We start from the raw sequence: 143,111 nt of genomic DNA, 5'->3' as shown, positions 1-143,111 counted from the left end.
TCCCAAATCTTACCTGCTGAAGACCTTCAGTAATAGAAGTGACTGGTGACATTCCACTTGTCAATATAGATAGCATGTAACCATCTGATCCAACTGAGCTGTTAAAGTTCCCTTGCTGGATGGAAAGAAAACAGCAATTAGGAAAAAAATAATTTACCCAGTTGTACCAAATTGTGATTTGCCATATTTCAACTGCTATTCTTGATGAACCCAGCTGACTGATGTTACTAATAACAAATATTTTTATGTAAAAAAACTATTAACACAATTAATGTTAAAAAATATTTTGCTCTATACAGCAACATTTCAAAAGGTGTTCACTTGAAAATGGCCAAGGAAGCTAACATCTCTTTAGAGAGAGATGTACTACATTACTGCAGATTTCTTTACAAGATAGAAAGGCACTAAATGTCTTCTTGAAGCATGCTTACTGATTGAGAAAACGCACAAGACTCCCTGGTGATAAATGCATTTCAGAGGCAGAATTACATCCTGTGTCAGGTCACCAGATCACCAATCACTACAGTAACTGTAGAATAAATCAATGCCTGCCTTTTGTTAAAATTAGTTCACTGTCATGAAATTTGGGAGGGGAGTGCATTTCAAATGCTAGGTAACAGGTACTCCACCTATGTCAAGGATTTTTACCTTGCCCTCTTCAAAACCATGAGATACACAGCCTGCTAAGCAATTCAGCTGGCAGAAGATGGGAGACAGACATCAAGTTGTTTGGTTGGGTTTTGACTACCTGTAAGGAAAACTGCAGCTCTGCCAGGCTTATCGCCTTTTTTTTCCAAGCAGACTTTATGCTGGAAAACAGACTTTCTGAAACACTGCAGGACTAAATCTATGGAATGTGGACGTGAAAGTAGGTGGTAGTGGTCCTGAATCAGGGTTAGGAGTGAATCTATGCTAGAGATTTAGTTATTTCCCAACACACAACCGAAATGACCATAAGCTTCTACAGTACAGACTTCTCTGCTGATAGCTTGAGTGCATAAAGACCATGCCTGAACTAATTTTTCACCCAAAGTGCTGGAAAGCATGGTGTGGAAATACCAGATGCTTAAGATTAGAGAGGAGATTAGTTTTCCTTAAGCACCAAAGTGGAATGCTATAAGAGGTAGTGCTTGCTTTTAAAACTCATCCCCCAAAAACAGACAAAATTTTGTTCTTGTGGTGTATTTGTGAAAACTTTGTAAAACCTTCACAACTGAACACCTGCTGTAAATGTAAATCATGCTGAAGATCAAGAGTATTTTGAACTGCAAAGTAATTACAGATTTTAGGCTTAAATCTTGGTGCTTTAGGAACATGAAATTTCCTGTTTGTTTCCATTCCATGGTGTTTATTAAGCATACAGGCATTCCAGAGAACAAAACATTAAAAAAAAAGTCCTCAGAAAGACAACACACTTTCAACCACTAAGAGCTGCATTTTATTTATTTTAATCACCTATAAATCATATACTGAAAGGCATTAAAAGCCAAAAAGGCTAGACTGCCTTCATTTTTGTAAAACTATTTTTATATGAACTCATCTTCAAGAAAAGTAAGATAATTTAACAAACTTTTGAGGTTAGACAAATGGTATTTCACACATAAAAACTAAGACACTTTAGTGCTTTAAAGTAAGTCATAATCTGCCTTTGAGACATGGCATCATACTGATGCATCATTTTGTTCTGTCTGATGTACAACTTCAGATACTTTTAGTTCCAAGAGATGTATAAAGTCATTTGTGGGCACTATAGCAAAAGAATAAAAAATGTATACTTCCTATTTAAAATAATTGAAGAGTATAGTTTCGTGTAAAGTGATTCTGCATTTAGCTTAGCAATTGTCTCACAGCCCTGAACAAGTATTACATGCAACCCTTGTCTCTCCAACAAGAGACTTTAAAAAGGTAATTTTATTTTAAAAAGATAATTTACTTACTATGGCATCTTTGACTATAACTCTGGCGACTTGTTCTGCTTGACAAACAGATGAGGTTTCAGAAATCAGCTTCGTCTCTAAGGGCTTTAGTAGAAAAACACCAGTGTAAGTTTGACTAACAACATACAGGATAGAAAAATACGAAGGTCAAATTTTGGTTTTGGGTCTTTTGTCACTGAGGATATCACTGTTAGCAAGTGGTACCATACTGTCACCTAAAACATTCACTTAATGATTATCTTCATAGGTATTAGTCTATTTTTATGGAGGGAAATGCAAACTTTTTCTTGAGTAGTAGTACTTTTTTTTTTAATAGTTCATTACTAATAAAATACACAAAAGTGCTTCCCCCCCCCAATTTTATTTTCAGTAGAAGAAATTAAAATGCTTAAACTATGTCTCCTCAGCACTTGGTATTAGTTAATTTATGGTTCTTGCCAGAAATGAAGATAGGCCTGAAATATTTTGAGATCCTAGAAAACAATTTTTTTTTTTTTTTTTTAAATTTTTCAAATGCCACACACTGGTAACCATCAAAATCCATCACATTTTTTTCTTCATGTTTTAAAGCATTTATGCTACTTTGCCTCACTAGAAAAAAGCAATTAGGGCAACTAATTTTAGCAAGCACATTTTTTTTGCCACAAAAACAAAGAAAAAACCCATAAACCCGCCCCCAAAACAAAAAAACAACAACAAACCACAACCAAACAAGAAAGTCTGGTCTGTTACAAAAACAAACAGCAAAAACATGTTTTCAAGCATTTAGAAGCATGTTTGTCATTCACATCCTTTTAACAAACCAAACAACGGTGGAGCTAACTGCACAGCAGTTATGCTCAGTATGTTGAGATAGATGGTTCTGTTGATGAATTAAAAACTAGCACCAAGTTAGGGAGAAGGAGTACTTGGTCAACACAAGTTGACTTGTAATGGCTAATTCTGTTACATCTAGTAACAAAATTTAATTAAAGCATTCAAGCCTAGTCAAATGCTGTGACTAGTTTAATCCTGAGATCAATACTTTAATAAATAAAGCACTTCTAGGGAAGAGCTGAGCAACTACTGGTTCCTCTCTCATTACCAATAAAAATTAGTACAGAAATTAAATTTCACAAAAACAGGCCTACTTCCAAATACCTGTACAATTATAAATTCTGATTTCACACACCAGGCTCACTCAAAACTTTTTTTTTCCAGTGTGTGTATTTTAACAGGGGGCAGAGAAGAGAATCAGTGTTTTTGCCAGAAGAAATCACACTTTTCACACACTTTCCTACAGTGATATGGCTTACACCATCACATCTTCATTTCATAACCCTTATGTACTTACTGGCCAGCATCAAACACAGGAAAACTGTTCCCCAGTTCCTAACATCCTCCCAGTTCCTTTTACTGTATTCAGTGAGTACAGAGAAAAATAGTCCTAAAGAGATGCTAACTGCAGAAAGTAGTGTTAACTAAATGCAACAATAATAAACAAGCATCTGAACTGTCAGAGCAATGTAGTACTGCATAGATATAAGATGCACTGTCACAACAGGAGCAAGTCACCTGAAGACTTCATGTATGCTAAAACACTGGAAAGTCTTTGATTGAAAGACAACATCTTTTTGACTAATGAGATAAATCTCACTGAAAAATCTTGGATGAACAGTGCATTTTGCTGGTGATGATATTTTCCTGAAATAGACTATTACAAAGAAAAACAAAAACCCAGAGAATATGCAAGCTATACAAGTATTTGCAGATGTCTAATTCTGGCCGCTTTCGTTCCATAATACAGAATACCTGTACCAAGAATGACGAAGTAAGAAGAGTGTTGTACCATCCCTACTGACTCCTACACAAAGGGCAAAAGACAAAATGGGATTCAATTCCAATTTCCTATTATACATGAAGAGGCATCTTGAAAAGACTGATCTCCTTAAATATCAGGTTTCTGGTTCACACTATGCAAATAAGAAACAAGGCACATTTTTCTCTGGTTACCTGATACTTCAGTCTGAACAGGAGGCCCTAATGTAGTTTTTGGAACTGTGGGTCATGTGCAGGGACATGTCACATGACGAGAAGCAACTAAATTTGCGAAAGTCAAAACTAAGAAAAGGCCTTACTGCTGACACACTCTTCTGGAAAGTGATAATGTCATTTGCACTACAAACACAAAAAGTTTACTTCCTACTTTAATGCTAGTCAACAGTCACTACTGAATTGTGTCATTACATATATTCATAAAGCATGGACAGTTTGTAGACTTTATTGGAGGAACTGAGGTTTATTTTGATCCGTCACATCCACCAGAACAACTGCATAATCAAAGACACAACATAGGGATATTATTTTTGGCTTATTAGCTATGATATCAAAACAAATAGTGGTTTCACAGTTTGCCATTCCACACAATAATTTCATTGTGCACAGAAAGATTCTGCAGTGTTTCAGCTATTAAAAGTAGGTAGTTCTTCCCTTTAAAGCCAGAACAATACGCAGTTATTATCCCACAAGCTATTTAACTCTGAGTAGTTAAGCTGATAAAATTTAAGTCTTTAAAAGTACTTCTCAAAATGTCAATATGCACTGATTTCAAAAGTACTATAGAAGTAAATGAAATCTGAAATGCATTACTTACTACAAAGTGAAGCTTTAAAAACATCATAGTATTACTGAAGAACAATTTACCTTTGTTTTACTTTCTTCTGCAAAGCCAGGTGTGTCAGTATCTGGAGGATAGGCCACCGTTACATAGATATTATAAGGTTTTACCTGCATGTTACAAAGTAAATGTTATTTTAGTACTTACGGCCTTTACATGTCCCTCAACTTCATTAATTTCTCTTGTACAGAAATACAGCAAGCATGAATTTAAATTGCTTCTAGGGTTATGTATTCAGCACTTGAAGACTCAGCTTTGACAAATGAAAACGCAAACCAGCAAAGATTTTAAAAGATGGTTGTGTTGTTTTGTTTAATAAAAATGCTTCACTGCTCTACAGTTGATGTAAATCATTTGGCGAATCCGAGTGGTTTTTAAGACATTTAGGAGGAATATGAAAGTAGTTTAGTTCTGTGATTCTACCAATTTCAATTTTAAAGGGAGACTAAACCTTTGCCAAAACCAATACCCAACATTCATAACCACGAGGCCAAAAAGGCTTTCGCTGAGGCTTATTAGCAAGCTTGTTTGCTGTTGTTGATGTCAACTTATTTTCACTGCTGGCTGGATGAGGGCAAACTAACAAAAATGTAAAAGGAAAATTTGGTATCTTTAGGATGTATGCTCAAGTCACAAGCCTTTACAACCAATGGTATAAACTTGCAAGGGCTCAAAGTCTAAGGATACAGAAGGAAAAAAATGCAGAAAACGAGAGGAAAAAATGTAAGGTCTCATGTCAAGGATTGCATTTAGTTATGTATTTGTATGTATGTGTCATATAATTACATCACTTACTGCGTTACTATTCAGAAACTGCAACAATGCAAGTCTGTATTCCAGTACAAATAAAGAAGCTTTTATATTCAGAGGGCTAAGATAAAGCAAAACATTGTACAGAGCTAAGCATTTTTATTTATATTATGAAACATTCTATATTGGAAACACTTACTGAAATACCACATCACAGGTCCATAAACACTCTAATTTTAGTTTTGTGTAAGTCAGTATTCACAAAAATATCTATCATCAGTCAGAAGGACCCTGCAGTCACATTGTTCTATTTGGCAGTCCAGCAGTGATCAGAGGCAGTTTCACCCCACATTCAGGATCAAGGAATACAGCCATATTGAACAGAACAGGATAACAACAGGGACTATGAAAGGGCCTAGAACCAAACACCAGCACTTAATAGCTGAACAATTAACAACCAGCAAAATATATCTTCCTAACAGAAGAATAAGGGAAGTAATTTTCATATTAATTTTACCTGTCTTACTACAATGTACTTACCAACCTTCTTCCACTGAATAATTAGAAAAATGCATTTGGTTGGTTTTTAGTCTTCATTTAAGCATAAGCTTAGATTATTGCATTATAAAAAGCTCACACATACCAAAACTGACGAGGGTGAACCACTGTCAATACTGTTGTATTGTGATTTTTTTTGGTGGATAACCCACAAATTCTAGCTTGCAAGTTCTGCTGCTTCATAGGGTTCACATACCACTTACCATGGCCTCACAAACAAGCTGGGAATCACTGGCCTGTCCCTCATGCATCCATAAGATCTTCAGTATCATTCTGCACTGAGAGCCTTGAAAAACACTTTTACTCAAAGGATTTAAAAACCAAGTCCTTTTAGTTAAAATAAAGATTAAAAAAAAAAAAATGCCTGCACATGTGGTCACCTTCAGTTCTAGGAATGGATTCAATCTATTCCCTCTTACATAACTGAAATCAGCTTAGCTTCTGCAACCCCATGCAGAGCAATAGGACTGTACTACTGCCAAAAAAAGGGGCCAACGTAGCAGGCAGACAGAGCTGCACAAGACAGAGACCTATTTAAATTAAAACATACTGTGCTGCTAGTTGAAAGAAAAATAAATTATTTACAATCTAAAATACTGAAATTATTTCACACATACCTCCATTTGCAGGGCTTCAGCCAACCCTCGAAGAGCAAACTTCGTTGGAGAATAAGCTGTATAACCAAAAAGGCCTAATTGCCCAGCCTGAGATGATACAAACACAATCCTCCCCATTCTTCGTTCCTTCATGGTAGCAATTATTGATCGACTCGGGTAAACGCTACCCAGATAATTGACTGCCATTAATCTCTGTACAAACGACATTAATATAGTATTTGAGCCACAGATTCAGAATTCTTCAGCTGTTTGGTGTTATTTATCAAAACGCCTTATTTCAGTTCGCTTTAATAATGAGGTTCACTAGATTTGTTGTTCTATCAGCTACCAAAAGAAACTGGTTTACAGCTAAAAATCTTACTTCAAGCCAAAAGAAACCCATTCTATCAACAAGTCTTAATAGTATCCAGGATACTGATAATACTCTGAACCATATGGCCTTCAAGGAAAAAATATTTGAGGGAAAATCTAACCTAAACAATGTCCAGGAAGCAATCCACTTACACATGATATATGAAAACATACTGAAATAAAAGTTTAAAGAGCTTTCTAAAACAAGAAAAATTCTACGTATTTATGCATTTCAGATATTTTAATCTTTGGCAGGATAAGTGGAAGTATTTAATTTTCACTCTTAGAAGACCTAAACCATAATTGATAGCCTATACAAACAACAAAACGGATTATTCTAATTTATTGTAAAATTATGCCTATTTAGTATTTTCAGATTATTTAGCATTATTTGTAGATGACCCAGGTCCTGAGGGCTGCAAGTATAAAGTAACCAACATGCAGGTGAGAGTTGTTTTGGTCTTTTAATCAGAGCATCAGCTTTTTAATCTGCAAAGAAATTGTGCACCTCAGAATTGAATACTGGTAACAGCTGAATTTTTCTTAAACATGTTAAAAATATGTAATAAAAAAAAAAATCTTCATCAGAAAAAAAAGTGAGACCGTATGAAATTCAGTGCCATTCACAGCACATTAAACTATAAAATGCATGCCAGGCCTTGTGCCATCTTGTAAGTTTGACACTACCCTGGAGAGAGAATTCACTGTTCTGCGCTATCAATGGACCACTAGTTAGGTGAGAAATTAGAGGTGATCCTCACAAATTAGAGGCAATCCTCACATATCTAATTCTAGCAGCTACCACAGATCAAGCGCATAACCATTCTTAAAAAGCCTGCAAAAACAGAGGAATGCAAGCTAATTGTTAGAATGGTTGAAAAAGAAATCATATGATAAAATAAAAAAAAAAGCATGCTCACTCACTTCAAAACAATTCACTTCAATATCCTCAAATTTTCCTGTAACTGATGTTCCTGCACAGTTTACAAGCATGTCAACTGGTCCAAGCTTCTCCTGAGCCTGAAAGAGGGGAAAGAGCTTCAGATTTCAGGAGGAAAATCTTTCCTTTAGTACAGTATCATTATAAGAAACTATTTCCATTAAAAATACATTACACAGAGATAAGCTTCTTAAGATACATAAGTGAATCAGTACTTCCTCACCTGTTTTAGAACATTCTCCACCTGTTCATAGTCTTTAGATACATCAACAGAAATACAGAGTACTACCTGGAAAAAGAAAGTGAAATAATGTTTTAACAACACAGTCAGTCCAGTAACTGTTGACTCCAAGCCTTGCAAAATGAAACAAAACCCAATGACATACCTTTTCCAGATAAAAACAAAACAAAAAACCCAAGAAGTCTTTTTGACAGGACAGTTTATACTTCTCCCACACTGGAGAACACAATCCCTGCCCCCCCCGAACCCCTCCCCCTCACACACACACATTCTAATAGAATAAATATAATACTAAGAATATAAAAGCACTTCAGGATCTTCAAAACAGCTATACATGCACAAGGTATTGTTTCTACTTTACTGTATTAAAACACACTATGACTGGAGTTATTTACATAAAGCTTAGTAAAAATGATTCAAACCAAGGCAGACAAAATTTTATAGTGCTATATTTAACTTTCATCAGCATTAAACACAAGTCAAACCATTTGTGTGCCCTAGCCTATCTTTAAGAACAAACATTTTTTTCCACATTCTAGAAAGGCATGGCTGCAGAGTGTTACTATGAAAACTACAGCATCAACACTGGAAAAAAATCAAAACAACAACAACAACAAAAAACCCCAACAAACTTTTCCAAAGTTTATAAAGCAAGTGTTAAAAGCCTGATAACTACAGTACTGGCAATGCATGCTACCCCTGTTTTTCACCATGTCTTTATTTTTGTAGTAGTAAACTTAGCTGCACACTGTTTAATTGGGAGATGTCAAGGACAAAACTAAAATAAAATTCTATGAGAAACTGACTAGTTGCGGTGTTATATTATCTAAAAAGTGAAATAACATGTATATATTTACTCCTTGTCTGGAAACCAGAGACTATGGGGTTTAGTTTGGAAGCTATAAAAGCCTGAAAATAAGCATTGGCCTGAGAAGCAGGGTGGGCCAGGCAGGACAGGACAACAAAACCAAATGACTAAATTTTACTGCAGCTAAAGTTTGTTGGGCCCTGTTTTTCTTAAAGTCGCTGATTACTTTCAGCAAGATGATCTCAGAATCCATGTATGGAAACACCTTCACATCAACTTCATAGAATCATATAATGGTTAGAGTTGGAAGGGACCTTAAAGATCATGTAGTTCCACCAGCCCTGCCATGAGGGGCACCTTCCACTAGACCAGGCTGCTCAAGATCCTATCCAACTTGGCTTTGAATACTTCCAGCAATGGGGCAGCCACAACTTCTCTGGGCAACTTCTTCTTCACACAAATTCTTCTGGCCAAAGGAAGCATTGCCTTTGGGTTACCACTTAACAAACTGCAAGATACAAATTCCAGTTTGGCCAGGTATTGACAAATAAGCTACACTTTCTGCTGAGCAATCAGCAGAACTTCTGGGGAATTAATCATCTCCAAAGGAAAAAAGCAATCCCAATAAAAGGAGGTACTCCTGTATTTTTAATCCAATTTCTATCCTTTCTGTCACTTTAGTCAATTCATTTAAACTTCATGTAAGTTTGAGGTGAAATGAAACAAAATCATCACCAGTTTGTAAGATGTATCACCATGACCACTTGCACAGAGCACGTGGACACACACACACCAAAAAAGCAGCTTACCACAGTATAACTAACTGCTTTGGCAGCTAGTCATTTGTCAGTCCTGCCTCTGGTCAGACTGCAACACTTCTTAGGTACATAAACGGAATCTGCTTGCCTTTCTTGCATAGCAGGTTGGCTATTCCTGCCTCCCAGCACTGTGTGTAGTTGGACATCAAAGTAAGTTTGTGGTGCGAGTTATTGCATGGTATGCATGCATCTCACCTTAGGGCATTTATTCCATTTTGGAAACATTATCTTTTACAGAAGTTTAAGAACACAATACCATTTGAACAGAAGTTACGTTGATTTATTATCTGGATAGCTTCACAAGATCAGTGAGGAGGGTTAAAAATCACAGTTCTGTATCAAAATGGGAGCAGTTGTTTAATATATCAGATCGCACAGATTAGTTATTCACACTGTGAACACCACACTTGGGAACTATCACAGCTTTTATTTACTAGTACCACATTTTACAATTTACCTCTCTGCTTGTATTCTTTTACATTCTTTCTTTTTTTACAGTACACTGATTACCTTCACTGCAAAGCATGTGCTATAGATCCATGCCTAAGACACGGAATATGTTGCCAGAAATAGTCTAATATAGCCAGCCATGTTCCCCAACTTTTGTTCCAAATATTGCATGGTGGTGGATCATTAATGAAGAGCTTTCACAACAGAAGATCAATTCAGCTCCCAGTGAAGTAACTATTCTGTATTAGGAAAGGGATTTAAAAAAACATTGCAAAAATACCTAAGGGCAAGGATTTTGTTCCATTCTACACCTATACCCATAATGGCTGCACTGTCAGTACTCTAAATAAATTGCATGAAAACGTCAAACACTAAAATGTACGTACATGTTCAGACCCTGGCTGTCAATGCAACCTGGTTTCAGGCATACATCTAAGCTGAACGGTGACAGCATATGCTCATGGAGAAGCAGTGTTTCCTTAGGATCTCTGCCTCTTAGTTTGACATTTAGTAAACAACAGTCTCTGTGTGCATGATATGTATCGGGTATCTTTCTCTATGCTCTTTCAGCAATCCTTTTGTACAGCTTCTCTCACTTCAGCTATCCTTCCTTCTCAGCTTCTGATCTGCTGTACCAGTGTGAGCTCTGCCTCAGACTCCTTGCTTTTTCCAGTTCTGTTCTTCACATTTAGACCAGGCAGGCTGCCCTGTGACCTTTTTCTACAATCCAACAGTAATTACTGAAGAGCCAGCCCACCCATCAGCCTATGCTTACTTAACCTGGATACAAGTCTAAAGCTGTCCCTGCAAAAGCAGTCCTGCTCAGTCCACACTGCGGCTTGCTCAACCTTGAAGGTACTTTTTGGAGAATTTAACTGAATCTCTTAGGAACACAGACCAAGTAATATTCTTCTAAAAAGTCTGCATCTATCAAGCTTGGACAGATTTCAACAAGAACATCCTGACTCAGTGCTTGACAAGGGATTAACTTTAATGCTACATTTGGGAAAAAGCTAGAGCAGCTACAAGAAAACAGTTACTAGGATTTATTCATTTATTTTCATAATTGGGCAAAACATAGCTTCTCCTCACCTCAAACGGCTCAGGTTTTCAAATACCTGATCTGAATAAGGCAGCATGCACAGAAAAAAAAAAAAAATGAAAAAAATCAGCTTGGGCCATTTGACAAAAGAAAAAAACAAAGACAGAATCTTATATTCTAAATGGAGGTACTACAGAAATTTTGTATAAGCTAGTACTACCGTTACTGGCTTTTTCCATTGCTGCTTTTCAACAAAACATGCAGCTTATCAAGTCAAATCCATTTCTGCAGACACATAAATTGTTCATATTTGTAACCATGAAAGTAACAAAAAGGTTCTGGAACATGAGAAAGGAGAAGTCAAATACATTAACAGTCTCAATACTGGTTCACCTCTATCCTTGGTTATTAGTACTGCAAAAAAATAATTTTATCCTATCATCTTGAAGTCGCACATTTTGAGTGTAGCAAGCTTACTTATTCTAAGCTAGTACCTCTGCAAGCTCTGTAACAGTGCCTTTATGCATGAACGCACTACCTATTCACTAAGGCAGCTTCAGTGTTTCAGAAGTTTCAGAACTTCACAGATTTAACTTGTGTACCTGTTACAAGTCTTTGCCAGGAAAAACAACGTATGCTGAAGTGAACTAAACGTCAAATCAAGTACCTTAACTTCTTTCCCAAGACAACAGCTTTATTTTTGAATTGCAAAAAGCAAGAGATCTTGAGAGAAAAAAAAAAAAGAGAGAAAAAAAAATATTGGTTCTCCCACTTCATCTTGAAGCATACAAGCACTTATTGAGTGATGGTAAATTGCAACTATCCAAGGAAGCATACTACACCTACCGCTAAAGACATCAATCTTTCTCTACTAAGATCAGGCTAATGCACTATCAAGGCAACATCAAATGCAGCAGAGTTCAGAGTATCTCATGTAAGCATATTTTTCAATACAAATACTGAGTCCTCGCTCCTGTTTGTCAAACAGCTTTGTTCTAAAGACAGGACTACTGAACTACGTTGTAGTAACTGAATTAAACAAAACACACAACACTTGCTGTTAGCAGTGATCTTACCTGCTTGTCATTAACAGAATACTTTTCTATTTCCTTCTTTGTCTGCAGCAGCTTGTTCTGAAATGGACACAAGAACATTGCAGGTCTGAGAGCAGTATTAGTCTCTGATATCTGAATAAGGCTTAGAAATAAACCTTAAGCCCCAAAGAGTTATCTGTAACTAGTTGTAAGACCTTATTATTGTAATTTTACAGATTTATAAATATATTATGAATACACAAAATCCATAAAACTACCAGAACTCACTTTTCTGGTTTTCACTTCTTCTAATGCCAGTAACGATGCCTATAACAGATATAATGCTTTTGTTTCATGCAATTAGAGCACCTAAGACTGTAGATACTAATTCTTTGTCTGTATTTCAGTTCTATTTTATATTTATGTAATATTATATAAACTATTCTGAAGTATAATCACTGTCACAGAATTATAAAAATAGAAATAAACTAAAATTTGGTAAATTCAAGCTGTCGTACTCCTTTTAAAAAAAACTGTGTTCATTCTGGATGCATTCAAGAGTAAGCAAAGTAAGTTCTCAAATTAAATTATCAAAGACAGCTGGGACTGAGCCCCCCCAAGTTAAGTGCTCTTATTTCCTGAATAATTATGGTTTTCTCTACAAATAAAATAAAAATCCATTATGAAAATGGTCATTCCAACTAAATTTAGAATACTTATTAGTAAAAAAAACCAAACCAAACAAATACAAAACACCCCTTTTTCTTCCAACACTGTCTTGATGAACTAGTTTTTCACTAGTTAAAACTATGATATAATGCTAATTAGACACCAAAATATGCAGTGAATTCTAAGAATTGTATTTAAACCCCAGTTCTCACTTACTGTAGGGTAATTCTATGGTTTTAAAGACTATGGGGTTTTTCCTGCTTTTGCCTTCTGCCACAGATCTAGACAGTAAAATAATGAATACCATTAACAGAAGTGGTAACACTGCCAGAGTTTTAAGACAAGCTAATTCCATGTTGAGCTACACTCCTCAAAAAGGCAGCCACCTCTGCTATTCAAATGCATTAATTTGAAATGCTTAAGATCCCCTTAAAATATACACTGAAGAAAGTATGAACAATTATACATGCTAAAATTATTCTCCACCTGCATGGATTTTGTGAAGAGAGTTTATAGCCAGTAAAAATAAACATATACTTACCTCATCCCTTGCAATCAGTGTTATGAAAGCACCTTGCTTATAACATTCAATAGCAATACATTTTCCAATTCCACTGGAGCCTCCAGTTACCTAAAAGTTATTTGAAAATGGCAGTGTTAGTCCACTACCCTCACACCTTCCCCCATATGATGAGTCAAATCAAATCAAAATTCTAAAAAGATACTGAGATTAAAATATCACTGAATGAGGTGTGAGTACAGAAGATACACTAAAGTTAGTTTACTGATTGAGTATGAATGAAAAATAAGATCTGAGCAGATCAATGAGCATTTGCTTCTACCCCCAAACCAGTTTTACTTCAGTGGCATTTTTTGCTCTTTCTTACCTCAAGCACGTTTAGACCTGCACCCACATGGGCTCTCTCACATGCTTTTGACTAAGTTCTAAATGTTATTTTTAAAAGCAGAAGTAGTTACAAGCTTGAAATCACTATTCATGTTAGTCATAATGATATAATTACATACTGCCCCTCCATACCTGGTCACTGTAGAAATTATTTGTAAAATTAACAATTACAGATTGTCTGCTTAAGATATCATGCCTGCTTAAGGTATCATAATGTAAACCTAAATAGAAAATAGCTTCTTTCCTATTAAAATGAAATCCATTAATTCAACATTTGGTCCTCTGTAGAGTATTTCTGAGTGCCCCAGTCTGGACTTTGAATTGTTCATGCCATCCCACAATTCCAGTTTTGTGGGGATGCCAGCACCTAAACTTCCATTACCTTTTCTTCTTCCTCTAAACTGTAACACTGAGTAAACCTCTATACAAACAGGAAATCAATAGTTTGTTTATAGAAAAATGTAGGGTGATGCATCACATGTTGCAGGAGGATACTGTGCCAAATGTTACTAATATACAGGTTAAAGTCACCTTAACACCTCTGTCACAACTCTCAATAAACCTACTTATAAACTCCATGGTGAACAAGGTGTAGATGAATATCCTGACGCCTCTTTTAAGTAAAATAAAAATGTCTGTCTGACACTGCCTTTATATGATTTGTTCATTTAAGACCAGTCTCAGTCTGCATGTACGTTTGACCTGTAAGTAAACACAGATATCTTCCTTACATACCCAAATCATTTGAATTTTCTTTTAGCAGCATACTAAGAGAATATAATCAGCAAGAGACTGGAAGAAAATGCCTAGAAGCACTTATTGTGAAAAAAATATGTTGATGAAGTGAGTTCTGAAATACAGATTTCCTAATACACAGAAAAATATTTTGCTTGCTCTGGATATTACAATTTTTCTGTTCTTTATCACATTTCAGAGTACTTCAGAGAAGGTAAAGTATCACCTCCATTTTAAGTATGAGAAAATAAAGGCATTGAGTTAATTAGTGTCAAAGCAAAGATCCTCAATCTCTTAGCTACATGCCCTATCAAAAGCCTTGTGTTTGCTCTTCATCTGCCATTGGCCTCTGGTTTCAGAGATGCATTATCTTTAAAATTCTTTCCACTCCTTGAGGCAGTAAAGTCAGAAGAGTCAGAAGTACATTCCAGTGAGTCACTGAACTCTTTCATATGAGTATTTTATCACTAACCTTCAAAAATAGTTTAGTGTAAATTGAATAATCCCAGCAAAGGTTTCTAACATGGACCATGGCTTCTAACTGGCTTGTCTGCAGTCACAAATGGGCCAAGAATGGGTGATGCACTCACAAAGATTAATTTCAACTCTTAAGGCTTTCTGTATTATTAGAGATAGCTGCTTCAGATTAGCTTCACACTGAACAAGCCTTTGAGGATGATTCCAAGACGCGTGTCTAGAAATGTGAAACCTGGTCTGTGGTGTTCTGAACCAAGGATGACTGCTTTCAAAGTAAATGTTAGGTTAATGATCTGGGACTTCGGCAGAACCCCATTTAATGTTTTATGATGGAAAGAAGTTAAACATTCTAAGGTATTTGCAAAATAGGTTGCAAGATTTCAGTAAGTCTCTGAAAAGATTAAAAGACTCAGTTTGATACATCCAGCCAGATGACAGTTCCACAGCACTCGTGAGCTGCTTGCTTCTACTGAGTTTCAACAGTAGCAGGTACACCAGCACATAAACTAATCAATGTGCATGGAACACTGCTCCAATTTCAATTTTTGGCGTATAGGCCTGAGAGACAGCTGCTTACTAGCTGCACTTACTGCTGAGTATCATGAACAGGTCAACTACACCGTACAGCAACTAGAGGAATTATTTGAAGGTGAAGGTACTGGCACCAAGCCTCTGGCTTCTCAAACAATGCTAATTTTATTTCAGAAAGACAAGGTCTGAAGTCAAGCAAGAAATGGAAAAAGAAAGTTTTTATTCATAGTCACACCCAAGAACACTAGATAGGGTTCATGTCAGACAGGTAAATGACAAAAGGCAGTATCAATTAGCTGAGAACTTTAGCATTTAGGTGGGAAGCAGTTACTAATATGTGGGAGGTTAGCTTTCATGGTGACTGCTCCTGAAACAGCAAAAAAAAATATCCATAACACTAGTGAAAACTGCTTTGTGCTACAATGAAGTTAGCCTAAGCAAAGCTATGAAGTCTGTTAGGTATGTAACTTACTAATGTAGATGCTCAGAATTAAAAGACCACCACCCATCCACTACATTAAACAAGACATTATTACAGTTACCTCACCTTTGTGGCCAATAGTTCTACAGTGCTACTGCATTTCATTAGGTCCAGACATTGGAAAAACGGGATCAGTAGCAATTCAATTTCACTGTAACCCAGCCTCAGGAGTCAACAAAAATCATATCTGGTCTTAGGGAACTCAATACACAGACTAATTTCTGAACAGGAAGGGAGAATTAAATCCAATATTAATTCAGATGGTCATAATGCAATACTACCAGCCCTAGAGCAGCATTATTGAGCTGTTTCTGCGTTTCAGAAGAACAGGTACCAAATTAGCTCTTCTTTAAAAAAGGCTGGCTCCAACTTCTCTAGCTGTTATCCTTAGTAACAGAGTTCAGCTTCTAAGGATCATAGGGATCATAAGATTTATATCCCCCCTGATAAATGCAAATGTTGGGGTGAGCTACAGAGAATTGCTGTGTGCTTGAATTGAAACCCTGGTGAAAACTGGTGAAACCCCTCCTGAAGTTCTGCATCCAGCTCTGGGGCCCTCAATACAAGAGGGATGTAGACCTGCTCAAGTGAGTCCAGAGGAGGCCACGAAGATGAACAGAGGGCTACAGCACCTCTCCTGTGAAGGTAGACTCAAAGAGTTGAAGTTGTTCAGCCTGGAGAAAAGAAGGCTCTGTGAGACCTTATAACAGCCTTCCAGTACCTAAAGCGGGCCTACAAGAAATCTGGAGACAGATATTTTACAAGGGCATGTAGGGGTAAGACAAGGGGGAATGGCTTTAAACTGAAAGAGCGTACTTTCAGTTCCATCTTTAACTGAAAGAGGACAGATTTAGATCAAATATAGGGAAAAAGCTCCTCACTGTGAGGGCGGTGAGGCACTGGAACAGGCTGCTCAAAGAAGTTGTGGCTGCCCCATCTCTGTCAGTGCTCAAGGCCAGGCTGGATGGGGCTTGGAGCAACCTGTCTAGTGGAAGGTATCCCTACCCATTGCAAGGGGTGGTGGAATTAGATGATCTTTAAGTTCCCTTTCAACCCGAACCATTCTGATGATTAACAGAGAAAAGAATGCTGACCTGAGCTGAAAATTCAATAACTGGTGCATAATAGCCTCTGAAGCTGTCCAGTGACCTTCCTCCAGAAATGTAACAGATACATTTTCAAGATACTTTCAACAAACCCCAGAAGTAAGAGCTTCTAGATAAGACTGACTTTTTCTGTTTAAAAATCCCAATTTATTCTAGTATATCTTGAAAAATTGTATTTATTGTGCAATGGTAATCACTGCACTCTTGAGAAAGCTTAACCAGTTAAATACACAATTTGCAGATCTTTATTCTTTATTGCAAGACTGGATTTAAGTGAGGCCTAACAAAGATATTATGTTAATCTGAATCAAGTAATGACCTAAAAAGGATTTACATATGGAGAACATAGATTTTGATATTTTTCTGTAAGAAGACTTCAAAGAAGTCCTTAGATAGTGTTACGGACCTTACATCTGCTTCACCTTTGCTTTTACACAGTATTGAAGGGCTCCTCCTTAACAAGCATTACATCTGTGGGAAGAGCCATAACCAGAGAACTTCAATGCAAGCTCGGACACACCTCATACACTATATGATGCTGTAAAGCCAGTTGCAGCATCCAAGTAACACCTACTGCATAAAGCAATTTGGGAATACTGTTGCAACTTGGACAGGTCTAAATTATTCTGGGGATAGCTCTATCCTCCAAAGGGGAGCTCCAAAAATAACAACTGAATAACCGCAACCAAACCAACAAACAAACAAAAAACAATCTCATCAACCACATACCAATAAAACAAGGCACCACACAGGGATCAAAAGAAAAATACCCCAAACAACTTGGAGTATCTGTAAATTCACCTGCACCTAAAACGCCTACCTTTTGGATCATCACAAACTCCTACTGTAATAAAGGACACCCGCAAGTGCTATTCCCCCTTAAAAGCATATTTAAACGAACAGCAGACTACAGCTTCTCTGCACAGAACATATCTTAAGGATTTAACGAAAGTTTAATAAGCTGATTCTAGGACTCTGATTCCTTCAACAGCTCTCATGTGTCCAAATCCACTACTTTGTGATCCACCTGAAAGCACATGCTGGGTATAGTTTCCTTTCCCTATTGCTCCCCAAGCTACGAACACATACAATTTCTAGTGGTTCCCTACTCATGAACTCTTTCAATAATACGTCTTTCTGAAGACTTCCTCCTAAAGCCTTACATCTACCATCCTGACTAGTCAAAATACTGCTCACAGACATCAGTATCTACGTGCTTAAAGATGAAGAGGTGCATGAATGTCATCTAACCACTTCCTTTGTATTAGCGTTTCCACTTCCTCACATCTGACTTGCCTTTTTAGACCAAGGAAACAACAGATTTTGCCTTTGTTTATAAGCACACACCCCACTGAAATACCGTGGGAAATGCTTTAAAAAAACCAACAAAAACTCAAGATATCTGGTAACTTCGAGAGTACAAAAGGGATGTCTCAAAAAGTAAACATGAAGACTAAAGACGGTTAGCACTTCTAAGTGACTCAGAAGATAACCTTAAGCCAACCGAGACAGACAGCGGTTGTCAGGCTCATCAGTACAGGTCATTTCCTTATCACCCGTGACTTGCGGCTCCCATGTTTTGGTAGCTCGCTGTGCATCAAACAACGGGCACCCCCAGCACCGACACCCTCCCATCCCAAGCACGTGCCTTCACCACCACCAGCCTGCAGGGACTAAGCGCCCGCTAGCTCCCCGAGAGCCCCCACCATTCCTATGACTGGCCGCCTTCCTCCGCTCACCCCCCAGCGCCAGTATTCCCTAACGCCGCCATACCCCTCGCGACAGCGAGACACCCCTTCCCACAGAGCTGCGCGCCCACCTCCGAGGAAGCGTCCTCCCTCCTCCCGGCCAGCCCAACGGACAAAACGGCACGGAAGCCACCACCCTCTCCTCCCCCCCACGCCGCGGCGGGGAAGAGCTGAGGCGGAGAGGGACGGCGAGAGGGACCCGTTCCTCACGCAGCGCGCCTCACTCACCACGACGTGAGCGCCGGGCAGCTTGAGAGGCTTGGGGCTGATGAGCGGCGACACCATGTAGAGGAGGAGGACGAAGGCCACGATGAAAGCGGCCGCCAGGAGCAGCATGGCTCGGGCAGAGCTCGCGAAAGGGCCGGGACCAGCGAGGAGCCCGAGCCCCTCAGGCGGCGGTGGCGGCAGGTGCTGCGGCGAGGTGGACTCCAACCGCGGGGCGCCGCAGCAACCGCCAGCCTGCACCGCGGCAGGAGCGGAGGGGCGGGGGGAGAATGGTGGAGGAAAACGAGAGAAGGCACTGCTACGGGGCGAGCGAAGCGGAGGAGGGTCCTGCCGCCGTTCCGCGACCTGATTGGCTGCTGAGGCGAGCGCCGGCCTGCGCACTCGGATTGGTCGGATTGAGGCGAGGCACGGGAAGGTGCCCGTGGATTGGCCGAGGGGAAGGACCGGGCTCGGAGATTGGAGCCCGCGGGTGTTTGTGGGGGTCAGCATCGGAGGCAAAGGGCGCCTGGGAGGGGATCCTCCTCGAGGAGGCAGGCTCTGTCGGGCGCCCCCTGCCGGCCGAGCGGCAGCGCCGCGCTTGCCGCCCCGCGGGGGTCTTTGTCGGGGACGGGCGGGTTTGTGCGGGGAGGCGGGGACCTTGTCCCGTCACGTGGGGAAGGCGGCCGCTTCCCGCCGAAAGGGAAGGGCGGGGTCAAGCCAAGCCAAGCCAAGCCAAGCCGGGCCTGAGGCGCCGTAAGGTGAGGTGAGGTGAGCTGAGGGGTACTGGGCTGGCTTCCCGGCCTCGGGGAGATGGCTGCCTAGACCTAGGGAGGGCTTTTCAGGAGGTGACCGATGCAAAACTGGGCCCTTGTGCAGGTACCGGCTTTTACCGAGAGGCCTAGCTCAGGGCATCCCCTTGCTGCTGTAGATACGTGCTCACTGTGAGCCCCGAGTGCCCCTTTCACCAGGCACACTAAACGCCAGTTTGGAGGGGGAAGGGGAAAACAAGTAGTGATGGTTAAGTATGGCAGCATTAAGCACTTATCTTGGCTTCCTCATGTGCTTACAAAAATGTCCTGAATAATAAGCACCTCTTTGTGCACAGACTTTGTAATACGTTGCCCGAGGTTACCAATTGACGCAACTCAAAACGGTGGAGATGTGTCGGGCTGTTCCTGCGACAGACATGCACTGGGAAGAGGGACGCGAGCAGAGGGTCTTCTCCTCTGTGGGAAAACAAGAACCTTTTATGGAAGATAATTAACTGACCTTATCGCAGGCGGGTTTTAAAGCCTGATTTACATCATCGCCTCCAGTAAAACGACGTGGATTCTGCCAGACTCGCTCTCCTGGAGCAGTTGGGCTCCAGTTTTCTGCTGGCTGCGGTTGGACTTAACGCTGCTACCTTCTAAAATCTGAATATCCGATATTTTTTTCAGCATGCTGTTCCCTGCTTGGAAAACTACATTTTTTTCGTGTTAGTTGCATGAGAAAAGGACAAAAGCATGTTTTTAAGCTGTTAGGTGCAATCATAGAACAAAGATTAAAACAAACCAAAACAAACCCCTTCCAGAGCAGTCCAAATAAAATAATTCCATATATTTTACTTAGATATTTACGTATTTATTTAGTATGAATGTTTGAGTTTGATTTTTTTTTAAATTCAGGCTATAATTATGTGTAACTTGAAAGCTTTCTCAGAATACTTTTTCTCAGTAGTTACTGTGCAGTCGTTGACTTCCACAAAATAGTTCACAGAAAAAACCCACAACCAAACCAAAACCCCCTAGGCAAGAGGGTGTGCAGAAGGGTGTGAAAATAATAATTGAGAGATTAGAAGTAGTGAGTAGGTGGAAATGGGAACAGCTGTGTAGGCAGGGATGATGCAGTTTTCAGGGTGAGAACAAAGAACTTGAACTTGATGCAGTAAAAGGATGATAAACCAAGAATTAATCCCAAAATGGGATTCACTTGGAATATGTCTTTGGTGGCATTTTGAGTTCAGCGCTGCAAAGGTGGAGGTATGAGGAAGTGAGAAGAAAAAACCATGCATAATAGGATGCTAGGTGCTGCGGTGCCAACAATGGAAATTGATTAGCAGTCCCGCTAAGAAAATACAGGGTGTTAATTATATTGTTAGCAGAAATCAAATAAGATGTGGACGGGGGAAAAAACAGCAATAAAATATGTTCATTTTCTCTTTTACACATAGGGCAGCCTATATGTGTTATCTTTCCAACAATATTACATTAACATAAAAGAGGAGATTAATCAGGTAATAACTATAGGCTATTTATAGACTTCTACCATGGAAGACAGGGAGGCTTTCAAAGCTCAAATGTTAGCAGTATGAAGATAAAGCAAAGCAGGCAGAGATAAATCCGTCTTTCACAATATAGTATCACTCGCAACATCAAGGTGAGGTGAGGGCACAGGTGCAAGAAATCATCTGCAGTAAACTCCTAGTAAAATGATGGTTAAAATGAATTGGTAGGGGGCCTTTAAAAGCCTTGAATGCATGACATAGTCCTGATAGGTCACAGTTAAGATCAGTGACATCTTACAAACCACATTTTAAAAGCCCTTCTAGACTAATGTGGAGTTCCCTAATAGTAGATTTTATGGTGAAATCCATATTGTTTTGGGGTTTTTTTTGGCTAAGAGGCCACCTTACAACCTTGGGGGTGACTGTGCAGCTCTGATAATGTCTGCTCTTGTTTTGTTCTCTGGATTGTAAAGTGTTACATATTTCTGTGTGAAAAATATAATCAAAGGTGAAGGAAGACCTCATGGACTGCATATAATTCACTGGTGAATTCCCCAGGAGATTTTTTTTAATTTTTTTAAAGTACACCAACGGAAACTAAAGTTTGCCCTAAGTTGCCTGTTTTGTGTTCCTCTCATATGACCTCATTAACGGAGGAAATGCATTCCTGGCACAAGGGAATTGTTTACTATAGAACTGTTTTCTCAATGACAGTGGAAGTTGAATGCTAACGTAAACATCATTGCTCTCCATTCCAAACTGAGGTTGTACATAAAGCAGTGCTTAATTAATCTGACCTTCATAAATAACATGCACAAAGTGTATAATTTTAAAGAGCAAGTTGACCAATGTCTGTGCATACCCTGAGGATGGGGAGGGAAAAAGAATGGAGAAAACATGCTTATTGCTTTGATAATTAGAGGAAGCTTCAGTACAACAGTGATGTGTTTAGAGATGGAGAGCGAATACAATACAAGTAGATAAAAGCAGCCAGACTATAAGAACTGTTGCAGCTGTGGTTTTCTGCTTCCTCAGTTTTGTTAATTTAATCTTTCAACAGACTTTTGCAACAACAATATTGCGGGTTGAGATATTCAGTATGAATCAAAGCATGGCAACTAAAGAATCCAAGTTGTCATTTGAACGCGGAAACAAATTTGTGAGTTGGTAATGCCGCAGTACAAATGGCAGATACTAGAAATGTCCTTTTGATCTTCTTATTAAATGCTCCCAAAACATACCAGGTACACGTAAAAGAAATGTATCTTGTTTGAAGACTCCTTTGGGAGAAACGAGAAGAAGAAGGGAGACGTTTTAGAAGAGCAGGTAGCAAGGTTGCAACCTCCAGCCACTGGAGTCACTTGTATTGTCCCCAGCTATTCATCTGCTGAATATTCTGGTTGTCTTTTCTGTGTATTTTGAAAGGGGAGAAGAGATCAGGAGCTATAGGCTATACTGTGATAAACCTAGGGACTTCTTGATGTGATTTCCATCCAGACTGTCATACTGCATTTAGAAAAAGAAAGTGTCATGAAAGAGTAAGTTTCATGGCCAAGGGAAACAAGTTTTTCCTTTTATCCTTCCAAATTAGTTGGCTTTCTTCTCTAGCTTTCTGCCTTTTTTTTTTTTGTAGCAAGCATTGTATGGCATCCAACAGCACCGTCTAAGAAGTGAGCATTAATGGTTACAAGAGCTTAGAGCCACATCAGTAATTCTGTGAGTCCTGTGAAGCTCCAGGTTTTGGAATAATGGCAGCCTAGATGAGTGGCTCCTGTCAACCAACTTTCTTCATTAGTAACTCTAATTGTGAATCATTATCTGTTATAAGTTTTTTTATTTTTATAAGAAGTAACTGTATTGCTATTTTGCATATTGAATAATAGATCTATTGAAATAAAATTGACAACCAGTAGGAAAAGGAAATCTTTACTGTCTATAATTTAAAAACACATAAATCAAACTTGGGACCAAGATGATCTTGAATTTCACTTATTACCCATATTTCTTCTCCTTTGGTACACCTGCTTATGTCAGACTTCAAACTGGAACAATTTGCTGTTCACACTTGAGCATAAGAGACTCAGTTAGCTTGCTGAATATTCCTAGGGATGTTGCAGGTTGGAGGAGAACGCCGAGTGGACTGCTTCTCCTTGGGTGGCATGGAAAATGTGCTGGAGCAAGAACTACTGAAAGCAGGTGGGAACAGGCTATGGTAGGCCTTTGTATTGGAAGGCTCAGTGCTATAACTTTTAAATATCTGTAAGCAGTGAACACAGGTGTTTCACATAGGGGCACCCATTTTGGCTCTTGACATAAGAGCACCCATTCTCAATTGTTCTAATGGCCTTAAAACTATATTTAAGCAGATAAATACAATTAAAGTTAATATTCTAAGATCACACATGTAGCATTATGGATGTTGTCTGAGCAGAAGTCGGAGATACACAGTGTGTTTGTTTGACCCAGAAACCATGACAGACTGCACAATATCCCCATTACCATGCTGCCTGTCACACCATTTTTGCACCCAGGCCCCAGGAACTCACTATTGGGCCACCATAACTGAACATGTACAGGAAAATGTGCTATTCAAGTAGAAGCAACCTGCTGGCAAGTTAGAAAATTTAGTTCTACCACAATTGCCTTCTGCCAGGTGTAGTAAGAAAGATTTTCCCCACTGCTTATGGCACCTTCAGTGCTAGGTAAGAGGGTTTGTTTTGTTGTGGTTTTTTTTTTTTTTTCCTAATAAAAAGTGACTGCTTCACTAGTAGCAAACATGCTGTTGCCTTTGCTGCAGAAGGCATAGCCCTTGTAATCTGTAGGTCTCCATCCTACATTTGGTCTGTAGAGCCATTCTTACAGTAACAGTAATTCAAGATACGACACATCCAAGTTTTCTGGAGATGCTCTGGCTTTCCATTCTTTTCCCCTGCAACATTCCACTTACCAGCGCTGCCATAGAGCCCTTCCTCTACCAGTAAAATCAGATGCCGCAGCTCCTGTCCTGGCTCACAGTTCTCCACTCTGGTGGTAGCTGCCCCCTTTCCCTGATGTCATAGGAAATGGATGAACTGCCAAGTGCATAAAGCAAGGATCTGCCATGCCAAAGGGAGCAAAGAAGTTATGCTTTGATGGGGAATCTATGCTTCAGGGCGAGAAAAGAGAAGATACGACTCCTGTGCTTACAATGGGGTGGTGCCTACCTCCCAAGGGAAAACTGGATAATGAGATCCACGGAAGAGCCTCAGGGGAAAGCCCCCTGGTCCCTTGCGTAACAAACTCCAAGAACAGCCATGTGAGGATTACCACGCCTGCCCTTGCTCCCTTCCTACCTGTCTAGGAAATCCACAGCTGCTGCAGCCTGCAGTTACCATCTCTAAGCTCATTTTGTCGTACTGTGTCAGAGTGAGCTTTAATACAGAATTTCATCTGTGGAGAAGTTACCTTGTAAGTCACTATATGTTTTTAGGTTTCCAGATAGTAATTCTAAGTGGACAGCTGCAAGAAAAAGTCTTTCCTGGCTGTTTTCAATTAAGTCCTTCAGGAATTACCCTTGAAGCCATCACATCACTTAAGCAGTATTTATATCATAGTTTGCATTTCCTTAGAGGCAGTCTTTCACCTATTACTGTCATTACAACCTTCCTGGATGTGTATTTTCATGAATCTTTTCATTTTTTAGCCAGATAGGGAACATTCTTGTAATTATACTTCCAGTAACTTCTGGCCTGTTTCTTTCACTGTACCTGATTTCTGCTCAGCGGCTTGGTGGTGAAGTTGTTCCCAGCTAAGCCTCTCTTATAGGCATCATTTTGTGCTCTGTATCGTGCCTTTGGAAACACATACCTCTAGGTAATCTTTAACATGACAGGTCCTAAACTTCCACGACTTCACTGCTTCAGGATTAAGCTACTAGTTATACCACCCCAAGTCATTCAGTCAAGCCATGTCTATTATGCGCATGTTCATATTACTCAATCTTATTACAAAAGGTTAATTATTTGCAGTGTTGGTAGGCCTCTGGTTTATAAAAAACTTACCTTTTGGAGGTGATCTTAGGTAGTTTCTGTGCTTGTAAAGCTACCGTATTGCTCTCCAGATGCTCTCTGTGCCTCTTGATGTTTCATGTTTCTAGAGCCACTTGCCCTACCCCATGTCGTTGCATGGGAGAGTGCTGTGCATACTCTTCCATGGCCCTTTGCTCTGTAGTTGCACTCTTAAAAATACTGGAAGAACTGAAACTTCTAGGTTCATGCCACTTTCTCTTTCAAAACAATTCAGAGAAATTTCTTTGCTCAGTCTTTTAACAGGAATTAAATCTGTTTCCAGTTCCAGGTAACACCAGATATCCATAGCACTGGCAAGAGGCTGGTGTTTATTTCTTGGATGCAATTACGCAACATCTGCCCTCGTATCAGTGCCTGATAAATTAGCTTTGGCACACACTGCAGAGAAGCTACTGTTACACAATGGAAATCTAGAAGATGTCTTGTATGTAGCTCAGGTCTCTTCTCAGGGGAGAAATTACTACAAAGTAGCCATCTGAAAGCAAGCATTCAACCATTTCTCCCCCTTGCACTGCTATGAAATATACCCTGCTGCTTGAGCTTCTCTGAGTCTGTCTCCATCTTCAAGCAGCCCAGCCCATTGCCATCCTGCTGTCAGCTAGGGAAAGGACAGCATGTACAGATGGTCCCTTCGCTTTGAAGGGGAAAAAGGGAAATAGACATTCTGTCAGCTTGTTTGCTGCATATAAGCTTGCTTTGGTATAAACACTGAAGAAATACAGGGACATAAAGAGCTTTGAATTAGGCCTTGAAAAGGAATCAGTGCCTCATCTTAAGAAAAAAAAAAAATGGTGTGAAGGACAGAAGGTTAAGTCAGACAAAAAAACACATGAAACCCTAGTATTAGAGAGTACAGCAAGAAAACAGAGAATACACCTCAAAAGCAACAGGGAAATGGCAGGCATAGATTGCCAATTAACATTTCACATCAAAAGAAAATTCTGATCAAAATCTTTTTCTTCTAAGCAGCATCAGGCATTTCCAGTATCTGCTGTGGTGAAGTGAGCATGCTTTACACAAAAAGCAGCCTAAGAGAGTAAGTCTGATGGCTACAAAGCTCGTGGAAACCATTTTACACAGCTGACAACTAGGACAAAGGACAAAACCCTACAGGAGCTCAGAGCATCAGCATCGCTGCCCTTGGTCACCTGTTGATTTCCACCTTGTGCCAGCCCCAGGAGACCCAAAGACGAGTGTCTCTCACCCCGCCTGTGTCTCTGTAAGATGCATTTACCCCATCTACAGTCTCCAACTGCCCAGGAAGAACACCATCATATGCATCCAACACATTAATTCACTGCTGGACTGAGCCCACCTAAACTCAGAACAAGCAGGCACCATGCAGTGCTGTAAGTGAAGTTAAAGGTGACTTTGCAGTGACTACCTGTTGTACCTTTGGTGACTCCTTCCTGAGGGGTTTGTAATCAGTATTTGCATATACGGATATGCACATCTATCACAGCCCTCCATGTGCCTTTAGGCAATCAATGATGGTTTCTATTTATACTGGCGTCCCTTCTCTGTCCTGAAGCTGGTGGAGGAACATTGAAGCTAAAGGGCAGTGGGAAGATTTTAGCCTCTGTCAGAAGGCCCTGAGGCTCCTATGGAAACTGTCACTGTGCTGCAACTAGCAATGTTTGCTGTAGGCAAACTACCTGCTTGTTTCCATACTGACAGTGAACATGTGCATGAGGTTTTTGGGGCATGTAACAACAAACTATAAAATAAAACCTTAAATTACAGAGAACAAGGCTAGACATGAATGCACAAGTGCACAACATAACTAGAGCAAGTGTAAAGGTTAAAAAAAATAAATCAGTAATTGCTTTGCTGTTTGGTTGCGTACAGAGCAATTCATGGCTGTGATTAATTAATTAAAACATTAAAACTCCAAGTGAGCTCAGACTCAGCAAGGCAAGAGCATGAGCATTTAAGCTGGCATTTTAAATGGCACATTTGAAAACAGTAGTCAGCTAATTTTCCTGATTTTCTAAAATCTTACCTAAAAATAAGGTCTTGACAGGTCAGAGCCTCCCCACCACAGCCCAAGCTCCAGCCATTAAGGAGAGGAGGGAGGAAAAGTGATCATTTGAATCCATACAGTTTTAATTTAAGTTTTTCCTAGCTTTCTATTGGGCATACAATTAACGTAACTCTTCCAGAGCCCAGGTCACAGCTGTAAGCAACAGTCCGCATTTGCCATTGTATTTCCCACATGAGATGGCGATATTTATAGCAACTTTCTCAGTCCCTCGTCTAGCTGACTTGTTATTGTTGAGACACTGACAGAGAAGCAGCAGAAGGGCCACTGCTCCAGCTGAGATTTTTGTAATAAATTACCCGTGGACAGTCACGGGCACACAACACAATGAGTCAGAGGAAATTACTGTTTATAGTTTACAGAACACATGTGACACTGAGCATGTTTGAAAGCAAAGTCCCTGCCTTCAATAGCTTCATTTAAATTAGCTGAGGCAGCAGAAGAGGGAAGGCAAGCAAAAGTAAGTCTTGCCAATTCATGGCACAGTGCCTGCTAATAGGTCACCAAGCAGGAAAGAAAACCCTGGCTTTATTATCAGCAATCAGCCCTGCACTCAGGTGTTGGTGACTTATTTCCTGAAGCTGTCTCAAAACATGACCAAAGCCTTTTTAAGGAGAGAATTTAACTCCTGCTATGACACAGATAGGACGTCATATTTTGGTTTCATGACCAAGTCCAAATATATGAGCCTTAAAGTATCAAGTATTTCTGCAAAGGACCAGCAGACCAACATGTGGTAGGTAGTCTGGCACAGGTGGTATAGACAGATGGACTCTGGCGTCCCCAAACACTGAATCTATGTGATGAAGGGAAGAAGTATGCCTGAGCACTTATTCATCAAGTTGGAGCCTCCTATGTAGGATAGGGGATGCAAATGTGAATAAACAGAGAATGGCACAAAAAAAGTGGCCTAGTCAAAAAGCTACCAGCAGAAGGGTGTGTGCATGTCTATGTACAGGTGGGGGAGGGAGAGGAAGAATTGTAATTGGGTCACAGCAACCAAAAGACAAATAACAGGACATGCTTATCTAATACCTGGGCTGCCATTACACAAATGCCAGGACAGAGGATGAATGAACAATTAATAGTTTTTTACATACCTAATTATGATGACAGAGGATTTGTGGAATAAAATCTATAGATTAAAATGCTGTTAATAAAAAGCTAAAGAAAAAATAAAGGGGAAGGCACTGGCACTATGACACAAGAGCTACAACAAAACCTACCTGTTCAAGAATAAAGGCAACAGCATTCTGATAAGACTTAAGTATCTGTTGGAAAAGCAGCATAGTAGGAAACAAAGTCCACCATGTTCTTGCAACAGTTTACGTAAGCTACAGGAATGGCTTTAAGTCAACCATGATTAATAGGATGGATCTGGTTAAGACCAAAAACATGTATGGAAGCCAGTCGTGAAACAAGCTTGTAATTCTGGAGGAAGGAAAGAGTAAACAGCACAATAAAGATGTTTCTGAATATTTCAACAAATTCAGAACTATTAGAAAGCTTCCTGTCATGATAATCCTCAGAAGTAACATGAAAAAGGCTTAGAATATTCTTATTAGGAAGAAGACTAAATAAAAAGTAGATCAAAATGCCTGACCAGGGAACATCCAGCAGTTTCTTTGCTTCGGTCGACATAAAGAGCAAACTGATCAGACGCCCCTGACAGACACGAGCCTGAACAACAGCTGATTCAAGAGTATCTTCCTCAGATACATGTTCTGCTCTGCTAACTAAAACAAAAGTGTATTTGAAGACCAGCAGATAATTCAAAACCAAAACAAACAAAAACCTTGAAAGAAATTTGTACGGCTTTGTTGTGCTAGAGAATGACAAAACAAAACTGACAGGTAAATTAGTGAAGAAACAAGACTCTGGAATTTAAGGTCAATCAGGCAACATGAAAAAACCACACCAAGTCAATTTACTGAGCTTTTGTAACCCTGTGAGTGTATGCATTGAGATGCGTGCCACAGGTGCCAGGAAATCCAAGAAGTTTAATGTCAATGTGAAGAAACCATCTCTAAAGAACAGCAGCACACGCACAACTGATTTAATTGACCAACCAGTTTACCCACAGGAAGGAAAATGGAAGTTTTTCATATTACAGTCAGAGTAAGCAGTAACATCAGAAGTTAGGAAAAAAATGTGAGCTAACTAGCAAAGGTGAGTCATACCTCAGACTATATAAAAAATGCACAACTAATTTATCCAGTATTTAAAGAGGGTTTGATTATGTACAGCAAATACAAACTTTCATAAATTATTTAGAGTGTTGTTCAATTAACCCTGAAAACTAAGAAGTAATTTTGCAGCCCTCACCCCCCATTAGGCTACCATCTATTCTGGGATAACTTAGCTAGGTAGCTCTGGGATATATATCAATTATTTCTACCTTAAAAAGACAGCAAACCGTAAATTTGTCATTGTAGCTGCAATTCTAAGCAGCAGTGTTTATTTGGAATATATTTCTAAAAGCAACTTTTAACAACGAACATTAGTGCTTCTGTTACAGATGCCATCCCACAACTGAGCAAGCAGCAAGATGTAAATTTAAAACATACAGTATACTTGCCTTCTACATTAAAGATAAGATTACACAGTTCAGCCTGTGGAAACTCAGGACAAATCAGCCTACCACAAACAAAAAAAAAAAGTTCCTGAGAATTTTAGGATTGCAATAAGGACTCATTTTAAAAAAGGTGAAGAGACAAGTACTTCCGATAGTAGCAGTTGAACCTCTGAGTGAAAGCCCTCACAGTATATGGCTCACAAACTTGTGAATATTTCTAAAGTATTCACAAGAGGCAACTATGAACAAGCAATCCTACTGAAAAGCTGTAGGATTTTACTCACCATAGTTGCCTGCACCTACACTGGAATCCCTGCCCCTTTGCCCCCAGAGAGGTTCGTACAAAGATTTGTAGTCCACTGATTCACATTTACACATTCCAACACAAGACAAAGGTACAGCTGTGTATAACTGAATGATTTTGGAAAGAATGTTTCATCATGTTAGTAAATAAAAGCTCAGCACCTTGCAGATCAAAGAATTTTTAACTAAATATTTTGTTTAGCTGTTAAACATAGAAACCAAAGCCTAAAAAAATACTACCAAACCAAACCCAAGCAGAAAATACTTGAAGAAACACTCAAATAACAGCTGGTGTTGTACTCTTAACATTTTACTTAAATGAAGTACAGCAAATTTCACCCATCCTATGATTTATGAAGTACATAAAATATGTACATAAAGGAAACGAAACCCCACTGAAAGATGGATCATGTATGTGTATATGTACCTGTAACATACACACACAAAATGTGCAAATTTCTTTTAATGCAAGTTAAACAAAGCCTATACAAGATAGTTGTACAATGATCCTGGAACAGAGTATCCTAAGGATGTTTTGTATCTACAGCCAGTGCAAACTTACAAGGCACAAACTCAATGCTGACACAGAAGTGTTGTAAGTCACATTCAGGCACATCTCAATTTGTGTTTCTTCAGAAAAAGACCAATAGAAGTGCTACTACTGTACTAAACTGCAAGCTTTCTCTCCAAGTTTAAGCACTAAATTGATGTAACATATGAAACAGTTATCAGTAGAGTTCTGGGTTAATTTATCACCAGAAAGTCTGTGGCTAAAACATCTGTTATACTCTCCTCGCACGTGAAAGCATGCTACTTCCCAGAATATCTCCCATACATTCTCCAAAGACTACCTACACCTTGCCAGCTTTGACATGTGGAATCTTACAGGATATTACTAATGTTTTTTTGTAACTTCAGTCAAACTCCTGCAGAAAGTAAATTGAGATTTAGAGACAACAATAAAAAAAAACCCCAAAACTCCAAAACAAGAACAGCCAGTAAACACCTTCCCACATATTTGCATTTAACAAACTTCTGCTAAATTGCATAGTGACAGTGCGTATCAGCTAGTAAAGAGATAAAAACAAAACCTTCCTCTTTAAGGCAAAATTCTGACACAGTATAGCAGAAAAAGCCAAATACCAGTTCCATCAGTATTTAAATAAAGTACTGGCCCATGTAGTCTTACCCTCACAGTGTTTTCTCCTTACTTTAATAGCAAACCCACACTTGCCATATGCTTGAGTAGCAAATTTTGATACATTTTTCTATATGAAAGGAGAGCAATTAATATGGAAACTGATTGACTGGTACTGAAAACACCCAAATATGTTCTCTTCCACCTGCAAAAAGGGGTTTTTGAGCCTACTGGGAGTTTAAAACTCACTTGTACCCAGGTTTAATGTAATACCTAAAATGGAACTAATGATTTAAAGTTTTCTAGCATTTAATAGACATTACCACATCACTTTGCTGCCTCACCCTAAAATTGTATTTTCATATTATTTTTCAGTAAAAGACATTTAATAGACATCTGAGGAAAACAATACAATACAAAAGCTTAAGGGTCTTTGCAAAGGTACCTTGTATTCCTTCTGCAAAGTCAGAAAGGAGTGATTTTATTGGCATTTATTTGAAGTGCCATCAGTAAAGACACAAGAATACTTAAGAAAGGGAAAAAAGAGTTCTAATGCTCCACATATATCTTTGGTTTAGCCTTCCTGACCAAAATCTTCTGTAAACTTCTTTAACTTCTCCAGGTCCTGTTCATTAACTGTTGGTTTTGTGCTAGCTAGCGACCTGAGCATATCAGCCTGTCAAAAAACAAAAAAGAAAACACGTGTTTTCAGAAACAAGTACAGTACCACTGCTAACAATCTGGTTGCTAAGACAAATATGCATTAAAAAGCCCATTAGAAAAATGTGGCCATAGGAGCTCCTATTTACACAAGGCTTTAAGTAAGCCTAAACACTCCTGCACAGAGGCAACATTTTAGCCCTGCAAAGACAGACACCATCACCGAGTTTTCTAATAATGAAATCTCAGGTTTAGGTTTATGCCACTCATCCATTCAGGAGTTTAAAAGTGGAAAATAATCAGATGTTCCCATGTGCTCTTTACAGTGCAAGCATATAGAATATCCGTTTGTGATTCATTTCTAGCAAAGTTTTACTGCTCATAACCACTAATTTGTCTCTTCAATTAAGTCAATTTCCTAGATAAATAGATACTAGAAAATGGAGTTCAGAAAAATCACAGATCTATAAAGTTGAAAGCAGCAGTTAGAACACCCTATGACTAAAAACAGACAAGAAAACTAATCAAGTGAAAAAAGTAATGCCTGACACCTCATATTACTATAAAATTATGAGCAAAAGCAAAAGTTAGTATCATGACTAGAGATACCCTGCTTAAAAAGAATTAAAAACCTGATCTTTTTAAAGACACTTAAATATCTGTGCAATTATAGTGCATCAGTCAGAGCCCTGGTACCATTAGGAGCACACAATGTATTATGTTGAACTCCAGGAAAGACTGATTAAAGAAATCCAGATAGACCATGCAGGCAGAAGTTCCAGGGCAGGCCTGCACCTGCATGTTTCCTTTTGTACTTCCTCAGTATGCAAATATGCACAGAAAATGATTTTCTGAAATATAGTGATGGTTATATTTACAAAGTAGTGCCTACTGCTTTAGAGGTTTGTGATCTCCATTAAATAAACTCATTTCTTTCATTCGTCACAGAACTTTGCACACAAGAAATGGCAGCAGCACAGATGTGTTTATGAAGTCCTTCCCTCAAATGAAATACTTAAATTCAGAAGCTTCTTTTTTCCCCTCTTAGGGAAAAAATACAGAATAAGTGTCCAGCAATTATTTTTTTTTTAAACAGTGAACTACAATTTCAATTTGTCTAAAAATGACACATTTTATTCCCTAGAGCAAAGCAAGGATTTTAAGGTGCACAAAGAAAACACCTAAAAAAGCTGTATCACCTTTGATGAAATTTAACCAGAACAACTATTATATCCACAATCTCTTTGTATTTTATTGTTTATGCTTCCATTTATCTCATGGGCAATATTTACCAACAGCACATCACCTCCCAGTTTACACTGAATATAATTTTGCATTTCCCAGTGTCGATATTAATGCTAGAGCAATGGGAAGGAAACATGTCTTGGGGCTAAGTTCCCAAATGTTTTAAATTAAAAAAAAATATTAAAAAAATAAAAAAAAAAATGGGGGTTGGAACTAGATGATCTTAAGGTCCTTTCCAACCATAACCATTCTATGATTTTATGAATAAAAGACAAGTGAAAGAACAGTGGAAGAGCCAGATGCTGTCTATGGATAAAAAGCAGCTGCATGCCAGCAGACAAGAACTATAAGAAAGAAATGCTTATCAGGGATAGAAAGCTGGCTTTTCCACAGGCTTGCCATACTATAGCACTGCATGTTGGGAATTCAGATGTTATCTGGTATGTCCAGCATCTGTGAAAACAAACAACTCCAACTGCCTTGCATAACCATTTGAAAAAGGTTTTAAAGTCTTTTCAGAGTTCTGCAAAGCAAGAAGAAAATGGTACAAAAGAATGCCTACCATGGAAACTTGAGGCTCCAGTAATTTATCACCAGGAACCTCCATCCATGTCATTTCTATGGCTCCAGGATCACCTGGGGAGCAAGGGGTGAACAAATCTACCACTGTATTTGGATTAGACACTGATGGTCCTTTTACCTAAAAATAAGAAAATAATCAGTTTATAGTAGTTAAAATCTTAAAGACAAAACCCAGAAGCTGAACAGCATCTTTAGAGCAAAAATATTCCTTCCTTGATTTTATACAGATATATTTTATACATTGATTTTATATATTGATTTTATACAGACCCACTGGGAAGACCTACCCTTTGAAAAATAAATGGTATGAATATCCTGACACCATTCCCTTTGATAATATGCAGCTGCAGCCAGATACTTAAATTCACATCAGGACAAATCCCAGAAGAAGCTTCCCCCTACGGTTGAGGATTTCTGTGGAAAACTAACATGCCAGGAAACCTAGTTGGAAAAGACCACCCTTCCCAGTCACTTTGGGAGTTCGTTCATTGCTGGTTAACAGCTTTCTGCTCAATAATTACCCTCGAGTGTCCCTCAAGTGAGGAAGCCAGAGACAGCTAGTCAATCTTTGACATAATGCACCACAAAGCTCTGAGCACTTCTGACACCACCTCAGCAGCACTCGAGAGAGAACAGCACCATCTAGTGGGAGAACAGAAACCACACCGGCTTCCCCCCGATCCATCTGGAGGAAAGCGTCTGATGTGCAGCTTCAGAAAAGCAGCACCAGGAATGTGTTACCTTTCTGCAACACGTTATCTGGGACCCACTGTTTTATTTTCCTTCATCATTACCTGAAGCATCATACATCCACAGGAATGCAAAACACGCAGAGACTGAAGGATACCACACTTGCTGGCTATTTTTAATAGCTGAGAACTGGATTTACTACCCCAAACTGCATTTAGAGCATGATGCTGGAGCGCACATATTGTAATATTCAAAATGCACTCTGACAAGCCTCTGTCATCATGTGGAGCAAGGAATGGTTTACAATGAATTAGTAATAATTGAAGAAAGCACTGTTTAACTGGGCCGAGTTGTCCATTATGATGCTAATAATTAATAAATCTAAGATTCAGCTTCTAAAATAGGAAACTGAATGAAACTGAAGTACTAACCACACACTCAGCTTATGCAAGAACATTCAAAGTACTCTAGTTTTTGCTTTCCCCCTTCCTTTTTAGGGGCAAAAGGAGGCCAGAATTCCTTCTGGCTTCCTCCACAAACTGTGATAACCAAGGTTATTTCATTGCTCCATGCTAATCCGAGATGTGCCTCAGATTCTTTGAAATTTGAAGAAAATGCTTAAAGGTAATAGCCCTTTAGCCTGAAATGTCATTATCATTTAGAGTCAGCAGTGGATAAATGCTTCAGGTATTGCTGCTTACAAGAAGGAAGCATCTAGAAAATCCTTGAGAGATCAAAACAGCTGCTTATTTTTAACCAAATACAGTTTAAGTCTGTGTTACTGCTGAGTTGCACCCAGAATAAACTTATCAAATCAAGTGTTTCAGAATACTTATTCTGTTTTTAAACTGGGAAAAGCTCCTCAAAAGCCCTGTAAAATCCGTTTGCTTAGTTCTCATTTATCTTTAATACTGTAACAAGCAACAATGAATCAATGTTTTTACCAGAACTTTACAAAAACCTTAATTTGTCAGTTTGAAAAATATGCCAAGCAAGCAGAATGTGCATAATTATAATCCATCTGTTCCCATGTGGATGAGGAATACATTTATTTTAAACATGCTAGAAAATCATAAAGAACCATGTAACTTGATCCAGAAATAAAGTACCTCTAACATTCCCATTTAAGTCAAACTTCAAACTGAATACTTTTAACACTACCTAGAGACATGAAGAGTCGTGAATACCCAGAAACTAGCTCCACCAGATATATGGCAGGACTGAGGGAGGTAGAGAGAAAGGAAAATAATAGACGAGAAATACTCCAAGTTCTCCCACAGTTGATAAAAAGGACACTCATAAGCATGCAATATTACCCAAAACCAAATTCAGTTTACTTGCAAGGAACTTTCAAATTAAGGTAGTTCTGAGATGAAATAACTAAAAAAAAAAATAATAAAAATTTCTACTTACTTTTTTAAAGTGAGTAGCTGATTGCACTTTTCTAACAGGCTGCATCAGTGCATCGCGTACAATGATGCTTATATCTGCACCAGAATAGCCCTCAGTTTTTTCTCCAAGCTTTCGAAAATCTGCTTCTGTTAGGAGATGTGGAGTGGACCCAAGGTGAAGTTTGAACATTGCAGCCCTGGCATGGTCTTCAGGTAAAGGAATATAAATACGCTTCTCAAACCTGGTTTAAAAAGAAAACCCAAAATGTTCTACAGATGCTAGCTCATGCAGGTGCATAGTGGAAAGAAGCTTATGCAAATAAATACAGTTTGGTCCTAAGAGTATTAGAAAGAAGCAGTTTCAATATTATAAACCTCTAAAAAACCCACACACTTAAGGCCAATATTCAACAATGTGTTCTCATAAATAAATCTGTAGCTAGCATAAGATAACATCCAGAGTCGAGCAACTACTTCCTTTCCATGACAAAGGTCTCTTCAGACTTAAGTTTGTCCAGATTCTCTCCAGTAGTTTGTGTTTTAAAAGAAAAAATTGAGGGGAAAATGTCTTCAAGTGCTGAAGTACATTTGAGCATTTTCATACTCAAAAGAACTGTCTGATAGCAAGCTGACACAACCACTTTCTACAGTCTCCAATTAAAGGAAAGCTCATAGTTGGAAGCAAATTTGAAGTCATTCTGAATACAGTTGTCAGTACAAAATGTTGATAACTGCAGTTCTTCCTTTGAAACAGCTTTTGTTCTCACTATGGGGATTACCTCCCACCAATGAAGTAAGAGTGACTCCGAAGTCTAGAATACAGTTAACTTGATATACATGACAAAACAGGTGAAATTAATGAAAAATTGATTATTGCCATTGCTGCATAAGTTCCTTTAAGTCTTATGGACATGAGTTAGAGAGCTACTCTTTCAGACTGCAGAGAATCCTAGAATGATTTGGGCTAGAAGGGACCTTAAAGAACATCTGCTTCCAACTCCCCTGCCATGGGCAGGGACACCTTCCCCTAGATCAGGCTGCCGCAAGCCCCAGCTTGGCCTTTAACACTGCAGGGATGGGGCAGCCGCGGATTCTCTGGGCAACCTGTACCAGTGCCTCACCACCCTCCTCATTAAGATTTCTTCCTCCAATGTAGATCTATGCTTTTTCATTTTAAAACTGTTGCCGCTTCTCCTGTCACTACAGACCTTGGTAAAAAAAAAAAAAAAAAAAGAAAAAATAAATCAAACAACCCCCTCCCCCCGCCCCAAACCATCTCTTAATCTTTCTTAAAAGCCCCTTTTATATATAGAAAGGCTGCTCTACTGTCTCCCTGGAGTCTTGTCTTCTCCAGGCTGAACAAAGCCCAACTCTCTCAGCCTTTCTTCACAGGAGAGGTGTTCAGCCCTCACTGATTATCTCCATGGTGTCCTATCTCTCTGTCTTCCACTGTGGACCCCAGTGCTGGAATTTCAAGAATGACTTGAAATTTTAAGCAACATATTCACCTCTACATCTGTCTCACACAAAACTAGTCATACAGGTTGGAAGCAACCTCTGGTGGTCCCCTGGTTCAACCTCTAATCAAAGTGTGATCAGCTTCAATTAAGTATATGAATAAAGTTTGTGACAGTCACAAAAAAAAGGTAGTATTTCTTTAGCCCACAAAAAATACCATTATCCAAGGTGTGTCCTCATCACAACATATTTATATTTGTCACATAGCTGTAATTTTTCCTCTGCTGCTCTGCAGCTCAAAGAAAGATCCAGCTAGTCAAATACAGGCATGGAAGCTCTTTATCTACAGTACAGGATTTAAAACATGCACCAGAAGATCGCATATTATGTCTGACCAGCAGAAAACCAGGGTGTTTCCATGTAACATAAAGGTACATTTCCATGAAAGAACTCAGGCTACACAACAGTTTAACAGCTGGAAAGGAAAGCTTTACTCACTCTTGCCCTTCTGAAATGCATTTTTTATAACTTGTCCCCCAAGTCCACCAGAAAACCAGCCAACAAGGAAACAGAATAGTTTTCTGCTTACTCAAGCACAATCATCTAAACTAAGAAAATCATAGAAAACTATAGGGCCAATATAAGAGTGACCAACCTACCTCTTTAAAGGGTGAGGGGCTATTAGTTTTGCTCAGTCCACCTCATGGAATTGAGTTGTAGAACATTAGCCATGTCTGCAAACATGAGCTGGATTACTACCTGAAGCAGTCTCAGGTTGAACCCTCACAAAAGTTGCAAATTTCGTACCATAAAAAAATGCCATCATACCTTCTCCTGATAGCAGAATCCAAAACCCAGGGTATGTTTGTTGCTCCCAAGACCAAGATTCCGTCATTGTCAACACCAACCCCTGTATCAGGGCAGACACCATTTTACATGTTAGATAATAAACAGAGACTGGTTTAAAATGTCATGAAAACTTAACAGGGTGCAACTGCAGATCTTTTACATGTTTTCATGCAAGCTACCCTTACCATACGTATCTTAATTCCTCTGACCAATTCTGAAAACCAAGTAAACTTACCTTGCATCTGGACTAGAAATTCTGTTTTTATCCGTCTGGCAGCCTCACTTTCATTTTCACTTCTTGACCCGCAGAGGGAATCTATCTCATCAATGAAGATAATAGAAGGTTTGTTTTCTCTGGCAAGCTGGAACAAGTTTTTCACTAATCTTAAAAAAGGAAACAGCTTCAGTTATCTTAATGATTACACCAATGAAAGCATATAACTTGAGATTATGATACAGTCACTTCCTTTAGAAAAAGCTGAAAAAAAAAAAGTAGTAATATAAAGCTACTCAAACTATGTAATATTCTTCCAGCTCCAAGTCTCAGCATTTTACTGAGTGAAGAGCCGAGCATAAAGGTTTTGCAAGAAAAGGCCCTTTTTCAGTTTACATTTGTACAAGACAACTTGGACTATACAAAACCACCACTCTAGGCAGATTGGAAAGAACACTGTGTTCTCTTATTTAACATCAGGGGCTGGAACTAGATGATCCTAAGGTCCTTTCCAACCCTAACTATTCTATGATCGTCACCTAATGTTATTAACATATCTTCCCAAGTTAAAAAGGAAAATAAATAAGAACATGCTCGGAAATCCTTAACTTCTCCAACACTAAATGTCAGGCAACAGCCTCAAATGAAGTTAAACAGAAAAAATGCCAAGCTGGATTCAAGTTCTGTATTCCTTTCGCAGAGGAGAAAAGCAGCTTAAGCTTTCCAGCTTTGTAGGAAAAAAACCCAGTTCAAATACTTAATTTAACAACCTTTCTTCCTCATCCTATCAACTTTAATGTTGCTCTGATGTCCACACTTAGAACTATCAAAGCACGGTTTTGACAAGTATTCTTATCATCACATGAAGTCCTTTTTTCACAGCAATCCCAGACTTCTTTCCTAATTGTAAGTCTTCACTGGAAGCCTAGACTTCTAGACCAGAGCCAATATGTCACTTTAGGTTTCCTGGTGGTCTTAACATAATACATAGTAACAAGCAAAGAGTTAGTATTGGAAACCATAAAATTTTCTTTCATGGCTGCTCCTCTTTTCCAACCTATTTTTGCAAGTCTCTTAGATTCCTGATACTGTTTGAAATCAGAATAAAGAAAAACTCCTCCATATGGACAAAAACATGTCACTTGTTAACAGCACAGCTGCTCAGAGAGATGAGTGAGAAGATGCCAAGAGGTAGAGTCCCCCAGCACTCCAGACTGATGTAGTGTGCATTAGAGCCAAGCACAGGAGAATGAGCTCCACAGTGCTCCTGAAACCTTTCTAAGCTAGTTTTAAAAAAACATCTACAGCACTGAAGAGAGGTCCAGCTGCAGCAGTACAAAACACAGCACATAATGATATCTTTCCCTGGAGCTTCAGCATGAAACATAGAAACACCTGAAGTTTGTTTTTAAAGACATCACCCTCCACTCAAACTCAATTTCTTCATAGCAACTTATCTAGCTTTATGTTAATTTCTTCTTGCCAGTGATTTCCCGGACCTCTGGCAACTCCAACTTACTTTTCACTTTCACCTAACCACTTTGATACAAGGTCAGAGGAAGATACTGAGAAGAAGGTAGAGTTGTTTGCTTCTGTTGCCACAGCTTTTGCTAAATAAGACTTTCCTGTCCCTGGTGGTCCAAACAGCAGAATCCCTCTCCAGGGTGTTCGTTTTCCTAGAAGAGAGAAAACATCAGCCTTCAAAATACTGTAGAAAGACTGAAACTATTTTTCTGATGAAGTCCTTTTAAGTTACTAAAGAGGTTTTCCATATCTACCCATGAAACTTCTGTCAGATTGATCACAATCCCTTTGTTAAAAACTCAGCTCGAGTCTCTGATACATTGGTACAACACTCTTCTCAGACCCCAGTGCTGCTCCTGACTGGCCAATAGCAAACAAATGCTGTAATTCTGACCTGTAAATAGGTGTGGAAATTTAATGGGCAAGATCACTGCTTCTTTAAGTGCTTCTTTGGCACCTTCGAGGCCAGCAACATCACTCCATTTAACATTTGGTCGCTCCATAACAATTGCTCCTATAAGAAAAGATTGTATAAGTTAGGGATGCGCATACCATTTACAACTTCAATAAAATCCATTTTGGGGAAAGATTAAAAAATTAAGAAATCTATGCCCATGTCCATACTGAATCCAAACAAGGCACTTCAAAGTCGATATAAACACTAAGTCAAATAGATGTTATTTATACAGAAATCTACAATGTTGTTTTACCACATTAAGCCATGGATAATCAGAATACTCAAGAATTAGTAGAGGTGCTGCAATGGCTAAAGCTAGTCTGTAACTGACCAGCAAATGTGCATTTAGTAGTCACAGAGGAGTACCTTCTCCAGTAGGTACACAGGCACCATATCCTCACTAAACCACCATTGTACTTCCCAAAAAATTTGAAATTTCATTTTAAACAAGGGAAGCAATGTAGCTGCACTAGTCCAGTATTTATAAGACTCTTCAGCAGATGAAGTAACTTGTTGGGTATCTCCAGATATGCAGCAAACAACTGGATCATCTAACGGTAAAAAGCTTCAAGAGCTAGGTCTGAAGGAATCAGAAAGGTTACATGCAGCTTGCTTAGCTGCAGAGTGTCGTAGTGTAACCACATTCTCTCAAAGTTTATCACTAAGTCCCATCTTGCTTAATCAACAAGGTCAGTTTGACTTTAGCCAATTGCACTATAATTTAGCCTTCTCTTCAGACTTCACATTGGTTAGCCTGACATACTAAAAATTATTTTGTCTTGATTACTTTTAGATGGGAAGATGGGACAAGGCAGCAATATTAAATACAGGAAAGTTTGGCAGCTGTTGTGGGAAGCAAAATAAAACTGAGTAATCTGAAGGCTGCCCAGAGCTTGTATTACCCAAGTAACAGACTCCTGTGTTAAGATTCAAGGTACCAAGGATCTCGCATCTCAGGCTTTCAAGCAATCAAATGTATAAGCAAGAAAACTGTCATTTTATAGGAGGTATCAAAAAAGTGGTGGATGCAAGAAACTGTTTCCTGAAGTAAGAACTGAGGTCAGATTCATGTGCGAAGAAACAAACCCTTTATAGTGAGAAGCAGCTCATCATTTTACTGTCATTTTAAAGCATAGGAAACTGTTCCACATAAATATGCACAGGATTAAGTAAACGTGCAGAGAAGCGTAAAAAGGTGCAGTTTCCAAAAATTATACAATAGCTCCTGAAGGCTATTACAAATATTGTATGAAATATGATACAATAGTCCCTGAAAATACATGGGCAGAGAGATCTGGTAAATGCATTTGATCTTCATTACACTGAAAAACAGAGTGGAGAACAATGAAGTTTCTTCAGATCCATAAGCGCTTTCTGGCAGGGAAGCTCTGGACAATTCTTCACCATTAAAGGGTAATAAATACCAAATAAAGCCTCTTTTTTTACTGTGTACAAAACAACTGGTAGCTGCTATACACTGAACTCAAATGCTGCATACAGCCAGTGATACAGAAACACCAAACTATTATTTACTCAACTGGGAGAACATCAACACTGCATATGAGAAAATACTGCCCATTACTATAAATAGGCAAGAATCCATGTTCTCAACTCCTAAACTTGAGCATAAGTTTCTGTGAAAATGTTCCTGCTTATACTGTTTGTATGTCTGTTACCTTAGCCTCTAGGCAATACTCTAATGCACTTAAGAGTAAAAAATATTGATTCAGTTTAGCCAACAGCTACATGGAATTTTGCAACTTCTCCCATTGAGAAACGCTATCCTGATAAATGGTACAATTTCCACATGAAGTACAGGGTACAGGAGATACATTTCAATATTGTCATTTTATGACTTCATAGCATGCAAGCCCATACTTCCAGAAATATTATGCTTTTGTATGTGAAAAGTGCATACTAGTTCGGCCACTTACAGACAGTTAGTTAATCCATAACATTTAGGTAACAAAAATATCAGAACTTGTTTGACTGAAATCCCCACTCTTTGAAGAAAAGCATACTTCAAAATTACCTTGAAGTTGATTCTGTAGCTTCTTTTTTTCAGGATCCTCTGACTCCCCTTCACCATCACTGTCATTCCTGATTTGAAACAAGAAAAAATGTTGGGATACAATAAAAGAGACTGCTGTCTTTGGATAAACATTAGCATGCAAAGTAGCAGGAAAACCACCAGGCTAAGGAATGAAAGAAACCTTGAGAAGCCTTCAGATCTCTACAAGTTTACATCATTGTACTACCGGTTTTCTACACCACATTCTTCCTAATTCACCCTCCTCACCATTTCAACTTCCTCTTACCAGTCTGAGCCCTCTTAACATACCTCTACATGCTTTGAGACAGCTGTTAGAAAACAAAAGCCCTTGTAGAAAGCAATATGAGTGTGCTAAAATCATTTAATTTTAGACATTGGCTCTTGTCCCCTACCTGGAATTGCAACAGAACTTGGTCAATTCCATCTAGTATTATTACACCCTCATCTTTTCAGAGCAAAGGAAACTGAAAGTTAAAGAAGAATAAAAGAAGACTAGATAGTGAACAATTGGAGAGGTCATGAAATACATGTAGCCTCTGTGATGTTATCAGCTCCTTCGATTATAAACCAGCAGAACACAGTACAGCTCAAAAAATAAAACTGATGAGACAAGTAGACAATGAAGGAGACTGAAAATCAGGTGAAGTTTCAAAGAGACAACTTAGTAACTATAGCTGTTCAGCACTGCTAAAAAGGACAATCCGCTAGAAGGCATCATTCTGAACCCTTTCTCTCTCCTATCCCCTCAATGGCAGTAGCAAATGCAAAAGAGGCTCTGCTTGTCCATCTCTGATATGCAAAATGAAAAACAAATCTAATACAAGGAAAGCAGCAGAAAGCCTGGGCAGCATCAAGGCATTAGGGTGATTCAGCCCATCTCACAGAACTTCACCCTACATAGAGCTTTGCACCTGTTATCAACTGTGAAACACATCAAACTCAGGCCACAGTAATCCTGAGTCTGAATTTATTTCCTAGCAAGTATTTAAATGTAGAAAAAAATTAACAGACATCAGACTCTTTGCCTTTAAATCTAGTAATTATGTGTTAGTCTGAAACAGCTCTTATTCTTCACTGAATTCCCTATGCAAATGATCGCACAGTTTAGTAAACAAGCACAGAAATTCCCGTGGTGCTAATTCATGTTAGCCTGCTGTATTTCAGCATTAGTAGTCATCTGGAGCATTTTAAAAATACTAATTAAAATTATCTTTGAAGAGTTGAATTTTAGCATAAGCTGAGTTCAGGAAGTATTTTGCTTTACCTTCTGCAAAAACATACCCTTTTCCATCAGCAGGACCAGACTCTTTAACTGGTTTTGGTGCAGCTTTTTCTTTCTTTTTCAGATATTCTTTCAGCTGTTCTGCTCTGTCCAAGTATTCTCTACATTTCATTCTAATGCTTTGTTTTGCTTTATCACCCTGTGCTTCATCTGAGAGTTTAAAGAGAAACAATGCCTTGTTAACAGCAAAACATATGTGTATCAGTCAGAAAACAAGACAATCTCTGCTGTCTTTATGTCTTATCAGTATACTTCTCTCAGGGCTCACCACATAACTGAACACCTCAACTACTTATTTTGCTACTATATCACAGAAAGAAATGACAGGAAGTCATCACCTACCAGAAAACAAATATACATGTGAACATTAAAATTTGACTGTAAAGGATTAAAGATAATGGCACTGGAAGCTTTACTGTCCACCTTTAAAGCTATACATTGCCTTAACTCATTTCTTAAAATACCTCATTAAGAAGCTGCTTGTACTAAGCAACTTCTCTTTAGAATTATACTTTATTTTTCCATAGCCTACAAATTTTAAAAGATGTTCACGTCAAAGAAAAAAAATACATAAAACATCTGAAGGAGTTAAGTTCAACAGCCACACTTTTCTCTTAGCCATTATTACAGTATTTCAAATCAGTAATCAAAATTTAACATGTTAGGTTTGTGTTAAGTTTTTAAAAATATATCAGTATTGTCAAAAGCACAGCAAGTGACATTCTGATAAAAGTCTGTAAGGTATAAATGTATAGGAACTGATAAGCACAAATTACCTAAGTGATCATAAAGAAAATAGTGGTGGGTTTTTGTTTTCCAGATCATGGAGATCTGCAAGTGCACTTACGTCAGGAGAGTCACCCCAGCCCACTTAGATTAGGACTGTACCTACATTAAGAAAGCTTACTCCTTGCATACAAATACTGGACATGACACAAAAGATGAAAAAGCATAAAATAATGAGAATATGGAAACTGAAGAAAAAATGCAACATACAAATCCATCTCATACATTTTGCTGGCCAAGATGAACAGCAGGCTATAACATTAAGAAAAATGCCAGCAGAAGAGGTTGTAGAAAAGCAACCAGCATCAATTAGGGAACAAAAAACCACTCTGTAGATACAAAGACTGCTTGTGTAACACATGGTTTTTCAGCACAACAGACATTCAGGGATCCCTGTACTTACTACATTTCCCTGTGCAGTGGCCAGCCTGACAACTGCTACAAAAGTCCAAGAGACACAGCAACCCCCTGACTCCCTGTCTAAACCAAAACACAAGTAAAAATAATCCAATTTCTTACAAGAATGAAGCAAACACACAACATGGTAAAAGCAAAAGCTGCAAAATATACAACCTCAGTCAAACTACAATTACCAACTGACAGTGATAGTAAAAATTTAAGTAATTATGTCAACATATGAGATTACCCTGTATAATGAAAGTGCTAAACTCTACTTAATCATCTAATACATTACACTTACATTTAATAATATGGAGAAAATACTGCACAGCATGTTGGTACAAGAGGAGGGCTTCCTCATAGTTTCCTGCTTTATCTTCTTGTGCTGCCTTGCTAGCAAGGTCTATTGCTTTCTGTAATACAAGCAAATAATTAGGTGCTACATGAGAGCACAATGCATGACCAAAGAGACACTTTAAGCTGTTGCTATGTTTTTTGACAGCCAGCTTTTCCGCTTTTCAACATTTACCCCAAAACACTTGAAGGCAAATGACTGCAAGTCTTACATGTGCTTTGTATGTGACATGATGTTGCTATCCATTTATAACACTGATTAACAAACTGCTGAAATTTACTAGCACACGAAAAAGTGTAAATGAGAAGAACTGTGTAGTAAGCTGAAACTACTACTGGTTTGTCTATGCAATTTACCTTACCAATTTCTTTCATTTATAATGGAAGGATTTGGAAATCCATTGTAAGGGTTTTTTTTTAATCACAGACCCAGACACTTTGAACTATGACTGACGACATCAGCAAACTGTCAACAGAGTCAATACAGGAAGTACATGATTACAATGCACTATCACACTTCCAGTCCTATACTGGGAGACATCTTCAAATATATTTGTTTGGCTTCTCTAGAAGGACTTAGGTTCTTGATATCCAAGTGAGAGATACTAATTTACACTACAGTGGGAGGGGAGAAAAAAAAACCCCACCAGACAGAGGACGTGCCCAAATCACAAGCATGAAGAAAAGTTCTAGAAGTTACAAATGGATTTTTAATTTATTTGTTGGGCTAGTTTCAGATAAAACTGTGATCTAACCCATTCAGTGTATTGCATACACTGACCTGTGAATTTGTTGGTATCACCGTTACTCTTTTGCTCTTAAGTGCTTATTACCTTTTAGTACACTTTCTTCCTTGGAATGCCTATACCACTTTAGGACAATTAAAACTGTCGGTGTGAATGACTAGTTCACGTAAGTTTAAAACAGAGAGTCGTTTAGCCAAAGTTACCCAGCACTAACTAAATTTTCTATAGCCCCACAAGTATTTTTCCACATCAGGTCAATTTATTTTCCTAAGCATTGTTACTATGCTTAGTATGATTATGGCAATGTCCAGAAGCGAGGTGGAGTTTCAACTACAGCAAGGAGTATCCATTAGACATTCCAGTACAGATACTCTTGCAACTATCCGGACACTCGGATGTGCTTCAGGCAAAACAAAACTAGTAGACAGTGGCCATGAAAAAAGAAATAGCAAAATCTCTCATTCTATTGTTCCGTGTTGTGTCTTGGAAGCAAAGATCATCTCAATAGATCTACCTGAAATCACAGAGCAAGTTATTTAAAAACAATGATCCAGTAAAGCGGACTATACAGCTCTGTTGTGGCAAGTGCTGGAACACTTTAAGCATCTGTTTCTTTGGAATAGAATTTCAGTCTTCCCTTTTTGGGGAAACCATAAGCTGATAAGCAGCTTACCACATACAACTGGGCAATCCCCTCCTTGCTGCTCACGCTGTGCTGGCTCCGTTTGGCCCCTCTACACACCACTCAAATCAGCAAAAGAGCAAAATTTATTCCAAAACCAGAAGATACTTTCTTAAAGTTAAGTACCTTTGACTACCACAGAACAGTCCAACAGTTCCTGGCTACAGTACAACAAAGTGATGCACATGACACTAAATCCGAAGGATAAATGGGAAAAACCACCTGCTAAAATGGATGTGTGAGAAAACAGAGGACGTTGCAGCCCTCTGAAAAAGAAGTCTATATGATGCAAGGGCTGGTTTTGGTATACTCTGCTTTTGTAAATACCAAAGACTATTACTTGGGTATTAGATTCTCACTCCTAGTACTTTATAACATCAGCTGGCATCTTAGTCTGCTACTGCGAAGCTCAACACTGCTATCAAACAGGAAATAGTTTATTAGAAAGTTGTATGAACCACAGCATAGATGTCCAGCTCTAACTATCCATGAGACACAAACTCTATTTATCAGTCTGTGGTTTGACAGCTTGATGAACATCATCATCAGATGATCTTAAACAGGTTTCATCCTCCTTCTGTTTATTCTAGACTCTGCAGTACCTCCCTTAGCTTTGCCAGTGTAAGCACTACATGGCCGTAATGAGCTTAAGAAAATGATCACGGTTCAGAACAGCTGAAGAGACAATGACTGTTTCTAACACAGGTCATTGCTGTCTTGCCAAACAGCCACAGAAAAAATTATACAGCCCCAACCGAGGGCTGGCACAAACAGTAAACAGAGCAGGCAAAAACTTCCTACAGTCCGCAGCCTTAGAAAAACCCTAAGCCAAACTACGCACCTAGCCCACAAAAGGCAACCGCGTTTCCCAGGTAGACACCAGGCCCCGCCGCTCCAGCGGGGCCCATCACCCGCTGCCAGAGGAGGCCGGTACTGACCACACGACTGATCCGCAGCCTCTTGCGGATTGCCGAGTCTCCGCGACACCTCCCGCGGCTGCCGGCCCCGCCAGCTGAGCCGTCTGCGCTCCCTATTCCCCCACCCCGCCCGCAGGCCCGGCGTAGAGCCACCCCCAGCCGCCCCAGGACCGCCGTTCGTTCTGGGTCCGCCCCAGGAAGGCACGTCGCTCTACCTGCATGTTGGGGCTCGCCATAGCGCAGCGTCGGGGGTTCACTGGAGAAGAGAGAGCAGGCCCGCGGGTGCCGGTGGGGAAGCTCCCCTCCGCCCACAGCGCCGAAACCGCGGCCTCCTCCACCAGACGCTTCCGCACCCCAGCACCCACCGACTGACCCACTTCCGCTTCCAGGCACTCCCCTAGCGTCATGACATGCGCCGTACCGCGCGTCCGGGTAGCTCTGCCCTGCCGCGGAGAGGGTTGTGCGCATGCGTACCCGTTGCCTAGCGCTGTAGGGTTGAGTTGGTGTGCGCGTTAGTTCAGTAAAGCGTTAAAAGGCTGTTGGTTGTTTGGGGGTAGAATTAATTCCGCTTCATTTAGGGAAGTTTCTGGCCCCTCTGCCGTGCCTCTCCCGCGGTTTGATGCCCTCAGTGGTGCTGTTTTTTGCCCAGCCCAAGTTCCGAATGCTTTTAGTGGCAGAACCAGCCCTTAATGGGCACGGTGATGAGCAATCGGGTGTTACTCGCCCGTGTGTTAGTAACACTCGGGTAAGGTGCGATGCCCACAGAATATGAAGGAGGAAGTGATGCAGAACATGTAGCAAATGATAAACCAGTTTTGCGAAGTTCCCTTGCTGTGTGGATGTGTGAACCTCTCCTAAGTGAGTGCTATATGCTTCCCTGTGATGCTGACATTCCTTTAGGGCAAAAAAAGAGAATACCTGGGAAACTTCACCAGATTAATAAACCTCGTTCTTTCAACTACTCCAAGTGACTACAATGTGAGTTTGACTTGGCATCACAGAATCATGGAATCAGCTAGGTTGGAAAAGACCTTTAAGATAATAAAGTCCAGCCATTACTCCAGGACTGCCAAGACCACTGCTAAACCATGTCACTAAGGGCCTCAGCTACATGTTTTTTGAACTCTTCCAGGAATAGTGATCCCAACACTTCCCTGGGCAGCCTGTTCCAATGCCTTACCACCCTTTCAGTGGACAATTTTTTCCTAATATCCAATCTAAACCTCCCCTGGTGAAGCTTGAGTCCGTTACCTCATGTCCTGTTACTTGGGAAAAGAGATCAGCCACCTCCTCACTGCATCCTCCTTTCAGGTACATGTGGTGAGATAGAAGTAGTTGTAAATTAGAGATTTGCCTGTAGAGGTAGTTATAGGTTAGTAAGTACACTTACGAATTCCAGTGTCACTTCTTGATTTTCTAATATGGTCGTTCAATGAACCTGTTAGATATTGTTGGTAAGCTGCCTGTTCTGGGCAGAGTATAAAAGGCAACCCCACAGTGACCCACATATCTGGGAAGGTTGTGGCAATCTTTTCCTCAAGTCATCTGGTTGGCAGATTATTTTGGTAAGTGACTTCATATACCCGCATACTGGAGGATGCTTTGGTTAATTTTTAGGCATGGTCAGAAGCAGTTGTTTTTCTTGGCTCAATTGCAAATGTGAGAAGATGTGATTTACCAAAGATAAAGTCATGTAATCAGGCTTTGGGAAGTGAGATGGTAAAGAGACATGGTTTATTGCATTTGTCACAAAAGACAACTGAAATTGGCCAAGCGATGAGAGAGCTGATGATGTCTAAAGGAAACATAGTTGCGTTGGCAGCAGGATTCAAGCAGAGCATCCATGGTCTGAAGTGCTCAAGAAGCTCTGTGCCTTAAATCACATGTAACTGCTTCTTTCTTATTACACCTTCAAAGCAGGAGGCAAACCCATCCTTTTTACACTTTTACTGTTGATTATGCCATCTTGGAGCCTTTGGTCTACTTTTTAACCTCCTTTTTAAAAAAAACACACACTACTTCCTTGGGGATTCAGTTTCACTTCTGTCTTTACCTTCTCATTCTGATTTGTGTAACAGCATATTGTCAGATACAGTCCTGTTACTAATATTCCTGGCTGTGTCATCTGTACCTATGATTTTCAAATCTGTAATGTTGTATTTAGCTTTTAGATCTAAAAGTCTAAAACAGTAAGTATGTCACAAGCGTGTAAGTAGTAAATGCCACCCCAATAGCACTGAACTAGCTTCTGAAACTCCACAAAACCCAGCTGGTTTCTGCAAATGTGAATGAAATTTAAAAGAAAGCAAATAAAAAAGAAGGCACCTATGTATGCAGATAACAGGCTAAGTCTTGCACTCCTTGCTTAAGTCTTACTCATACAGTATTCCTGCTATAATTGTACCTTGCAGCTAGTTTTGCCTGAGGAAAGACTGGATGAATGCTGAGTAATGACATCAAAATTAATTCCTGAGAAGCTAATGAACTGTCACATAAAGGATATTACTTCAATTTTAGGAACAAGTACAGTCACATTATCTAACACTTCCCAGTACAGAAGTTCCTGTGTTACCATATTCTAAGAATCCGTATCACAATGATTGTGTACAACAAGTGTAATGAAAATAAAGTGTTTTAAAGAAGTTAATATAGGTACCTATTGGCCTCAGCGAAGTCCATCTCTTAATTCCCTGGGGCACTGTTACTCACATTGCTGTGACTTCAGGTGAGTGGCACAGGCATGTATACTTCCAGGCTGAGTAAGCTACTGTGGAGAACACTGCCTGCTGCCATCTCTTGGTATGGAAGGAAGGTGTTCACACTGCATGCTGCGTGAACACCTTGGGCTAAAGACAGATGGGTATAAAACAAGTCATGTCTACAGCACAGCCAGGCCTCATAGCTGTGATTTTCCTCCATTACATCAGCTGAGAGGTAGCTAGAGATGACTAATATTAGTATCAGAGTGAGACTTCACTATTAACTAGATGACATGAGAGCTGTGCAGTTAACAGAAATCACTGTCTCAGAGGACTTAACTGATAATAGGCAAAGCAGAGAGGAAAGGTAAGAAAATATAACCTCTGTTTTTCTGTATTTTTCTACCTGGTGAAACTATGCAGAAAGATCACTGTGACCTAGGTAACAAAGGCTGTCAGTAACAAAGCTAGCAAGGAAAATTCAGGTTGTCCAAATCCCATTATGTTACCTTGATCTAGTTTGGTGTAAACACAGAGAGCTCATGCACCTGAAATTGGACCTCCAATGGATGTGTGGTGAAGCTGTGCTGAGCACAGGCTGTCAGTCTGGCTGTGTGGCCTGCACAGTCTGAAGCCTCCCCCTCTGCACCGGGAAACATGAGGGCCTCAAAAGCAGGAGCAGTGCTGTTTTAAGAGATCCAAGCCACCAGTTGTCATTGGGAATGTGTCTGCCTCTAACATAGTGCCTTTAGGGAATACTGCTGCTATGATATTCCTGGGTGGATGGCTGCCATCCATAGCCACTGAAACCACACCATCATGGTGGAAGAGAGCTGTATCCTAAGAGCCATTACTTTTAATGCACTCAGGACTTGAGGCTCAGAGAGGGTGTTGTATAGCTATGGTGCCCAGGAGGAAAAGAGTTAAAGTTGTACTCAGGTCCAGAAATACTGAAGCCAAAATAAAGCTGTGTTACATCTATGGTACTCAAAGCAAGGGTGAGCTTTGGTGCAAATCATGAAGGACTGTTTTTTTTGAGGAGTAAGTGGTCTTCAGAATCTGTATCTCATCACATGGCTTGATTATTTTTCTTAGCTTTGCCTGTGTTATCTTCAAGGGTAATATTTTCCCTATACAGCATAAGTCCGGTGATTTCTGGTGGGGCTTTCCTCATCATGTGCTCACCACACGGGAACTGTGTGGCGTTCTGTATACAGGTCAAGGATAAACATTTCAGCTAGGTCTTCTCTGGGTAGCATTTTGTATGTTAGGTCTTGCTAACTCATTGAGATTAAATGAATTTAATGGAGTAAAATCTCTTCAGTGATGACTTCATGCACTATTGAGCAGATGTGGCTTCAGGGCTGTATTGTTTGACTCATGTACATTTAAGATACCCAGTTTTGCCAGCTGGTGCTGCCAACTCCTAGCCACCCATATATGATTATGTGCTATGCATTGTTGAGTTTGGTGTAGCTGCATTTTTCTTTGAAATGTTTCCACAGTCATAGCATTTAGCAGGCTCACAGCCCAACTCACTTCAGAGATTTTATTATTAAAAACATTGAAAGATGTCTTGCAGCCAGTGCTTCTTTGAGTTTAGAAAGCTTCAAGCTTGGATTGTGCACTTTGGATTACTTCACGTTGCCTTCATTTAATACTTTGATAACCTGTAGAATCTCTGGAACAGCTCCTAAGGATAGTGTAGATGCGCTCATCCTCTGGGGTCTCTTTTTAATCACTGCCATGTTTTTTAAAAATATGTGCTCTAATCCGAAGAGAAATCATGGGTCTCAGTAAGTTGGTAGATCAGGTTCTACAGCCCATGTTATGCAAAGGTTCAAGCCAGCTGCTTGTCACAGCTTGTGTCTCACTGTCTTAAAAAGACACAAATCTGTGAGTTGACCCAATTTTTCTTTCTGGGGATTTTCTCTCCTGTGCAGTAGAAAGCCTGTAGTGTTTACTGTTGCCAGGCTTCCAGGAATCTAAAGTGTTAGGCAGTGAGAAGCAGAAAAGCAGTTCTGCTCAAGTATGTGCTTTTAAAAGTATTACCAGGCTCCTCTACACAGATGATGGGGGAATAACTTTTGCAGTTCCAATATGCAGCAGAGTAACTGAACTTAGCTGTTGCAAAGCAGAGTCACACTGCATGAATACATTTTAAAACTGATGTGCTACTTCTGATGTTTCCAGCAGACTTCATTCTCATGCTAAATTCAAAGTGTTTTTTTCCTGTGTGACTGTAGAGAGCAGTGTTTGCAACATTACTGAATGACTTGTAGTCTGAATGAACAAGGAAATAAAGGGTAAGTGACCTGTTCTGGGAGTAGACCATGCTGCAGCTCCTTCAAATAGTTTTTCTCCTGAATTGTGGTTTGTCTTGTAATTTTCTTCAAAATAGTGTTTTAAGAGGTGAGAGTCTAAACATCCCCTCTGCTTCAGATCTGAAGTCTCACAGTTCTTTAATTCACAGGAGGGTAGGAAAAACTTGGGCCATCCAAGGTGTCTTTCAACCAATATGTTCCCCCTTTCCACAGTATGGGAGATGCAATGGTGGTGTACCGAGGGATGAGCATCACAGTGATAAGACACTTACTGTTGCATCTCTCACTTATGCAGGCTCAGGGGAGCACAAGAAGTCCCACAACCACCAAAGGCCAGCAGCTGTACTAGGAGTAGCAGGCTGTGTAGCTGCTGCAGTCTAGCCTGCAATACATTTCTGGGCTAGCATTTCCTTCCTGGATCCCTCTAAATTTTAATTCCTAAGCCTTTTAATTAGGTCTTATATGGAAAGTAGCAGAAACAGGATAGAGAAGTCATTTAACTTTCTCTTCATCCAAGCCACTCAGAATAATTTTCATCTTAAGCAGGAAGTTCTTTGAACCAGGCTATTACTCTGTCATGAGCTGTCTGTAATCCTTCCCCATGCACAACACCTTTTCCACACCTTTCAATACGATTCTCGCTAACAAGTCTGTTTCCCTATTTTACTCAAAATCCACTGAAGTCAATAGCCACCTTCACAGTGGGTTTTGAATCCTGACCTTAGGTAGAGAGATAGACAGGTGTTTGCATTACCACAAATTTCTGTAGACCTAATTACATCTTTATGTCCTACTCCTATTATATAAATGTTATTGTGCTAATAAATTTGTTAGTTTGCTGGGATATACACGCAGTATCCTCTGAAATTTCCCCATAGAGCTTAATGGGAGCATTAGATCTCAAAATGACTGAAGAAAGCTACTTCTCCGTAGGTTGCCTGTCGTCTGGGTAAATGTAACTAGGAAAGTGAAAAGGAAGCATTCTATTATCAAGTCTTAATACTTCATTTTGTAAAATATAGAATATATTTTATGATTTATAACTTTTTTTTTATATTTTTCCTATTATAGGCTAATACAGTATTCTTTTCTATGTGTTTTGTGATGCCAGCCTAGTAGTCCTGAGTTACTGGTAGTAGTCCTGCTACTGCTCAGCATGAGAATAGCTCCCTTGCTATCATGGGCACTAATTAGTTTACATTAGCTGGGGTTTTAGGCTATTATTTCTAAATTTTACATCTGGAAGTCAAGATGGTTTGCAGCTATAACTTCTATAGTTTCCTGATCATACAGAAAACTTGCAGGGTGTGTTCCTTCATAGATCTGCCAAATACCAACAGGAAAAGCAAGAAGTAACATGTTCACACCTCATCTTAGCTGCATTCAGGGATAAACAAAGTCCTTCACTCCATCCTCCACTGAAAACAGACAACAGGAGAAAGTTCAGCCTTTGAAGGCCGAATTTCTGTTTCCATTTCCAGTGAAATCTTTAGCAAATATTGTTTCTAAGCCTTTATTTTCCTGTAATACACATATATTCCGGCTATGAAACTGCACTGAGCAACTCTGGGAAAGTGTGTGCCTTGGCTTGCATTAATCACACATTCACACAACTACTGGGATTACAGAAGAGAGTGACTCATCTACTGATGACAGTAGGTAAAAGGGCAGTGGGGGCGTGGGGGATATCCCTAGTTCTCATACACACTTAAGGGAGTAATACAAACACAAAGCTGGAAGGGAAGCTGTCTGTCAAGAGTCCAGGTCTACTACAGAGGGCAGTGAAGGTCATGTAACCCCTTCCAGAAACTGCTGAAGCCTTGAGTTAGAACTAGTCTGGTGTCTGAGGGAGAGGGCTGCTTGGTCCCTTTACTCCTCTTGGGAAAGGTACATCTGCTAATTTAGCTTATGTCAGTATGATCTCCTCTCTCATTAAGAGTTCCTACTGTGATCTAGTTACAGGGGCAGTCCTATCCCAATACAGATTTTATTTTGTTAGGTGAAGGATGACAATTCTAAAATCTCCAGTGCTCAGTTAGGAATTTACTGATGGATTATTATGCTGACAGTAATTCAGTAGTTGAGGTCCTCCACAGATCTATACTTGAGCACAACAGACTGGATATGTAGAGAAAACATCCTCAGTAGCAGTACTCCCATGGTATGTTTTTTTCAATCAGGTGAATCCATTCACCTAAACAATCCATCTCTCCTATGAAGACGGACTGAGAGAGTTGTGGCTGTTCAGCCTGGAGAAGAAGAAGGCTCATGGGAGATCTTATAGCAGCCTTCCAGTATCTGAAGGGGGCCTACAAGAAATCTGGGGAGAGACTGTTTACAAGAGCACGTAGAGATAGGACAAGGGGTAGGACAAGCTTCCAAATGAAAGATGGCAGATTTAGGTTAGCTATTAGAAAGAAATTCTTTACTGTGAGGGTGATGAGGCACTGGCACAGGTTGCCTGGAGAAGCTGTGGCTGCCCCATCCCTGGCAGTGTTCAAGGCCAGGTTGGACTGGGCTTGAAGCAACCTGGTCTAGTGGAAGATGTCCCTGCCCATGGCAGGGGCTGGAACTGGATGAACTTTACGGTCCTTCCAACCCAAACCATTGTATGATTCTATGAATACTAGGGAGTGGCACTTCAAAGATTTGAAAATATCACAAAATGGGAAGAAAAAGAGAAGACTGAGGTAACATGACAAATGTGAGAATGTTTGCATTTTTTCTGGAACAGACATTAAGGCAGGTGATGTTGACTCAACTATGAGCCTGGCAAAGGAAGATGGTGCAGTAACTGCCAGCATTGGTGACAAGGGAAAAAGAATATTATCTGTGTCCCATGAGATGGCACTCTGAACCAGCAGTGCACACAGGGATGGGTTCGAAATTTTATTGTCCTGGACAGAGCGGATCACAGAAGTTTTAGTGAGAAGTGATTAATCCAAAGCATTGTCTCTCTGCTTTTGTTTCACAGGAGTTGATCTTAGTCTTTGTAGTGGGAAAAAGATGAAGTTTCAGAATAATGTGCCATGGTTTTTCTTGTCTCTTTTATATATATGCATTTCCCCTTATACTTTGATTTCCTGGTCATATTAGGAGCCTCTTTCACAGGCTTTTCCAAGTAGTCAGTCAAATCTATCTCTGTTAAGCTGATTTATTTGTATTGCACTAAGCATTATGCCTGGTGCTAACTGTTGGGAACAATACCTTTAGGGAAAGTAGTCAAATTGTCAACAACCTGATTCCAGAACATGGGATCATTCATTTCTCATCACCAGATTAAAGGCTTTGTTCTCACTGAAAGCTGTCATGTATTTGGTTGCCTATTTCAGTTTTTTTCCCAATGAAATGTACACCCCAGTCCAGAACAACCTCACTAAAAAAACCCAAAAGTAAGTAAGTAGGTATGAGAAATTAATTTCCAGTCTGTTGTTAGAAGTAATCACCGGTGAGTAATACTTCTACGTCAGCAGACATGTCTGAAGAAAACTGCCATACATGTTGAATCAGTGTGTTGCTATGTGACACCATCATTTATGTGTAACAGGGCATACACCTTGGGAAGAAAGAGAAAATAGAGACAGCTTGTTGCTGTTCAGTTATCTTTCTCAATGGAACCAGAGAATAACACTTTATTATAATTTCAAGTGTTATTCTAATTTCAAATTACCTTGTGGTTTGTAACTGTCAGTCTGATCTTTGATAGCATTTCTTATGAAAATTAAAAATATTTGGCCTATCACTTATTCCTGTTGCTAAAAAGAAATCTGAACTCATGTTATGGGGGGAATATTAGAAGTGCTGCTGTGTGTACCTGTTTACAGACTCTGCAATCTTACCCTTTGAATTTTTCTAATTGTGTTAAAGTTACAGGTCACTGAATCAAAATAAAACGTACAAATGACCTCCTATCATTGGCTTCCTTGCAAGATCCACAGCTTACTGTGAAAGCTGTAACTTGATCAGGAGACCTTTCATGACTGGCAGCACAGAAAGAATGCACCAGTTTATTATATTTGTTATTCATTTCCACTTGTAGATGATTTCCCATGTGGTCTTCAGGACATAACAGCATTAATTGCAATCAATTATGCACTGAGCATTAGTGAGTTTGGGGAAGGAAAAAACAAACAAAATACTAGAGTGGATGCTTTGAGTCTCTGAAATAGTTAGAATAGTTCTCCATGTGCTGTTGAGCAGCAAGAGTTTCCCTCCTCCCAAATGAGCTTGCCCTAAGAGTGGAGAGAAGGTGGCTGGTTTTTGTTCCCTTCCAGCAGCATGTAGGGACAGCGTTCCTAGGAGGTGTTCAGAGGGAGTGGCAGGGAGAGCTGGGGGAGCGAGGGCTGAAAGCAGGCTGAGTAACAGGAGAGTCACCTGGCTGCTTGCGTCCCTTCTGCGATGAAGTGCATCCAGCTTGCCAGTTCATAGATGAAGACACACGTATGTAACTGCTGGATCCCAGCATCCAGCAGTGTCTTCGTGGTTTTCCTTGGGCTGTTGAAGACCTGCAAGAGGTGCAAAGAAGACAAGAGCTGAGTTATTACTTTGTCAGTAGACTGTGACTTGTCTGTGTTACAAGGCTTTAATATTCAAAGTGTTCCATGTCACACACCAATTGTTTTTCCCTGATTTACTTATTTTCTGACATAATATCACAATAGAAGGTGTCCAGCTAACAGCGGGCTTAAAAATAGTTTTGACTTTTTTATAAGGAAAAACCCTGTTATTTGTTTTTTGGGGGTTTTGGTTTTTTTTTTTTTTTTTTTTTTGTTGTTTTGTTTTGTTTTGTTTTTTTTACTTGGTGTTAGAAATACAGGCCATAATAGGTGTGTATTGAAAATGCTTTGAGATTAAACTCAACAAGACTAATTTAGTGAAAGGCAAATGCAGAACACAGGGAAGCTGATGCAAGCAGTTTTTATTCAGTCAGACCAAGAGAGAGTGTTCCTGGACTGGGAGAGTGGCTTCATTTCTTGTCCCTTGCAAACCTCAACTACCTGAGGTTAAGCATGTTGTAATTTTCAGGTCAGCACCTTCTACTTTTCCTCATCTTCCTGGCTGGGCTGTAAGTAAGACACAGTCATACGTCAGGAGTTCTCATAAGTATGAGTAAGAAGCTACCAGGAAGTCACAGTTATTTTAACATTACCTCCAACAGCAAATAAGCCCAAAATACCCATTCTCAGGGGAATCAAGACTTCCCTCTGAGCTGTTCAGTTACCAGTGTCAGTGTGGACTCCTTCATCTGAAGCATCACAATTGCAGCAGTGATTACTAGTTTTATAGCACCATGAACAGAAATAATTAATTTCTCAGCAGTAACTAGGTCAGGCTGAAGGATTCAGTACAACTACATAGTGCCTGATCTCAGCCATCCAGAGCAGTTATCTAATTGTGGGTGATGTTTATACACCTCCAGCTTGGCAATGTAGTCTTTTCCATTGTCCAGCCTTTAAAAGAAACTTTACAATATGAACAAAGGAGTCCCCATCCCGCAGGTGAAGGGTTGGGACTTTCTGCTCCCCTTCCACCTCTAGGGACAGCAGAAAAGGCTGCTCTCTTCCAGAAGAGAAGCCTGTAGGAGGAAGCTCTTGCTTTACAGCAATAAAGAGGGCAGGTATTTTTCCTTGAATGTTAACTCCAGTCTGGCCTTGAGCTTTTAGGGCAACCAAATACAGACCTGTGCCCCTTACAAAGACAGAGTTAAGACACTGTCTTAATGCATATACAGATGCTAGGTGCTCAGACACGCACTCCTACATGTTTTGTTTGTTATCCTGGGTGTCTTTTTCACAATTGCGATTTTTTCTGCAAATAGCGGAAACTCCAGAGTAATTTGGAGTACTGTTTTGCTCAGAAGGCCTTTTAATTGCCCATCCACTCCTGTATTCTCTCCTTCATAGTCTTCCTTCATTCTTGTCTGGTGCCTTTTGTACTGTGCTTGCTGAAGGCAATGCACAAAGGCTGCTCTTTCCTGCCAGAGCTTGTTGTTGTCTTCAGTAGCTGGGCAGGTAAAGACAACTAGGGTGTGAATCATTTTGCTCCTGCAATGCAAGAGTTGCTATGAAGCATGATTAAGGCTGGGGGAGGGAAGAAAGAGAGAGTGAGAGGGAGTGTGTGTCTGCACAAATTAAGGTTGGTAAAGTGGGAGTGGTGTCAATGAGCAGGCAAGGTAAGAGAGTCTTCTGCTCAGCAAGGTTTCACCACGGGTAGCTAGTTCTTCGTGCTGTACCCATTCCATTGGCTTGTTTACCAGGATTATAGCTTTGCAAAGTAAGTACAGCTTTTTTTCCTCTTCTGATACTTTAGTTAACACCTAACTAATAGTTAAAAAAATCTTCACAGTGAAACGTAATGTTGTAGAGGGAGTGGGATAAGGAAGTTTGTTCAAAAAGATACCATCTGAAATGAAAGGAGCGAAGATCCTCCCTAAACTGCAATAGTTTGGTTTCATCCCAAAATCGCTGCATTGCTATGCTATACTTCTTCCCTCTGAAAAGATTTATTGGAAGTGGCGAATAGGATCTGGCAGGTAAGACAGTGGAGGGCATTACAAATTATAAAATATGGTGGTTTATTGCAAATGGCTTTCCCCGTATCGGAAAAAACAGCTTGTGTATGATACCATGAAACATGCTCCATGTGTCAAAATAACATTTGGACTGTCTTGTCAATCTCTGTTATAGAGGAGTATTCCTTTCATTTTATGCAGAGGTGTGTACACTGCACTCCATTTGCTTTATTACTCAAGTGATTAACCCACACTTGTTTAAAGTGAAGGGCAGGAACTTTGGTCCAGTAATTACCAATTTATTTTCAGCGTGACAGTTGAGTTTAAAGAATTCACTGGCTATTGAGTTACAACAAAGGATGTTGTAGTGGCTCATCCCGATTTCCTTCCTGGAGTGACTTTCCCTGCTATGTTGCTGACAGTGCTTTTTCCCAGTCATACAAGATGTTCTAGTCCCACATCAGTCTGATGTCTTGCGTTCCTCAAACAAATGTCTGTTCAGAGGAAATTGTGTCCTTGTTGCATAGCCAGGTATTCTGCCAGGTAGAGAGTTGTCATTTGTGTAGAAGTAAGAAGAAGAGGCTCACAGAAGTCCTTTATTTCCTTTATATTTTCTGTTTGCCGAGTAAAAACTAAAGTGGGTCATGTTCAGTGCTTGAGCTAATTTCAGATATTAATGCCTCATTTGTGAATCATGCATATATCTGGTTTCATATGGTTTCAGACAGTGGAAGTTTGTTTGGACTGGAGAGATTACAACACAGGCACTCACAGCTCCTGAGCTATAAACCGAATACACTCCCCCAGCACTGAATGGCCAGCACTGGCCATGCTATATCTGTCGCAAGTGACTTCTCCTGGAAGGACTGCTTAACCAGGACAAGAATAAAATGAATACTTGTTCTGCTTTATCAGATTATCCCTACCATAGAGTTAAAATGACTTGTCAGACACTTCCACACAGATGTTCCTATTCTCCTGGTTATATTTTTAAAAGATAAGCTATATTTAGCTTTTCTCTTAGTAAGCAGGTAGTAAACAAGGCCTCTCTCTTGGTTTGGGAGGTGGGAGTGTTTGTTGTTGTTGTTGCATTCAAGAGTGACTAAGCAAAAATGGTGTCTTAAACATGTTTAAATCAGGTTTTTCCAAACTGGTTCAGTAGCCTTTCGGCTCCCTTCTGTACCTGAAAGTGCTTCTGTAACTCTGACAATTTTAAGAAAAGCTGGGTGGATCACAAGGTACCTGTGCTTAGAAGATGCCCCAGTGCCCCAGGCCTCTCTGGAAATGCTGACATACCGCTTTCCTGGGAAAGGAGGGACTCAGCAAGAATCAATGCAGCAGCCCTTTCTGAAATTTCATTTTCAGGTTTTTTACTCCTCCCTGTTTGAGGGTTCCCTGTGATTGCTGATTCAGGAGCTGGGTGTAATTTCTAAGACTGTTAATGGGCAGCTAATGGGCTTTCCTCTAGATGGGAGCTTCAGCCCTTCTTACTTGACTGGAACTGGCTTTACTGGACTCCCAAGGCTTGGGATGCTCAAGTCGTTAGTGAGATTTAACATTTTGAAATGTTTGCTACAGTAATTTTTTTTCCAATAATATGAATGTCATAAGCTCCTAAATATCATACATCATAAATAACTGGAGCATAAAAAACTGTCTGACCAGGTGAATTGAAAAAGTGGTATAGGGATTATTATTCTCTATCCAGCCCGTCATTCAAGGTTAAGGATGGGACTGCGCTTTTGTCCCAATAAAATGCCATGAATGGGCATTATTTGAATGGTAGCGCTGAAAGAAATCGTGAGAATGGAGAGCTTTACCGCTACCAGGAATAGTTTCACTCCAAACAAAAGAGACTTTGAAAGTATCAGCAGTTAATATATGAACAAAAGGTAAATGAAAGTTTCACCATGAAGTACCTCCTGCTTTCCTCTGAAAAAGGAACACCGAAACTTTGTAGAAAATGAACCAACATGAGCAGTATCAGCATTACTAATGAGGTGAGAAGAGGTTTTAAGCTATGGTACAGCTTTTCACTGGCATAAGGAAAAAGAGTTTCATCCAGTTTTGCAAAATTTCCTATTTTATTTCCTCACTCTGAATCTCTTGCAACTCAAGGAAGCAGAACACAGGTAGCACATACACATCTTAAAATCACCCTAGCTTTGCCAATATAACTGAAAATACCAGTGTTAGAATGACAGCATAGGATTTGCAATATTAAGCTAGAAAGGGACAAGAAGTACTTTTAAGTGGTTATGATTGCATGTTGATTTTTGGCCTGTAAGGAAGATCCAGAGGCCTGAATAGAATAGAATGAGGATATGCAGCACTAAAGAATTATATTCTTTAAGTCAGATTTCTTTCAGATGAGCTACATGCCTCATTCTGCATTGTGATGTTCTTTCTGTTGTTTGACTTCTTGAGGGTGGTAGATGTCGAATGATACATTGTTTGTTACTGGTTCTCAGTAAGAAATACCTGGGAAGCTGCTACTTGCCACAAATCTCAAAATTTAGGGGATTGGGGAGGGGGACAGAGAAAGAGAAAAGGAGATAAGGATTATGCATTCTGTGTTCATTGTGCATGGTTGAGTTAATGGGGAAGAGAAGATAGGTAGCCTGTGCAAGGCAGTTTATTTAAGACATGCAGAGGCACAAAAGTACATGTCTGGGATGAGCAGCTACAGCCAGGCACTTTAAAGGATGATGTTACATTGCTGCTTTGCCTCTTCTTCCAAGTTACTCCCTCATCATCAGTCTCAGTCCTTCAAATTTGTTTTAACTGACTTTTGCCACTGTTCTGCCCAAAGCTGTTTTCCTTTATGGTGCATGCTGGGCCCACTTTTCTGGTAATTATTTGCTTTCATGCATGGTAAGTTGTAACTATGTAAATGAGATAGATGGCTGCAGTGCTGCGCTGGTGCTTTAGATACGTAAGATCTCTGAGATATGTTTCCTGAGCCTCACTCTGACATCAGTGTGACTACCTGCTGACACTGTAAAATGGGATCTCACATGGATAGTCTCTCTTTACCTAGCGCTGCTGGGCACTGCCAAGCTATTGGCTCCTAGATGTTGCAAAGCGTACTCCTCTATATTTTTATGTAGGGATAACTTTCTTCAGTGATATATATTTAATGTTTTCCCGTCTTCAAGATGAATTCCCATTTATTTTTTTTTCCCAGTGGAAGGAAATTTGTTAGCAAACAGTTTATTGCTAATACCAACAGTCAGAACATTTTGCAAGAGTGCAGCCGGTTAGGTGTACTTTTCAAACGTGGATTTAAAGAGCCTTGGTTTTATGCCAATACCTTTGTGGTTTTTTACTTAATTAGATTGTGCAATGCATTTCAGTAGCCTTTTATACTGCATCTTTTAGCCCCAAACAAACCAGTTGCCAAGTAAAACAGTTGCCTTACCAAATAGATGCAAAAACATTTGTAAGTTAATTAAAATAAAAATAAAGACATTTATGTTAGAAGAAGCCTTTTCTAATCGAACAGGCCTTACAAGTAAATCAAAAGTGTTTCCCCCTACTGTGTCACAGGCAAATTGTGCACCAGTTCTGTTACTCCCATAAAAGTGTTAAATACCACATATTATTTGGAAGTCATTCGCTGCTGTCAAGTACCACAACGGTGTCTCTGTACAGTAGTGTCAGATGTTCAGCTACGTTTGGGCAGTATGACACATGCACTCAAATAAGAGACAGTTCTAATTCAAAATGCTTTTCCAAACTGGGAGGAGTGGGAGCAGTCAAGAAAGGTACCTTGCTGGAGACAGTTGCCTGCCCATATGTTCCCTGTTCCCCTTTCTGTCTTCTCATACCTTTCTGCTTCTCCTTTCTCCCAAGAAAGTGAGGTCTTTCCTGGGCTAGGATGTAAATTATATGAACTAGGTAAGTAAGTGAGACTGCAGTATTAAGTAATTATTGGAGAGAAATCCCTGTCCTTAAGGTGTTTCTCAAAAGATTAGCAAACCTACCAATGTCAGAAATAACTGACTTTCCTTTTCATGACAGGATAAAATAGGGCCCCTAGATCTTCAGTGTCAGAGCCTGACATGTAAGTGTAGATAGGTGTGTGTCTGGATAAGAGCACAGCTTTTAAAATCACCCCTCCATATTTATTCCACTATTTTGCCATTTTTTCTGAAGGGAGCAAATGCTGGAGATATCCTTTATGTTCTGTGTGAAATCTTATGTGAAATATTTATCTTTTCCATTTCCTTTCTGTCTCTGACAGTAGCTTTGATGGAGCTGTTTAACACCAGTTTTAACAGATTGCCTTTTTTTTAGGGATAGATGACACTGAGGGCAGAGTAGTGTCAAATTCACTATGACAAGAGGGGTTGTCCTTTTTGTGCTTGCTGGTCTAAAGCCAGACTTGTGCTATTGACTGAAATTTTGTGGTTTACCCTTGTCAGCTTGAACCTACACAAACATGCTTAGACCAAAGTGCAATTTCAGGTATGTGAAAGTGGTCTAGAAGATGGGAATATTCTCTGGCTTTCCCAGAACATGGGCTGCAGCGGCTGTCCCTTGGGCACTATCCTTCCCATTTCTGACTGCACAGATCAGCTAACAGCCCTGTGGCAACTGTAGTTATTAGGAACAACTAGGAAAATATTTATGGTTAAAACAATGTAATTGGTGAGTAAGCACGCAGCCGTATTTATTTAGGAGGCCTCCTTTAAGTTTCTAGGACAATCTGAACCTACAGGACCAGACAGCTTTCTGAAGACTTCGAGCAAGGCTAGGGAGAATGGGGATCATCCCTCAGAGGAAGGACATGTACCAAAACTAAAGCCTTGATGAACAATTAGCCATGAAGCAAGAGACAGGAACGATTATGAGACTATTAAAGGCCTGTCTGAGAGCCACGAGAGCCCAGAGCACAGGCAAAGTACCTTATAAGTTGACACATTCTAAGAGTATCAATTAAAAACAGATTAAATTCATATGTGATCCAATTTGACTCATGTGCGTGGGTCACCCTGACCTACCCAGATTTCCCAAAGCGCTTCTGGCAATACTGGCTCGTGTAATACGTGGGATTGCCATCTGTCACTTGAAGATGGTGGCTGTTAATGAACCACTTTCATTTCCTTGGCTGGATGTGGACGAGACCTCAGGAGCTGCCAGTGTGCTGGCAAAAGCTGAGTGGGCTCAGTCAGGCCCTTCGCTCTCCTCCCTGAAGGTTCAAGCTGCTCAGTCCCATGCTGGTGTCCAGCATCTTTCAGTGGTCTGATGCAGCCCCACCACAGCAGGAGCTAGAATTACACTGAGTCATCTTTCTTTTCTTTTCTGTTTCAGGATGACAATGGATGCTCTGCAACTAGCGAACACTGCCTTTGCAGTTGATATGTTCAAAAAACTATGTGAGAAGGATAAAACAGCCAATATTATATTTTCCCCACTGTGTACCTCAACGTCTCTGGCTCTGGCATATAAAGCTACAAAAGGTGATACTGCAGACCAAATGAAACAGGTAAGGTGTCAGCATTTTGTTCTGTGGCTGCAAAATTATATGGCAGTTGGAGGTGCTTTCATTTTTATTCTTATTAATATACTACGAGACATCTTGCTCCTGTGTAAGTCAGGCTGCAAACCATCCCTCCAAAATTCGAGGAAGTTTCTCCACTCCATAAACCCACACAGAAAAAGAGGTTGAAAATCTGGCATAAAGAAAAAGCTTTCTCAATTGTGTACAAGGTGGACATGGCAGAATCCTCAACAGTTGCATTGAAGCTTTGTCTCCTTTTAGCATGATGTTGATTGTGGCTGCAAGTCACAGTCAAGATCACTCAATTTTCTGGATATTTTTTTTTCCTTTTTTCCTTTTTAAGTAATGACTAAGCTTTATAGAATTGGAAAGAATTTTGCCATTGTCTGTCAGCAGCAAGTATGCTTAGCAGCTCTGTCACCGGCATTTCCCCTTTCTTCCGCAATACGACTAAGAGGAGGCAGATGCAGTAGAAGGCGCCACAACTTCAGCCATGTTTCCTTACAAGCAGCTTGTGGTGTTTAAGGTGTTTCCAGCACCATGATGCAGTATGGTGATTTATCAGGGTCTCTCTACAGTGCAGGGAGACAACCTTGCAGCCTCTTCTGCTGCCCCTGTGTAAGCAGAGATTTGCACAGCTCCTTTTTATCTCGTTGAGGGTGCCCGTGGTTTCTGCAGTTCCTTAAAGGTGGATCAGAAGCAAATTCCATATGCATTTGTGTGATAATTATCACCTGATTGTGATGGATATTCTACATATTTGAATATGTTTTCCCTTCATTGAGAATTCCTCTATGTACCTCCCTCCATTGGGAATTCCTCTCTGTACCTTGTTGTTTACTGAAGGGAGCCCCACTTGTAGCCCCCTGTGCTCTCACTCATGCCACAGGTTTACAATGAGTTTTGTGCTATTCACAGAGCTGCGTAGCAATATATCCATGAAGGTCTTCTAGGCATTGCAGATTTTTCCACACAGCATTGTGGGGTTTTTTTCTTTTTAATTAAATTAACTGATTTTTTTTTTTTTTTAATTTAGATGCCCCCTGCAGCTTCCTCACCATTTCAGAATTCAAGCATTTTCTTCTTAATGGGAGATTTCAAAATATTAACCTGCTCTTAATTTTGTTTTCACTTATGTCTGTAATTTGCTTTGAACCATCCCATAATAAGTTAGCATACACATCCACAAATTTGTTACACAAATGTGTTTACGTTTCATATTTCTCAAGTAGTATATAAAAAGTGCTGACTGAAAATACTCAGGAGAGCTTGGTATGTTTCAAAATGTAACATCTCCTGTTTCCCATGTCTGTTCTAGCTTCTGCCTGCCCCTGAGTTCACACTTGGTTTTTAAATACTAGATATAAAGGGAGCCAAACTGGCAGTCTTACTCTGGAATATCAGTTAACAAACTTGTGCCAAAAGCTCTCCCAGGTAAAGAAGTAGCAGTAGAGTAGCTTTCTCCCCAAATAATTTCCAGGCACAGAAGCTTTCTGCATGTAACATGGTAAGAAATGAAACTACGGGAGGAAAAGGAAACAAGTGGAGAAAGTTGTTTCTGAGGAAATGACTATGGAGTTTGGCTATGAGACCTGTGTGGTGCTGTATGCTTGGGAGCTTATTTCCTTCTGCTCCAGCTGAGCAAGGAGAGGGAAGGACACAGAGGGGTGGCTAGGGCAGAAAAGCGATTTGCTGTGTCTGTGAAGATATGATGTGTTCAGGGAGAAAGAGTAGTGAAGGACAAAGGGAAAAGGAGGTTGCTAGTGCCTGCTATGCCTCATGTGGGAGTTTGAGACATGTGAGAAGGGTTGGGCAGGTTACCTGTAATGAAACAGCCACCATCAAAGATCCTGTAATACACAGAGGTTAGGAATTCAATTCATATTTACAGGGTTATTTTCAAACAAGACCAGGAGAAACCTCTCACCTCTGGTGCCTAAAAGCAGTAAGTTTTAGGTCACAACAGCACATCCTAGAACTGGACTTGTCATTCCCAGGAGCTGGGACGTGGCCACGTGTGGGTCAGCAGCCCTACCTCCAGCTCATACTGTGTCTACCAAAACAGACATATTCATCTGATCACTTTTTGCTGAAATATCACATGCTGTCATAGGATCATAGAATCACAGACTGGTTTGGGTTGGAAAGGACCTTAAGATCATCTAGTTCCAACCCCCCTGCCACAGACAGGGATGCCTCCCACTAAACCATGTTGCCCAAGATTCTGTTCAACCTGGCCTTGAACACTGCCAGGTATGGAGCATTTACTGCTTCTCTGGGCAACCTGTTCAAGAGCTTCACCACCCTCATAGTAAAAAATGTCTTCCTTATGTCTAATCTAAACTTCCCTGTTTAAGTTTGAACCCATTACCCTTGTCTTATCACTACAGTCCCTGTCATGTATCAGTCACAGCAACCAGAAAACTTGATGATCTGTTAAGCATTTTTAAAGGGGTAGCCCACTTCTAGAAAGGAGACTAACTGGGACCCTCATTTATCTGGCTTAAGAGCTCCAGTTTTTTGAACAGGAATGTAAGTTAGGTGAAAACATGACTGTATACTACAGCATTTTAATGAGAAAGCCACATCACCAGCATGAACAGCTCTATTGATTTTCTTGGACTGCTCACAGGAAAGAAATGCAATTGGTAAAAGTTCTGTTAGGATCAGATTTTTAGATCTATGTGAGGATGTCAAATAAATAAATAGTTTTTGAGTGAAGAACAGTGAGAGGTTGTGTTGTTAGCTTAAATACAAAAAGCCACAATTCTGGTCACAAACGAGCGTTACTTTTTGCAAAGCTGTTGGGAATATTTAGACAATAATAGTAATAAAGATGTTTAGTGTTTTATTATATTCATTTTACAGGTACTCCATTTAAAAGATGTCAAAGATGTTTCTTTTGGGTTTCAAACAATAACTTCAGACGTTTCCAAACTCAGCTCTTTCTTTGCATTGAAAATGGTCAAACGGCTCTTTGTAGAGAAGTCTCTTAATCCTACCACAGTAAGTACTGCAGAAAAGCCTGGTGCTATGAATTGCTTGGCCAGCATGTTGGACTGCAATGTTATTTTAAAAAACTTCTCTCACTTTTGGCTGTTAATTGGGTAGACTCAGATGATGAACAATGTAATATGCTCTGATGCCATGAAAGGTTGTAGGACGGATGAGTGTTCTGCCTGACCTCAAGCTATGCAACTATTACAACACTTCTAATTCTTTCATTAATATGCTTTATGTCAGTAGCTCAGTAGGTTTTCAATGTGACCTAACTTCTATGCCACATCAAGGTCTTTGCCTTGCAAGTATGAGCGAAAAGGAGTTTTAAAAAAAGTTGGTGGGCCAAGTGTGTGACCAGTTCACACACCCAAGTAATTACTACTTAAGCTGTCTGAGGAGGCAGGAGCCTGGCTATGGAAACACCACAAGTGGAGAAAGTGATGTTTGGCCTTATAACTTATGGACCTTGCAAATACCTGGGAAGAACATTGGTGGTTTTTTGTTTGGTTGGTTGGGGGGTTTGTTTGTTTGGTTTGTTCTGTTTTGCTTTTTCTTTCCCCCTAAGTTGTTTTTGAATAGGGCCCCAAGCAAAGACAACATCAGCCTAAAAGTGGTGTTTCAGAAAATTCAACATGTTTAAATGGTGCTATAATAATTTAATAATTTTATAATCATATTGATTGGAATGTTTTTAAACTGAAAGAGGGTAGATTTAGATTAGACATTAGGAAAAAATTCTTCACTATGAGGGTGGTGAGGCACTGGCACAGGAGAAGCTGTGGCTGCCCCATCCCTGGCAGTGTTCAAGGCCAGGCTGGACTGGGCTTGGAGTAACCTGGCCTAGTGTGAGGTGTCTCTGTCAGTGGCAGGGGTTGGAACTGGGTGAGCTTTAAGGTCCCTTCCAACCCAAACCATTCTGTGGTTCTATGAACCAGATTGCCTGCTGTTCAGCCTCTGCTACAGCAAAGGCCAGTACCTAGCCACAGTACCTATCCACAGCAATAAACATCTCATCAGGTGATGACAGACATGATGTGAGCAGCCTGTGGCCTTTATCTCAATCTTCTCTATTACCCAGATCTGGACTGAGGGTTGTTTTATCCTTTCAAACTCTGAAATCGTAGTCACTCCTGCAATACCAAAGTTCCTTTAGCTGCTGATGCAACACCACTGGACTGAAGACAGCCTTAGGAGCAATGTGCTGAATGTAGCTGTGCATCCTGGTTGTCATCCACTATCACTCACAATAAACTCCCCAGCTACCCTGTGGTGAGGCTTGGGATGCTGGTGTTGCAGACTCTGTAAAGAGCAGGGATGGCGTTTAACCTAGGATGACTTTGGTACCTTGTGTCTTTCAGGACTTTGTCAACTCTACAAAGAGGCCTTTTCCATCTGAACTGGAATTAGTGGAGTTCAAAGAAAAACCTGAGGAAACCCGGCAGAAGATCAACAAATCTCTTTCAGAGCTAACTGATGGTGAGTACAGCTTAACCTTGGGGGTGCTGTTTGCCTCTTTGGAGAAAGAGATCTTTGTCTTTGGATACATCTTTATTAATGCTTTTAGAAATAAACACATAGAGAAAGCACGGAGACTAGAGCTACTACTTGGATTCATGAGGATTAGCAATGTCAGCCTGTTTTGGCATTATACTGCAACACTTCTGAAGGTGGAAATGTGGGACTGACCTTGCATTAATTAGCCTTGGGCAAAGCTGCTCACACTTGACTGCAGCAAGACAGTTTGGGAGGATGACAGCTCCTGGCTGTGTTGCTTCACAAACATCTCATATAGATACACCAAACACCCGGGCCCTGGCTTACTTTAAACATTTTACTGTGATGGGAAGTACTTGCTGAACTCTGAATTTCAGGCTGTTAATTAATAGCTTGGCTTAGTTCAGCTCAGCTGCTTTTGCCAGCAAGGAAGCCACAAGCAGATGTGCATCTCTTATTTACCTTCCTGTGGGAATGGGGCAGCAGGAACTTTTCCCGTAGTGCTGCTGAGCCACCAACCACGGGGCTGAGTTATGGGAGATGCCCTTCAGTGACCAGCCTGTTGGGGACAGAGGTCTGGCCCTGGCCCAGAAAATCACCCAGGGCCCATGACCAGCCTGTTTGCAGCCTGGGCACAGGTATCTTAGGGGTCTATTGCTGCCTGTTGCCCTTGTGTGGTGCAAATATGAAAACATGGGTTCACGATTGGTTTTCCCCAGGATGGCACAGGTGCCCATGTGAAATTATGTCGCCCTGTGCAATTCATGCATGAAGGCAGGACTTGCCTCTGCTGTGCTCTGGATTCAGTGTCTTTTATGGCAGTGCTTGCACAGGTGTAAAACAGTGTAAAGCACACAACATTTCCATATTATTTTTGAAGTCTGTAGCAGTATTTGGTTATAAACTGTAACCAGAGCAGCATTTTTTGCTATTCTGGTTATTTTATTCTCATGTATCAGTCTAGAAGTGAGAGGCTGCTAATATGGAACTTCCCTTCAAGTCTTGCCCTCCAAACGACAAATACTTGTTTGCTTAAACATGGGGAATTTCACTGAAAATTCAGTACGCTCTTTTAAGGTACTGAGCAAAAGCAGTAAATGTAGTTTTGATAACATGCTATATATGCCAAGAAAACCTGTCATTTGAAAGATCTGCCTTTATCCTAAATCCATTTTCAAACATGAAGCTTCAATTTTAAGTCAGTGCTTCTTTTTGGAGTTTTCTAGTAGAATTAAAAAATTTTATTTGTGAGGTGCAGGACACAGATTTTTTAATTCAGTGAAATGTTACCATATATACTGATAATGTATTGTTGTATTAACAACCATCTTAAACCTGTTCATAGGCAAAATGGAGAATATTTTGAATGAGGACAGTGTAAGTGACCAGACCCAGATCCTCCTTGTTAATGCAGCTTATTTCATCACAAATTGGATGAAGAAGTTTCCAGAGGCAGAGATCAAAGAATGTCCTTTTAAAGTCAATAAGGTAAGTTATGTTCTGAAAAAAAATAAAAATTAAACTAAAGAGTACTGTTTTCACTCAAGAAAATGGAAACTTTGAGCTAAGGAAACCCAACAATAGAAAATGAGAAATATTTATTGTTATTGTAGGATTCTTAGACCCTATCTAATGCTATCTATATGCTGTTGCAAGGGTCACTAAACCAGTTTGCGTGTTGTGTTGTTTTAAAACTTTGCTGGTGCATTCACATCCGTCTTTCAAAGGCCCAGTATGAAAGCAGATTGTCCTGCTAGTATATTTAGACAACAGGAGCTGAGTACAAGTGATCAGAAGCAGACACTGCCTACAAGGAGGTACACATTCTCATGGGTAGCTTCTTCCAAGAGCTTGCAGCCTGTACCAGAGGCTGCATCCCAAACCCAGTAGGGGCGAAGCACAAAACACTGCATTTCTCATGGTCACAGGGCTAGTGAAACATCTGCACCTGAGGGATCTCTTTAAGAATACCCCTTATGTGCCTCGCCCTGTGCTTTCCACTTCAGGGATGGTGCCCCATCAATCTCCCTCTTTCCAATCAGGTTGAGGACTACAGCCCTTGGCATATCTGCTGTGCTTAGCCATGAGGTCCAAGTGTGTGCAGCCCCTATGGCTATTGCCTTCAGGAATCTGTAACCAGAGATGAATGTTGTGATCATACATTCACTTTAAACCAAAATATAAAGCTGGGCAACATTTGTGAGATAAAGAGATTATACTCCAAATATATACATATGTATATATGTGCATGAGAAAGTTGAAGTTTCAGGTTCATTGAAAATATTTGTAAATTACGACATCAGCAACAGTTTCAGCTAAAAAAGCTTTAAAATTATACAATCAAAACCAAAATTAAGGAAATATCTCAAGCTCCTTTTTCTGTTTTTCAAAAGTAACATTTCAAATTTTAGCATTTGAATTTTAAATGTTTCCAGATGAACAGTACAGTTTGTAAATCTTCCTTATAAAATAGTTTTGTTTTGTTTTGTTTCCTTCATGAAAGACAAAGGCATGGGCTTTAGGTAAGCCTGAAATTTCTTCTTTTTCTGTTTCAGCTCCTGAAGAAAATATCAAGTATTTGTATGAACAGCTTAACCTTCATGGTTGAGATGTGTTCAAGTACTTGGTACTTATTGGCATTAAAATGTATAATTGTTTAGACAGTATAGTTTGTAGCACTCAGTGAAATAAGCATAAAGGGCCACTGATATTAGGTAAATTTCTCTTTTAAGGCACATCCCCCATATATTGCTGTTGTAGTAAGTAGAAATCTATTTCACTTTTCTTTGTAAAGCTGCCTACTGTAAAAAGGCAACAGGGTCTCTTACAGCTGGTTAAATTACCTATGAAAGCCAACAGATCCTCTGATGGCAACTCAACATATCAATTCCATGCGAGCTTACAAATTTTCCAACTGTCACCAACTTATTTGTGAATTAAAAAGAAATGCTTGATTGTTTTCTCTGTGTTTTGCAGACTGAAACTAAACCAGTGCAAATGATGAATCTGGAAGCTACTTTTTGCCTGGGCTATGTAAAAGAATTAAATGTTGCCATCCTTGAGTTGCCATGCCTTAACAAACATATAAGCATGCTCATTATGCTGCCCAAAGAGATTGAAGATGAGACCACTGGCTTGGAGAAGGTGAGATGAAAAAATATAATTGGTATGAAGCTTCCCCTGGAAACAGCCCACTTATAATGGCATATGCTTAGGGAAGGTTTTTCTTATTTAGATGCTATACAGAAGGAAACAAAAAGTATTTTTCCTGTGAATTTACCTTCTTATTCTCCTTCTCTGTTCCTGATCTCCTGTCTGTGATATTGTTTCCAACTGTGGCCAAGCATGGCCAAGAGTTTTAGGTAGGGTGCACACAGAGAACAGTGTGAAGTGCAGAAGGTGCTCATGATACACTTTAGGAATTTGCTTCAATTTGAAAATCTGGACTCCCAAAATAATTTTCATCTTAAGATTTTTATTCATTCCATAGTAAAATGCTGAAAGTCATGCTTACTGAGTACTCAGTACTGCTGACATTACTTACTCTGGTGTCCTCATTTTTTTTCCACTTGGCATGTATCCATGATTTGTTTTACTGAGGTCTTACACTTAATTTTAATTTTGTGCAGAGGTGACTGAAAATGAGCCATTTTTAATTACAACTGCACATAAATTTGAAAATGAATAAGGCCTTTCCTGAAGAACAACTGTTTCTTATGTCATTTCTCTATGAAAATTTTAGAACATACTTTCACCTCTATTCAAAGTTTAAGGATTAAGAGATAGATGATCATGCAAGTCTCCTTTGTAATTTGCTACAACTGGCCATAAATTGTAAAGGCAGGAAGAGTCTGCCTTTGCAGCTGTAAGGTACTTTTTTATATAGGAGTAAATTACAGAACTCATATCTGAAAATGCAAGAGAGGCCTTTCCTGATAGCAGTTTGTTACGGGCCCAAATTCTGCCTCATCACTTCCCAGTTTTTAAAAAATTGCTCAAACAGCTTCATGTTTGACTGACATCAGGCTCTGGATTTGGAGTCTTTTTCTGTCCCAAATACAAGCAATTTCATTACTCTGTAGGGTCAGGAATCAAGTCCTTTGGATTTGCCACTAGGCTGGGTGTAATCCGAGTACAGATTGTCTTTCTCAGATTCCTTCATGTGGTGGTTGAATTGATTGCCTGTCAAAGGCTTGTAAAGGGGGTAAGAGTTGCAGCATGCACGTAAAATGGACTTGCTCCAGTGGCGTGTTCTGTGGATTAAGTTGTATTTGCATCAATACACCTGAGGGTAGCTTAATCCTGAATGCTACAGTTGTGAATTCAAAAGCAAAGGTTGCCTTTTGGACTTTACTTTCTGGGGGCTTGATAGGATTGGGAAGTTTAGGAATGGTCTTTTTTTTTCCTCTTTCATTGGACTGCTCAGTAACTTCCATTTTTCCTTTATGTCTTCAGCTGGAAAAGGCACTCACCCCAGAGACATTATTACAGTGGACCAATCCCAGCATGATGGCTAACACCAAAGTGAACGTATTTCTCCCAAAGTTTAGCGTGGAAGGTGATTATGATCTGAAGCCACTTCTGGAAAGCCTAGGAATGACAAATGTCTTCAATGAGAATGCATCCGATTTCTCCGAGATGTGTGAGGCCAAAGGTGTGGTTATGTCAAAAATCATCCATAAAGTGTCTCTGGAAGTAAATGAACAAGGTGGCGAGTCACTAGAGGTACCAGGATACCGGATTCTGCAGCACAAAGATGAATTTAAAGCTGACCATCCATTTATCTTTTTGTTTAGGCACAACAAAACCCGTAATGTGATTCTTTCAGGCCGATTCTGTTCTCCTTAATCAGAGTGTATTCATTATGAAAAAGCACAATTACATTTATGGTGGTGCATTTTCCTATAAAGCTTGGCATCCTGACTACCACCTCTGAAAGGAAATCTGGGAGTTTCGTATATGAGTGGGGTAGTACAATGTACTCTACATATGCAGCAGGACTAGTTTATCTTCTTATGTTTCATCCCCTTAAGCTGAAGGATTCTCACTGTGAAGAACACATCGTGTTTTACTGAGAAGTATGCCAGCCTCGGCAATGAATATATTTTGTTGTTCTATGACATCTTTTTCCCCAAACAAAGTGAAATGAGAGATTGTTTTAGATAGACCAGGAGTTGGAAAGGGCTCTGGGAGGAAGGGCTACATTTCTGCTCCCTAGCCAAACTACTCTTCCTTGTGATCCATGCTCTGTGGATTCCTACTGCCTAGAAGGGGAAAATGTCGACATGTGGTGTGACAGCCCTCTCCTTGTACCTGGCTACACCCTGGTGGTCCAGGGTGCTCTGTTGAATCCTGCCCATGCTCAGTGAAACACTGCCCAAGTTCGGCAGCCTAGCTAGACAATTCAGCCTAGCATCAGAGTTTGCATCTGTGAAACAGCAGCTGCACTGAGACCTGTGGATGCAAGAGGCAATAACCATGGTGACAGAACGTTTACCCAGAAGACTCTTCAGCGTAAACTGCTTTGGTTTGTAAATTGGACTCTGCTGTGTGGATTTTTTTGACTCTGCCCTTTAGACAAGATGGGACCAATTCACTGCAGCTACAAGGAGCCCTGTTATATATATCCCGAGAAAAAAAAAACAATTATACAATTCCAGGATACAAAATAGTTGGATGAATACTGAAAGTGGCACACTTTTCATGCACAGATTGTCTGCAATTTCTAGTTCTGGATTCAGCATTAAGGAGACTCCATACAATTACATGATGTCTGAGGCATGAGGAAGAAATAAGGACTTCAACTTGAGTAAGATTAACATTGTAATTACCGGTCTCCAAATTCCATATGAAGTCATGGTAATCAGATTTCATTTGTGTCTAAAGACTGCCTGCTGCATGTGTTCAGTACTGTTTTACCTAATTACTGTTCAGAATAAAGCACTATAAAACCTGTGTCAAATGTCTGCAATACCTCCTTCGTCAGTTGGTGTGTTCACTCTTGTGTGTTCACTGTCAGTGTTCACTTCTGGCCTCCAATAAATGATAGCAATGAAAATAAACCCATTTACTTAGCCCACAAAGTCAAAATAAAAAACTAAATCAATGTCTGGATTGCCCTTCTGGACCACCTAATGATAGTTCCCAGTAAGGACTATGTTACTAGCTGGCACCACTCTACAAATAATTCAGTTATGTATCCTCAAAAAGTGGGAGCATTTTACTTAAGAATTCCTCTTCGTACTTCAGGTCTGAAAGAAACCAGAAGGAGATTTCTAAACAGGAATATGCAACCCCTAATTTGTATACCAGAGAACAACACTGGTTATTATGAATTTGGAGACAGGAGTTATGTTTTAATTCGTGGCCAACCCATGAGATACGTGGATACATGTGTCCGGATACATGGATAGTAGTCAGAATAAGAATGCAAAATACAGCAATTACTCTGCAGCCCATCCTGTCTGAGAAGGAATTGCCTGCAAAGATCTTTATCAGCTCAATAACTTCAGTGACGGCTGAATGTCTAGGAGCTGTCTTACACACCCCGTCATTGTCTGATCTCTTTTGGAGGCTGGGGTCAGACTTACTGCAGGGCTGTTGTCACTGTCGTTTCTACTGGTTCTTCTGTAGGATGCTGTTCAGCGTATGATATTGCACATGGGGTTAACGACTGACTCATACATAGGCAAGATGGACTAGTTACTTATAATCAGTACAGTTTGTGTTTAGGCACCGACTTTTTGTCAGTAGTTCTGGTTGTCCAGCAGAGCATATTACGCTTATTGTAATATGCTAGCACTTTCATAAGCCTGCTAGACTGATGAAAACTTCTGGCAGATTGCCCCATCCCTCTTTTTCTGCCTGGATGAGATTTCCTGAAGGAGAAAAGCTCAGACACCACTCTGTCAGCCTCTTTTTTCACTTCCTAAAAACATTCCAGTCCATAAGCCGGTCTTCATTCAATGGAGATCATATTCTGTTAAAATGCTAATGAGAGCATTTAGCCCATGCACACAAATTTATGTAAGCCTATCTTCTCAGAGAGTTCCTTGTGATGGCTTTGCTAGGAAGGGTTATCCCATGAAAGCAGAGACAAACACTGCCTCAGGGTAGGGCCCATCTTTCTCCACCTCCTGACTAATGCCAAGGTGTCCCAGCCTATGCAAGGCAAGCAGATATGAGAGATACAAAGCTGTTTTAGTCAGCAGAAGGCAAACCCATTTATTGGTCATTTATAAACAGGGTATCCTGCCCATGAAAGCTCAGGTTAATTTTTTACTTCTGCCTCTTGCCTCTACCAGTCCAAGTATGACACCCATTCGTCTCGCAGCATGTGAGGGAGAAGTATCAGTAAGGCTCATGCTGGTGAGAGAAATGCTGTTACAGTCTATTGTTCAGTCCCACCCTTGCTGGCCCCTGGGCCTTGGGCAAGGAATTACATGGGAGGACATGGGAAAATGTGTGTGGGAGCTTGTGTATAGGAACAGTGACGTGCTGAAAGGTGGTGGTTTCAATGGAGAAAGTGAACATAGCTGAGGACTTGCTCAGATTGCCAAGCTGCTCCACCTCACCTTTCAACAGAGCATTACTATCCAGTGATGGGTGATGGCCCCAGTGGAAAAAAAAGCAAGCTGTGGCTGGCTTTTGCAGGCAGCTGCAAACTACAGTATTATGTGCTGAGTCATCTCATCACTTGCTCAGCCGCACAGCCATTGCCCACTTCCTGCTCCCAGCATTTTTTAGAAGAGAAGGGATACATCTTAATGTCTTCTGGCTACAAAAGTTATTTGTGGGGAGAAGCAGTTTCGTTTTGAAAGTTGAAAAGTGCTACATGGAGCAAATTTGCCCCACTGGAAAAGCAGTACAGATTTGAACCCTGAATATACTGTCCTAAGGGCCTAGAAAAGGCAGAATTTACACATACATTGACATTTCCTGAGGCAAAGCAGTTAAACTGGTGTCAAGGAAGTTCTGAGGGAATATATGTACAGAGGAAATAAATCGTTGGAGGAACGATGTTAATATAAGAAGGAGGCAGAAAGGATGACATTTGGAAGAAGGAAAGTCTTGAAAGATACTAAAAAATGCTTAGACTGAAAAGAGGCTAGGACTCGTGGAAGCAGCAGAAGATATTTGATAAGGCAATGTGCAGAAATAAATTAAAAAGAGAGCTCAACAGATAAAGAGACAGAAAGAACTGAAGACTAATGAACACTGCAGAAACATGCAGGAAGGAAAACTAGAAACATAGAAGTGAATTGCAAATGGAAGCACAAAAGTGAGGAAAAGAACAGGGGTAACAAGAGCACTCATTTCATCATTGTATCTTGCATTGTTTACAAACCCCTCTTCCAGATGGGCACTGGAGCCAGGCCAGCAGGGCTGAGACCATGGCAGTGGAGCAGGAAAGAGCAAAGCTGGTGGTAGCTGAGCCTGAGGAAGAGGGTCACCCAGCTTCATGACAGAAGGGAAGTTTGGGAAGGTGAAGGTGGTGCTGGGAGACCTTCTTCCTCTTTCCTGCTTTCTCCCCTCACTATATCCGATGCCTCAAATATCCTATGAATCCAAAGTCAGTTTTGTGCATTGTAGGAAGACAGAAGAGGTGACAATGGAAAGACTGAAAATTTGCCAGGTTGCAAAGCCACATACAACCCTAGAAGACTTAAGACTGACCCCTGAGTGCAGCTGCCATAAGCCAATGTTACACCTGAGCAACCTGTGCTGGTGCAGCTCCACGCTTCCCACCTCTTTATTTCCAACTCAGTTTATGCTGGAGACATGACTTATGTGATAAAGCACTCCTAGCCTTTTATTCTTAAGTCCAATGATTTAAAAGAATACCCCCTGGCTGGGGATTCCTGCTACAGTTCAAGGAAATACTTCTTCCTCTCTCTAATTGAGCTTCTTCCATACACATAAAGCTGACTCCTTACCTGAGAGAGATGGCTGTAGGCAACATAAAGGTCATGCATTTCCCATTCGTTTGCTCTATCTCTGCAAGCAAACTCAGCTCCAAACAAGACTTCTCTGAATCCTGGGATGAGCCCTGCATATCCCTGTGTCCAGGCCAGACCCCATGCACTGCACAGCAGTACAGCCATGGATCTTCAGGGTTAATGCCAGTTTTCCGGCTGAGGGTGACTTGGCATTGCAATCAGGAGATGTTGCCAGCAGATATTGCCCGACAAACTTGTTGGGCAGCTTTGAAAAAAATACTATTAGCATATTGCTAGATACAGGTTTCCCAGTCTTCTGCAGGGAACTTTGTGTTGATGGCATTTGCATGGAATTGCAACATGCTGCTATCATCAGCAATTGGTTAGAGGCTGAGCTTTCCCACATGAGAGTGGGAGATTTTTGTAATACAGTGTTCACAAGAACGTGCTCCAGAGCTCAGCTGTTGTGCTCTTCATTTAACCTCTTCGGGCAAGAAGGTAAACGATTCTAACAATTCTTTATTTATTTTATTTTTTAATAACTTTTCTTGTTTTGCTTTTTTGGCAGATCTAAAGTAGTCTGCACGTTGGTAAAGTAAACATCATGTTTACAGATGGGACAGAGTGGGGATACCTTTACAGGCTGCAGGCAGAAAAAAACACTGCTAAAATCCAGGTAGCTCAAGAGCTCACACAAAGGGAGCTGATATTCAGTGGGATGTAGATAGGGAATTTAGGAACACATGGCCAAAGCTGTGAGTATAAAGATTCTTACTGAAATTTCAGAGGCTTTTGAATCTGAAATTCCACTAGGACTTCTCAGCCCATCCAGAAAGCTATAACTGCCACAGGACTGATCAGTTCAGTAGCTGATCAGCAGAGAAAGAAAGTAGAGGCTTTTTCACCTGTATGTCAAGAAGGGCTGAAGGCTAGGCTTTTTCGGGTCCACTCTACACTCACAGGTAGAAATGGGCTTTACATAAAGTAATGGTACTGATGACCTGGGGAAACAGACCCACAAAGTGGGAGATACCAGTTAACTTCCCTTCTTTACCCAGCTTTCCATGGTACAAGCAAACGTCTGGAAAAGTTCACTAGATGAGGGAGAGAGCATGCAATTCTTTGGTTGTGTGCTTACAGTTTCCATTGTACCCAGATCCTCCCTGCTGGGGGATTGTTTGTGTTCTTAAACAATGACTATATAAAATAGGAAATGTGGAGTGGTATTCAGATTTTTGTTGCTATTGCTGTTAGAGGGGATGCTAGTCTTTTCTATCAACATATTAGCTCTTGGGTTTGGCAGTGATGTTTAGCAGCTTGCTAAGAAAACTATGCAGGTGCACATAGACACAGCAAATAACTTGCCACTGTGCAGCCCATAACAGGGCAATGTATATCGATGTCTGTTTATGCAGGAATAATGGGCCTAGAAGGAGGTAGAAAATACACTGAAGGTACTGATGCAAAATAATAAAAGCAGTCAGAAAGAGGCCTTTCTGGCACAGAAATAACAGCCTGAGAGGCTAAGTTGTTTGGAAAATGAACTTGGCAACATTACCCTTGAAAAGTTATTTTGTACTGAAATGTATTGGTTTTTGATTTAAATCATGTTACTTTGGAAATGCTTTGTGTCACCTAGGGGTGTTTAGTTTCTGTGTTGTAGGAGATACCATTTTTCTTATATGCCATTCCTCTCACTCCAAATCAGCACAGAAACACTTGGAAATGTCTTTTTGTATGAACAGTCATGAGAAAGAAGGAAGTCACTTCTACCAATCATAGATTTTTCATGTGGAGAGACAGTACAATCTAGCATGTGCTCCTTTTCTAGGGTAGACACACGTAATTTCTGCCTTTGTGTATGAGAAATCAATGTGCATTAAAGCTCCTTAATGGGATGCAGATTGAATAAGTAAAACATGTAATGGGAATTATCATGTGACATCAGGGAAAACAGGTTCCTATTTACTTACCTTGTATTACAGAACTACTTTAGAAACAAGGCTACAGCTCCCTTACCCTCCACACTTTATTTACTGCCTTCTCCTGTTAACTGCTGAATATAATCTAATACTTATTAATTATGACAGCTGTGAGAACAGCTTTTTGTTTGAGAGTTTTCATCTACCCTTAGCCAAAAGCAAATGGCAAATAAGGAAGAGAACATTAATAGTTATAGAAAAGGAGTGTTTATCATTTCACACAGCCATGGAAGAATACAATCTTTACAAGGTCTCTGGTATGCAGCAGTTTTTTGTGAACAAGGTTCTTTTTCTGGGTAGCTGCTTGCTCATTTGTTAACAGCACCAGTGATTTCTATCTGCTGTACTACACTAAAAGCTACTGAGCCATCATGCAAAGCATCTCCCTTCATCAGCTGTAAAGCCCCAGCCCTGCTTGCACTATTGCTGACATTCAGTGCGGATACTTTGGCTAGTGCAGAACGGCAGCTAGGATCTTCCTGGAACACTTCTTTTGATCTTATATCTTCTCTCTTTACCACTCCAAAATCTTTTAAAAGTAATGTTACCATTTATTGTCCACCATGTAGGTGTTCTCCAAACTCCACTGTCCTTGCAGTAACTCCAAAACTCTCACTGCTTGAGTGATCACACAAATTACACACATGGCTTTATAGAGTGGAATCATTCATACACTTGTGCCTGCCCAAATTTTGACTTAGAAATGTCTTTAAATTCTTTCATTCTGCAGCAACCAAGTTCCTCCTCCAGCCCACACCTTTCCTCCCTTGCTTTGGGTTTCCTGGGCAGTTCCCTACATGGTTCCCGCTTACAAAAGCATGGAGCTGGCCACAGTGTTTGTACCTGGACATTTCCCTGAGGAGCCTGCTCCTTTTTCTGAAGGAGTGGCACCTTGGTGTACCAGACACTTGCTTTCAAAACCTGTTCCCAGCTCCTGGGCTTTCTCTCTCTGCTTAGCAGTCGGTCCTCTCCCTGCAAGGTGGGGCGGAGGTGCCTCCTTCCTGACAAGGAAGTTTATTAACGCTTTTCTTCTCCTTGACTTGTCCTGAGGTTTGGGCACACCTGCAATATGCCTCATGACCTACATTTGGCATGAACAATCTCACAGCTCCATTTCAGATCTTCCAAGAGGTGAGGAAGTGGAGCAATACAAACTTCAGCACTGAAGAAGCACTGAGCTTTGTTTTCAGAAGGTTATGGATAGTAGGTAATGAATGTGGCAGAAAAGAGGAATGACTATGCAGTGCAATGTCTTTTTCTTGTGGTAAGGTGACTGTGTTATTAAAAGGAAAAGGAAAATGATGTTTCATATAAAGACACAAATACCAGAGCTAGAACAGCTGTTTTCAGAATTAATGAGATACAACTCACCTTTAATTTGTTTCTTCAGCGATCCTTTGGGGTATTGCTCCTCTGTTTTGCCCATTAGTATGGTCTGTATGTGAAGCATTTCTGGACTTCAGGGGATAATAAATGTCTCAGTATGAAACATGTATAAACTTTTTCTTTCAGCATTGCGAGTTTTTTTCCACAGAGCATCAGTCAGAAACACAACGAAGCACTGATTATTGCTGTGCTTTTCAAGCTAGTCAAAAGGCAAGAAAAGTCTGCATTTGCTACATGTGGCGCTTTCATATATTCAGCAACTTTTCAGCTCTTCCAATCCACTGCAGCAATCCTCTTAAGCTAAGTCTGTTTTCCTCTGGGCTGAGTTCACTTCCATTGTATGGCACTTGCTGTGGGCTAAGGTAGTTTGTGCAGACGTGCATCTCAGCTGAGCCACATCAACTCTCAGCACCTTGGTAACTCTTCTGGCACCTGTGCTCCAGCTTCTCATACAAAGTCTGTGTCTGGCCCATGGCTGAGTGAGTGGTAGTGAGCGTTCTGCATCTTGAGGACAACACAAGAAGTTTTGTATAGCTCTTTCAGTAAAGAAAACTTTGTTTTTGTCCAGGCTGTCTGTGAGGAGGGGGACTGTGGCTGTGGTAGAAGAGCTGGGGCCTTAGTGGGAGAGCAGGGTAGCAAAAGAGCATTGGTTGGAAGGCAATGGAGATCCCCAGCACCAGACAGCCCTTTCCCAAGAAGGCTGTAGACCCCTTGCAAAGGGGATCAGGACATCAACATCCCAGGACAGGTTTTACAAGGGCTCTGCTAATGAAAGATCCTGAAGTTCAGATTTGCACCAGCCTCTCCTCACCCTTACTTAGCCTTCTGGTGACACAGGCTTATGCTCCTCACATAAATTGGCCTTGCAGGCAGCAGCAGCTGGGCAGCACAGGGTTGAGAGTGTCTGCTTTGCCTTCTGTGGGCAGTGGGAATAACCACCCAGCTGTACACTTGCCCACCTTGTCAATGGAGAGGAACTCCAACAGCTTGTTATGGACCCAACCTGTGCTTGTCCCAGTGAAGGCTGAAAGCTGAAGTCAGCCAGATCTGTGCCGCTGGAGACACAAGAGCCTTCTCTCCATACTGTGGCTGAGCATTTTCCCTAAATAAAATATCTTTCTGGAACACAGGCCATAGCTACTCTATGTCTGCAAGCAGGCAGGAGTGTATTGCTTTGCTTTCTCACACATATTTTCTGGTGCACTGTCCAAAATATCATTTGTTTGACACTGAAAGTCATGTGGGTTTTTCGGGGTATAATGATTCCAGAAAAGCTCATGTGATCCTACTGATACCTACGCAACAGCTTTATGATTCTCTCCTACAGGACAGGAATGGAGTTTCAAGCCCCCTTTATTTCAGATGGCCTCCTGCTTGGAACTTGTTCTTAGGAGAGTGGATTTAATGTAAATAACCCATAGAAAAGGTATCATGTCTAAGGTTTCTGGTACAAAACAAAAGTGACAGAGGTCTTGTCATATCTTTGAGCAGGAACTTACACACTTCTTTTCAGGGCTGTTGAGCTATTGCTTTGTTTGGAAATTTTAATTGTGTATCCTGCCTGAATCTGTGTTTCTTAGGCAACTCATAGAGTATTTTGCATCGGAAAAGACATTTAAAATCACCAAGTCCAATCTTAAGAGGAGTGAAAAAGTGTATTTCAAATTGTTCATGTTTCTGTATGTAGTTCAACTTCCATAGCTGTTCATGACCCTTTTTCATATACAAAAACATTTAATTAATAGTGATTTTATTTTCATAAACCTGTTGTTTGAAACCCTGATACATCTGGCTACCAGACATGGTTATATGCAGGAGTAGTTTCTTTCATCAAGTTTCTGACCCTAATCTTACGTTGTTAGAAGAAGAAAGAGTTGATCTAACTGTATACAATAAACCAGTTTGGAGAAGTAAAATGTTAATCCACAGTTGACTAATTTCAACACTATGACCTGAAAGAAAATGCACCATGGGATAAGGCAGAAAAATGGTCCTTTCTCAGGAATTCACATATGTTGTGAGCATGTATCCCTTTTCCAAGCCTTCTGTGCCCTTGCTCCTGCTGTGTAGCATGGACCACCAAATGTGTGTGAGGATGGTTGTTTCAAACTGCTGGAATCTAGAAAACTTCTTTTATTTAGTGGCTATGGGACAATCTCATGGCAGGCAGATGCTTCACGGTGTGGTCTAACTAGGCAACAAATGCATCACATTTCTTCTTTCTTTTGTGCTCCCAGCCAAAAACCGCTTCACGATGGGCTCCATTTCTAGACCAGTTACTGAGTTTTGCCTTGATCTCTACAATAAGCTCAACAGAAATGCAGAGAACACAAATATCGTCTTTTCTCCAATGAGCATCTCTGTTGCCCTGGCCCTGGTCCATCTAGGTGCAAGAAACAACACTGCTGCTCAGATAGAAGAAGTAAGTATTAATGAAACATGCTGAGATGCTTCCACATTGCTCGCTCTTCCTCTAACGGAAATGTTGGGCATCCTAGCATGACATGTATGTGAGGGTCTCATAGGAAACAAGCAACGAATACAAACACAGGTGCTGCCTTCACAGTCGTGCTTGGCGCACTATGTATGATCTTTGCCATCTGCATGTGTGAGTCACACCATGCTCCCATGCAGATTCAGGAGCAGGGAGCAAGAGCTAAGTGGGAGGAGGTGATACACCACAGTGGGGCACTCTTGCTTTTCCTGCAGTCAGAATGTCAGGCTTCGTTTCAGAATTACAGGCAGGTGCTTCCTCTCGTGGTTGCTATGAGAATACTGAAAGTGTGGATCCCTGTGGGTAGTGGGGAGAGTTGCAGAAACCTGAAGTGATAGCACCTGGGTGGCTGGAAGCATCAGCTCACTTACCACAGTATTAAAGAGTCAAATGTCTCACTTAGAGAGCTCACAGGGACCCAGGTGGTCAGGGAGGAGAAGGCCACCTCTCCAGCTGCTGTGCCTTTACTCCCTGCAGCACAAGTTCTGCTTTCTGCAATCCTTTTCTCTCATTTGTGCTCATGACTGGTAAGAGGACAACAATCCTAAGGTACAGGATTTTGCCAGTAGCTGGCTCTGTACTGGTAGATCTTCATCCGTCATGCCCCAGTGCTGCCATGTGGACAGTCTGGCTGCTGGGTCACCCACGGTGAAGGCAGACTGGCCCTTCTCATGAGGTTTCAAGGGTGTGGGTGGTTGACCTAGCTGGTGGCTGCTGGGAGTCCACATGGCCATGCTTTCATTCCCTTTCTTCAACAAGAAACAGGAGACAAAATAAGATGAAAGAGCTTGTAGGTCGAGATAAGGACAGGGACATCACTCTTCAATTACTGTCATGTCAAAACAGACTTGAATCATTTCTGAGCCAGCTGGAACCAGCTCTAACACAAGGTCAGTCCCCAGTCTCTTCCTACGGAGGCCACCACTGCAGGCCCATGTCTACCATAACCTTGCCACATAAACCAAATACACAGGAACTCTTGCTTATTTTAGGAAAAGTCCAGTATCTTCAATATAAAGATTGTCTATGTGTGATGTCATATTATGATGGAGAAGCTGCTGGACGTTTTTCAGTGAGATACTTCACATTAGAAACAAGGAGTAGTTTGCTTGGTTTTGGTATATCTCCTAAAGATTAAGAATGATTGCAAAAAGCCAGTTTTGATGTTTCCAAAGAAAACTGTTTTCATCTCTTTGCCCGAGGCAACTTTGGTTTTGAAATTTAAGGTAACTGTAACAATAACAATACAAATCACACGTTAAAATTTTGTGGTAGTGGAGAGTCACAATTTGAGGGATTGAGTGCAAGTTCTTCCTGGTTAGCTGGAATAGAAATGTGAATTTGAACATTAATATATGAACAATTTCAAGTCTGTCATTTTAGCCTGGCAGAAGCTGAGAAAACATCTTTCATAAATCTACACTGTTTATGCAGGGCAGCATAGCAAATCTTTTAACCAAGGAAAATGCTTTTATCCCAGTTATAGTTGCCATAATTTGGTATCATCAACTGCAGGTGCTCCATGCCAGGAAAGCTACAGGAAGAACGAGCCTTGGATCTGACTGTGAGAGTGCAGAAACAGAGCCAGAAGGAAGCCAGGAGAGACAGCTTTCCCCCTCACAGGTATGTCCTTGCGTGGAGAGCACTGGACGGTAGGTTTCTAGGTATAAAACACTAGAGTCTGCCACTGGAGGGAGTCAAGATCACACTCACAGACTGCCTAATCCATTAGGAAATGTCTGATACAGGGTGATACTTTATTAAGGGCCAAGTCTTCCATGAAGTGAATACCAAAGCCTTGAGTCTTCTCAGGTGAAGGAAGATCAGGCTACAGAGCTTAGACTAACTGGATTTAAAAATCAGTACAGCAGGAGTTAGCCCTATAGTGTAATCTAATTAGGAAGTAAATCAACAACCAAAGCTACATGAAAGAATTGTTATAGTTGCTGTGTTTGTACTATTTCCAGTGTAACAAGGATGGAGATCTCAACCATAAGGAGTTCCAGGCACTGCTTTTACAACTACAAAACCTTGGCGAAAGATATGTTTTAACCCTTGCCAACAATCTCTTTATACAACAAGGATTTGAACTCCAGCAGGTAGGTTACCTGTATCTGCTAACTGCTGTGGCCCTGACCTCAAGCTTCTCTGTTACTATGAACCTTGCTGATGTCCCCCTCATGTGTCAAATGGAGCACTTGGTGTATCTTTTGGGGCTGCTGGGAAAGAGACAAGAGTGACAGCTTTTAGTTATTTTGTTTAAAAAAACCCCATCCTGTTGATATCAATGGTTAGAGAGCTAAAATAAAGCAGGAGTCCGTTCTTTTTTGGTGTAAGTCTACATTCAGTCAAAGTATGACTACAGCCAAATATGCCTATTCGAGCTGTCCATAAGCTGTGCTTGCAAGTTGGATGCTGGTGCAGCAGGAAGCTTGGAGAGCATTTATTACCTGAGATGTTATACACTTCCATGTGTAGGGCTGGTGTGCTGAACTTCTTACTCCTTTCTTACTGAATGAAAGAGCAGTCTCCAGCTACCTAGTATGGATAACTTGCTATCACATCTTTGCTTTTCTGTCAGTTATTTCTGTGGAATGATTTGGATACTTAAGCATTAAACAACACACCTTGCATCTTCTCTACTTTTTATCTGTACCTCAGCTATGCAGTTCTCCATGGGAAGACTCTTTCTTCTGGCTTTCTTCCTTCTTACTTCTGTTGCGTGTGCAATAGAATAAGTATCTCTTTCAAAGATTCTCTTAATAAATTTCATATGGTTGATATTTCCAGAATGAAATTTTGTCTTGTGTAGTCAACAGGTCCCTCACGATTTCTAAAATAGTTCTGAACCATTGATTTCTTTCAAAAGGGTATAAGTGCTTAACAGATTTGATCAATTCATAATATTTATTTTGTTTTACAGCAATTTCTAACATGCTCTGAGGAACTATATGGAGCAATGCTACAAACAGTAGACTTTCATGGTGCTGTTGAAGCTGCCAGAATAAAAATCAATGCTTGGGTTGAAAATGAGACACGAGGTAAACCAAAATAAATCTGTAGCCATACTATCACTGCCTTCTTACACTGCTTCAGCAAAAGAAATTCCAGGGTATGAAAAGCAGACTTGCTCATGGGGTGTTCAACCTTATGCTGTTTAAAGACATTATGTCTTACCATCCACTCTTGAAATATCAGAGTAAGTTATTAGCTAAATTATTTCTGAATTAAATGTGTGTTTGTTGCCAGATACTTTTGTACTCCTGCCCTTATGCCTGGCATGATAATTGCAATAGAACCTGTAAGGCTCAACCAGAGAAATTGCTCCTGTGCACAGCCACAAATGCAGAGACAGGACAGCAGGGGATGGAAGCTATGAGCTTCATGGTGAGACTGGGAACAGCCTGGGGTGGGCGGGGGGAAAGGAGGAGGATGAATGAAGACCTGATTACATGTAGAGCAATGCCCACAAAGATCAGAGATGTTACCACCAGCAAGACTCACTATCACAAGTGACAATCAACCAGCTCTTGCCCTTGACAGGTTAGCAGAGGCCATTTGCTCTTGTTGATTAGACTAAACATGATAGATGGCATTTTCCTTTAGTTTTGCCAGAGCTGCAGTAGCAGTAGCAGCAGGATGAAAGTTTTCTAAATCTTGTGGCTGAACATAAACCAGAACTTACTGGGGGACAGGCAAATAGATTTGAAGGCTTCTGTAATTTATCAGTTGCCCATCTCCTGACCAACCCTGTCCTCGTACTGGCAGAGTGGCCTGTGACTGATGTGGGAAAGAGCTGTTCACTCCAGTTGGCTCCCAGTAAGAGGGCTGAAGGTTCACCAGTCACTGTGCCCAGAGTTAGGAGCCATCATTGCTCTGGGTGCTCATATGAAGCCAGTGAACCTGCTAACTCCTAATTCAGCTTCCGTGCATAAAGTTGGAAGCTCCACAGCTGGTTAACTGCTGCACTTGGCACAAAGGGAAAGATTCCCTCATGTAACCCAAAAAAGGGATTAATGGTGCTGCCTGCATCCTGTGGTTAATGTCATCCGACACATATATATGGTCACTGACACTGACAGCTGGCTAATTTGCTGGCCCTCCTGTCCTCCCTGACTGGTAACAGTGTAGAGAAATCTACCACTTGTTTTCCTGTGTTGCCCCTTTGAATAAACCAAGAACTGGATTTCTAAGTTTTCCCAAAACTAAGTTCACAGACAATTATGTCTGTCCAGAGTCTCAATGGCAACTAACAAATACTGTGTATTCTGAAATTTCCTTTAGGTAAAATCAAGGAACTCTTCGCTCCTGGTGCGATTGATGTACATGCATTACTGGTGCTGGTGAATGTAATCTACTTCAAAGCATCTTGGGAGCACAAGTTTGAGGAACAAAAAACAGTACAGAGAGACTTTAAACTGAATCAGGTAGATCTACATTCTATAAATCTTAACATTATTTACCCTAGATACTGTAAGCACTGCAGCAAGCATAACAAGGAAGCACAATGACCAGGGCTCAGCTGCCTGTGAGCAAGGTGAGTGAGCGAGCTGGGAATTTAACCTGCCTCTCCGGTTGGGTAGAGGTGGCAGGAGGTTTTTTTCATAGAAAAGCGTATTTTTCTTCACATGCTAATCAATATTAGCAGGATTTTTGCTGAAAACATCATTAGAAAAAGTCTTCTTCCACTATTCTAGAAGTTCTATATGTGAGCAAGACTATGGTTTTGCTTTTAACGTATTTTTTGCTTCCTGTCTAAATGATCAGTCTGATAAATGACAGCCTGATTCTTTCAGTGCTATTTCTTCTTTATCCCAGTCCAAGTTAGGACTTGCAAATCCAATCAGCAGCAGCCTGTTTGGAAGTATAACGCTATTGAGCAGCTTCATTATCTAATCAGTTGCAGGGCAATGGTTGGTTGATTTGTTTACATGTTTGTTTTACCTAAAGAATTATTCCCTTTATTTACACATGGCAAAGCTGATGTTTTGTGTGCCAGTGTAGATACAACAAAATGAAGAAAAATATTTAGCCTAGCAGCAGTTATTGCTGAAACCCTAACTGCTGATATTACACCTATAATAAGTTTAAATGTTAAGAGCAGTACTGACTGTATAATTCTTTTAAATAGAATGAGAAAAAACCTGTGCAGATGATGTATCAGAAAGGAACATTTAAATTAGGCTACATTGAGGAGATGGGTGCTCAGGTCCTTGAACTCCCTTATGCTCAGAAGACACTGAGCATGATCATCCTGCTGCCAGGTGATATGGCTGACGGATCTACCAGTGGGCTGGAGCAGGTAAGGCAGTATATATCATGTACTGTGGCTGGAAGTTGTTTGTCTGAATTATGTCTGGATAAAGATCTAAATTTTTCAAAGCTGCTCACTATTTTAAGCTCTTTTCCCTCCCATCTTCTAGATTGAAAGCACAATGACTTATGAAAATTTAATGCTGTGGGCCTCTTCAGAGCACATGTTTGAGACAACAGTAGAGGTATACCTCCCCCGATTCAAGCTTGAAGGCACCTTTAACCTCAATGAGGTATTACAAGAGATGGGGATGACTGATGTTTTCAGTGAATCAAAAGCTGACCTTTCAGCAATGTCATTTGCAAAGTCTCTGGTACTGTCAAATGTTGTCCATAAGACATACGTGGAAGTCAATGAGGAAGGCACTGTAGCAGCAGCTGGTACAGCAGCTGCCATTGTGAGAAGGTCTCTTCCTCTCAAGGAGGTCTTTATGGCTGACCACCCTTTCTTGTTTTTTATTAGACATAATCCTACTCATAATATTCTTTTCTTCGGCAAACTCTGCTCACCTTAAAATCAGGGCCATTTTCTAACATTGTGAGAAACAGCTGGAACAAAATGAGAAATTGTATTTTTTTCCCAATCCATTCTTAATCCTTTGACATCTAGTTTGTATTTCAAAGTGATCTCTATAACCAGTTTAGCTTAGAACCAGTCAATTGAATGCTCTGCCACTAGGCTCCTTGAATTGCAAATATTGATCTGAATCCAGAATAAGAGTAAATTTTGCCTTAACCTCATTGGATATGAATAACATTTTGGGTTTTTTTTGACCACATATGCTCCTGTATTCCTGCATTCATATGCATTCCTGCATATTAATGATGGTGACAAAAGGATTGAGGTTAGAAGGGACCTCTGGGGGTCATCTGGTCCACCTCCCCTGCTCAAGCAGGGCCATGTACAGCTGGCTGCCCAGGACCGTGTCCAGATGGCTTTTGGATATCTCTGAGGATTGACACTCCACCACCTCTCTGGACTATCCCTCCTGTGTGCTCCCTAAAGTCTCAAATGACTCCAGAGAGAAATTTGTATGCACGCTGTCTGCTGTAACAGGATACAAACCTACACATATCTAACGATGGTTAATTATTTACATAGTAAAGAAGGCTGTATATGGGAATAAACCAAGTGTTTTCAGTCTCAAAGAATAGGAGGAAAATGTTCTAAAGTACCCCATTGAAGTTACTAATTTGTGAACTGTAGCTATGAACTTCCAATAAATGCTTTTTCTTCTTTACATGCTGCTGTTGGTGAATTTTAACAATCTGAGATGCTGACATGAAAGATGGGGCTCTCTCCGTGCTCTGAGAAATGAAGAAGGGGTTTGAAATAGGTTGCCTATAGAGGTTGTGAAGTCTCCTTCCCTGGAGATGTATTCAAGAGCCATCTGGGCAATCCTGAGTAATGTGCTCTAGGTGACCTGATTGAGCAAGAACAGACAAGAGCAGCACAATAAAAGAGTCAAATAAACAACCCACTCTTGACTGTCTAATTTGGAGTGGCAGGCAGCCCAATTTACCTATTAGATGATGCTTCTGTTAACCAAAGTTACCACCATATGGTACTTGCATTCTCTGGGGAAGTTATATTCTGTGCCATTTCTGTTGTGAACCTGCAATCTCAAAAATCAACACTGCTTCTGAAAATGCAGGGATGGGTATTCCTTTGATGAAGTGGCAAATGCCAAAAGGGAAAAATCTTTCCCTTTATTCCTGTCTTTTCTCAGAAATGAGTATACACACCCCAACCCTCAGTATATTCAATTTTGGCACTCTTGGGTGTCTGATGACCCTGTGGGTTAGCAGGGGGATGGATCTGCACTTGCTATCAGTGCAGAATGAGGGAGGTTAGTCCTGGAAGTGAAAGAAATAGAGGGGAATGTTTGCAGTAAAAATCTTCATTTAACACTGGCTGAGCAGGGCCATTCCTGTGCTGCCAGAGCAAGGGAATGTGAAGACTTGGTGAGCCCTGTTTGATATAAGGGTTGCATCTGGGACATTTCTGGTACATGCAATAGCAGTGGTTTTATGACTGCCACAATCTCATGCACTATGCAAAGAAGATTAACATTGTGAAGGGGAAAAACCAAATGTCTGTGTGACATATTTCTTTTGCTTTTTTCCCCCTCGATGCAAATTCTACCAAAAGCTGTGCCTCTCTCAGCCAATCCCCATCTGTGCAAACAATATCCAATGCCTCTTCTCTCCCTGCAGTTCACAGCTCGCCAAGGAAACACACATCGTTTTTGCAAATATCAAGGTTCAGATGTGTTTGCTGCTCTGCCCTGAGCCCCTGGGGTTGGACTAGGTGACCTTTAAAGGTCCCTTCTTACACAAACCTCATTCTATGGCTCTGCATCAACAGCTGGTCAAACTAGTTTATGGTAACCACATTGTATCACAAAATATCTGAGCTGGTATAAACCCAGTAGAGTTATTAGGTATTTGTGTCTCAAATGTACATGCACATTGCAAAATCTCAGGTTCTCCTGACTTTAATATTGCGTGTTATACTTACTGAACTGCGCAGGATCTGCCCCGTTTTCCTACTCCTATCTGGAACTGGAAGTAACTGGGAAAAACTCATCTGTGATTGGAATAATGGTTATTGGCAAAATGTAGATCTTTTGACCTATAAGGTGAAGTGACCTGAGACTGAATTTACAGACATGATCAGTGTTGAAAGTTTCACTTTTACAGCATCATTCCTTTTTGTTTGTGTTCAGTCTGAGCTAACTTTGCATGTGGTTTCCTCTCAAGGGGTGGTGGTAGAAATTTGCACAGCAAGTCTCCACCACTCCTTGAAATTTGGCATGATGCATTTGGGTTGCAGTGTCTCAGCTTCTCCAAGTTGCATGGCCACAGCCCTTCTTAAGGATTCATTAGCAGCTGCAGATGTTTGGTCAAGTGGTGCTCACCATCTCAGTGAGTTAGGTATTTGCTTCTTCCCTGGTATCAGCTGAGGGAAGGGCCACAGTTTGGCCCATAAATCACAAGATCAGTCAGTACCCTGGCCTTGACTGATGCTAATGTAAGAAGTTTCATTCTTTCTGTACTGTGCAACGTGCTAATCTACTCCAGCAGTACAGTCAGTCACACAGCAATGGCAGCAGGGTAATCTAGACTTCTCATTTCAATATTTATTTAAAAAATTGTCTTTTAGTAGATCCTTGATTTTATTTTTTTGGTAAGTTGTGCTCATTTTCTAAATGGATTTATAAGCACTTCTACATCACAGTGTTTATAGGCTTTATGAAAACCAGATTCAGAAGTCACACTTCCTAACTGTACTTTTCTTGTCTCTGTAATGGAGAATCAGTGAATACCATGTTAAATGCACAGAATTATAGGTGGCTGCAGAAAGGAGAAGCAGCACTACGATAACGCTGTGACTCTCCTAAAGAGAAGATAGGCTGGCTTTAAGCATGTACATGCAAAAAGCCACCTGAAAGAAACATTTTATCTTCTAATGCATGTGGAAGTATCCAAAATTTGTAGACATTTTATTTTTACCTTCTCTAAATTCTGAGCAGCTACTATTTTTGTTTGCTTACTTGGAACTGCCTTGAACTGCTTTGCCCATGCTGAAATTCAGGAACGAGGTGCACTGAGATGCAAGTCCTTAGAGAACATCCATTGAGTGCATTCAAAGCAGACCTTGTGCAGGTATTCAAATAGAGCTCCCTGAAACTGCCATTAAAGTGACTTCATTTTTTTTAAAGTGGAAATAGCACATAACTTCTGTAGCGGGAAATTCACGTGGCTCGGGATGTGAAGGGCCGGTCTTCAGTGTATCCCATTCACTTGCTGGAATTCAAGCCTGTGTATCATAGGAGAAGGCACCAAGCACTGTCAAGCACTGGTTTTAGCACAGGCTGGGTGGGAGAACTGCCCAGCTTCCTCTTAAATACCTTACACCAATGAATACAGCCTAATGGCACAAGAAAAGAACTCAAGGATAACTTTGCAGTTCAACAGCTATTGTAGGTAAGTTCTGGTCTTCAGTCTCTGCTCCTAAGACTATTCTTGTTTTAATCTAGTAACAGAGAAAAAACTCAAATAAAGTGGGCAGGTATTCTAACAATGATACTGAACTGTTTTTGTCTGTAGCTTTCTGATAATGTGATTTTTTCCCCACTTTCTTAATATCTGCCTTGAAAAGAAAACAGTGAATAAAGTACTTATATTGTGAGCTTCTTTTCAGCTCTTTAGAGGGTGTGACTGTGCAGCTTTTTCATCTGAACCCTCAGGCATGAAATTAGATATTCTTAATTATGAGATGGTGTGTCACAGCTTTTGTATAAGAGCACTACCACCTACACAGCTCCAAGATTGTTTCATATTATTCCCTCATTTGACTGCTGCGGTTTGGAAACAGGGTCCAGCTTTCCCATACACGTACTGTTGATTTTAAAAACACTGGAAGGGCACTGCTTGAAGGAGCTCTACTGCATATCCTGATGGATGTCTTCCTTCCTTGGGCAACGCCTCCTGAGCATCTAGCTTTTGGCAAAGCACTCAGTGTAGCCTGCAACCTCGCAGCAGACAGCTCTGCCTCCACTCACATCCCTGTCAGCTCCTTTTCCAAGAGGCCCCTACTGCAACCCACTGTGCTGCCTATCTGTTCTTTCCCCTGCAATCTGTCATCACAGAGCAGTCCCAAACACAGGCCAGCAATGACGAGTCCTGCCTTTTCCACAGCTCAGTCTGCTGAGTGAGAAATTACCTTACTAAACAGTAGAGGGGCGACCACTGATGGGGAAAGCTTTCTCAATCCAGAGTTTCATAATAGGGGAAAGTCCATCAAATCATATTATCAGATTATATTAATGCAATCAACCTGTGATAGCTATACGGGGTTTGGCTGCATGTTGATCAATGGAGCCAGCTCCCTGTTGGCCTAAAATAAATACAGTGCTCAGCCCACAACCTGCCATGAGACAACGAATGCCCCTTTGTTCCACAGGGGAAACACTGTGAAAAACCTGACTGCTGCTTGTGAAGCAGAACAGCCTTCAGAGTCAAAAAAGAAATGCTTTGGCAGAGTGGTGCTCATTTCCTTGTTTTTGAATGCTGATGAATAGGAAGGATGCTGGCAGACATACCCAGGGACATTTGGTGTATCTCCCATGCCCTCAGACATGAGATACTCCACCGTATTGCCTTTTTTGCTTGTTTTGTGCAAGACATACAGAGGTGTCGGCTGACAGTGGCTGTGGAGCTCAACAAGAGCCTTATGAGCCCCACATTCATTTCAACCCAAAACAATCGATGCTTCAAGCTCCCCACATAGTTCTGGTGAAATACATGGGCTAGACCTAAGGGTTAAGAAACCAGATCCATACCTGGAGTACAGTAGCAAGTTTTCAGAACTGCAGACCTCAGCTGAAAGTGCTACCATAGCAGTGTCTAACTCTCTGTGGTGTCATGGGTAAATTCCACATCCAGCCTTCTGGAGGGACAAGGAGCAGCAGCCTGGACAAAGGAGATGCTCTGGCTCAGTGCTTTTCCCTGAACACGACCAGCAGTGCAGACCACACTGAGCTGGGCTGGTGGTGCCTTCACTTCACCTCCTCTCGACCATTTTCTGCATGAGGCCAATGGAAAAAGCCCTAAAATTCTTACCATACAGGAGCATCCTGCTGCCAGGATCTGTTCCCAAAGCTGTGTAACTGGGATTGTTTCTGCCCCCTGAACCGGGTCTCAAACTTAACTCAGGTTAGGCCTCCCACCTCCTGATCTATAGTCTGGTAAATGCTCAAAACTCAGGATGTGATGCTGAAGACCACCATGTTCTCCCTCCACTCCCTGGCTCTTGCTAACACAGGAAGAAAAACATGCTGAGACCCCTGAGATAAAGTGCCCATGCTGGGGCAGCCCCAGCTAAGTGTAGCCCTCAGGCACAGAAGCTGCTGGGGCACAGGCTGGATAATTGCACCTCTGCAGAAAGTCCTGGGTTAAAGAAGAAATAACATGTTGTGGTTATGGGCCCAGCTCTTGTCATCTGCTGCAAGGTTATTAGGGCTCCCCTTGAGAGATAGGTTATCAGATGCACGTAGGTCCTTCAGGGAGAGGTGCTTCTCTGAACACTGTGTATCAGACTCTCATTTTCTGATTCGTTTCTGTTTCCCTCTTGCTGTTGTTGTATGCTTTCTGCAGATGCTTGCCACGTCTTTGAGATTATGCAGCAGGGCAAGATAAGTAGAAGCAGCAGCATCAGCAGGGTGCCTCCCTCCTCTCTGGGAGGGAAAAAGATGTATTTCCTTCTTTCACTGCTTGTTTCAGAGAGAGGAAACTGGAAGAGATTGGATTATGTCTCCCACTTTGCTGCAGGATGTAGAAAGCCATTCTCCTGGTACTCTGTTGCCCTTGATTTCCCAGCCATGCTCCTTCCTCAGAAATAAAATGCTAAGGGATCAAGACTACACAGTGGTAAATATTGGTTTCAGACAGGGCAGGACACAACCCTCTATCAATGAAGAAGCTGTGGGAGGCAGCTTTTCCTAGCAGAAGGTAACTTTCTCAGCTTTAGCTTTCCCCAGGGCAGCAGCAGTACTGGAAACAGAAGCTGGAGGGTAGCAAGCAGTGTTGCAGGCAGCAGTGTATCTGCCTGCAGGGCTGACTTCAATGTCATGGGTGTGACAATCCCAGGATGTAGGATGTAGCCAAATTCTTTGCTCAAGAGAACAAGCTTGCTCAACAGCAGGATGGAATTTGGTAGTTCCTGAAAAATTCAAAAGGAGATAAATAGCAAGGCAGTTATCTTAGAAGTGCTGGGACATGCTCCGTCCCTGGCGGTGTTCAAGACAAGGTTGGACAGAGCTTTGGGCATCATGGTCTAGTGTGAGGCACCCCTGTCCATGGCAGCGGGGTTGGAACTACACAATATTAAGGTCCTTTCCTGCCCTAACCATTGTATGGTTCTGTGATTCTATGGTTCTATGAACTTGCTACCTTTAATTCAGGAGGTAGAGGAAGGCCTTTCCAGATTGCTGTTTGGCTGTGTCTTGGCAGTCCAATTCACTGGTCTCTGTTATTTTCAGTGTGCTTCATGTTTTACACAATACCCAAACAACGAGAAAAGGCTTTATACAAGGTACTTCAGTGAAGCACAGTGTCTGAAGGTTAGCCAATACTCTAAATCATGTAGCAGCTCTTGCAAGAAAAACAGGACGTTGTGACTATGTGACTGTATTTAGGGAGTGAACAGCCTTTAGAGAATAAACTGAGGGTGTGAAAGCGAGCATGGAGCTCACTGGAGCAGAGAGGGAAAGAGCAAGAGTATGAGTAAAGTGGTGATTTGCCCAGAGGCGGCTGTTCATGTCAGAATGTGGGGTGCACTTTGCTATGAAGTGCTAAGCATGGTCTGAAAACCTGCTCCTGAGAGCAATTCAGTGCTTGGGGTACCGAGTTTCCTGAGAAAGGCTCTGTGTTTCCAACTGTCTCCCTCCACCCTGTGTGCAATGTGGACATTTCAAGCAGGTTGATCCCATAGGGTTTATTATCTGCTTTATTTTGCCTGTTCTCTTCTGACTGTTGATTGACTTAATGTATTTTAGAGAGAGCACAGGAAAGCACCAATGATGTGTCACACAGGAGAACAAAAACTAGTCACAAGGCAAGAAGAGCAAGTGACAGTGCTGGAGCTGCCGTACACTGTGAAAGAGCTCAACATGTTCATTCTTCTGCCAGAAGACATTTGTGGTGAGCCTACTGAACAGGTAACACTTTGCAATATAACATGAAATATTGAGCTGAGTGTTTTTCTGTGCCAAAACCCCCTTCAGGTAAGGCTTTGAATCATTAAATTTGTCTTTACTGATTTTCAGTGGTAATCTAACACTTGTTTTCTAAGTATATTTGTGCAGTTTGCTTCTGCATAACAAAGCCCATTTTCTCTCTATGCAAGGAGTGAAGTACTGCAATACATGTAGGTTTTAGTGAACATTAGTAACTCCAGAGTTTCGAAGCCTTCAGTCCTGATGGTTGAGATTCACAGGTGGGACAGAGGGAATGGAGCTGTATTACAAAATTAAATTGGGTCTAATTCTGGTCTCTTCTGCCTATACAATTTTCTGCACTTATACACTATCCATTTATAAGCTATTAAATATTGGTTATCTGATACTGGGGGAGTTATGACAGTTTTACACTCATGCCTGAGAACAGAACTCAGCCCCAAGTCTCCAGCTGAGTCTGTCAGACACCTGAGCATACCAGAAAGAAACATGATTTTGTGAGATGTTGTATCTCTTCATGTAGCACCTAGGCAGACAAAAGGAGAATGTATTTATGAATACATCCTGTAGCTGGTTTCCAAATACAGGGGGGAAAAAATGAGCCACAACTCAAATATATAGTAAACTGCAGCTCTGCAAATGAAGAGATGTAGTTACAGGCTTTCCCCCAGTCTTAAATGAGAAATCTTGTTGTCAGGATCAGAGCTTTGAAGTCACCCCACAAACATTTGATACTGTTCCAGCTCCTGTTTATCTCCTGCGGCTTACTTTGGTAAAGCTTTTTTTTACTGAGGTGAAGCTTACTTTGCACAGGACAGAGGTTTAGGAAAACAGTCAAATGGTACTTTCCACCAGCAGTAGCAGTGGGTGGTTGTGTCTGCTGCTATACCACAGGGAAACGGTTCCACTGGTCCGCAAATAGTTGCATGGGAAGTGTTGCATCATGATTTCCCAAACATCCTCAATGTCCTTTCATCAGCATTATCTTGTTAGATACCTACCTTCATCTGGAACAGTGTGAGATGCTTCTCTGAGCGAACAGATTTCACATGGGTGTCCCAGGTCAAATATTACTGGACATCATGTTCTGCCAAGACATTCTCGTTCACATCCAAAAAGCATGCAAGTCCAAAATAGCAGGGACTACTTTGCATATTCTGCATAAAATAATGGTTCATGGAAGCATATTGCTTTAAAGTCCGCTTTTTTCTAGTGTTTTATTCTGTGTAGTAAAAGTATCTTTTTTTATAAAGGTTGTTAGTAATACTGGTCACAGGTTCTACATTAGATTACACATAAATGTTTACAAACAGCTGGGATACAACTATCTAGCATTCCCATGGTGATGTATCTGGTTTACAGTCCAGCCAGAAATGAAGAGGCTGTCAAACTGTCAAATTTTATCTGGGATGATGTGAGAGCAACAGCTTTATCAATGGTAGAAATCAGTGCAACTGAGAGAAAGCAGAAATGGGGAGAGATGTAGAGAGCTTTATTTTCAGGACAGCTCAGAAGTCCTTGGTCACTGCAAGCATGCAGATAGGGAATTTAGATTGTAGAATGATGAAATGATATACAAATTCCATGTCAGGATGGGGAAAACATACCATTTGCACATCCACATTATTCCATGGCCTGAAGAAGAGCCTTTTTCCATGGCAACAAATTCACTTTTCACACCTTCTCTGGGGATGAACCGGTTTACACTGGCTGAGAATTTGACCCTGTGTTTTCAAATTATACACCTGCCAGTTCTTCACAGGGCTTGGCTGCTTGGGAAGGGTATTTCCCAATTTTATCTTGTTTTCAAAAGTTGGTCACTGGCCATGCGTGAACAATATTGGTTACCACTCTCCACCTGTGGACCACAATACATCTGATTTCAGTAGCTGTAAGGACTGGCAAGGACATCCCCAAACTTTTATGCTAATGATATATCAGACTAAGAAGCAACTGCATACTATGACTAGCTATGGAAATCAGACCACAAGGATTGTCACGGGAAGAACAATTACTTTTAACATCCAGTCTGATCGTCAAAAGGAATATCTTTCTCTTCAGAATTGTGAAAACTGTGCAATGTTCTACAGGGCTGAGCAGCCCCAAAGGGCGTTTCAGGTTTCCAAGTCCATAACTTGTTGAAGTAGCTCAGTAACTAACAATACCCACAGTGTTTTGAGTAGTGTGATTAGTGTAGCAATAAGTTTTTGGTCATGAGTACATCTACAATAATTACATTTTACTACCTGAAACACTCCCAAACACTATAGCTTGTGCAAAGAATAAATTGTCTAATAAGTCTTTGCATGACTTGGGCAGTTAATGTATGTCAAAGTTTGAAAATGTCTAGATGCAACTGTTCTAATTTACAGTCAGGATGATTTAGGACAGAGATGAGTTAAAAATCCAGGGATAAGGAAGCAACCACACTTAACAGAGATTTGGAAACTCCTTGTCTAGAAGTTTCTAAAATCAGGCTCAACAAACACCTATCAGCTGTAATGGAGACATCTTTGATTCTGCCTTAGGGCAGCAGGTGCAATAGACAGTCTCAAGGCTCCTTCCAGCCACATGTTGTTCCAAACAGAACTAATTAATGGCTACATGGAATTGCAAAAGAACAAATATTTGTTCAATGTATCTGTTCAAAGTTATTAAGAGGTCTATTAGTGGGAATAGATTTTTCATTCCTTTTTTATACACATGACTCTTGGAAACTTCTTTGCCATATGGAAAAGAGATTTTATTATTGGCTTATTCTACACTAAAACCACTGCCCAACTGTTGCATTTTCCACAGCTGGGTACCAGCACCACAGAAGAAGCAGCCTGCACACCATGTAGGTTGTGGCTAATGACTGAATGCATATTCTGTGGTAAATCCCTACCATTTCTTCAGGTATGAAATGCTTCCAAGCATCCCTTTGTTCTTTACAACTCATCTCCAAGAACAATGTAAAAATGAACCCCAATCTGTGTTGGATGCCTTGTGTTCTCCAAAGTGTTTGGGAATCTCTCACCAAATTTAATCTATAGCTCCTTATAAATTCCTGTGGTAATCCCCAATTCTCTAAAAATACACTGTGTTCTATGATTTATTAACCTGCTTAATTATGTACTACTTTTGTCAGAGATGAAACAACAAATGTCTGTGACAAGAGTTTATCTCTCTTTAATATCCTCAGTAACACTGAAAAAATCTTGAGTATTCTAAGGAGAAATACCTAAGTGATAAACCCCAAGGGATTTCCTTTTCACAAGTGCATAAACATGCTTAACTCCCATTTCTGTCACTTAAAGCCCCCAAAGTCCACCAGAATTATGATAGGCAATTTTCTTCTTGAATTTGTGCTCTGGGTTTTCGTCATTTTCTGGGCTGCAAAATGATTGGTTTGGAGGATGGTCAGGGGCTCAGCAATTAAATCAGAAGAAGTCATGCCTTGACAGGCCATTGAAATATCATCTATTGACCATTGTCTCGATTGAAATTCTGATGTTTCATGTCAGCAGAATTGTCATTCATGCATATATTTTATTGCTAAAAGAAAAATCCCCAAAGCCAGTTGCTACCTTTGTAGGAATGAATTTCAAAATGCAAATCAATGTCTTTTGCACTTTCAAAAACCCCAGACAACAGTTCAATTGCATAAAAATATCTATTATCTCTTTCAGTGGTTAATCATTATAGAAAAAACGGTCCCCATTTTAAGAGGCAAACAAGATTTTCTACTGCGTTCATCACTGCACCACACAATGCTGGCTGACAAGAAAAGCTATTCATTGAGACCAACAGAATTTTAACTATTTGAGGTACCTTTAGGAGAGGAATATTTATAGATAATCTGTATTTCACAGCTTTATAAAATGCTGTATTTGTTATTTAAGTAAAAAGACTCAGCTTATAAAGTGTTTTAAACTGCCACAAAGGAATGATATCCAGACATACCATAGATGAGACCAGTCACAAAGCCTGGATTAGGTGGCATTATAAAATAGCATCATGCAGAAATGTCTATGTGTTAGCCATAACCCCTTACTCTGTGGAAACTAGATGAGAAGACAAATGTAGACATCCTTGCTTACAAATGTAATTTCCTGTTAGTCGTGGCTTGTGAGCAGGTGAGGAAGTGTGTGAGCAGGTGAGAAAGTGTGTGAGCAGAGAAGGTACAGCAGGGAGAACTGATTGCATTGCTAGAACATTTTTTTGGGTGCCAATAAGGTAAGTGAATCAAAAGTGAAGAATTTTGGGATGCTGTTTTGTGTCATGTCTAACTGTCTCTGGAGAGTAAAGTGGTCCATTGCAATCATGGAAAGAGTTATGGTGTAGAAAGAAGTTCAGGTAGAAGAAAACAGTTGCTCACTGTTTCCCCGGCAAGATGAATGACCAGAATGAGGTGGCCCAAGTCTCTGCAAAATTGACACTCACCAATTCCTGCACTCTCTTGACAGTCACTTCAGTACTGGAGTGTCAGCAGTGAAATTTAGAAGGTGGTACGTGTTTTTCACTAGGTTTTACACTCATACAACCTGAAAATCCCTGGAAGTAAAGCCAGACTTTGCTCATGTGAGGCTTCTCAAATGAGCTGAGACCACCAGGAACATCTGAAGTCTCTCCCACATCTTCATCAACTTCAAGACATATCTTTCAGTCATGCTAAAGTTGCTATGGATCACCACAGATGCTTTATCACTCTAATTGCTGATATGATATGTAAGGCTTGCTGTTTTTTGTGGTGCTTACACAGCAGATGTAAATAGGCAAACAGGGTGGGCCTTGTGGTCCTTGGCCCAGTGAATATCACAGGAATTCTTGTTTTGTTCTTGCTATTCAATAACCGTACTTACGCAATCATACCTTTACTCACAGGCAACCTCAGACACATCAGGTACTCTGTAATTACCACCTGAGCAGCTTCAGAGTGGTAGCAGAATATGCATTTTGTCAGATGAAAGGGCTAGGAAGAGCCTTTGGTGTCAAGCTTGAAATCAGCCTCTGGTTCCTCAACAAGAACCTGATTCCCTGGCTGTGTCCTGAAGACACTGACAGCAAGGGAAGCATAGGACTGCAAATAGTGAAACCAAAGCCAAGGGAGATCTATAGCCATTCACGCTTACTGCAGGTTATTCCACTTGCAGCAGAGAGTAATTACAAAGGATGTGCTGATGGTCTGTTCTGTACAGAGTAAGTCATTGCTTTTTGCTGTAAAACTGTGTTTTGCTATGACTGCAAACAAGTGAACAGTGCAAGTAAACAGTGCTGCATGAAACTTGTCCTTAAGGACGTGACACTATTTACAGTCCTAGCTGACTGTGTGGAATTTTAGGGGTAGGAGACAGTTCAGTCTGGATCCACTCTTCTGTGCCTGAAAATAACTTTACCATGACAAGCACCAGGCCATCACCCAAAACGTCTGTCTTTGAAATGTGCATTCTCTCCAGAGCAGCCTATCTCTGTAAAACAAAATCTGTCACTTATGTGCTTGCAATGCTTTTACATCTTCATTTTCCTTTCCATGCAACGCATCTCAGCAACAAATTCTCTGTAAGCTTTAAAAAAAAAAATTAAAAAAATTCCTCCTGTTATTGATCTTTTCCTGGTAGGAGTCTTATTTTTGGAAAAGAATAAAGAAATTCTCCTGATTCTAAGACTACTGTGACCATCTTCAATCCTTTTCATTTTCCTCTGGCCAGCAATGAGCCTTTGTATTATTCCAAGCACAAGAAGAAGAGCTCAAAGAAAAAAGATAGGAGAAAATTCAAATTGGAAAAAAAATAAACTCATGAATATCTTATGACTGATACGAAATTGCCTTCAGAGCTTCCTAAATGACCTAGAAGCCTTGTATCTGGTGGGGCTGATATCTAAGTATATGTTATTCGTAATAACTAGAGTACTTACAAAACAGTGTTCTAAGTGTTTGTGCTTGCATGCACTCTTGCAAATACTTGCCCACCCACACACCATATCAACCTAAATGTGAAGGAAGATTTTCTTTTTTAGAAAAATAACCCAAGAAACATTGTACCTCTTGTAACTAGGTTTCTCTGTCTTTGCTGCCCCTGCTTTGCTGAAGCAATATAAGGCAAGGACCAGGTTTCCTCAGGGTCACTGATAAAAGTAAAAAGTAATGAGAAGTTTTGGGCTAAACTTAGCTGACACATCAGTGTCTTGTGGAAAGCCTGTGTGCACAAAACTTGTCTGGCTTTCCTGTAAACACACCTGCAGAGTGCAAGGTTTTGAAAGAAGGCTGTGTGGGCAGAGATAATTTCTCTACGTTTTTCCCCTTGTGCCACATATGTCTTCCCACTTACAGTAGAAATATTTAGGACAGAGATGAGTTAAAACTCCAGGGATAAGGAAGCAACCACGCTTAACAGAGATTTGGAAACTCCTTGTCTAGAAGCTTCTAAAATCAGGCTCAACAAACACCTATCAGCTGTAATGGAGACAACTTTGATCCTGCCTTAGGGCAGCAGGTGCAATAGATAGTCTCAAGGCTCCTTCCAGCCACACGTTTCTTTTGTTTCCAAACAGAACTAATTAATGGCTACATGGAATTGCAAAAGAACAAATATTTGTTCAGTGTATCTATTCAAAGTTATTAAGAGATGTTAGTGGGAATAGATTTTGGTTTTGAAAGAAGGCTATGCAGACTGGGATAATTTCTTTATGTTTCGCCCCTTGTGCCACATGTCTCTTCCTACTTACAGTAGAAATATCAGGAATCCCCAGGAGAGGACCAAGACCCTCATATTTCCATCAGGAAAATGTAAGGAAATGCAGATGATGTATGGGGAGCCCTGAACTGCAGTGTCTCTGCAGGAAGCATAGCATCCCAGGCCTACCAGAGTTAGTCCACCCATGAAGTGTGGTTGAGACAAATGCACACAATCTGTGCCACATCGCTGCAACAGCTGCAGAGTTCTCAGCTTCAGCATACTGCACGTACACACTTGGCACAGATGTGCGCTGTGTGCAACGTGCCCACTAGAAGAGTGGATGTCACACAAATGAAAGTAAGCTGCTATTTGTGCAAGCTGTTGGATATACAACAAACTGCAACAAATGGCTGAATTTCTCTTCTCCATTAAGGACAACATTTTCAGCTGGGAAGAAAACAGGTAGGGAAAGCTCTCCAAAAGGGATCTTTAAGAGAGAAGTCTTCAGAAGCACAGAACTGGAGTAGGCAGAAGAAATTGCCCTACCTTCAGTTCTGGGACCACTGCCTTATGTCACAATTGGCCAAAGAGATACTTCTATATTTTTCTTTCCCTTGTTACTGTGCCATCTGCAGAGGTGTTAATAATTAATTTCTATTGCAAAAACATGTTTGCATTCAACAGTGACACTTCAGACAGCAATGCACATCTAATTTTGTAGACTTCATTTTTGTACAGGTAACCCCTCTGAAATCTCCTTTATTTCTAGTAGTTTGCATTCTTTCTTATGATTAGGTAGATTTAATTTTTTTTCCTCTTGGTATGCATTTAAAATTGTGTCTTCTTCCTGATCTCCTAGGGACAAGGAAAAATTCAATATTCCACAAAAGGTCCCATAATAATAATAACTGGTTGCAACAGACAAGAATGCGATTCATCATAAGCAAAAATTATGCTGCCACTGGGAGTGGCAATGGCTTTATATCTCATTGCTCCAGAAGCCCTGTCATCAATCTCAACAGTCAAGTTGACACCGTCAGTCCTGAGGAGAAGGTAAATATCTCCCTGACCTTTAATTCTAACCTTTACATTACAAATGGCATAAGTATGAAATGTCTAAAGATTTATATGTGCATTAGTGATGTACACATCTGCTTAGCACATATACACGGTGCATAAGTTTCTGAGAAAGTTGGGACTGTTCAGCCTGGAGAAGAGAAGGCTGCGTGGAGACCTCATAGCAGCCTTCCAGTATCTGAAGGGGGCATATAGGGATGCTGGGGATGGACTCTTCATTAGGGACTGTAGTGATAGGACAAGGGGTAATGGGTTAAAACTTAAACGAGGGAAGCTTAGATTGGATATAAGGAGAAAATTCTTTCCTGTTAGGGTGGTGAGGCACTGGAATGGGTTGCCCAGGGAGGTTGTGAATGCTCCATCCCTGGCAGTGTTCAAGGCCAGGTTGGACGAGGCCTTGGGTGATATGGTTTAGAGTGAGGTGTCCCTGCCCATGGCAGGGGGTTGGAACTTGATGATCTTAAGGTCCTTTCCAACCCTAACCATTCTATGATTCTATGATATGAGAACGTTGTCAAGATAATGTGCAATGTTTTGGATTACACTGAAATGTATGGGCTGTGTGAATGAACTGAGCTTAATTTGTACAATGGCTTTACCAGGTGTCTTTCTAAAGATTAAACCCAAACCTTTTCCCACTTCCTCTGCATGACCCAGAGTGGTAATTTGTGAGAGCATAGTCTTTCTACACCATTTCTTCTCTTTAATATTTGTGCAGATAATTTAATTTTTTTTTTTGTGTAATTCGAGAAAGGTATCTTCCCTACCTATGCAGAAGGGCATAGTAAGTATCAAACCAAGAGTGACTTAGAATAGCGGAAACTCTAAAACACCAAATTGACTTTCTAATGAATCAATTCTACATCATTACTGGATGAAGAGACTGGGAAAAGGCTTTGATAAGAAAGGAACTCTATCCTAGGTGCAAGATGTGAGGAGTTTTGCAGAACACTCAAGATCATCTGCTGGTAATACTTTTTATTGTAACTGAAGTATATCTGGGAAAAGCATTAAAGCCTCAGATAAAATGAAAAATACAACTGTAGCTTTCCGCTAATACACAATGTGCCTTTGCTGAAAATCTTACTAAGTGAACCTATCTGCAGATCAATTTTCTGTCAAACACTTGTTAAGGAGCCAGCCTTAGAAGGTCACAATATGTGAGACATATTAATACACACTGAGCTGATTAATACACACAAAGGTTTTAGAGAGAGAGACAGAGAGTGAGGTATGATCAAGGGTTGTAATTAACAAGCACTGTGCCTTATTAAGGGCTCGAGGTAAGAAAGATAAAGTAAGCCAGAACTGTGGTTAGAACAAAGTCAGGGCTAAGTGGCAAAGTCATAGCTATTGCTTGATCTGGAGGAACAGCTGAGCTCAGAACAGTTTCTGAAAATCTGTTTCTCCTGCCATTCAGGGTGCTGGTTTTCAGACTCGCTGTGAAATCCCAGACATGGTGAATCAGGAATATTCCAGAAAGTGCTGAACAATTTACTGCAGAAAACTTTTCTGTGCTCTACCAAGGCATCTAAGCTTAACAGGTGTAAGGACAAGGAGCCTAAGTCTTTGTTTCCCTTGTTGCAGGCAAGCACAGTGCCACCATGTGCTCTCTCAGCGCAGCCAATGCCAAGTTCTGTCTGTACTTTTTCAGAGAGCTGAGCAAAGGAAAAAGAAACAAAAACATCTTCTTCTCCCCACTAAGTCTCTCAGCTGCCTTTGGGATGGTTGTCCTTGGAGCCAGGGGCAATACACTCGAACAGATTGAGAAGGTGGGTTTCCTTTGCTCTGAAAAGGGGATGCTGGCAAGATACCAGCCAAGAGGCCAATGGTACCATCTGATACAGTTCCTAAGCATCCAAAGGAGTGATGCAAGCAGTGAGCCCTCTAAAAATACCCCTTCTTATGCTATTTCTAACACCAAACTTCTTCAGACTAAATGCTATTACAGTAATTGAGCATGCAATGAATATATCAGTGCTAAAGAAAGTGTTTTGGAAGTATCTCTCCACTCTCCAGAGCTCAAAAGTGGTGGTTCCATTTCACAGAGTCTTCTGTCTTCTCTGGATACCCAAAGTCTTGTTTCTTAAGAAGAATGATTTCAAAGATTTCATGAACTCACCTTCTACAAACCTTCGTGTTTACTCACAAGGACAAATGGGACTATGCCTGGCTGTGTTTTGGGGTAGACTTGCAAGACTGGTTAAGCTTTGAGGTACTGTCACTCAGTTGTGTTCACCCAGTATTTACATTGCAGGTATTTCATTTCAGTGAAGTTTTGAGCAGTACAAGCCGAGGAAACACATACTCTTCTGAGAAGGTGAGACACAGTTGCAGCTCTGAGATGAAGCCATAGGTGCAGGTTTGTCAGCCCTTTTCCTTGCAAACAATCACTTAATCAGAAAGCACAGCAAGGCTGAGCACACTCTCTGTCTAGGACTGCAGACCTGCGTATTACCTCTTTACGGGCCTGGTGAGATCACACATTCCAACAGCTAAGCCTTCTCATTACAGGTTTCTAACCAAACCAGCAGTACCAATCTAAAACATGGTAAGTTTTGATAGCTGCAAAGGTTTGCCTACAGGGCATGCCAAAGGCACCTAGGAACTTTCTCCTCCAAGGCTCTAATCCAGTAGACTTCTGGACTAGTGTGGGCCTGAAGGGGAATTGTTTTGTCATTCTGTACATCTGGTGCAGGGGTACCTGGACGTTGTGTCCTGATGCATTTAATCCAATGCCTGTATCATCTGGGTGGAGTCAGGCTTCTCATACAGGGAGAGCTGCAATTCACCCTCAGGTCCAGTTTTTCATGGTAAAGGCTCAAGCCTACCATGAAACTTCTGTCTTCATGTTTGAAGAGTGAAGAAGATGGAGGAGTCCATTCCCAGTTCCAGGCTCTGTTGGCTGCAGTGAGTGAACCCAGACCAGGCTGCTCTCTCACCATTGCCAACAGGCTCTTTGGAGAAATTACTTACCCGTTCTTCCAGGTAAGTGGACATGGTGTCCATTTGGACAGCTCCTGGAGTTACAAGCTCTGCAGGATTTCTTCCATCATAAAGTACAAAGGGAAATGAAACACAAGGTATCCTTGACATGCACAGCTGGTGTCTAATAGAGCTGATACTTGCTGTGTCATTTTTATCCAAGGAACAAAGGTCTGTGACCAAAAGCAGATCTTTTTTTTCCCCAGTGACTTATCTGTTTCTAATAAGATGATTTTATTCACTATTCCACCTTCCCTTCAGAGTCTGTGTGAATAATGGGACTCTGATTCCTGTTGCTTTTTCAAACAAGGCTTAGAAGAAAGCCTTTGAGAGATTTGTCAAGTAGTCTCAACACCATTTGAGAACATTCCTGACAACCCAGGCAGTGCAAGTGCATACAGATAATTTTCTGAAGAAAACAGGCTTAAGGTATTTATAAGAGTATTGCTAGAAACAGTGCTGTTTTATCCGTGTAACCACCTTTCTCTTTGCAAGTCCAGATTTCATCTTGCATCCAAAACTTTACACTCTGGGTAAAGAGAAATTTTCAGAGACAGAAAAAGGTGACCAGCAGTTTGAAAAAGTTTTGTATTTAATAGAAGTGGTATTTTTTACTATGCATATATCTACACAGAATGATATATATATACAAACACACATATATCTCATTGTGTTATTATCAATACCCGTTATTTGTTCAAAATAAGGTAACCTTCTTCATTTGGTAGTTGGGGGAATACAGGCAGTATAAAAATGATATGTAAGCTTAAAGAAAGGTACCAGGTTTTGATAGATAACTTTTTTTTTTTCTGTGTTGAGGCATTTCTGCTGCTCAGGACAGCTTGAAAAAACAGAAAAATGGGTCTGCAAGAATTTTTTTTAATAAATAACATCTCTATATATACTGAATGCTTGAGTTATTTCAATGAATTCGTTATATATGCCTGTTTTACTCATTCCTTTCTTGCTGATCTACTACATGGAATTGTCCTGCAGCCATGAAATGATCTATCTTATAAAAGTCATCATGTTGTGATAAACTTCTGTCATTTGTACTTTCCAGCAATACTTGGATTCCACAAAGAAATTCTACCGATCAGAACTGGAACCAGTCAATTTTAAATACACTGAAGAAGAAGCCACGGATAAAATTAACTTTTGGGTGGAAAATGAGACAAAAGGTGAAGAATATGTGCGGGTTGTTTGGCTTACAATCAAACCGGCAGCAATATTATGACTAAATTTCAGTTTCCACCTATTTTTCCAGCAGTAGCAAGATTGTTATATATTAAACACTTATTGCAGATTTTTGCTTATGAAATATGCAAATATATGAAATGAAAGTAGGAAGAAGCACAAAAATGCCCTGAGTTCCTGGCTTCAAAAGCTATACATAAATGTTTTCTTATTTGTCTGACAGCATTATACTACTTTCCAGATTTATAGAAACAATTATTAACAGTCTAGTGCATCTGATTGCCTGAACAAAGCAATAATTCTTCTTAATTCATTGTTTTTAAAGGTAAAATCAAAGACCTATTTTCTGCTGGGTTTATCGATCCCTCTACTGTACTTGTCCTGGTCAGTGCTATATATTTTAAAGGAAAGTGGGCAGTAGAATTTAAGAAAGAAGACACTAAGGAAACATATTTCCATCTGAACAAGGTACAGTATATGCAGGAACTGAGACAGCTGGGGAATGGAAATCAGATGTCTGTCTCCTGCAACAACAAAGGGGAGCTATCCTGATCTCTGTTATCCCAGGACAAAAACCTGGTCTTCAGATAGAACAATAGAAAGCTACATCTTCTCTCCAGTTTTATAACCAGATACGTAACTTTCTATCAATTCACATCAGAAGTGGGTCTCATGCAGCTGAGAACCTAGTGAAAGTGCACCGAGCACACGCAGTAGCTTGGGGATTTTGCAACTAAGGATGGTGTTCTGAAAATAGTCTGCTTTTGTGACTGAGTTTGAGGATTCCGTTCCTCTGCTACTATTTACTAATAGAATAGTGTTTGTTTTCAAGAAAAATGAGCTAAAGACAAATTATCTCAGGATAATGTGACCTGGTCTAGTGGGAGGTGTCCCTGTCCATGGCACTCCTTTCCAACTCTGACTTTTCTATGATTCTATGATACGTATACATATGTATACATATATATTACTCATGAAGAATTCAAATTAATAATTGCATCAGGTGCATCAGCTTCCTCATCTGACATGCCAGAATAAAGAAGGATGTAAGAAGGGAGTTGTGATTAAGTAATCTGACACCAGTAGAAATGGAAAAGTAGATTTTATGCTCCTAAAATGGCTAACTTCATTGGAGCTACAGTTAAGAGTGAGGAACTTGCCAATGCTACAAGTACATGAAGCCCATGACCAGTACAAATAATTTTTCTGTACTAAACTCTTATCTTAATACTGAAACCAATTAAACCCAGGGTGATAATTTCTGTATTTTCTCTTAGTATGTTTCATATGTTCCAGAATGAGAGGAGGACAGTGAAGATGATGTTTCAAGAAGGTTATTTTAACATGGCCATCATAGAGGAACTCAAAACAAAAGTCATAGAGCTCCTATATTTTGATAGTGAAATGAGCATGTTCATTCTTCTTCCTGAAGTTGTCTGTGAGGATTTTACTGGTCTGGAACAGGTAATACTTCCTTTTCTCTTTAGTAGCATACATAATGGACTGCAAACAGAGCAATACTTTAACATTGTTCCGGTGTGGTCAGAAGATAAGAATGAAAAACTGAACCTTATTATCTTTTCTTTCTGTTCATTATGGTCAATACCACCTTACAGCTTGAACGCACCCTGACATATGAAAAACTATCAGAATGGACCAGCCCGGATAGGATGCAGCAACTGAAAGTGAAAGTGTACCTGCCTCAGTTCAAGATGGAGGAAAGTTATGTTCTCAACAAAATTCTCCAGGAGATGGGAGCGATTAATGTTTTTGACTGGGGAAAAGCTGATTTGTCAGGAATCTCTAGGAAAGATGGTTTGGTTGTGTCCAAGGTCATCCAGAAGTCATTTGTGGAAGTCAACGAAGAGGGCACTGAAGCAGCTAGTGCTATGGGGCTTGTTGCAGTGCCTCTGTGTCTCCCAGTTTCTTATGAGTTCAAAGCTGACCATCCATTCCTCTTCTTCATCAGACACAATCCAACCAATACCATTCTCTTCTTTGGAAGGTATTCCTCTCCTTAAGTGGAGTTTATTTTGAAAATTAGATCTTTCTCTCCACTAAGATCCCCATTGGCAAGATGAACACATTTTCACTAGGCTTTATCCTGAAGTGTTATCTTCAGGTGTGTTTACTTTTAGGAGACCTCATTAAAATGACATCTACCCTAAAATACACTACGTGATACTTGCCAAAAAGCTGTAGGCCTCTGAAGACATCTGCATATAAAATCTTGTTTTGAGTCTTTCTTACTGCAGTATGTCTCCAACAAACCCATGATTTTAGTGCCCTAAAGATTCTCCCACACGAAGCAGACAGGAGGGTAAGGATCTGCATTAAAATGCTAAACTTGGGTCCTCGGTCTCTTTTAGATTTACCCACCCATTCTTGGTATAGGTCCCAAGGGAAATGCCATATTGTATCAGAGTAATAAAGTATCCCTGTGGGACACCTCCTTTAAATATTGATTGGGGTAATGGTTCAAGCTGGAACTCTCAGTATTTGTACTCAGAAAGCAGAGAAAGATTTTTCTGGTGTAATTTTGCTCGTTCTCAAGAAGGGCAGACCCATTGCTATTTTTTTTCCTGCTGGAAGCCCTGTATGTGCTAGGAAATCTACCAACTTCTTCATAAACTTCCACAGAACAAAAACAGGGTTTCAGAACAATGGAAGACCTTTTGTGACAAGGCCTACTCTGCAATGGCTGGGAACTAGACACTTGCTTGCATAAAACTTTAAGCAGTGAACAGCCATTCTCACTGGTAAGAACCATCTCTCTTTGTGCCTCAGGTACCACGAGACTCTTGTTCCATCTAGTTTTCATCAAAAATAGTAAAATAATCTATAGCAGTGGTATTTAGATGGCAGCCTGTATTTGTTCCATTTACCACACTAAGACCACTGCAAATTAAATAGTAAATGTAGTAGTGTGCAGTATTAAGTAGGTGGAGGAATAGTCTAATATAGCAAGTAAAAATAAGGGTAATACTTTAATAAATGTGACACTGAAGTTGAACTCCTATTTTAAAATACCTATTATGCTAAGTTTAGGCACTGGACAACTTGACATTAGGATAGGTAAATCCTAAACCTTGCTTACTGCTTCTATCTTGCATTTGATTTTACCAGGGAATTAAGAGTCCAGTTTTAGGACATGGCTGAGCCAGCCTAATGCCACTGAGGAAGAGGATGCTGCTCCCCTTGGCTTCTTCCTTTCATGTGGTTCTGTTCCCTCCCCTGTGCCACCACTATTGCTTGCCTTACTGGCTGATGAACAGTTCTCTGGGACATGAACCAAGAGGAACATTTTTGGTAAAGTGGATTTCCTTGCTGATGACCTAGTTCCCTAAACCACCTCCTGGATGTTGTGGAGTGGGTGGTGGGAAGGCATAGCAAGGGGTTACAGAGAAGAGAGCAGCCTGCCCAGTTTGGCAGTAGGCAGTGTCCAAAACCACAGATACATGAAAAATACTTGCTTTTAAAGGAAAACATATTCCACCTCTGATGACACGCTCTCTTTTTCCTGTTGTTTGCTGATGGGAAGAAAGTAAGCACTGTGAGCATACTAGTGCTATTTCAGAACTGCAGATTCAAAAGGCTCTTTTAAATGCTGAGGTCTGCAGGAAAAATGATAGTAAATTAGAGTATTCAATACAAATTCAGTTGTTAAGTAAAGCAGACTCATGATAGTCTGTGGAGCTGTTTCAGATTGCTGCAATTTCAGCATGAAATACAAGCTGAAATAGTAAAATTACCAGTAGAGGTACAGTTCTCACATCAATTAGACGCTAAAAGACAAGAACACCAAACACAGGCTGCGGGCTTTTCTGATTAATAGGGTATGCAAAAAATAACCACACCTGTTTTTCAAAGACCACCATTGGTATTTTGCGTACATCTGGTTTGTTTCAAATATAAATTACTTACAATAAAAAAAAAATCCAAAAAAAAAAAAAGAAAAAAGACTGAAATCATAGAATCACAGACTGGTTTGGGTTAGAAAGGAGCTTAAGATTATCTAGTTACACCCCCTCTGTCATGGGCAGGGACACCTCGCACTAGACCATGTCACCCAAGACTCTGCCCAACCTGGTCTTGGACACTGTTAGAATGTATTAGCTTACATAATCAGACAAACATTTTCAGACGGACCAGCGATCTTGCAGAAGGATCTAGACAGGCTGGAGTGTTGAGCAATCATCAATGATATGAAAGTGAACAAGAGCAGATGCTGAATTGTGCACATGGGATGGAGGAATGCCAGCCCCAAAAGTGCAAACTGGGAGAGACACGGCTGGAGAGCAGCCCTTCAGAAAGGGATCTGGACGTGCTGCTTGGCAGTGGGCTCAGTGTGAGCCAGCAATGTGCCCTGGCAGCCAAGAGGGCAAACCACAGTTTCTCTGGAAAAAGGCCTCCCTTGCAGGCTGAGAGAGGAAAGCCGGGGCAGGAGCGGTGCCGTATTGGAGCGAGAACAGTGGAAGAACCCAGCCAGAAAGGGCCAGGGAAGACCTGACTCGGGATGGTGCTCAATGCTACAGAGGACAGCAGAAAGTCCCGGGCCCACGCAGGGGCCAGCCTGGGAGTCCCGGGCCCATGCAGGGGCCACCCTGGGAGTGCTGAAGGCTGCCTCCCTCCGGATGCGGGGCACGAGGGCCAGCTGCGTGGAGCGCGAGCCGCTGCCTTTGGGCTGCAATGACCCAAAGGAGCCCCATGAAGGGACTGTGCTTGGCTGCGGAGGAAGCAAAAAACCCCTGGGACACTTGCTAGTCTAGCCTGGGGGCAAAAAAGCCTTCCCACCCCCCCCAGCTGCAGGACACGAGGGGCCACCTTCGTGGTGCATGAGCACCAGGCGATAACCCAGAGCACCAGGAGCACAGGAGCCCTGGCAAGTGGTCATGCTCAGTGCTCAGAGGAAGGCAAAAAACCCCCGGGGCCAGTGCCAATCTGCCCTGGGGGAAAATTCCTTCCTGACCCCAGCGCTGGCGGTCGGCTACTCCCTGAGCACGGCAGCAAGACCTGCTCCTGGTCCACGGGCTGGTTATGCCTCCAAGGGGACACTGCACCTGCCTTTTCTGCCTCTGCCCAGAGCCATCTCAGGGGCTTCCCACAACAGCAAAATGCTGCTGGCCTCATCTACCCTGGGAGCAAGAACCCTTGCAGTGCCTGGCACCGCAGCTCCAAAGCACTGCCGGGGGGCTCTGGCCTTATACTGCCCAGGGCATTGTGATGCTGTGTTCGCGCGTGCTGGCACTATGACACACGGGTGATGGGGCCCCCTGCTGCTGCTGCTGCTGCTGCCCTTTGCCCAGCGTGCCTTGGAGAAACATCTTTGGGGTCTGGCCTTGAGGAAGTGACTGTGCCCAGGACGCCCAGGGGGATGTCCCTCCCCATAGTGGCCACACAGTTGGCACTGCTGCTGGGTGGCCCTGGAAATTAATCCCCATGGTCAGACTGCATCAGTAAAGTCCTTTATACCATGCTGAGTTATTTGAGTGTGGTGATCGCAGTGGTGAAATATTTACAAATGTGGGATTCTTTTGTCCACTCATATGGCATTTACATATGCGAGATTTGTTTCTTTACTGCTCATTTATTCTATTATTTAATAAAGATTAATAGTTTTTTTTCAATTGAATTATATTTGCTTTTGTACATTATGATTGTCTAACAGACCATGAATATCCTGGCAGATAGATTCTGCAGGTTATTCACCTGCCATAGTAAAAAGTAGGTATGGATGATCTATGAGAATGGCCTGTGCAGGTACTATGGCCTTGTTGCCATGACCTGCTAAGAATGAAAAATTAAAAGCTGACCCTCAATCAGTCTTTAAATCCTACTGGCTTGTTAAAATCGTTTCTGAATATTTGAATACTCTGGGGTCCAACTTAAAGTCCATAAAATACGTAATTCATTAGTTTCTCATATCTCTTCTTCTGCCATGCCCTCCCTCAGACCTCTAACTCATCTCAGTACTGCTGTTCTGAATATTTTCTTCAAAATGAATTTGTAGCAAGACATGCTTTCTCCTCAGAGCCCTTCTGCCCTCCTCGACATGTATGCCATCGACAGTATAGTTTGACTTCAGGTAAGAAACTTTGGCCTCACCTAATTATAAAGGAAGCTGTGGCTGTGCTTTCAGCAAGTACAAGCTATAAAGCACACCAGTCCTTTGTCTCCAGGTATGTACTTCTGCATTTTGGCAGACCAGAGCACCTTTCAGGGTTGTTTTGGTCTGGAAATGAAATAGAAAGTTTTGGGTTTGTTCTAACATGGAAAAAGTCCACTTCAAAACCCTCTGAATAGAAGGACCATCCCACAGCTGGCTCTCCTTTGAATTGCATTATTTTTGAGACATCAGATGGTCACTGTCCATGAGGAATTTCTCTCTGTTCCACTGCATAGAATCTGTGATGAGTAGTTGCATATATACAGAGCTTCGGCAGTGTTTTGCACTCCCTGGTAATGCAAGTATCTTTCCTGAGCTGTATCCATGGATGGTCACTAATGGTGGACTGCAGTGGGAACTGTTTCCTTGCTCCCAGCTTATGGCACTGTGACTAGGTCTCATTTTCATGTAGTATTTTGGGATCTTCAGCTTCACTTGACTATCAGATTCACCTGATCTGATGTTGCAGATAGGTGTATTGAAAATGTACTATGGTTTGCTGGATATACTTGTAACACTGTTTATCCTCAGTTTTGTTTGTTTCTCATCTGACTCTGGATACCTGATATGGCACGATCACAGTAATGTGTAAATTCAAAAGAACTGCATGAGACAGTTGAAGATCTGAATTCCAGTTGCTTTTGTACAGACTTATAAGTTACAACAAAAGCTTATATAAGTAATAGTTTTAATTGGGTCTACTTCAATAAATAAAGGTTAACCTGCTGTAGATAAAGGACAAGTCTAACATTGGTCTACCTAGTGCTTCAAATTGCAATGAATCAAAAGATCCTGACGAAAGGTAGTAACTCAAAAGATGACTCCTTCAAGGCTAAGAGTGGGAGTGTCTCAAATGGTACAATATATATCACTAAGAGCTCAAAGAATCTGTTTAGGTTCAGCTGACAAGTTGGATTTTTACGTGCTTCTTTGAAGTTTGTGGGTAAGTATTTCTCCAAGTGAAATATAATTTCTAATTTGTATTCTTTAATATGGGAAAAAGGTGATATTATATTTAAGAACTTTAAGGTAAGTATACGACAGATATGTAAAAAGACAGCATATACAATAATTTTACCTTGCCTTATCAATATATCTTATACTGTTTGTCAAATACTTCTGGTGTGCAAAATACAAGTCCTTGTACATCATAGCTTTGAGTAGAAATACTTTGTAGTTGAAAATCTGGTGTCACATTAAAACTGTTATCTTTCAATTTTAATAATTAATTTGGTAATAAAAGCATTTTTCCTTTCTCAGTCTCATTCTCTGGATAACACAGGTGAGGCATGGTATGATGATTCCCAAATTCTGTGGTTCCACAGTCACTAGCACCTGGTTGTTTCTCAGGTTGCTTCTCAGGTCGTATAGATCAAACACATCTGCTACAAACTGCAGGTATATGCTGCTATTCCTCCAACTTTAACTGTTTTAGAGATATAAAAACAGTATGCAACTTTATCGTATTTGAAAGAGAGAATCACTGCAGGTTTCAATGAATATCCTTAGCATGTCACATTCCTTTGCATGTACAGGACCTTCACCTGACTGAACAAATGCAGCTCTGTGCTCTTTCAAGCTGTATTGCCAAAACATGTATTTATGTTGTATATGCTTATGCTTTTTCTCAACAAAAAAGCATCAGCAGAGATTAAATATCCACAATGGGACTACAGGAAAGGACCCCCCTTATTAAATTTGTAGTTCAGCATCTAAGCAACTGACTGGATTTACAGAGAAACTTATTCCTGTTATTCCTGTAAACTACAGACAAGCAACGTCCAAATTTCTGGCTGATTGTACTAAGCAACAGTGAGAAGTAAGAGTCGACTACCTTTGATTTAAAGATCTCAAACATCATTCAGAGTCCTCTGGATGGCCATAGGGACATTCATCCATTCATATTTATCATATTGAAGCAGGGATGAGACTATCTATTTCCTAAGTCAAGTACAAGATACTATCTTTATGATGAGGTAGTATCTTGCTGAAGGAAAATAAACATGCATTCAGAGATAAATGGGTCAGGAGTTACAATATTTCTAATGATCGCAGAATTTGTAAGCTTCATACCATTCATTGGTTCAGCACCACAAAAACTGTAAAAACCTAGCAGTTTCTGGGCTATTGACAGTCCTTTTTAAAGCAAGTGCTACATATGACCACTAGACAATCACATTTCTGTTTTTTTAGACAGCATTACATTTAACAATGGGCTCCATCAGTGCAGCAAATGCAGAATTTGCTTTTGATGTATTCAAAGAGCTTAAAGTCTACCATGCCAACGACAACATCTTCTACTGCCCCCTGAGCATAATTGCATCCCTGGCCATGGTTTACCTGGGAGCAAGAAGTAACACTGAATATCAGATGGAGAAGGTAAGTTACATAAATGGATTCAAACTTGCCTAGAAAAAGAGTGGCATGGCATTCCAAACTGTGAAGTTCGGATCTTCATCTGAGTTTTCACTTACCATCATTGCTCTTCTCAGTGAAGAGCAAGAGTGGACTTTGGTTTCCATTACAAAAAAACAGTCTTGAAGAACTGTTAAGACAGAATCTCTTACATCAGCTTTTATTATTTCACAGACCTGATTCCTTCCAGGTGGAAAGGTCAACTTGTAATATGCAAAAGAGGAAGCAGAGAATAAAATCATAGAATCACAGAATAGCTATAAATCACAGTTACAAATACAGTACAATAAGGTTTATAGACTGAACATGATTAACTGGAAAAGAAGGGACCTAAGCTAATCATCATAGTCACAAATTTTCAGTGTGGCACATGCAGTAAAAAATAATAATAAAAAAAAATATTTAAACCTCACATGAAATTTCTCAATTCATCCATGTGTTAATCAGACCTGTTTAGTCCAAACCTGTAGTTTCAACACAAACACCAGTGACTCTCAGTAGACTTCACATACTTAATTTTTTTCTATTGTTACTTCCAATTGCAGGCTCTTCACTTCGACAAAATTGCAGGACTTGGAGGAGCTGTTCAGACCAAGGTACAAAAATCTAAGGTAAATTTATTTCTCTTTCACATTTTTCTCCTGAGAATAGACTGTTCTGATGGTGCTTCAAGTAGGTTCAATACCTTCCCAAACTTTTGCTAACATTCTTAATTTAAGAGACCTCACTCCTATGGTTTCTGATTCATCACTGAGGTTAAAAACAAAACCAACCAACAAACAAAAAGAAACAGGAAAAGAAAACAGGATGCACATGTCTCACTAGAACAAGTGACAGAACAGGATTGGATGTTTTGGGCACCAGTCTACTTTCTTGTGGAGACGAGCATATGCACACCTGCAAGGAACACTTAAAAGGGGCTCAGTACCTAGAACCAGGTTACAGCAGTCAGACTCCAAAGTGGGGCAGGAAGATGCTTTGTCAGAAAAAAGCCCAGAAGCCTCAATGGCTGAAGGGTAACCCCATTGTTCAAAAGCTGGAGGGACTTTTCCAGCCTCCAGTTCTCACTGCTACCCCAAGAGCACCATGAGAGGGCCCAGTACCTTGATACCACCTGTGTGCTTTCCTCAGTCTGCTGCCTTCATAAAGGTAACACCAGCCATGCTCCCTGGCCTGTCCCTGTACACGATGAGATCCCCAAGCACAAAGTGAGACTTGCAAAGAACTGTTTACACTTTTTTTTTCATAATAAAGAAAAATAAAGGTAACACCATCTAAAGCATTTAGTGGCTGGTTAAGCATTTGGAAAAGAGCAGTTCAACACCATTCTCCTCATCAAATGAAGTTCCAGTCACTTCTATCATTGTGCACATTCTTACACACTCAGCCTCTGTCACATGGAAAGCTATTCCTAAGGCATTAGATGGTTGATCTGTATCTTCATCATATTATAAAGCACTTCCTAGTCATCTAGCACTCTTATCCTATCTCAACCTTCAGCAGAAAGCTGCTGTGAAAATGCAAGCAGAAGCTTGGAGCTAGAGGCCCTGTATGACAACTTGCCAAATGCAGTCATTGACACCTGAACTTTTGTTTTCCTCACCTCACTTCTACAATTTCACGTTCATTACAGAAGTTATCTGCTTGTTATCACCTAGAATGAGTGTCATCATATACTGTGAATTAATAGTACATCATTAATTGCTTATATTGAACATCCCTCCCATGGAGATCTTAGACTGTAGTAGATGTTCCTTTGCAGATGTCCAGATACTGTTTATTTTTCCATGTTACTTGTGCCTTATAAATGATTCTCTTCCTTGTAAAATAAGCTAACAGCTGTACCTTTTTATTTTCTTACCAACAACTTTCAGTGTGGCAAGTTTGTGAATATCCACATACTTTTCAAAGAACTTCTTTCTGATATCACTGCACCAAAAGCCAATTATTCACTCCACATTGCCAACAGACTCTATGCTGAAAAAACGTCTTCGATCCTACCAGTAAGTTGTACATCACGGTGATTTTTTGCTAAACTCTGTGTAAACCTGTAATCCAGGAAGAATGGCCAGAGAAGTGATCTGTTAATCCACTGGTGTGGACCTCCATGGCTTTTCCCTTTGCCACAGCACTGACAGTAGCAATCCTAGGCAAAAAGATGACCCTATTAAAAAATGAATGGAGTAAAAGCCAAAACTTTTTGGGAATGTAATTCCTCTCTCCCTACTTGCTCCTATTTTAATAGTTCATTTTTTTTTTTCCAGGAAATTATTTGATTTTAGCACATTTCTTCAATTGAAAACCTCACCTAGAAACCAACTTCTGGAAGTGTCAAAATCTTTCATTTGACATTTTCAAAACAAAGGTTACAAATACTCCAGATCAAAGAAACTTCTTTTTTTTAAAAATAAAGAAAAACATTTTAAAATAAAAGGAGTGGACATAATGATAATAAAACAACCTGATATGAACCTGAAACAGTGGTTTTGGATCAGGTTTTCTTCAATAAAACATTTAAACTTTTCTAATATATATTCTCTTAACTGGTAAAGTAGTAAAATTGCCAGATCTGAAAATATCATGGATCAGAATATTTTTTCTGGCCCAGTTTCAGCAGGTTCTTCCAGAAAGTAAGCAATGAGAATAGCCTAACCATGGCATCACTATAAAAATCCTTTTAGCCATGTTTTAGGTCACTTTCATACTGTTTTTAAAAGAATGACTAGTGTGGTGGCTACACTTGCTGTCTTTACAGATTTACTTAAAATGTGTGAAGAAACTATACAGAACAGGTCTGGAAATGGTTAACTTCAAAACAGCATCAGATCGAGCCAGACAGCTCATTAATTCCTGGGTGAAAAATCAGACAAATGGTAAGGTCAGACAAGATTTTGAAGTATACTTCCCTCTCACAACTGTATTTGAACAACTTGACTAAATATTAGAGAAGAGATTTACACTCCAATCCCATCCCCATTTGTAGATATTTCCTGTGGAAAGGCATGACTTAATTGCACCTGTGTGGCAGTGACAGTGTGTTTTAAACATACCTGGCAGAGGCAGAGATGCCAGGATGTGCACACTTTATGTGCACACTTTCTGTATCTGGAGAGCTTAACTCATGCAAGGTTAGTCCCAACACTGGCATAATTTTACAAGGATGTGCTGGATGGGTAGGTAACACGTGGGTTTCCTGAAATGAAGTAATGCACTCACTAGGCTGATGGTGGGAAAGAAATGACTCATGAGCTATGTACCTTTATTGGGCTGGGGTGGGACGAAAAGCAATATGAGAAAGAAGCACTGTAAGAAACACAGTCTGTATTGCTGATTCCCTCTCCTTTTCCTTCTTTTATACATAAATTTTTTCTAAGCACTGGAGACATATACCACTCCTGATCCTACCTGTCTGTTTGCAGAAATGTCTGGCCAGATGCCAGTAATTCTGTATTAAATCGTCCTTATGAAAAGGAATTCCACATACAGACCTTTTAAGAAAAGGAGGTCAAACCAAGAAGCAGCATGTTAATTGACCTCTAAAATTCAAGACTACTGCTGTGAAACTTACCACTCTCTGCCTTGCTTCTTCCTTAAAGGACACATCCAAGATTTTCTTGAGCCACGCTCTGTTGATCCGGATACTCTGTTGGTCCTTGTGAATGCCATTTACTTCAAAGGGATATGGAAGACAGCATTTAAAAAAGAAGACACTCGGGAATTTCCCTTCAGCATGACAAAGGTAGGGGGCATATTTTCTGGCCAAGAAACCAGACTGGGGCTTGCACAGGCAGCAGTCTGGGCGTTACACATACAACGTGATGTGGTCATTGGCCAGGTGATTTAACTGGTCTCCTTGCTGTCAGGTTTGCGAGATATGTGTCTGACCTGAGCACACAAGCAGGTAAGAGAGGAAAATGGAGACACAGGTCTCTTTCAAAGGCAGCATGCTTCAAGATCAATTCCTGTCCCTTTCAAAGAGTTTGTACTTTTGCCTGCTTAAAGAAAAAATCACTCCCCAGTCACATTATCTCACATTTGTGTTTCTGCAGCAAGAAAGCAGACCTGTGCAAATGATGTGTCAGAACAGTACCTTCAAAATGGGAACTGTGCCTTCAGAGAAAATTAAGATCCTGGAGCTGCCGTATGCCAGTGGAGAGCTGAGCATGCTGGTGCTGTTGCCTGATGATGTCTCTGGTCTGGAGCAGGTATGGTCCTGGCAGGGGAAGCAGAAGAGGTACCAGTTCAGTGGGACCTGGCTGCCACCAGATCTTTTGCTGTTCATTTACATCCCAGTTGCCTACCCCATGGCTGTGTGCAAAAGGCCCCAAGTGCTACCAAGTGCTCAGGCTGAGACCGGCCTCCTAGGATAACTCTGGAGTCAGTCTAATAACACAAAAGTAAAGAAAAGTAGTGCTGCTGCAGCCCTGCAGAATAGGATGCATGTATGGGCAGATATTTTTTTTCCATTGACAGGTAATTTCACCTCCACCCCCAAAGAAACCGTTGAGGAAATGCTGTTAAAACTGATAAGAACCAGGCATTCTTTGCAGGAATCCCAAATTTTACATATTTATTTAGTATTCAGCAAAATCCTCATTAAACTTCATAAATAGGGCTCCTTTCAAAAATTGCTATGATTATGACATCATGGAATGAAAAAACAGGTTAAGCATGATCTAAATAAAATATTCTTGATTATGAAATGGTGAAACCAAGCTAAACTAACTGATCAATAACACTTCATCAATTAAGACTTCAGAGTGTTGTGAATATGGAGATGGAAAGGAAAGACATAAAATACATCTGGAAATTACACACCAAACAAAGAAAATAGATATAAGGATATAAGATATATTACATACGAGATATAGGGAAGAAATTCTTTACTGTGAGGGTGGTGAGGCACTGGAACAGGCTGTCCAACGAAGTGGTAATTGCTCCATCCCTGACAGGGCTCATGGCCAGGTTGGAGAGAGCCTTGGGTGACATGGACTAGCGAGAGGTGTCCCTGCCCATGGCAGGGGGTTTGGAACTTGGTGATCCTAAGGTTCCTTCTAACCTTAACTGTTCTATTATTCTATGAAAACAGAAGTGACTTGAATCTAACATCAACATAGAAAGAATTCATGATCATACAAGAACAGAAAGTGAGAACAGAACAGTTAGTAAAAGAAAACATCAAACTGCTTTAAGTCAGATTGAGTGAGCCATATGCATGAAAGCTAGTAAAAAAAAAATTTTTAGAATGTGTAACTGTTGGGTTGTGTCTTATGAGACATAAGATAAATTGGACAAAAGGGGATGTGTCAAGTGAGTAAGAAACTGAATAAAAGGACAGTGACATAGGCAGTACTAAAAAAGCAAATAATAAACTACGAGAAGGATGTTGATAGGATGCACTTTAGGAAACAGTCTGGCTTGTTTTCTGTATGATAGCCTTGATTAAAAGGAATGGTAAGAAGAAGTTGTATTCACATCCCAGGTGTTTAATTTCCTACTTCTTTTCACAGCTTGAGAAAAAAATCAACTTTGAAAAACTTACGGAGTGGACCAGTCCCAGTGTGATGGAAAAGAAGAGAGTGAAAGTGTACCTCCCAAAAATGAAGATTGAGGAAAAATACAACCTCATAGCTGTTTTAAAGGCCTTAGGTATGACTGACCTGTTCAGCTCTTCAGCTGATCTGTCTGGCATCTCTTCAGCAAAGAACCTGAAAATATCAGAGGCTGTCCATAGGGCATACATGGAAGTCAATGAAGAGGGCACCGAGATGGCTGGCTCAGCAGGTGTGATTGGAGTTGTCAAACATTCCCATGAGTCTGAAGAGTTTAGAGCTGACCACCCTTTCCTTTTCTTGATCAAACATAATCCAACCAACAGCATCCTCTTTGTTGGTAGATACTGTTCCCCCTAAAGAAAGAAAGAGCTGGAAATAAAGCTTGTCTTCCCCTCAGAAACAGATCCCCTTTACTGTAGGATTGTAGTGTAATCTCATCTCTTCAGTGTTTTCTCCAAATGGAAAGCCTAATCTAAGAAATGCCTATTCGGGAAACTTCCATAGCAAAGACATACCTGCAGGTGAGGAAACAACAGCAAGTATGTTTACTCCTTTCCCTTCTTATACTAGTACCAGGATTGCTTGAGCTGAATAGAGACTGAGCCCACAGAGACTAGATTCTCCCATCAGCTGAGAAGGGGCCAAGTGATTTTCATTAAGGGAACAAGTTGTTGTGGTCATCCCATTCCCCAGTACATTCTGTTGACAAACCCAAGTTGTTCCTGAAAACATGGGCTTTGATATCTCCAGTCTGGTGCAGATGTTTGTGATTAAGATTCTGCTATGCATGGTTTTGACTGGTCCCTGTGTACATTTCAGTCATTTTTTGCTTAGCTGTTGGGAAATGGTGTACATGTCTCCTCAGCAGAGTTGTCCTCTCACCATGACTTACTCGCCTAACTCCGAATTTCAGAGGTTCTCCAAAGTCATGGAGAGTCTCCTTTCAACTTCAGTGAGCAGAAAAAGACCTTAGGTGCAATTATGCCTTCTCACAGAGCGTAGATTCAAAGCCTGAAGCACGAATATATGGATGATCCATAAGATCCAAAACTCAGTGAGAACTGTCAGACCAAAGAGCTGTCTGAATTCCTGTTGAAAACATTGGAAGACATGTCAAATTTGAGCACATTTTGATTTTTGTAAAAAATTCCTGCAAGAGGTATTAAAAAATCTGATTTCTCCATGTGATGATTCAAGGCTATATCTCTTGTTTTAAGAAATACATGAGAATCCTAATATTCTCTGCCTTTTTCTTTCTATGTGTCCCTTGCCATCTGCAAATATGGGTATATTGGCTCAATGCTGTGTCCTGTTTTCATTCTAATCATACATTACTGGTTTTGATGCATACAATTGATTTTTTTGTTTGTTTTTTTTAACATAATAAAATAAAATCACAAATGCTTGTCATGAAAATTATAGTAATTTTCTGGTCCACAAATCCTTAAAAATATAATTGCATCTGTAACTGTTGGGAGTAAAATGGGGTTTAGTAATCCTATTTTTAGAATGAATAAAGCATGCAAATATGAAGCTTCCTAAGGATTTATGGAATGCATACATTCACACATCTGGAGTTTGATTCCTCTCTGTATTACAAATTACCAAGAAATAGCCCAATGTATTACTAATTTATTTTTATGCATTTTTCAATGCAATTCCAATGGGTATTAAAAATGCACTGACAATCACACTGGTAAATATTTCAAGGAACAACTATACCATCAGCTCTGACACTTTAGATGATGAAGTTATCTGAAAATCACGTAATTGAAAGGTATAAGAAAGAATAAGTAGATTGACAACTATAAGACGAAGTATTTTGCCCTTGAGAGTTTTGAGAGGAGGAACTCTGTCGTCAACACCTGCTATTTCCACATTAACACACTGATGTGACAAAAGCAGATCTGTAAAGGGAAGCAGCTGCTGCTATGGTCGGACATCCACATTATTTGAATATCATCAGGATATTTGTGATACAGGATAAGCTTTTTTTCAGTGGTAAAACCAGCTATTTTATTAAGCATACTTTAATTTTTGTTCTTTTAAAACTAAAGCAATGATATGAACAGTCCAAGAGATGCAAAATTTCAACATCTTAAGGTTTATTATAAGCAGTTTATTCACCCCTTGCACCTCTTGTAGCCAGATGCGGTTAATCCAGTCCCTTAATTTTAAAAGCCTGTACACTTAAACAATAAGATTTGAAAAGGGTTACATTTTCAAACTAGCCTTCCTATGATTATTAAACTGGAAAGTGCTTAAAGTACAAATATATGCCTCAGTGACCGATGTTGTTTACTGAGCAAGAAATGTCAAAATGAAGGAATGGAAAAAAAGCAAAGGAGCCACAAGGCTTACAAGCAAGTACAATTTTCCCCCTTTCTCAAAAGGGGAAACAGGATGCAGCAAAAAGTGCAAATTCAGCAATACTGTACCAAACCTGCAACAAAGTGTCAATGGCTATGACCTGGACCTGATCACCACAAACCAGGCAGGAAGCACAATATTTAAAGGGCAGTGGAAAAGTATTGCCCAGGAAAGGGGTGTCAGAGCTGGGCAGTGGGATGATGAATGGCTGGTATGGCCTCTGAGCATTCAAAACCCTAGGGATATTAGGGGCAAGCAGGCCTTCTTGCGTCCCAGAGAGATGGCGTTTGTGATTCAGACCCTGTGCTCTCAACCACCAACAAGCCATGCAGTGGAAAGGTTCATATGCTTCAGGAGGATGGCTGGACCCAATGCTCTGCATGAGAACCTCTGTGCTTTCACTTGGCAGGTTTCATTTCCGAGGCATGGTTCTGGTTCTCATTTTAACAATATTTTATTTTTGCAATTTAATAAAATTTTAACAATATTAAAATTGTTTTAGTTGAAATGAATGAATCCAAAATGTTTTAGTTGAAAACAGAAAAAAATAAATAAACCTCTAAAACCTCCTTGTTGCTACTGGCCTTCCAAAGGCTTATGTTTTTTTGTTTTCTGAAGAACTGAGACCCTTTTACTCTGACAGACTACTGTGCAGCACCAGAGGGAAGGCTTGGCAGGTGACACACGGGGGCAAGAAAAAGTCTGAAACCTTCTGCACCTCTTGGTACAACTAACACACCTTTAGAAAGCACAAAGAGAGGCCCAGGTCTCCCCAGTATGACATGATGTTGCTCCCTGTACAACATGGAAACAAAACTCTGGGACTTGCCACACATTCCTATAGTAAGTGCCTTATCTGTACCACAGTACTTTGCACACTAATGGAAAAGAGCCCTGCTGTCTCCATCTCCCTGGAGATCTTCCTCTACATATAACATAAAATCACAGAACACCTGAGACTGGAAGTTACCTCTGCCAATTGCCTACACCAAGATCCCTTCTTCAAGCAAGGTTAGCTACAGCAACCCTGCTGGGTTTTGAATATTTCCAAGGAGGGAGACACTACAGCCTCTTTGGGCAGCCTGGCTTTATCTCTCTCCTCATAATCAAATGTGTTTTCTTATGTTTAAATAGAATTTATGCTATTTCAAGTTGTGTCAATTCTCTCTTGCCTAAAACCCTAGAGAAAGTCTAGCTCCACCTTCTTTTCACCCTCCCATCAAATAAGATATGCGCCTGGATAAGACTATACTGCACTTTCTCCTTTCCAGGGTAACAAGCGCCATTTGGGCTACAAGCTCCTGTCTGAAGAAGCTTGACAAGACACCTCATTTTCTTCAGAGTGGGGAAAGAACAGAGTTCTACAGGACAGTTGAGAGATAAACCATCACTGATAGCTACAGCAACAAGGGCTGCAGTGGCAATTAACTAAACAAACACTGGCAGTCACTCTGAGCCAGACAAACATGAAACAACCAAAATGCTCCTTTGTACTGGCAAAAAAAGCACCAGAGTGGAGGGGAACTCAACTCTTGAGTTCTGTGTGGATTCTTGTGATTGGATTATGCTTTGGTCTGTGAGCTGACCTGGGCTTCATATCCTTTTGGAATGCCCGAGTCTGTTGGTTTAGGGACAGCACTACAATGAAATGCCTGTCAGAGTAAAGGACAGCAGAGCATTAGCTGACCTCTTTCTTGGGACAAGCATTGTTGAAACGACATATGGCAAAACACATCCTTTTGTTTTTGTGTGCATTACACAGCTGTGCTGGAAAGAGCAATCCATTGATTTGCCCAACAAAAAATAGAAATGCTAACAAAAACTGTAACCTGGCTTGTGTATTGGCATGCTTCTAGCGGAGTGTACTGCCCCTTCTGTACTGCAAAACAAAAAAATTCCTTTCACAGAATCATAGAATCACACAATGGTTTGGGTTGGAAGGAACCTTAAGTACCATCTAGTTCCAAAACCCATGTCCAGGTCAGAGACCAGATTGCTCAAAGCCCCATCTAACCTGGCCTAGTAGGAATGAAGATTTTAGCATGAAAGCCAGGATAGTTACAACTTATGTGCACTCTTCGTTCAATCTTCCTATGATTCCTTTTCTCCCAAGGTGCTCTGCCTCCCTCTTTAACCCTTAAGAAAGATGTTGCAGTGCTCCAGCTCTCATTAATGAATATATTCAACTAGGAATTATTTAAAAAAAACCATGCCATTGCCAACAATGTTAATGCTACAAATTGGCTGCTGCGAAACAACTGTACTGGCTTCCTGGATATCTTTGTAGCTTATAAGTTACAAGCTGACTAGAATGATCCAAATGTGATTCAGGTAGATGGTGCATAAATGCCAAAGTAGCAGACTGTACTGCTAGACAATTTGGTTGTCAAGAAAAAAGATTCAAGTCATACTGGAAAGTTATAACTGACAGGGTTAGAACATATTGGCTAATCCTCTGACTTCTGAGCTGTAAAGTATATAACAATGGACCATGGCCATGAGTGTTGAAGCCTGTTTGAACAGAATCAAAGCAGTCTTAAGCAGAAAAGGCAGAAGGGGCAGCAGACACAGGAACAGCTTGCATTTTAGAGAGTTCTCCCAGTGGTTTCATTAAAAGTATTCAGCATTGTACAGACACATTCACCTATTTGATCTGTCTTTCTACCATCATGGTGATACCATTTTCAGATAAATGGACTTAAAACAGTGGTTGTGTACCATTCATGTATCACTCCTGTGAGGGAATAGCTTACTGTCTTTACAACAGATTTGCAGTGGTGGGTGAACAATGTGAGGCAAGGGCTAAACATCTTTCCTCAAAAGCACGCTTGCTCTACAACAATGGCTGTAGCAGACAAGCCTGTGTGTGTGTCGGTGTGCCATGTAAAATACTAGTGGTATGTAAGTACACCAGTCCAGACTGAGCTATTCACTGTTACTGCACTAGCATCTTCAGCTTAACAGGACTAACAAGGACTGCCTTAGGGAGAAAGGCATGGACAGTTCAGAGGCTTTTCACTTGCATAGACAACTAAAAGGGTTAAAGAGTTCACCTCTTTTTTTTTTTTGCAGGAGCATGATTTGTTCTGAACAATTTCAGAGGCATTTTGTGTATTGACTTTGGATTTCTGTTTTAAAATCACATGGCATTCAGGGAGGTCAAAGCCGTTTCTTTTATTGTCTGTTCATTCTTTCATTACAAAGGAATTATGTGACTTTTCTGCTTGCTATTGTATATTATGACCGTCCTGCAGACCATGAATGTTTTTTCAGCTGTTTTGTTCACCTGATGTACCATGAAGTTACTTATGAAAGATCTGAAAAATGGTCTTTATATGCACAAAAGGCACATTTTGAACCTAGCATCTGGTGCTGTGACCTGTGGAAAAGGAAAAGAACAAACTCACCTTAAACTATTCGTCAAAATTTTAGCAGTGAGTTTGAATCCTTTTCTGGTTGTTCAGCCAGGAGAAGGCTCCAGGGAGACCTTAAAGCAGCCTTCCAGTACCTAAAGGGGTCTGCAAGAATGATGGAGAGGAACTTTTTACAAGGGCATGTAGTGACAGGACAAGGGGGAAATGGCTTTAAGTCAAAAAGGGAGATATTTAGATTAGGTGGATTTCAAAGACATTCTTTACTGTGAGGATGGTGAAGCAATGGCACAGGCTGCACAGAGCAATTGTGGATGCCCCATCCCTGGCAGTGTTCAAGGCCAGGCTGGACAGGGCTTTGAGCAGCATGGTCTAGTGGAAGGTATCCCTGCCCATGTCAGGGGTTTTGGAACTAGATGAGCTTTAAGGTCCCTTCCAATCCTAAACATTCTATGATTCTATGGTACCATCTGACTGGGATCTAAATATCCTGATGCCTGAATTTGGAAAGCAACCTCAACCCTTGTTTCCCCAGTACATTTTTCTTCAGCTCTGTAATACTTCTCTATACAGATGCTCTGAATATTCCCTTTGAAGTTAGTTTTTATTCCCACAGTATGCTCACTGAAGGTTTTGTTCTACTGATGGGTTGTACAGACTGTGACTATGTCTGAGTTCCCTGAGTTAGATTGCTGTAGGATGAAAAGCTGTGAAACTGAGGTCTGTGAAACTGTGAAACAGTGGCACTGGGCAATTACATACATGTTTTTGCAGAATAATCTTTTTCAATATTATTAAATTTGGCAACTAACATTTGAAGGATGTGCTCTTTCTCAAGTTCCTTGGTAGCAGAAGTTTCCCCACTCTTCAGCAGGAGCAATGTACTCTGGTTGAAAGAAAGACCAGTGATGTTGGTAGTCCAGCCAGCAACAGGAGGGAGAAGAGTTGCAATAAGTATAGTGTGGGCATACCATAGGAAGGAGTCCTGCAGATGCTGATATTAATAAATTTTTTTGAGTTAATAGAACAAAGACTCTGAAAGGGGACTGGCCTGTCAGTACTCATTACAGAGGAATAACTAAGAAATAAACTCAGAATTCCTTAGAGACATTCTCCAAGGCTCAGTTTCTCACATTTTTTGTTTTATTTTCATGAGCTTTGCCGCACTTTGCTGCCATCATCAGATCATACTTAAAACTCAAGTTCCAATGAATAGCTTTTACACTATTTTTGCTTCAGCTATTTCAATATGATCTTTCCTTTTCTGCAAGGTTTTATGCGCTATATGAATAAATCTCCCATTCTGGACTTGTTAGGGATTTTAGTGGAAAATCCTTTCATTCAGGCATTCAGGCTTTTTTTTTCTAAAGAATGGACTTATTCCAAGTAAAAGTACACACCTGACATTGAGCTCCATCCATCATTTTATTTGTTAAACACAGAACAGGCAGCGTGGGGCGTGTCACAAAATTACACATATATTCCTAGGAGTTCGGCAAGTCTGCACCAAGTACAGCTGGGAAGCTGTACTATTACCTTTGCAGGTGAAGCTGAAAAGGTAAGTGCTTCTTTTGATGATGATTGAAGTTCTCTTCTGCAATTTAAGAAAAATTGTCTGTAACAAAACTTGCAAAAAGTTTTGTTGATGTAACCTCATGTTTGTGACTTTTAGCGTTAGTTGAAGAACCAAATGATTAAAGGATGCCTTCTGCCGAAACCTCACCTCACCTTCATACGCGTTCTGCATTACTTTACTGTTTCATATTCTACCATGCATAAAAGTCAAAATATTTGTATGAACTAACGTTTTGTTTAATAGCTGCTTCACGTTGAAAGCTGGTGATACGCTGTGACAGCCTTTCTTCCTTTTTCTTCTATCCCTTTTATTTTTCATTAAGGATTAAAACACAAAATTGAATTTGCTTAAATTCCAGAGGGTGCAACTAAAGCTCACTTGCAGGTTTTATGGATATTCTTGAATGAAATTAAGGCATGCAGTGTGCTCAGGTGACCCCAGCACACTGCAGCTCTGTATTGTCTTTTAGTCACATTGTCTAAGATTAAAGAAAAAAATCACCACCCTAGCAAGGTTCTCTCTGTTTGTGTCAACATGTGCGAAATTGTAAGTGGTATAGATGCTATTCTGTTGTATTAGACTTTACAGTATCGTCTTTTCTATTCTGTGTTGTCTTTTTTATTAAAAAATAATTTCCTCCATGTTATACAAAATGTGAGGTGCTGAAAATACAGGGAAAATTTTACAAGGATGTGAGGAAAAGGGCAGAAAAATACTTAAATACAGAACATGTGAAGATCTCTGCAAATTAAACAAAAGGCCGAACAATCACTTTCTTATTAAAGGGTGTATTTTATGGAAAAGGTGTTAAAAAATTGAACGCTTTTTTTTAAACAGTGAGATGCAATTAATGATATGCTTTTATAATCCTTTTTAAAGAAATAAAAGTAATGTTGCTAATTTTGGGGGCCTCTGATAAGGTAGGTGGTGTAAGAATCTAGCTTCTGTTTACACTAGGCAGAAATTAGAATAAATCTAGCAAAACTTATGCTGTTGTTTCAGATGTGTACATTGTATACTGAAATTAACAGCAGTTTGGATCATAGATGGCTGACCTGTTAATCTCTTTATTGATCTTTAAAGTGATGTTAAGAATGATAGCAAAGAGCCTGATTTGGAGTCTCAAAAATATCTATGTTGATATTTTTTCTTAAGAGACAAGAAAAGACTGTTAATATGCTTCTTTCAAGGTAGCTAATATTCTTTGCAACATTTTCAACAATATGGTGTATATATACAAGGAGGGAGAAATCAAGTTTCAAATAAGAGAATCAGCAGCTTATGCATAATAGGTACCTACCCAGCACATTCATTGCTCACGAATCCAAAAGCACGCCTGCCTTTTAAATCCACACCACTGGATTCTGTTTGTTGCAAAGAAAAACCTTGTGCACTGAGTTCAGGGGTTCAAGTGTGCTGACTTTCTTGCATTACCATTAATGTATTTCAACATAATAAGCCAGACTCCTTCTGTTTGCTTTAGACAACACTGATTTCACAATGGGCTCCATCAGTGAAGCAAATGCAGAATTTGCTTTTGATGTATTCAAAGAGCTGAAAGTCCACCATGTTAACGACAACATCTTCTACTCCTCCTTGAGCATCCTTTCAGCCCTGGCCATGGTCTATCTGGGAGCAAGAGGTAACACTCAGTCTCAGATGCAGAAGGTAAGTTACTTGACATGGGTGTAAAGTGACCTCTGCTTGTGCTTGTTGTTCCTTCTAAGTAATATCACTGAAATATACTAACCACTGATGAGCTTCTCACCTGTTTTAATATACAAGAGTAAGCCATAGTCACAAAACGGAGAATTGGATTGAGAGTTATTCAGAGAAAATACTAAGGAAAGTTGCATATTGTCACTATAACGGGCAGTTAGTTTTGACCTAGGAAAAAAAAAATATCTCAAGAACAATAACAAAATAGATTAACTGTCATCAAATTTTATAATACTATTTTTTTTTCTAAATTCTGATATCTTCCAGATAATGTGATCAGGGTATTTTTTTAATATATAAAAACTACAAACCCCAGGAAGAAAGGAATACAATTAGCAGTACATATGTAACTCATTTAATTTCTAGACATCCAAAGAAAAACTATCATCTAAGAAAACAGTAGTATTTACAGTTCCCAAGAAGGCCGCAGAGGGTATAAACCAATTGCAAGCTCACTTGTGAATTTTTAGTTCATCTGTGTTTTCAGTTAGCAATATTTTTTTCTGAGCCAACAACTCAATGTTAAGCATCATGTGTAAATCTCAAATTCACATAATTCTTGGTCATGATTGTTGTTTCTACCATTGGCTTTTTCTCTTGCAGGTTCTTCACTTTGATAACGTCACAGGAGTTGGAGACACTATTGACTCTGAGGTACAGAAATAACCTGATACGCCTTTCTGTATGATTTTCTCCTCAGAACAAAACAGTATCAGACCCTGTCAAAAACTATGGTAATATTCTCAAACCAAGAGTGTCAGTGACACAAACACAACTGCACTCTTCCAAAATGCGCATTTCAGGGGACTTACCTTGAGAAGGATGAACAGTGCACCACCACCACAGCACCTGCTGTCCCAGAGGTGACAGTCCTATATCTGTGGGGGAGGATTCCATTGCAGAGTGACTCTTAACTTATAGGGACAACTCTTTAAGGTCTTATGTCATAGTAGGGGCCATTGGAATGAGATGATCTTAAGGTCCTTCCCAACTCTAACCATTCTATGATTCTATGATACTATAAGAAGAAACTAATGCAATGTGTCTTCTTATTTTCATGTCACCACCTCAGTGTGGCACTTCTGAATACATCCATAATGCATTCAAGGATCTTCTCTCAGACCTCACCATGCCGAATGCTACATACTTACTGAAGATGGCTGACAAACTCTATATTGAAAAAACATACCCCATTCTTCCGGTGAGTTGTACTGGAGCCTGATTTCTGCAGGATTCCCCATAAAGGCCCTGTGACTCCACCCAACAGAAGCACCACCATCACCAACCCACTGTTGTTGATGAAGAAGTGGCTGTGAGCCATGAGGGGAACTTGCTCAGAATGAGTTTGAACCTTCTTGTGGCTGCTATATGGAGGTCAGGCAAAAGCATAATGGCATAAAATACACCCATGTTGAAACATAGACAGTAATCAAGATAACTGTTCATTTGCTAGAATATGTGTCTTAATGAAAAATTTAACTTTTAAGGGAAATGAAAAATATTTTATGACTTGAAAGCATGAAGACTGAAATTGTCATGTTTGCATTTTTTTTTCAAGGCCAAATATCAAATCTTCCAGTGAAAGGAGGTTTTGGTTTTGGAATCTAAGAATGGAAGAACACAGAAAAATAAAAAGCAGTCACAAAGAAAAGGAAACAAACATTGTTTGTCCTTAAAAATGTTCATTAAACTGAAGATGTTTTAGTAAAATTATGAAAATATTTAAAAAATTAAATTTAAAATCCTATCTTTAAAAAAAAGTGCTAATCTAAGTATTTGAAGTAGTCTTTCTTATACAGCTTTAAGATTCAGTTACAGGAAGACACCAGTGACTGACATGTTCAAACATAGGGGCATAGGTTCATGGTTCTAACCATTCTGCTTCATTTCGGTCTTGCATTTCACATTCATACGTCTTCAAGTACTCATCTGTCTGACAACAGCAATCCTTCCGCTTACAGGAATACTTAAAGTGTGCAAAGAAATTCTACAAAGCAGGGATGGAAGAAGTTGACTTCAAAACAGCTGCAGAGGAAGCAAGACAGCTTATTAATTCTTGGGTGGAGAAAGAGACAAATGGTAAGGACCGAAAAATGGGTAGCAGATATTTTCCCCCACCTACCGTAATCTATACTCTTGTCTTCTTCTCCTCATAATGTCTAGGAAAAAAGGGTCAAGCAAAAGCAGGTTGCTTACTGCTATGAAAACAAAATTCCACAAAGTGGCACCCCTCCATCCCCATGCCCTTCATTGTAGGTATTTGTGCACACCAGGTGTAACTTATCACTCTCTGCCCTGACTCTTTCTTAAAGGACAGATCCAAGACTTCCTTGTGGCAGGCTCTGTTGATCCAGATACTACACTGGTCCTTGTGAATGCCGTTTACTTCAAAGGGATATGGAAGACAGCATTTAAAGAAGAAGACACTCGGGAAGTGCCCTTCAGTGTGACAGAGGTAAGGAGGGCATGGACCCATCTTCTGGCCTGGACAGCTGTTGGCTTGCACAGCCAACCTGTTACACATACAGCCTGTTGCTGTCACAGGTTGGGTGATTTAGCTAGGTCCCTCACTGCCAGAGCCTGGGCCTAAGCCCATGGGGTGTTTGCATGAGCTGTGTATGACCAGGCTTCCAGGGCACACCAGCATATAAGACAGGAAAATGGAGACACAGGTCTCTTTCAAAGGCAGCATGCTTCAAGATCAATTCCTGTCCCTGTACTTTTGTCTGCTCAAAGAAAAAATCACTCCCCAGTCACATTATCTCACATTTGTGTTTCTGCAGCAAGAAAGCAGACCTGTGCAAATGATGTGTCAGAACAGTACCTTCAAAATGGGAACTGTGCCTTCAGAGAAAATTAAGATCCTGGAGCTGCCGTATGCCAGTGGAAAGCTGAGCATGCTGGTGCTGTTGCCTGATGATGTCTCTGGTCTGGAGCAGGTATGGTCCTGGCAGGGGAAGCAGAAGAGGTACCAGTTCAGTGGAACCTTGCTACCACCAGATCTTTTGCTGTCCATTTACATCCCAGCTGCCTACTCCATGGCTGTGCTGAGCAGATGGGGGATCACAAAAGCCCCTCAAGTCCCACCAAGTGCTCAGGCTGAGACTGGCGTCTTAGAAGAGCACAGGGGTCAGTGCTCATAAAACAAAAGTAAAGGAGGGCAGTGCTATTATAGCCCTGAATCAGTTGTTATATGCATCGGTCTCCATCACGTACCAGAAACAGACATGCTAGCAAAATTTTTTTTAAATCTTGAGTGACTTCAGTCTTCCAGGAGGGCACTCAAGGGTTTGCTAAGTAAGAAAACCTTACCTGAGGGGAACTAAAAAAATGGGAATGATGAGGAAGACCGTACAGGAGCTGACTAAAAGGAATGTGGGAAAGGCAGTACTAGAAAGGAACTAAGGTGAGGGAAATGATCAATAAAATATATACCAGGAGGAACAGGTTTTTTTTATCTGATGAGGAAATTTTCAGATGACAATGTTTTGGAGGACTTCATTAAGACAGATGGTACATAGGCTGTAGTCAGGAGGAAGCACATGATATAAGCAAATATATTTAAGATTAGTATCAGTTCTATTGTGTACACAAAGTAAATAAAAAATATAGTAGCAAGTGGTATAAACACAGCCGTTAAGGCCCTTGCGCTTTCGTCTCATGCATTTTATTCTTGACTCTCTTTGCAGATTGAGAAAAAAATTAACTTTGACAAATTCAAGGAGTGGACCAGTCCCAGTGTTATGGAAAAGAAGAGAGTGAAAGTGTACCTCCCAAAAATGAAGATTGAGGAAAAATACAACCTCATAGCTGTGTTAAAGGCCTTAGGTATGACTGACCTGTTCAGCTCTTCAGCTGATCTGTCTGGCATCTCTTCCGCAAAGAGCCTGAAGATATCAGAGGCTGTCCATAGGTCATACATGGAAGTCAATGAAGAGGGCACTGAGATGGGTGGCTCAGCAGATGTGATTGGAGACATCAAACAATCTTCTGAGTTTGAAGAGTTTAAGGCTGACCGCCCTTTCCTTTTCTTCATCAAACATAATCCAACCAACATCATCCTTTTTGTTGGTAAATATTGCTCTCCCTAAGAAAAAAAGGAGCTGGAAATAAAGCTTGTCTTCCCCTCAGAAACAGATCCCCTTTACTGTAGGATTGTAGTATAATCTCATCTCTTCAATATTTTCTCCAAATGGAAAGCCTTCAATATCTAGTGAGATGTCCTTGAAGAAGTGTATGACTTTTCAGATGTTTAGGTGCAGGTATTTCTGCTCACACCACTTGTATTCAGGACTTATATCCAAGATTGAATGAAAATTACAGGAGATAGTTTAGGAATATCTCCCATCACCATTGAATAACTTGAGAGACAGGCTAGTGTTCTGACTTTTGTGTGAAATACTTCCACTTTAATTGACAATCTGGTTTCTGTATAGGAGGTTAGTGAAAGAAACACAGCTTTCAGAATAACCCAGTTCCTTTCTGGACAGCCACCATTGAATTGATGCCTGGGAAACTTGCAGACATAATCTGTGCTTTAGCAAAGCATTCTTCTTCCAGGAATGCATGTGGGCTTCTTTGTGCTGCATGTTAGTATAAGGCTGTGTCTCTCTGTGCCTGTGTCTGTCTCTCTTGTTCTGAAGAAACATCTAGAAAGTCTACCATTTCTTCATATATTATCATCTCCAAATACAATATCTTCCTGACAGATATAATTTCCCATCTTCATTGCAGTGACATACCATTGATTTTGTGAATGTTAATTGGTGGTCCTTCTATTTATTCTAATAAAAGCATTGCAAAATAAACATGTCATTGTCATTACCTATTCTGGGTTACTGCACCACACAAGCTGAAACATACGATATAGTGGGTAGTGGGACAGAAGTAGGTTAGAATAGGATTCGGATCTTATTTTCAAAACCAAAATGTACCCATATAGCCACTAAAGAGCTTTTGAGCTTAAGCAAGGTAAACCCTATAGCTCCTTTTCTTACCTTCAGCTTATGTCCATATGGCACATCAATAACTAATTTTGCTATTGTATCCCCAGACAGCTTTAAAAGACTTCCTCTGTAAATATATGTCCTCGGTTCAGGAGTAGCAGTCATTTTTCTCCTTCTTAGTAGCTGGTGCAGTGCTGTGTTTTGACTTTCAGCCTGGGAACAGAGCTGATAACACTGATGTTTTAGTCTGACCAAGGACTTTGTGAGCCTCATGCTCTGGCAGGGAGGAGGGGAAGCCGGGAGGAAGCAGAGACAGGACACCTGACCCAAACTGACCAAAGAGGTATTCCATACCACAGCACGTCATGCCCTGGATGTAACGGAGAGTTACGCAGAACAGCTAGGACTGCGGGGTTGGACGAGGTATCAGTCAGTGCTTGGTCGGGCTGGGGGGGAGAGTTACCAGTCAGCAGGTGGTGAGGTGTTGTATTCTCTTCCCCTGTTATTTCCTTTATCATTATTATTATTGGTGGTAGCAGTAGTGATTTGTGTTATACCTTAGTTACTAAACTGTTCTTATCTCAACCTGTGGGAGTTGCATTCTTTTCTATTCTCCTCTCCATCCCTCTGGGAGTAGGGGGAGGGCAAGAAGTGGGGGAGTGAGTGAATGAGCTGCCTGACTGGTTTTAAACCACGACAATATATCAAGGTGATGCCTAAGAGATATAAATTCAAAAACATAAGGAGAGTGTCTTAAAAGGTGGACTGCTTAAGCTCTCTATTACTCACAAGAATCATAGGAGGAAATATTTCTTATTGCTTTTTGATGTAATAATCCTCTAGGACATGTTATTTCCTATGTCACGGTTTTTCAGGTTACAGTTTATCCAATTGAAAGTATTAGTGTTAATTGCTGAGTTAACCAACCTTCCCTCTGGTGGGATACACACGCAGAACTGCAACTTACAGTATCAATACTTAAAAACTGCTTACAAAAGGAGACACATACATGGCAGATTTTGGAGCTGCCTCAACCATTTGCAAAGTCAGCATTAAATATAACTTGAAATCATGCTTGCAGCAGGGACACACATTGTCATAGCTCCTATGAAGTCTAGCTTATGGGACAATTGCAAATACTGGTCTTCCCAAGACAGTTATAAAGGATTATCTACAGTTAACACAAGTACTGAAGCAAAAAAGGTTTTCAAGAGATAGGACATTTCAAGGTTTACTGTGTACATTGTGTTCTGCTTCCCTCAGAGCCAAAGGCGGTCAACAGAATTTTGCAGCAACTAAAAAAAAATAGGGCAGGACTTGAAAAGTATTGCAGCAGACTGTGTAAGTTCATAAAATTGTCCTTAAACTGAAATCAGCATATCTGTCACTCTGTACTTTCTATGTACAATGACAATAAAACTATCAACATTTATTGTGGAAGTATTTATAACATAGCATGAAGAAAAAAAACCAGCTATTCTATTGTTCAATCATTCTTCTGCTTGATGATTACTTTAAAGCAAAGAAATGGAGAAAATTGAGGCTGAAATGGTGGCTTCCTAAAACTATACACGAGAGAGTTTTTCAAGGCACAGAGTACAGCTAATGTTCATGTTGTGCTACAGAACTATTTGACTCGTTTTAATTTGGGCCATTAGGTGTCACTATGGGTACAAATTAATGTCTATCAGTCTTCTGAAAGGCACCTGTTGAAAACTATGTTTGAGAGCTCAATGTAGTTTCTAATTTTGTCCTTATTTTATTCCTCCTGCAAGCAGATGATTTTGGTTGATATGCTGAAAATGTAAAGCAGTGACATTATGCTTGAAATTCTGTCATTTTTAAGAGAAAGAAAAGTTGTTTGGTGAAAGTCCAGGGTAATTTTTAGATGTCTGTACCCTGAATGGAAAAATAATATCACAGTCAAATACTGTATAAGGGATAGAGTCACTTGGTTTATTAAAGAGAAAACTTCCTCCGTAGGGTCTAAAATGAGATGTACAAGCACAGATTCAGCAAACTTGAATAAAATCTACACCCCTGTACCAATGGCTGGGCTCAGGACTGTGTCTGTGCATTGCTGGTCTGGGCCAGCAGGACTTGCTGTAAAGGCCCTGCCATGATGAATGTGGCTGCTGCAGCCCTCGTGGGAATCAACTCTGCAAATGACAGGATGGAGAGTGTTACACATGATGAGGGAATAGCAGCCATGAGGGGAAACATTGCCTGCTGCTTCTGAGTTCTGAAGTCCATGAGGAATTTAGAAACACGAATCCCAGTTCCCACAAAGTCTAGGTATTGTTCAGTAATCCTTTTTGTTCCCTGGCAGCATGACTGAAGTTGGTATGTCAATAAATTGCCATCTGTCTCTCCACTATGCTCCACTTCCACAGCGTGCTGCATTGTTTTAGATACACAGCACTGCTAAGGGTCTGTAGAAAAAAAGCAGCCACAAAGCAATCACACTCCTTTTAATGCTGCATAGGACAGCATTAGAAGTGCTTTGCGGACTAAGTGTGTTTTTCCTTATCATGTCATCTGGGGAAGGTTTGGAGCTGACATATCTTCTCAGTCCTTTGGGGAATATAATTGTCTGAGACTACTCCATGCTTCTCTGCACATTTGACTTGCACAAAAGGCCTACTTTCTCCTAAGCAAACCAAAGCCATGGCTGAAGGCACAAGAGTTTGCAGGCAATATGCTCTGATCATGGGCACCAGAGGAAGAGCACTCACAGAATTTCCTGGACTCTGGAGGGAAAGTTGGCCAGGGCTCCCAGTTGATATCCGCGAAGGCACAGTTATACACCAACCCTACCTCCTGCCCTGCCTGCTGCTTCTTCACCAAGCAGACTGGGAAGCACTGAGTGTCACAAGAAAGCTGAAAACTAGGAAGCAGAGAAAGAGAGGTTTTGGACTGAAGTTGAGTGTGGGGAAGTGGGATGAAAGGTCTGTTTCATAGTTTGTCACATTGTTTTCTTCAATGCCTGAATCAACTACAGTATCAAGAAATTAAACATCCAGAAATTATATGAAATGCCTCAAGCCAAGACTGTTGTCCACAGCAAAAGCTCATGTCATCTGAGACTTGGCATTTCAGTCTCTGCCAGAAGTATGCAGTAGGTGCCTATGTCCAGGCCTGCTTCCTGATGGACCTCAGACCAAAGCCTGGTAGCCTTGTCTTCTGGTCCATCTCTTTTCCTCATAAGTGAATGGGTACAAGGCTCTGGGTGCGCTCATAAGTCTTTAATGGTTAATGGTCCTGACCAGGACCAGGCACCTGGAGCCTCTACTCACACCTATGGATGCAGGAGCTCTAAGCTGACATGGACCTTCAGGACACTCTCTGTGCTGCATCAGAGATGTTTCAGCCTCCAGCTTAAACACAGCTGTGTCCATGCCTAGCCAAGGACTCCTAATGTGACCTTGGCCCTGCCCTGTGATCACTGGACCTGAGGCTAGCTCTGACGTGTGAACTGACTTCAATGTTTTTCTTTGAACCTGCCTCATAGTCATGACATTGCCTTATGACCTGGGTTCTTGCTTGGAGCTGTCTGTGGTCTCTGGGTCTGCTCTACCCTGATCCTGTGGGACTGAGCCCTGGCTGGTGAGACTCCTGCCCTGCTAGTGGTGGGACCCGCTTGCCTCCTGCTTTGTCTTTCTTTGAAGAAGAAGCTGGCTCTTGCTTCTCCCTAGCAGCGAGCTCAGGCCTCCTGGAGCCCTCTGCTGAGCATCAGGAAACCTGGTCTCTGGTCACGCAGAGCCTTGTCCTTACAGAAGTTCCTGATCTCCTCACAGCACTCGCCCGTTACTCAGACCCAAGCTCCTAAGTGAGCCCCCTTCCACCCAGCCAGACCCCATTGCTCCCTGGCTTGTGCCCATTGGGGTAGCTTCCCCCCCTCACTCAGCCCCCACACTCTCATGCCATGTCCCTTTCCAGTCTACTGCCCCTGCCCTGGCTCTATGTCCTCTGGAACAGCCCACTAACACCCCACAGCCACCAAGTGACTCTAAAGCAAGTCCCTCCTGCACCCAGGTCTCTCTAAGGAGCTAGGATACACTTGCCTCAGAGGGGAGACTGATGTGACTGAGCCCTGAAGGTGCTAAACAGCCCTTGTTGGCCCTGACTTCCCATGGGGCCTTCCTCACCTACTCACAGCCCAGACCTTCATGTTACCTCCCAGGCCATCAGCCCCTGCCCCAGTGACATTGAGTCAGGGCTAATCTCTGTTTCCCCACAGACCTACTCTGCCCAGCCACGGGCCTCTTTCCATTGATCACAGAAGCTTGAGGACTGATTTTCTGGCTTGATCTTAGCCATGCTCTGTCACTGTGGACCTGTTTGGTGGTCACCAGGCCTCATCCCCACCCTCACTTGTGGATTGACTTCCCAGACTGATTTTGGACCTGCCTTGTAACTATATTGCCTTATGACCTGAAGACTTGGTTGGACCTGTCACCATTTCAGGATCTGTCCTTCTCCTTTTGCCATGGGGCTGGGCCCTGGTCAGTGAATCTCCCATGCCACAGGGAGCAGCCAGCTCTCACTGTTCCCTGGGCTCTGTAGGTGGACCCTGGCCCTGGTTCTTCTCTTGCAATATCCCCAAGGAAGTTGTGAATGCTCCATCCTGGGAGTGTTCAAGGCCAGGTTGGATGGGACTTTAAGAAACCTGGTCTAGTGTGAGGAGTCCCTACCCATCACAGGGAGCTTGGAACTAGATGATTTTGAGGTCCTTTCCAACCATAACCATTCTGTGGTTCTATGATTCAATGGCTGTTGATGGACCCTGTTACTGGCATTCCATTCTGCCTCCCTATGGTCAGATCTTGTGGTGTGCCACTGGCTGGTGAGGGCACTGCCCACACATCACTGCCCACATGGCTCACTGTCCTCAAAGTAGCCCTGCTACTGCTGTTTTTGGAAGTCCAGCTAATTTTCCACAGTATTGCCTGTTTACTCAGTCTATAACTCTCCAATCTGACCACAAGGATATTCTGTGAGATCATTCTGAAGACTTTGCTAAAGCCAGGGTGTGCAATATCCTCTGCTCTTCCCTTGTTTATAAAACGAGCCAACCCATCCTACAAAACAATTTGGTTGGTCAGGAGGTATTTGCCCTCAGTACAACTGTGCTGGCTTTTCACATTATGTATTATTCCTTGATGTGTCTTGAAATACTCCCAGAAGGGTTTGCTTTGGAGACTTCTGTAGTGATTCAAACTTGAATACAATTGTACATCAAGGAGTTAGTGATCCACATAACAGTTGACACAAGAAGGCACAGGCCTGTGCTGTACCGAACGTATAGGTTGGTTTCCCATTCTGTGCTCTGTTGAACATATCCCTGGACTGCATGGTAAACTTTGTATTTCAGAAGAAAGGAACTTGTAGTTAGATCCTGCCTGGCATGTGTGAATGCACCACCTGTGTCCTTGTGTTTAGCATTAAGTGAAGCAGCTTGTTTTCTTGACAATATCCTTTTGTTTCACAGTAGAAATGAATTCAGTTCTTTTCTTCTTTAGAAAATTCTACAAGAGTTCCAAAGACCAAAATGTTAGTCAACATCTGTCTCCATGAATGGGCCCAGCACTTTCACTGATGCTCTGTTCAGTGCTGCACAACTTGGGGTTCCCTGCATCTGAGGGAGTGTAAGATTATCCATACTATCCTCTTTTTCTTTTTAACGTTCACTGGAATAAATTGTATTTCAAGCAGTATCTTACAGAGTTGTAGTGCCTTTCTTAATGTAGATTGTAATGAACACTAGCTCTAGTGCTTTGCAGCAGTGCACTACACCTTTTCAGTGACTGCAAACCTCCGTAGTCTCCTGAATTCTCCTCCTTTCCCTCTCTGAAAGTTAGTCACTTTTCCAAATCATCAGGAACCTTCCCTAATCATCCTGACTTTTCCTTAGTCTCCGTTTTGGTGTTCTTAAAGAAGCTTTTC

The 143,111-nt window shown here is 40.6% G+C and overlaps 6 protein-coding genes and 1 long non-coding RNA gene across 9 annotated transcripts in view; 4 read left to right on the top strand and 3 right to left on the bottom strand.

The window, feature by feature from the left end:
• KDSR (3-ketodihydrosphingosine reductase) overlaps positions 1-19,303 on the bottom strand; it is a 22,967-nt gene extending 3,664 nt beyond the window's left edge. Inside the window, exons 1-9 of the mRNA XM_061346642.1 lie at positions 19,085-19,303; positions 13,413-13,502; positions 12,245-12,301; positions 8,033-8,098; positions 7,794-7,889; positions 6,519-6,710; positions 4,620-4,703; positions 1,938-2,021; positions 14-115 (exon numbers count right to left, since the gene is read on the bottom strand). Of these exons, the coding sequence (XP_061202626.1) occupies positions 14-115; positions 1,938-2,021; positions 4,620-4,703; positions 6,519-6,710; positions 7,794-7,889; positions 8,033-8,098; positions 12,245-12,301; positions 13,413-13,502; positions 19,085-19,192 (879 nt within the window). The 5' untranslated portion in view covers positions 19,193-19,303. The remainder of the gene's footprint in view (positions 1-13; positions 116-1,937; positions 2,022-4,619; positions 4,704-6,518; positions 6,711-7,793; positions 7,890-8,032; positions 8,099-12,244; positions 12,302-13,412; positions 13,503-19,084) is intronic.
• Positions 19,304-30,601: 11,298 nt separating this feature from the next.
• VPS4B (vacuolar protein sorting 4 homolog B) lies at positions 30,602-48,175 on the bottom strand. The gene is made up of 11 exons (XM_061346641.1): positions 47,955-48,175; positions 45,342-45,453; positions 43,855-44,005; positions 42,553-42,620; positions 40,458-40,577; positions 40,059-40,215; positions 38,561-38,709; positions 38,305-38,386; positions 36,041-36,260; positions 33,918-34,055; positions 30,602-32,126 (listed from the first exon to the last, which is right to left on the bottom strand). Exons 1-11 carry the CDS (start codon positions 48,144-48,146, stop codon positions 32,025-32,027), a joined length of 1,491 nt encoding a protein of 496 aa, XP_061202625.1. The 5' UTR covers positions 48,147-48,175; the 3' UTR covers positions 30,602-32,024.
• Positions 48,176-58,912: 10,737 nt separating this feature from the next.
• SERPINB5 (serpin family B member 5) lies at positions 58,913-74,835 on the top strand. The gene is made up of 7 exons (XM_061346638.1): positions 58,913-59,035; positions 64,590-64,764; positions 67,648-67,785; positions 69,138-69,255; positions 70,619-70,761; positions 72,250-72,417; positions 73,729-74,835. The coding sequence occupies exons 2-7, from the start codon at positions 64,591-64,593 to the stop codon at positions 74,119-74,121; spliced, it is 1,134 nt and encodes a 377-aa protein (XP_061202622.1). The 5' UTR covers positions 58,913-59,035; position 64,590; the 3' UTR covers positions 74,122-74,835.
• Positions 74,836-79,601: 4,766 nt separating this feature from the next.
• LOC133208627 (serpin B11-like) lies at positions 79,602-90,628 on the top strand. 2 transcript variants are annotated; one of them, XM_061346637.1, is made up of 9 exons: positions 79,602-79,648; positions 81,303-81,306; positions 83,826-84,002; positions 85,590-85,697; positions 86,042-86,173; positions 86,998-87,115; positions 88,359-88,501; positions 89,206-89,376; positions 89,498-90,628. In XM_061346637.1, the coding sequence occupies exons 1-9, from the start codon at positions 79,602-79,604 to the stop codon at positions 89,900-89,902; spliced, it is 1,305 nt and encodes a 434-aa protein (XP_061202621.1). In that variant the 3' UTR covers positions 89,903-90,628. The 2 variants fall into 2 exon arrangements, with proteins under 2 accessions (XP_061202621.1, XP_061202620.1); XM_061346636.1 differs by lacking the exons at positions 79,602-79,648; positions 81,303-81,306 and having other exon boundaries at positions 82,759-84,002.
• A 15,112-nt stretch (positions 90,629-105,740) lies between these two features.
• LOC133208629 (ovalbumin-related protein Y-like) lies at positions 105,741-124,325 on the top strand. 2 transcript variants are annotated; one of them, XM_061346639.1, is made up of 11 exons: positions 107,240-107,853; positions 108,914-109,031; positions 109,373-109,515; positions 110,344-110,511; positions 117,407-117,592; positions 118,174-118,239; positions 119,503-119,631; positions 120,384-120,501; positions 121,225-121,367; positions 121,678-121,833; positions 123,139-124,325. In XM_061346639.1, exons 1-11 carry the CDS (start codon positions 107,698-107,700, stop codon positions 123,538-123,540), a joined length of 1,785 nt encoding a protein of 594 aa, XP_061202623.1. In that variant the 5' UTR covers positions 107,240-107,697; the 3' UTR covers positions 123,541-124,325. The 2 variants fall into 2 exon arrangements, with proteins under 2 accessions (XP_061202624.1, XP_061202623.1); XM_061346640.1 differs by lacking the exons at positions 117,407-117,592; positions 118,174-118,239; positions 119,503-119,631; ... (2 more) ...; positions 121,678-121,833; positions 123,139-124,325 and adding exons at positions 105,741-106,637; positions 107,123-107,185; positions 110,664-112,907 and having other exon boundaries at positions 107,287-107,306; positions 107,685-107,853.
• Positions 124,326-130,410: 6,085 nt separating this feature from the next.
• LOC133208623 (ovalbumin-related protein Y-like) lies at positions 130,411-137,298 on the top strand. The gene is made up of 8 exons (XM_061346634.1): positions 130,411-130,482; positions 131,984-132,168; positions 132,823-132,873; positions 133,292-133,420; positions 134,181-134,298; positions 134,532-134,674; positions 135,003-135,158; positions 135,909-137,298. Exons 2-8 carry the CDS (start codon positions 132,001-132,003, stop codon positions 136,308-136,310), a joined length of 1,167 nt encoding a protein of 388 aa, XP_061202618.1. The 5' UTR covers positions 130,411-130,482; positions 131,984-132,000; the 3' UTR covers positions 136,311-137,298.
• On the bottom strand, positions 135,031-140,162 carry LOC133208625 (uncharacterized). Its single transcript, XR_009724458.1, has 3 exons — positions 139,983-140,162; positions 136,059-136,306; positions 135,031-135,166 (listed from the first exon to the last, which is right to left on the bottom strand). It is a non-coding gene; the product is annotated as an uncharacterized LOC133208625 (long non-coding RNA).
• Positions 140,163-143,111: the final 2,949 nt, after the last annotated feature.

Source organism: Neopsephotus bourkii, unplaced genomic scaffold (genome assembly GCF_033783945.1).
Source record: "Neopsephotus bourkii isolate Nb327-2 ecotype Australia unplaced genomic scaffold, CSIRO-AGI_Nbou_v1 NB_272, whole genome shotgun sequence".
Taxonomy (NCBI): Eukaryota; Metazoa; Chordata; class Aves; order Psittaciformes; family Psittacidae; genus Neopsephotus; species Neopsephotus bourkii.
Note: the sequence above shows the minus strand (reverse complement) of the source record. Positions and strands in the feature narration are given on the sequence as shown.

What these genes read in the sequence shown, in the direction of transcription:
- VPS4B (XM_061346641.1), bottom strand. Translation starts at nt 48,146, where the DNA reads ATGACGCTAGGGGAGTGCCTGGAAGCGGAAGTGGGTCAGTCGGTGGGT. An exon ending in ATTTCCACACCTATTTACAG is followed by an intron (nt 40,216 to 40,457) that starts GTCAGAATTACA and finishes TCTCTCTTCTAG; the next exon opens with GAAAACGAACACCCTGGAGA. An exon ending in GATTCTGCTATCAGGAGAAG is followed by an intron (nt 36,261 to 38,304) that starts GTATGATGGCAT and finishes TTTTTAAACCAG; the next exon opens with GTTTGAGAAGCGTATTTATA.
- SERPINB5 (XM_061346638.1), top strand. Translation starts at nt 64,591, where the DNA reads ATGACAATGGATGCTCTGCAACTAGCGAACACTGCCTTTGCAGTTGAT. An exon ending in AGTCTCTTAATCCTACCACA is followed by an intron (nt 67,786 to 69,137) that starts GTAAGTACTGCA and finishes TGTGTCTTTCAG; the next exon opens with GACTTTGTCAACTCTACAAA. An exon ending in AGACCACTGGCTTGGAGAAG is followed by an intron (nt 72,418 to 73,728) that starts GTGAGATGAAAA and finishes TTATGTCTTCAG; the next exon opens with CTGGAAAAGGCACTCACCCC.
- LOC133208627 (XM_061346637.1), top strand. Translation starts at nt 79,602, where the DNA reads ATGTATATCGATGTCTGTTTATGCAGGAATAATGGGCCTAGAAGGAG. An exon ending in GACAGCTTTCCCCCTCACAG is followed by an intron (nt 85,698 to 86,041) that starts GTATGTCCTTGC and finishes TACTATTTCCAG; the next exon opens with TGTAACAAGGATGGAGATCT. An exon ending in AAGGATTTGAACTCCAGCAG is followed by an intron (nt 86,174 to 86,997) that starts GTAGGTTACCTG and finishes TTTGTTTTACAG; the next exon opens with CAATTTCTAACATGCTCTGA.
- LOC133208629 (XM_061346639.1), top strand. Translation starts at nt 107,698, where the DNA reads ATGAAACTTCTGTCTTCATGTTTGAAGAGTGAAGAAGATGGAGGAGTC. An exon ending in GGTGGAAAATGAGACAAAAG is followed by an intron (nt 109,032 to 109,372) that starts GTGAAGAATATG and finishes TTGTTTTTAAAG; the next exon opens with GTAAAATCAAAGACCTATTT. An exon ending in CATATTTCCATCTGAACAAG is followed by an intron (nt 109,516 to 110,343) that starts GTACAGTATATG and finishes CATATGTTCCAG; the next exon opens with AATGAGAGGAGGACAGTGAA.
- LOC133208623 (XM_061346634.1), top strand. Translation starts at nt 132,001, where the DNA reads ATGGGCTCCATCAGTGAAGCAAATGCAGAATTTGCTTTTGATGTATTC. An exon ending in GAGACACTATTGACTCTGAG is followed by an intron (nt 132,874 to 133,291) that starts GTACAGAAATAA and finishes TCACCACCTCAG; the next exon opens with TGTGGCACTTCTGAATACAT. An exon ending in AAACATACCCCATTCTTCCG is followed by an intron (nt 133,421 to 134,180) that starts GTGAGTTGTACT and finishes TTCCGCTTACAG; the next exon opens with GAATACTTAAAGTGTGCAAA.